General features: G+C 63.6%; 7 protein-coding genes and 1 long non-coding RNA gene across 10 annotated transcripts in view; 3 read left to right on the forward strand and 5 right to left on the reverse strand.

Annotated features, from left to right (window-relative positions):
• LOC137450245 (alpha-2B adrenergic receptor-like) overlaps positions 1 to 674 on the reverse strand; it is a 2,805-nt gene extending 2,131 nt beyond the window's left edge. Inside the window, exons 1-2 of the mRNA XM_068156577.1 lie at positions 580 to 674; positions 1 to 532 (exon numbers count right to left, since the gene is read on the reverse strand). The exon at positions 1 to 532 is cut by the window's left edge and continues 2,131 nt beyond it. Of these exons, the coding sequence (XP_068012678.1) occupies positions 1 to 156 (156 nt within the window). The 5' untranslated portion in view covers positions 157 to 532; positions 580 to 674. The remainder of the gene's footprint in view (positions 533 to 579) is intronic.
• A 1,761-nt stretch (positions 675 to 2,435) lies between these two features.
• On the reverse strand, positions 2,436 to 13,210 carry ELMOD3 (ELMO domain containing 3). Of its 3 annotated transcripts, XM_068156598.1 has the most exons (10): positions 12,738 to 13,202; positions 12,295 to 12,364; positions 11,315 to 11,377; positions 10,409 to 10,551; positions 10,080 to 10,194; positions 9,140 to 9,262; positions 7,025 to 7,155; positions 6,761 to 6,837; positions 5,094 to 5,221; positions 2,436 to 3,378 (listed from the first exon to the last, which is right to left on the reverse strand). In XM_068156598.1, the coding sequence occupies exons 1-10, from the start codon at positions 12,810 to 12,812 to the stop codon at positions 3,191 to 3,193; spliced, it is 1,113 nt and encodes a 370-aa protein (XP_068012699.1). In that variant the 5' UTR covers positions 12,813 to 13,202; the 3' UTR covers positions 2,436 to 3,190. The 3 variants fall into 3 exon arrangements, with proteins under 3 accessions (XP_068012699.1, XP_068012701.1, XP_068012700.1); XM_068156600.1 differs by lacking the exon at positions 5,094 to 5,221 and having other exon boundaries at positions 12,738 to 13,210; XM_068156599.1 differs by lacking the exon at positions 11,315 to 11,377.
• Positions 13,211 to 14,155: 945 nt separating this feature from the next.
• On the forward strand, positions 14,156 to 31,144 carry RETSAT (retinol saturase). Its single transcript, XM_068156573.1, has 11 exons — positions 14,156 to 14,375; positions 15,182 to 15,364; positions 18,910 to 19,154; positions 20,227 to 20,428; positions 21,812 to 22,009; positions 22,479 to 22,598; positions 24,241 to 24,379; positions 24,535 to 24,644; positions 25,693 to 25,859; positions 26,190 to 26,349; positions 28,930 to 31,144. The coding sequence occupies exons 1-11, from the start codon at positions 14,201 to 14,203 to the stop codon at positions 29,073 to 29,075; spliced, it is 1,845 nt and encodes a 614-aa protein (XP_068012674.1). The 5' UTR covers positions 14,156 to 14,200; the 3' UTR covers positions 29,076 to 31,144.
• A 6,877-nt stretch (positions 31,145 to 38,021) lies between these two features.
• LOC137450297 (uncharacterized) lies at positions 38,022 to 39,005 on the reverse strand. The gene is made up of 2 exons (XR_010989559.1): positions 38,260 to 39,005; positions 38,022 to 38,219 (listed from the first exon to the last, which is right to left on the reverse strand). It is a non-coding gene; the product is annotated as an uncharacterized lncRNA (long non-coding RNA).
• An 18-nt stretch (positions 39,006 to 39,023) lies between these two features.
• On the reverse strand, positions 39,024 to 46,021 carry TGOLN2 (trans-golgi network protein 2). Its single transcript, XM_068156562.1, has 4 exons — positions 45,875 to 46,021; positions 43,301 to 45,234; positions 41,909 to 41,992; positions 39,024 to 41,040 (listed from the first exon to the last, which is right to left on the reverse strand). The coding sequence occupies exons 1-4, from the start codon at positions 45,972 to 45,974 to the stop codon at positions 41,035 to 41,037; spliced, it is 2,124 nt and encodes a 707-aa protein (XP_068012663.1). The 5' UTR covers positions 45,975 to 46,021; the 3' UTR covers positions 39,024 to 41,034.
• A 10,700-nt stretch (positions 46,022 to 56,721) lies between these two features.
• On the reverse strand, positions 56,722 to 82,833 carry TCF7L1 (transcription factor 7 like 1). The gene is given in 13 exon segments (XM_068156596.1): positions 56,722 to 57,462; positions 57,464 to 57,801; positions 57,883 to 57,943; positions 58,772 to 58,879; positions 60,492 to 60,651; positions 60,728 to 60,871; positions 61,753 to 61,836; positions 62,299 to 62,401; positions 64,089 to 64,221; positions 64,342 to 64,425; positions 81,521 to 81,651; positions 82,474 to 82,534; positions 82,615 to 82,833. Coding segments are annotated over 13 exon segments (1,743 nt in total). The 5' UTR covers positions 82,819 to 82,833; the 3' UTR covers positions 56,722 to 57,330.
• Positions 82,834 to 91,063: 8,230 nt separating this feature from the next.
• Positions 91,064 to 114,212, forward strand: DBNL (drebrin like). The gene is made up of 14 exons (XM_068156661.1): positions 91,064 to 91,189; positions 91,906 to 91,961; positions 97,091 to 97,203; positions 99,316 to 99,390; positions 99,698 to 99,844; positions 101,102 to 101,179; positions 102,164 to 102,315; positions 103,201 to 103,255; positions 104,151 to 104,225; positions 104,324 to 104,427; positions 107,563 to 107,729; positions 110,045 to 110,151; positions 112,630 to 112,726; positions 112,848 to 114,212. Exons 1-14 carry the CDS (start codon positions 91,107 to 91,109, stop codon positions 112,985 to 112,987), a joined length of 1,449 nt encoding a protein of 482 aa, XP_068012762.1. The 5' UTR covers positions 91,064 to 91,106; the 3' UTR covers positions 112,988 to 114,212.
• Positions 114,213 to 122,967: 8,755 nt separating this feature from the next.
• Positions 122,968 to 124,963, forward strand: part of AEBP1 (AE binding protein 1) — an 8,643-nt gene continuing 6,647 nt past the window's right edge. Inside the window, exons 1-5 of the mRNA XM_068156662.1 lie at positions 122,968 to 123,291; positions 123,613 to 124,020; positions 124,222 to 124,290; positions 124,657 to 124,728; positions 124,842 to 124,925. Coding sequence (XP_068012763.1) covers positions 123,006 to 123,291; positions 123,613 to 124,020; positions 124,222 to 124,290; positions 124,657 to 124,728; positions 124,842 to 124,925 — 919 coding nt within the window. The 5' untranslated portion in view covers positions 122,968 to 123,005. The remainder of the gene's footprint in view (positions 123,292 to 123,612; positions 124,021 to 124,221; positions 124,291 to 124,656; positions 124,729 to 124,841; positions 124,926 to 124,963) is intronic.

The following is a 124,963-nucleotide window of genomic DNA, read 5'->3' on the forward strand; positions in this document are numbered from 1 at the left end:
CAGGAAGAGGTTCTGGGGCGCCCGCAGCGAGCGGCTGCTGAGCACGGCCAGGATCACCAGGCCGTTGCCCGCCACGGTGAAGAGCACCAGGAAGGTGATGGTGGCGGCGAGGGCGGCCGCGGCTTGCACGGAGTAGCCGCCCCGGGGCCCCTGCATGGCTGCGGGCGAGGGCTCAGCGCCGCCCCGGAGAGCGCAGGGAGCGGTCCGAGGGCTGCCGGCCGACACCGGGGGCCATGCTGCCTGCTCTGCCCGCCCCCTGCTGCTCCCCTGCTTCGCCTGGGTCCCTCCTGCTGCCTGCACCCTTGCACTGCCTGCACCCTTGCACTGCCTGCCCCCTTGCACTGCCTGCCTGCACCTCTGCCTGCAATCCCTCCTGCTCCCTGCACCCCTGCCCTTCCTGCTGGCTCCTACCGATGCCTGCACCCCTGCCTGCACCCCTGCCTGCAGCCGTCCTGCCTGGGTCCCTACAGCTGCCCGCAGCTTTGCCCTGCCTGCAGTCCCTCCTGCAGCCTGACCTCTCCTGCAGCCTGACCTCTGCCTGCACCCCTGATCTGCCTGCAGTCCCTCCTGCAGCCTGACCTCTGCCTGCACCCCTGATCTGCCTGCACCCGATCTGCCTGCAGTCCCTCCTGCAGCCTGACCTCTGCCTGCAGCCTGACCTCTGCCTGCAATCCTTCCTGCTGCCTGCACCCCCCCCGCCCCCCGCCCCGCTCGTGCTGTCCGAACCCCCTGCCGGTTCCGGGCCCCCTTGCCCTGCCCTGCCCTCACCCTACCTCCCGGTGCCGCCGCCGGTGCCGCCGGGCTCTGCGCTGCCGGGCGCCGCCTCCTCGGGGTTTTAAGCGGCCGTGGGGGTTCGGGGGTGGGGGGTGCCTGAGCAACCGCCCCCGGGGCGGAACCGGGCGGAACCGGGGACACCAGCGGCTGCCTGCGGCGCCGGGCTCCGCTGCCCCGCGCCGCGGCACCCGCGGCCGGCCGGGCACCCACATCGCTCCCTCAGCGCCCACGGCCCTTCCCCGGCACCCTCATCCCTCCCTGGTACCCAGGTCCCTCCCTTTGCATCATCTCCTCCTCTGGTACTCCCTTCCCTCCCTCCGTCCCTGGTACCTGCATCCCCTCCCCGGTGCCCCTCTCCCAACACCCCCATCCCTCCCTGGAGCCTGCATCCCACCTGGCTCCCCACATCACTCAACCTGGTACCCACGGCCCCTCCCTGGCACCTCCCTCTCTTCTCCAGCACCCCCATCACTCCCTTCCTGGCACCTGTGTCTCCCTCAGGACCTTCTTCCCTTCCCTGGCATCCACATCCTCCCCTGGTACCTCCCACCCAGCACCCACATGCCTCCCTGGCACCTCTGTCTCCTCTCCAACACCCACATGACCCCCACATCTGCATGGCACTCATGCCCTCCCAGGCACCCACCTCACTCCCTCAGCACCCAGGTGCCATCCCCAGCAGCCTGGCACCCACCTCGCCCTCCCCAGTGCCCCCCTCTCTCCCCGATACCCCCACCCAGCACCCACATCCCTCCCTGGTACCCACATCCCTCCCTGACAACTCCTCTCCAGCACCCACTCCCCTCTCCCTCCCTGGTACCCACATTGCTCCCTCAGCGCCCTCTGTCCCTTCCCTAGCAGCCCCATCCTGCCCTGGCACTGCCATCCCTTTCCCTGGTACCCACAGCCCACTGGGTACCCCACTCCCTCCCTGATACCCACACCCCTGGCATCTGTGCCCCTCCTTGGCATCTCTTGCCCAGCACCCACACCCCTCCTTCCCTTCCTGGCACCCACACCCCCACTTCAGCACATTTCTCTTCCCTGGTACCCCCTCTGGTACCCCTCAGGTACTCCTCCTCTGGTACCCCCCTCCAGCACCCACATCCTTCCCCAGCACTCCCAGCCCTCCAGCCCAGAGACCTCCCCTCCTACCCAGCACCCCAAGCCCCCACAGCCCTCCTGGCACCTGTGTCCCCTGCCCCAGCACCCATAGCCCTCACTGGTACCTGCCATCTCCTCCCCAGTACCCACCCCCCCTCCCTGGCACCCCTCTGCCTGCCCACTCCAGCACCTCCCTGGCACCCACATCCTTCTCTGGTACCCACTCCAGCACCCACATCCCTCCCTGGCACTCCCAGTCCTCCACCCCAGGGACCTCCCCTCCTACCCAGCACCCCAATACCCACAGCCCTCCTGGCACCTGTGTCCCTCTGCCCAGCACCCACAGCCCTTACTGGTGCCCATATCCCTCCCTGGCCTCTGTACCCCCTGCCCTAGCACCCACAGCCCTCCTGGCACCTGTGTCCCCTTGTTCAGCACCCACTGCCCCTGCACTCCCCCAGCACAACCATCCTCAGTTCCCAGCTCCCTCCCCCCCAGTCCTTGCCCCAATCCCCCAGCTCCAGGGCCCCCCCCCCAGCTCCAGGCTCCTTCTCACTCCATTGTTGTTTTATTGAGGCTGGGGGCAGCACTTTCCAGCCCCTCAGCACCACTTCAGAGGGACCACAGCCCCCTCCCCCCACCCCCAGCCTGTGGGATGCCGGCTCCAGCACCCCCCAACTCCTCCTGGTCACCCCCCCCCGCCCGTTTTGTGTCCCAATCTGGGGGGCTTGGGGGGCTCTCCCCCACCTTGAGGGCTGAGGAGGCCTTGGGAGCACTCTGGAGCCCCTGCACAGCCTCCAGCTCAGCAGGACTGGGGCTATGCCTGGGGGGGAGGTAGGCTGAGGGGGGAAACCGAGGCAGGGAGGGGGCTGGGAAGGTGCCATGGGGTCCTGCTGCCACCCTCACCCCCGGCCCAGCCAGGGGGTTACACCCTGCTGGGTGCTGCTGGTGCCACTTTGACTCAGGAGTCTCCTCCCTGCTCCAGCTCCCTATTGCTGCAGGCAAGAGGCAGGGCTGGGGACAGGGGGACAGAGGGACAGACTGCCCCAGCCCCCAGGCTGCTGTCCCCCACACCCTACCCCCCTCCACCACCTTCTCCTTGGCTCCAAGTTCTCCGGGGGGGGGTGGGCCCTGGTGAGCCCTGCAGGCTGAGTGGGAGCCACCCAGGCACCATCCTCTGGGGACACTTAGGGCAAAGCCCTGCCCCCTGCCCCCCCCCTGGGCTGGCAGCCCCCTCCAGCTCTGTGGCCCTCCCTGAGCCCCTGGCTGGGCTCTGCAGTGCTGCTGCAGCCTTGAGCAGGGCTCCCCCCGTTCAGATCAGCCTGGCAGCTCCTTCCAGCTCCACCTGAGGCTCACAGATGCCCACAAAGTCGATGTCCCCCCCGGGGCCAGCACGGGAGGACAGCTCCTGAAGGGCCTCTGCTGTGGGGCTCTGCTTCAGGAAGGCCTCCAGGGACTTCAGCAGCTGCTTTGGTTTCTTCTTGGTGGCGAGCTCCAGCTCTGGGTAGGGCAGAGGGGGAGGTGTGAGGAGGCAGAGCCAGGTCTGGGGGATGTCAGGGAGGCTGAATGCTCCCAGGGCAAGGCCTGCAGGCCATGTCCCCAAGTGCCCCAGCAGCAAAGGGCACAACTGGGGCTCAGAGGCACAGAACCCTACAGCTGCTGGGGATGGAGGAGACCTTGGAGCTCATCAGGGCCCAGCTCTCACCTGGAGCTCACAATCACCACTGCTGCTGCTGAGCCACTGCCACCACCCCATGGCCCCAGCACCACCCCCCCCCCAAGTCTCTGACCCCCCTCTAGGTATGGATCACAGGCCACAGGAGGTCAGGGGTTGGAAGGGACCTCTGGAGAGCTTCCAGTCCAGCCCCAGCCAGAGCAGGAGCAGAGAATCCAGCACAGGGCACACAGGAACACATCCAGACAGGGCTGGGAAGGCTCCAGGGAAGGAGACTCCACAGCCTCCCTGGGCAGCCTGCTCCAGGGCTCTGCAGCCTCCCAGTGCAGAAGTTCCTCCTCATGCTGAGGTGGAGCCTCCTGTGCTGCAGCTTCCATCCATTGCCCCTTGACCTGTCCCAGGGCACAGTGAGCAGAGCCTGGCCCTGTCCCCTCCCTCCTGACCCCCAGCCCTCAGCTATTGAGAGACATTGATCAGATCTTCTCCTCTCCAGACTCCACCACTGCCCTGGGCAGCCTGGGCCAGGCCTGGACAAACCTTCCCAGGAGGAAATTGTTCCTCATGGCCAACCTGAGCCTCCCCTGGGGCAACCTGAGGCCATTGCCTCTCCTCCCATCACTTGTTCCTAGGGAGCAGAGCCCAACCCCCACCTGGCTCCAGCCTCCTCTCAGGAGCTGCAGAGAGCAATGAGCTCTCCCTCAGCCTCCTCTGCTCCAGCCTCAACCCCCCCAGCTGCCTCAGCTGCTCCTCCCCAGCCCTGCTCTCCAGACCCTTCCCCAGCTCTGGTGCCCTTCTCTGGCCCTGCTCCAGCCCTCAAAGTCCTTCTGGCAGTCAGAGCCCAACCCTGACCCCAGGCTTCCAGCTGTGGCCTCCCCAGTGCCCAGCCCAGGGGCACAATCACACCTCTAGACCTCCTGTCTTGATCCAGGCCTGCTAGGAGCCAACAGCTGGGGGCAGCCTCCCCCACAGCAAACAACCCCAGTGCTCATTTAGCCCTCACTGATTAGTGGTCTCAGCACCTCCCCTGATCTCCTGCCCTGCTAACAGAGCTTGATGCAAGCACCCAGCACGATGGGAGAGCTGGGGCAGGGCAGGAATGTCCCTGTGTGTCTCACCCACTGTGGCAGAGCAGCCCCAGAACACAGCAGGAGCTTCCATGAGGAGAAGCAGCCCCAGCAGGGAGCTGGCTTCAGAGGTATGGAATGGGTTGGGCTGGAAGGGAGCTCAAAGCTCAGCCAGCTCCAAGCCCCTGCCATGGGCAGGGACACCTCCCACCAGCACAGGCTGCTCAGGGCCTCATCCAGCCTGGCCTGCAACACCTCCAGGCAGGAGGCAGCCACAGCCTCCCTGGGCAGCCTGTGGCAGAGCCTCCTAGGCTGCTGGGGGGGTGCAGGTTGAAGGATGCAGGTTGAGCCTTCCTGGGTTGCTACAGCCCTTGAGGGCTGGGCTCAGCAGGGCAGGAGGGTGCTGAGCAGGTGCTGAGCTTCTGGGCTCTGGGGGTGAGCTTTCCTCAGTGGGGAAAAGAGAAGGAGAAACCAACCCTTGAGGAGGGAGCTGGAGTCAGCCAGGGTCCTGTGCTGCCCCCGCCAGAGGCAGTAGAGGCGCAGGAAGGCAGCGGCGTAGAGCTGGTTGAGCACAGCCAGGACCTGCTGCCGGCGATTGCACTCCCTGCAGCGACAGAGCAGCCTCAGCAGGGCCCCAGCCACTGCTGCAGGGCCCCAGGCAGTGCTGCAGGGACAGAGCAGCCTCAGCAGGGCCCCAGCCACTGCTGCAGGGACAGAGCAGCCTCAGCAGGGCCCCAGCCACTGCTGCAGGGACAGAGCAGCCCCAGCAGGGCCCCAGGCACTGCTGCAGGGACAGAGCAGCCCCAGCAGGGCCCCAGGCACTGCTGCAGGGACAGAGCAGCCCCAGCAGGGCCCCAGGCACTGCTGCAGGGACAGAGCAGCCCCAGCAGGGCCCCAGCCACTGCTGCAGGGACAGAGCAGCCCCAGCAGGGCCCCAGCCACTGCTGCAGGGACAGAGCAGCCCCAGCAGGGCCCCAGCCACTGCTGCAGGGACAGAGCAGCCCCAGCAGGGCCCCAGCCACTGCTGCAGGGACAGAGCAGCCTCAGCAGGGCCCCAGGCACTGCTGCAGCGACAGAGCAGCCCCAGCAGGGCCCCAGGCAGTGCTGCAGGGACAGAGCAGCCCCAGCAGGGCCCCAGGCACTGCTGCAGCGACAGAGCAGCCCCAGCAGGGCCCCAGGCAGTGCTGCAGGGACAGAGCAGCCCCAGCAGGGCCCCAGGCAGTGCTGCAGGGACAGAGCAGCCTCAGCAGGGCCCCAGCCACTGCTGCAGGGACAGAGCAGCCCCAGCAGGGCCCCAGGCAGTGCTGCAGGGACAGAGCAGCCTCAGCAGGGCCCCAGGCACTGCTGCAGGGACAGAGCAGCCCCAGCAGGGCCCCAGCCACTGCTGCAGGGACAGAGCAGCCCCAGCAGGGCCCCAGGCAGTGCTGCAGGGACAGAGCAGCCTCAGCAGGGCCCCAGCCACTGCTGCAGGGACAGAGCAGCCTCAGCAGGGCCCCAGGCAGTGCTGCAGGGACAGAGCAGCCTCAGCAGGACCCCAGGCACCCCTGCAGAGCCCCAGCTCAGCACCCAGGGCAATCCAGGGCTCAGGGCAACCCCCAGCACAGACCCAGGCTGGGGGAGGAGTGGCTGAGAGCAGCCTGCAGGAGAAGGCCTTGGGGGGGTCAGCTGGTGACAAACTCCCCAGGAGCCAGCACTGGGCCCTGGCAGCCCAGAGCCAGCTGAGTGCTGAGCTGCAGCCAGAGCAGGGAGAGCAGCAGCACAGGGAGGGGATTCTGCCCCTCTGCTCTGCTCTGCTCAGCCCCCACCTGCAGCACTGCCTCCAGCTCTGGGGCCCAGCACAGGAAGGACCTGGAGCTGCTGGAGAGGGTCCAGAGGACCAAGATGATCAGAGGCTGCAGAGCCTCCCCTGTGGGGCCAGGCTGGGAGAGTTGGGGCTGTTCAGGCTGGGGAGGAGAAGGCTCCAGAGAGAGCTCAGAGCAGCCTTGCAGTACCTGAAGGGCTCCAGGAGAGCTGGGGAGGGAGTTTGGGCAAGGGCTGGGAGTGCCAGGCTGAGGGAGAATGGCTTTGAGCTGGGAGAGGGCAGAGTGAGACTGAGGATGCTGCCCAAGCCCCCAGCACCCCCCCCAGCACCCCCCCAGCTCACCTGGAGAGCCTCTCCTCACGCAGGGCCTGCAGCACCATCCTGGTGATGTTCACAGACATGATGCAGAAGGGGAAGTTCTGCAAGGGAAGGAGCAGCAGCACAGGGCTCAGCCCCCAGCCCCCCCAGCAGTGCAAGAGGGGAGAGGGAGAAGCTCAGCCAGGAAATCCTTAGCTCTGCAGGGGGTTTGGTTTCCCCTTCCCTGAGGGCTGGGGGTGCCAGAGCAGGAAGGGCTGCAGGGGGTGAGGGCAGGGGGCAGGGACAGGCCTGGCTCTCCTGCTGGGACAGCCTGAAGATCTCTCGTGCCAGAGGCAGCAGCTGGGAGTCCATGACGAAGAAGAGGATCTGCATCAGCCCCAGCATCCCTGTGCCACGCAGGTCAGTCCCAGGATCCACCCCTGGCAGAGGCAGCAGGGAGTCAGGGAGCTTCCAGAGCCCCCAGGGAGTGACTTCCCAAGGGAGGGATCTGGGGGATGCCAGGGCCTCTGTGATGAGAGCACAGAACCCCAGCAGGGAGGGGTGGGGAGGGAGCTCTGGAGCTCACCCAGCCCAAGCCCCTGCTCCAGCAGGGCTCCCACAGCAGCTTGCCCAGGGGCACAGTGCCCAGGGGGGGTTGGAAGCTCTCCAGAGCAGACTCCACAACCTCTCTGGGCAGCCTGCTCCAGGCCTCCAGCACCCTCACACCAAACTCCTTTCTCCTCCTCTCCAGCTGGCAGCTCCTGGCTGCCACTTTGTGCCCCTTGCCCCTTGGCCTGGCCCTGGGCACCACTCAGCAGAGCCTGGCCCCAGCCTCTTGCCCCCCCCAGCTCCTTCAGCTCTTGCTGAGCATTGCTCAGCTCCCCTCTGGGGCTGCTCTTCTGCAGGCTCTCAGCCCCAGGGCTCTCAGCCTTTGCTGCTGCCAGAGCTGCTCCAGGCCCCTCAGCAGCTTCCCAGCCTGCCCTGGACTCTCCCCAGCCCTTCCCAGGCTCTGCAAGTGGGGAGCCCAGAGCTGGAGCCAGGAGTGCAGCTGTGGCCTCCCCAGGGCAGGGCAGAGGGGCAGGAGAGCCTCCCTTGCCCTGCTGCCCACACTCTCCTCCCTGCCCCCCAGGACACCCCTGAGGCCTTCTTGGCCCCCAGGGCACACTGCTGGCTCCTGGGCACCTTCTTGTCCCCCAGCCCTCCCAGCTCCTTCTCCTGGAGCTGCTTCCCAGCAGGTTCCCCCTCAGCTGTGCTGCTGCAGGAGGTTGTTGCTCCCCAGGGGCAGGACCCTGCCCTTGCCCTGCTTGAACCTCCTGAGGTTCCTCTCCCCCAGCCCTGCAGCCTGGCCTGGGCTCCCTGGGTGCCAGCACAGCCTGGGGGTGCCACCACTGCTGCCAGCTTGGTGCCAGCAGCAAACTGGCTGAGGGTCTGCCCTGGGCCTTCTCTAGGGACTTGCAGCTTCAAGGTCTGCCCAGCTGGGCCACATCTGGCAGCTAAACTAACTCCTAAAGCCAGCTGTGACCCACAGGCCCCACACCTGGGACAGAGCTCTGGGGACAGAGCCTGGCACAGCAGGGCAGCTGTTGTGCTGTGACAGAGCTCTGTGAAACCAGGGCTGGGGCCTGGGAGCAGCTGAGGAGGAGAGGCCTGAGAGCACCCTCAGCAAGTTAGCACAGGACACCAGCTTGGGTCTGCAGTTCTGGGACCCTCAGTGCCAGAAGGGCTTTGAGGGCTGGAGCAGGGCCAGGGAAGGGCAAGAGAGCTGGGGAAGGGTCTGGAGAGCAGGGCTGGGGAGGAGCAGCTGAGGCAGCTGGGGGGGTTGAGGCTGGAGCAGAGGAGGCTGAGGGAGAGCTCATTGCTCTCTGCAGCTCCTGAGAGGAGGCTGGAGCCAGGTGGGGGTTGGGCTCTGCTCCCTAGGAACAAGTAAGAGGAAATGGCCTCAGGGTGCCCCAGGGGAGGCTCAGGTTGGCCATGAGGAACAATTTCCTCCTGGGAAGGTTTGTCCAGGCCTGTCCCAGGCTGCCCAGGGCAGTGGTGCAGTCCCCAGCCCTGGAGGGGTTCCAGAGCCCTGGAGCTGTGGTGCTGAGGGCCATGGGTGGTGGTGCTGGGGCAGTGCAGGGCTCAGGGCTGGGCTGGGTGAGCTGAAAAGCCTCTTCACCCCAAAGCCACCAGGTGCAGGAGCAGCAGGGCAGCAGCTGTGTGTGAGGGAGGAGGGGACCTGAGCTGCCTGCCTGCAGATGTCCCCTGCTGAGGGCAGGGAAGCTGCCCTGGATGAGCCTGGGAGCTCCCTTCCCACCCAGAGCATTCCATGCTTCCATGACCTAACCTCTGGATCCCACCTCAGGAAGGGGAGCAGGGCCTGAGGGACCCCTCAGGAAGGAGGGCAGGGCCCAGCTGTGCCCTGAGGTGCCCCCTGTGCCCTACCCTGGAAGCCCAGCTCCTCCCAGTGTGCCCCATAGCGAGGGCAGCCCAGCCTGGAGCAGGTTAGCCTCTTGTACACGGTCTGCAGGATCCTCATGTGGACCTTCTGGCTGTCATCCAGGGCACCTGCCAGGGAGCAAACCCCCTTCAGTGCCCCCCAGCCCCCAAAAGCAGCCCAGGGCTGCCCAAGGAGCAGCCTTTCAGCCTCCAGACCCCAACCCTGGGCCTCCCTCCCCACAGCTTCAAGGTCCAAAAGAGGCCTCTTGGCCTCCCTCCCAAACCTGCCCCTCAGCCTCCACAAACCAACCCTGGGCCTCCCAAAGCCCAACCCTTGGCCTCCTTCCCAAACACCCTCAGCCTCCCCAGCCCAGCCCTGGGCCTCCCAAAGTGCCCCCTGGCAGCTGCAGGGCACAACTGGAGCGTGGCCAGAGCTGAGCTGCCAGAGCTGGGCACCTGCTGCAGCCCAGCAGAAGGCCATGGGGCAGGAGAGGGCAACAGCTCAGCAGGGCAGGAGCCCCCAGAGCAGGACCCCCTGAGTGCAGGGGATGAAGCTCCTGGCATCAGGGAAGGCTGTGCTGGGCAGGGTGGCACTGCCAGGGTCCAGCTGTGGGCGAGGAGCTTCCACCCCTGACTGCCCAGGGCCTGCCAGCCCCTGGCCTGGCACCTCAGGCATCCCTTTGGCTTTGGCCAGGGCAGGAGGAGCAGGGAGGGCAGTGCAGCAGGTGCCCAGTGCTGTGCCAGGCTGCAGGGAGGGGGCAGGAAGGGGGCACAAGAGTCCCTGTGCAGCCACAGGGCAGAACTCCCAGCACAGCCCTGAGCCTCCAGCTGCCTCCCCCTGAGCTGTGGCACTGCAGGGGGCACCAGGGGACACTCACACTGTGCCAGGGCCAGGGCCAGCTCCCCCTGAGCTGTGGCACTGCAGGGGGCACCAGGGGACACTCACACTGTGCCAGGGCCAGGGCCAGCTCCTGCTCCCCCTGCAGCTGTGGCTGGAGCCGGGGAGGGCCAAAGAGGCAGCGCAGCAGAGAGGCCAGGCCTGGCCTGGGCCCCGGCAGCCTCTGTGGGAGAGAAGGGGCAGGGCAGCACCAGGGGCACCAGGGGAGCACCAGGGGCACCAGGGCAGCACCAGGGGCAGGGCAGCACCAGGGGCAGGGCAGCACCAGGGGCACCAGGGCAGCACCAGGGGCAGGGCAGCACCAGGGGCAGGGAGGGGTGAGAGGGGGGCACAGGGGGCAAGGGAACGTGCTGGGCTCATCCCCCCCCTCCCCTCACCTGCTTGCTAAGGGTCCCCCCGGGGGGGCAGGGCCCAGGGCCCAGCCCTACCCTGCCCTGCCCCAGCTCCACGCTCTGGAAGTACTGCAGGGCCTCGGAGAAGGAGATCAGGGGGGCACTGCCAGCTGCCAGCCCCCCCAGCCCTGGGGGAGGCACAGGACAGGGTCACCCCCCTGCCCCCTGCTCCATCTCCCTGGCCACGAACCCAGCTCCCGGTGCTGAGCCCCTGCTGTGCACCAGAGGAGCTGGCCCTGGCCCCCCCCAGCCCCTGCCAGCAGCAACCCCCCAGACCCCCCCCCCCCGCCAGCAGCCCCCCTGGCCCCCCCCCCAGCGCCCCCCCTGACCCCTGCCAGCCCCTGGCCCACCCACCCCCCGCCAGCAGCCCCTCTGGCCCCCCCCCAGCGCCCCCCCTGACCCCTGCCAGCCCCTGGCCCACCCACCCCCCGCCAGCAGCCCCTCTGGCCCCCCCCAGCGCCCCCCCTGACCCCTGCCAGCCCCTGGCCCACCCACCCCCTGCCAACAGCCCCCCTGGCCCCCCCCAGCGCCCCCCCTGACCCCTGCCAGCCCCTGGCCCACCCACCCCCTGCCAACAGCCCCCCTGGCCCCCCCCCGCCCCTGCCAGCAGCACCCCCCCAGACCCCCCGCCAGCAGCCCCCCTGGCCCCCACCAGCTCCCCCCTCGACCCCTGCCAGCCCCTGGCCCCCCCCTGCCCCCTGCCCCCCCCCAGCTCTCCCCCCCTGCCCCCTGCCAGCTCTCCCCCCCGGCCCTGGCACAGCAGAGTGGCACAGCCCTGGCGATGTGGGAGCTCACAGCAGCTCTCCCACCCCCTCCAGACCTGCAGCCCTTGCCCCAGCTCTCTCCAGCCCCGCCCAGACCCCACCCCCGGCGACCCCCGGCAGGCCGCACCGGACCGCGCCTCCTCCACAGCCTCCCATTCCTCCTGCGCTCTCCGCAGAGCCTCGCTGCCCTCTGCCGAAAGCAAGCCCCCCGCCAGGGGTCACAGCGGGCTGGCAGAGCCTGCCCCAGCACGGCTCAGGGCGCCTCATCCCCCCTTCCCTGGGCAGAACCCCCCCTGCAGCCCCCCGAGATGCTGCCGGGCTCCTCCTTAGCACAGCTGGGATGAAGCCAGGGGAAGGCTGCACCAGCCCCTGAGCCCAGTGCTGCCTCCCCTCAGGCTCCCCTGGCCCCCTTCGGGCTCCCCACACAACCCAGACTTCCTTTCAGGCTCCCTTCAAGCTCCCCACGCTCCCCTCGGGCTCCCCACGCTCCCTTCGGGCTCTCTCCGGGCTCCCCACGGGCTCCCCACGCTCCCTTCGGGCTCCCCTCGGACTCCCCACGCTCCCTTCGGGCTCTCTCCGGGCTCCCCACGGGCTCCCCACGCTCCCTTCGGGCTCCCCTCGGACTCCCCACGCTCCCTTCGGGCTCTCTCCGGGCTCCCCTCGGACTCCCCACGCTCCCTTCGGGCTCTCTCCGGGCTCCCCACGGGCTCCCCACGCTCCCTTCGGGCTCCCCTCGGACTCCCCACGCTCCCTTCGGGCTCCCTTCGGGCTCCCCACGCTGCCTTCGGGCTCCCCCCGGGCTCCCCTCGCGCTCCCCCCGCTCCTTTCGGGCTCCCCCCGGACTCCCCTCGCTCCCTTCGGGCTCCCCCCGGGCTCCCCTCGCTCCTTTCGGGCTCCCTCGGGCTCCCCCCGGACTCCCCACGCTGCCTTCGGGCTCCCCACGCTCCCTTCGGGCTCCCCTCGCTCCCTTCGGGCTCCCCTCGGGCTCCCCACGCTCCCCTCGGACTCCCCTCGCTCCCCCCCCGGGCTCCCCTCGGGCTCCCCCCGGGCGTTCTCCCCGCCCGGACCCAAGCGGTGCAGCACGAACGAGGCCGAGCAGCAGCTCACCGGCGCCCACCGGGGGCTCCGCTCCCTGCAGCAGCGCCTTCAGGACTTGGTTTTGCCGCGGGCCCGGGCCCTGCGCGGGGACACAGCCCTCACCCACCGCCACGGCCCCCAGCCCCCGGCCCCCGGCCCCCAGCCCCCAGCCCCCGGCCCCCGGCCGCTCCCCGCCAGGGAGGTGACCCCGGCCGCGGGGCTCTGCCCCCACGGAGCCCTCCCCGGCCCCCGCGCCCGGGCTCCGAGCCGGCCAGGAGCGGCGCCCAGCCCCGCGGGCCCATGCCGCTGCCAGCCCCGGTAACAGAAGATGCCCTTCGGTGCCCCGCAAGGTCACGCCGGGGGGGCAGAACCGGAGGGGTACGGCGGTAACGGGGGGGGAGGCTCCGTGACAGGGGACCGGGACGCAGCCGGCGGCCGCCCGGGCAGGGGACACGGCAGAGCCTGACACGCACCGGGAGCGACTTGCCGGGCGGGGGCTCACGCTGCCGCTCCTCAGGCCGCTCCGAGCCCCCGGCGCCTCCGCTCATGCCCTGCGAGGAAGAAGGCAGGCGGCCACCCCCCCCCCCCCCCCCCGGCGGGAGCCGCGGCGAGGGCTCGGGACGGGCCCGGGGGCCGGAGACAGCCACGGCGGCACAGAGCAAGCCTCAGGCCTCCCCCGGACCCTGCTCCCGGTCACCGACCATCCTGCCCCGCGCCCACCGGAAGTGGCGGCGGCCCGCTGCCGCGCAGGGCATGCTGGGAGCCTCTCGGTCACGCGCGGGACCCCAGCTCCCGGCGGGCATGGCGGGGGGGGGGGGGGGCGGAGGAGGAGAGAGGAGCGCGGCCGACGGCGGCGCAGGAGGGACAAACCGCAGGGAACGCGACCGTCCGGGGGGGAACTGCACCAGGGCTGGTTCCCAGCTCCCCGTGCCCCTCCCGAGCTCCCAGTGCCCCACGCGAGCTCCTAGTGTCCCACACGAGCTCCCCGTGCCCCACACGAGCTTCCAGTGCCCCACACGAGCTCCCAGTGCCCCCCCCACAAGCTACCAGTGCCCCTCCTGACCTCCCCATGCCCCACACGAGCTCCCCGTGCCCCACCCGAGCTCCCAGTGCCCCACCTGAGCTCCCAGTGCCTATCAGCACCCGATGCCAGCCTCCAGCGCTCTGTACCACCTCCTAGCGTCAGCTGCTGGTGCTGGCTTCCAGTGCTCCCAGCGCCCACTCCCAGCGCTCCTCAGTAATTTCCAGTACCCGATGCCAGTCCCCAGTGCTCCACACCACCTCCCAGTGCCCACCATCAACTCTCAGTGCTCCGTACCAGCTCCTCCTGTCCTCTCCCAGTGTTCGATGCCAGCTCCTAGTCCCCAGGCTCTCCTCCGCCGAGCCCTGCCGGTGCCAGCTCCCTGTGCTCCATACCACCTCCCAGTGCCATCTCTCAGCGGCCAGTGCCAGCTCCCAGTGCTCCATACCACCTCCCGGTGCCCACCACCAACTCCCAGCTGCCTCTACCGGCTCCCACTGCCGGCTTCTGGCCGCTTGTACCGGCTCCTTGCCGCCGGTGCCTGAGCCGCCTCGGTGCCAGCGCCCAGTGGCATCTTCTAGTGTGCTGTGCCACCTCCCAGTGCTCCGTCACACCTCCTGGTGCCCACCATCAACTCCTAGTGCCCAGAGTCATTTCCTCGCTCCCAGTGCTCGGTCCCTGCTCCCAGTCTCATTTCCCAGTGCCCAGCGTCAGCTCCTAGTGCTTGGTAACGGTGCCCAGCGCCATCGCCCAGCGCCCATTGCAATTTCCCAGCTCCCGGCATCAGCGCCCAGGGCTCCATCCACTTCCCTGTGCCCGGTGCCAGCTCCCCGCCCCTTCCCCGCCCCCCCCGTGCCGGTGCCGCCCGTTGCCGGCGAGGCGGAGCGGGACAGCTTCGGCAGACGGCACAGCAGCATGTGGCTGTACGCAGCGCTCTTCCTCCTCGTCCTCCTCCTCTCCGTCTTCGTCCTTCTCGTCCGGGTCCTGCTGGACTCGGGGAGGGGACCCAGCCCCTTCGCCACCGATGCCCGCCGCCCGCCCGCCCCGCTCGTCACCGACAAAGCCTTCCGCAGGACCGTGGTCAAGACAGGTACGAGGCTGCCGTGACCCCCGCGCCCCGGCGGGACCCCCCGCACCGATCCCTGCGCTGCGACGGGGGTGGCACTGACCCTCGGGGTGGCATCACCCCCCTGCACGGCATCACCCCCCAGGGCGGTGGTGTCCCCCGAGGCAGCATTCCACCCCCGCTGGGTGGTGTCAACCCCTGGCACAGTGTCACCCACAGGGTGTCACTTCCCCCTGCTGCACATCACCCAGTGAGGTAGTACCACCCCCCTGGGCAGCATCACCCACTAGGGTGCCATCTCCTCTCAGAGGAGTGGCTTTACCTGCCAGAGCAACGTGACCCCGTCCAAGTGGCTTCTCCCACCTGGGTGGCACTACCCAGCAAGGTGGCATCACCCCCCTGGACAGCATTAACTCCCCCGTGGTGGCATCACCTCACTGGGGTGGAATCTCCCCTCAGCACAGCATCACCCCCGGGGCAGGCTGAGCCCCCCCCAGAGCGGCATCTACCCCCTGTGTGGCATTGCACCGCCAGGTGGCATCTCTCCTTGGATGGCATCACCCACCAGGGTGGCATCTCTGCCTAGTGTGACATTGCCCAGGGAGGTGGCATCGTGCCCCAGGTCAGCATCATCTCCCAGGGTGGCATCTCCTCCCCCCTCACACCGCACAGGGAGGTGGCATTGCCCCTCAGGGGGGCATCAACGCTTTGAGGCGGCATCATCCCCCAGCAAATCAAATCTTTGGGGTGGTCACTCCCTGGGTACCATGCCCCTACTCTGGGGGTGCCACCTCCCAGCACTGAGGGTGCCACCTCTCCTCCCCCCGCAGTTTTCTCAGCAGACAAAGTGCCCGCGGGGCTGGACGCCATCGTGATCGGCAGCGGCATCGGGGGGCTGGCAGCTGCCACGCTGCTGGCCAAGGTGGGCAAGAAGGTGCTGGTGCTGGAGCAGCATGGGAAGCTGGGGGGCTGCTGCCACACCTTCACCGAGAAGGGCTTCGAGTTCGACACCGGTATGCCCCCCCTGGCACCCCTGGGCAAAGGGAGGGGGGGGGCTGGGGCACAGGGAAAGGGGAGGGTGCCAGTGGTGGGGACCACACCCAAACCACCCATGGGCACCCAGCAGGGGCAGCCCTGGCACCCACTCCAGGGTTAGCCCAATGCTGCTTCTGCTTGAGCAATGCCACCCACGCCCCTACCCTTGCCCCTAAGCCCTCCTGCTGCCACGATGGCCTGGCAGTGCCACCCAGAGCCTGCCAATTCCCCATAGCCCAGCCCAGATCCTAGAAGCTGCCCCACAGCCTCGGTCTGATCCTATAAATATCTTCATAATCCAGCTCAGGTCCAGCTCAGACCCTACAGATGTCCTCCTAATCCACCTCAGATCCTATAAAGTTCCTCACAACCCAGCCCAGATCCTGCAAAATTCCCTGCCCCTAGCTCAGATCCTCTGCATCTCCCCCACAATCCTTTTTAGAGCCTCCAAATTCCCCCCAAGCCATTTGAGATCCTATACATCCCCCACGATCCCCTTCAGACCCTATACAGCTCCCTGTACCAGGTTTAACCCTGAGAAATTCCCTGGAATCCAGCTCAGAGCCTACAAATTCCCCACCCCCCCCACCCGCCAGGCCAGATCAGGTCCTAACAATTCCTCCAAAACCCAGCTCACCTCCTATAAACTCCCTACAATCCAGCTCAGATCCCCTGATTTCCCCCACAATCCAGTTTAGATCCTGTGAAATTCCCCAAGATCCAGCTCAGATCCCAGAAACTCCCCACCACCCACCTGAGATCCTACAGACTCCCCACGAGGGGCTTCAGATCCCACCAAATTCCCTGTGCCCAGTTTAACTCCTAGAAAGTCCCCAGAACCCACCCCAGGTCCCATCAAATTCCCCACAGTCCAGTTTAGATCCCATAAATTCCCCCCACACCCACCTCAGATCCTATCCATTCCCCACCTCAGCTCCTATACATTCCCCACCTCAGGTCCTACACATTTCCCTGAACCCAGCAGGAATCCCAGAGGATTCCCCACAGTCCATCTCAGATCCCAGGCATTCCCTCATAACCCAGCTCAGACCCTATACAATTCCCTGCAGCCACCTTAATTCCTATCCATTCCCCAGTCCTCCACCTCAGATCCTAGAAATTTCCCTGGATCCAGCTGAAACAACAGAAAATTCCCCAAATCCACCTCAGATCCCACAGACCTCTCCCCAAATCCACCTCAGATCCTACAAGCTTCTCCCCAAATCCACCTCAGATCCTACAAACCTCTCTCCAAATCCACCTCAGATCCCACAGACCTCTCCCCAAATCCACCTCAGATCCTACAAACTTCTCCCTAAGTCCATCTCAGATCCCACAAACCTCTCCCCAAATCCATCTCAGATCCTACAAGCCTCTCCCCAAATCCACCTCAGATCCCACAGACCTCTCCCCAATTCCACCTCAGATCCTACAAACTTCTCCCCAAATCCACCTCAGATCCCACAGACCTCTCCCCAAATCCACCTCAGATCCTACAAGCTTCTCCCTAAGTCCACCTCAGATCCTACAAACCTCTCCCCAAATTCACCTCAGATCCCACAAACCTCTCCCCAAGTCCACCTCAGATCCTACAAACTTCTCCCTAAGTCTACCTCAGATCCCACAAACCTCTCCCTAAATCCACCTCAGATCCCACAAATCTGTCTCCAAATCACCTCAGACCCCACAGACCTCTCCCCAAGCCCACCTCAGATGATCCTGTAGCATTCCCTGCACCTACCTGAGTTCCTATGAATTCCCCACAGTCCAACTCCCATCATGGAAATTTCCCCACATCCAGCTCAGAGCCTACAGATTTCCCCCCAGTCCAGCTCACATCCCCTGAATTGCATTCCCAGCACCCAGCCCAATTCCCACAGGATTGCCCACAGCCCCTCTCAGCTCCCACACATTTCTCCACAACCCCACTCTGAGACCCTCTCAGACTCCCACATCCAGCTCAATCCCTACAAATTCCCTGATCCTGGGAATGCCACTTTAGGGGAACCTCTCCTTCCAGCCAGGCAAAGTCCAGCTCCTCCCACCCTGGGATTGATGATTTACAGGGATGCAGATTGGAAACCTCTCCAAAAACATTCCTCTTTTTTTGATTTGGGAAGACCATCGACCTAATTCCTGAATCCCTAGTTCCCAGATTCCCAATTCCCAGCATTCCCTAACCCACCTCCGTGGTCTCTCTGCTTCTGTCCCACCTCAACCAGGTCTCAGTTCCCCCTCTCCCTGACTCTTTATGGAGCTGCTGGGTTGGGGGTGGGGAAACCAGAGGGGGGGATCCATAAATCCGATCCAAACCCTCAAAATTCCCAATTCCTGGATTCCCAATTCCCGACTTTCCAGTTCCTAGCACTCCCTAACCCGCAGCACTGAGCGCTCCTCTCCCCTCCCACCTCAGCCAGGTGCCACATTTCCCTCTCCCCTCTTTATGGAGCTGCTGGGTTGGGGGTGGGGAAACCAGAGGGGGGATCCATAGATCCTATCCAAACCCTCAAAATTCCCAATTCCTGGATTCCCAAAGTCCCAATTCCCAGCATTCCCTAACCCACCTCTGTGGTCTCTCTGCTTCTGTCCCACCTCAACCAGGTCTCAGTTTCCCCTCTCCCTAACTCTTTATGGAGCTGCTGGGGTTGGGGGTGGGGAAACCAGAGGGGGGGGGGGAGGAGGATCCATAAATCCGATCCAAACCCTCAAAATTCCCAATTCCCGGATTCCCAATTCCCGACTTTCCAGTTCCTAGCACTCCCTAACCCGCAGCACTGAGCGCTCCTCTCCCCTCCCACCTCAGCCAGGTGCCACATTTCCCTCTCCCCTCTTTATGGAGCTGCTGGGTTGGGGGTGGGGAAACCAGAGGGGGGGATCCATAGATCCTATCCAAACCCTCAAAATTCCCAATTCCTGGATTCCCAAAGTCCCAATTCCCAGCATTCCCTAACCCACCTCAGTGGTCTCTCTGCTTCTGTCCCACCTCAACCAGGTCTCAGTTTCCCCTCTCCCTAACTCTTTATGGAGCTGCTGGGGTTGGGGGTGGGGAAACCAGAGGGGGGGATCCATAAATCCGATCCAAACCCTCAAAATTCCCAATTCCTGGATTCCCAATTCCCGAATTCCCAGTTCCCAAATTCCCAATTCCTAGCACTCCCTAACCCGCAGCACTGAGCGCTCCTCTCCCCTCCCACTCAGCCAGGTGCCACATTTCCCTCTCCCCTCTTTATGGAGCTGCTGGGGTTGGGGTTGGGAAAACGGGGGGGGGGGGGGAAGGATCCATAAATCCAATCCAAACCCTCAAAATTCCCAATTCCTGGATTCCCAAATCCCGAATTCCCAGTTCCTAGCACTCCCTAACCCGCAGCACTGAGCGCTCCTCTCCCCTCCCACCTCAGCCAGGTGCCACATCTCCCTCTCCCCTCTTCACGGAGCTGCTGCGCTGGGGTGGGGAAACCAGAGTGGGGGGATCCATACATTCGCCTCAGATCCTCATGGACTGATCCCCAAATGGCTCCGGCAGGGATCCACTACGTGGGGCAGATGCAGGAGGGCTCTCTGTCTCGCCTGATGCTGGACCAGCTGACGGAGGGGCAGCTGGAGTGGAGCCGGCTGCCGGCCGCCCACGACGCCGTGGTGCTGGGGGAGCCCGGGGCCGGCGCCCGAACGTTCCGCATCCATTCCGGGCAGCAGGAATTTTTCCGGTCCCTGAAGGAGCAGTTTCCCGGGGAGGGAGCTGCAATCGATGAGTTCGAGCGGCTGGTGAAGGTCAGCAGGGGGTATGGGCTTAGTTCCTGGAGGCTCCAGACAGGAAATTCCCCACCCAAGGGCACCCCGCGGGCAGGGAGGAGGCAGGGAGGGGGCAGGGAGTGGGCAGGGAGAGGACAGGGAGTGGGCAGGGAGGAGACATGGAGGGGGAAGGGAGAGGGCATTGCACACCCAACCCCCAGCTCCCACCGTGGGAACAAAGGTGCAAACGGGGCTGAAACCTCCCTCTGGTGCCTCAGAGACCTAGGGGTGCAGAATGGTCTGGTTGGAGAAGACCCGAAGGGGATGGAGTCCAACCAGGAGCTGACAGCTACCTGCAGGCAGCTCTTAGACCACTGTGAGCTCCTCACCCCCCCCAGGCGTGGGGGCTCCACCACCTCCCTGGGTAGGGCTTGATGACCCTTTAGGGGAAGAAATTGTTCCTCATGGCCAACCTGAGCCTCCCCTGGGGCAACCTGAGGCCATTGCCTCTCCTCCCATCACTTGTTCCTAGGGAGCAGAGCCCAACCCCCACCTGGCTCCAGCCTCCTCTCAGGAGCTGCAGAGAGCAATGAGCTCTCCCTCAGCCTCCTCTGCTCCAGCCTCAACCCCCCCAGCTGCCTCAGCTGCTCCTCCCCAGCCCTGTTCTCCAGACTCTTCCCCAGCTCTCTTGCCCTTCTCTGGCCCTGCTCCAGCCCTCAAAGCCCTTTTGGCAGTCAGAGCCCAACCCTGATCCCAGGTTTCCAGCTGTGGCCTCCCCCACGCCCAGCAGAAGAGCCAGGAGCTTTCTCTTAGCTTCCCGCAGATGTCTTGGCACATACTGGGAGCTCACAGTGGGATGATGCTCCAGGGGGTCCCAAGCACTATTCACAGACTGCTAATTAGCATTAATTACTCTTAGGAATCACCACAGAGACTGAAAGTTCTCCCCCAGCTCTCCCTTCCCCCCAGCGCCCTGGCAGGTGGTGCTTGGGAGGTGCTGCCAGCTCTGCTGCTCCCGCAGTGCCTTTAGAGGTTCAAAGGCATCTAGGAGCAGCTGGGCTGGTAGTGCACAGCCCCCGTGGAGGGTCCTGAGCCCTGGGTGCCCCCGCAGGGCGTGGACAGGGGCATGATGCTCTTTGGCCTCCTGAAGCTGCTGCCCTGGGCTCTGGTCAGGCTGCTGTGCTGCTCGGGGCTCCTGCCCTGGCTCTTCTCCTTCTGCCAGCTGGCCCCACGCACCGTGAAGGATGTGGTGGATGGACTCACACCCAACCCTGAGCTCAGAGCTGTCCTCAGCTACCTCTTCCCCACCTACGGTAGGTAGCCAGCGGGGGCTGGGTTGAGAGGGACCCTTCAGGAATGCTAAAAGCCCTCCAGTGCCCCTCCCCCCACTTGCTTCTGGGTTTTGGGGTTGGATCTGCTCAGGGTTGAGCTGTTCAGGCTGGAAGAGACCTCTGGAGTCACCATAGTGGGGGGCAAGAGGCTGGGGCCAGACTCTGCTGAGTGGTGCCCAGGGCCAGGCCAAGGGGCAGAAAGTGGCAGCCAGGAGATGCCAGCTGGAGAGGAGGAGAAAGTAGTTTGGTGTGAGGGTGCTGGAGGCCTGGAGCAGGCTGCCCAGAGAGGTTGTGGAGTCTGCTCTGGAGAGCTTCCAACCCCCCCTGGGCACTGTGCCCCTGGGCAAGCTGCTGTGGGAGCCCTGCTGGAGCAGGGGACTTGGTCTGGGTGAGCTCCAGAGCTGCCTTCCCCCCACTCCATGCTGGGATCCAGGGATTCTGGGATGTTGTGTGCATGAGTGCTCTGCCAGCATCCTTGTCCCCAAGCCAGCAGCTGGCTGTCCCCAGGGCCCTGTTGCCTTCAGCTCTCTCCCTCCACACTCTGGAAAGGAAGGAACCTTTCAAGTTAATCCAGACCAGCACCCTGCAGCCAGCAGGGACAGCCCCAGCCACAGCAGGCTGCTCACAGCCCCAGACAACCTGACCTGGGATGCTGCCAGCCTTGGGGCAGCTCCCAGCTCTCTGGGCAGCCTGGGCCAGGCTCTGCCCACCCTCAGTCTCAAACATTTCTCCTTCTCTCAATCTGCCTCTTGGAGCCCAAACCATCCCCCCTTGGCCTGTCCCAACAGGCCCTGCTCTAAACTCTGTCCCCAGCTTTCTGCTCAGCCCTTGAAGGTCTCCTGGAGCCTTCTCTTACCCAGGCTGCACAACCCCAACCCTCTCATCCATCTGCCCTTAAAACCTACTCTGGCACCACCCTGCCCTCACTCTAACCTCTTCACCCTAAACCTTCTCCTTTCTCCCACCCCCCCAGTCCCCAGCTGCTTCCTCATGACCCTCAAGGACTCAGCTGCTTTGGTTGCAAAAGAACCACAGGGGCCACCCACATCCTGCTTCTGGGCACCCATGAGCTGTTCCTCACCCCCATCCCATGCCCCCTCAGACCTCACCCCCACCCCGTGCCCCCTCAGACCTCACCCCCACCCTGTGCCCCCTCAGACCTCACCCCCATCCCATGCCCCCTCAGACCTCACCCCCACCCCGTGCCCCCTCAGACCTCACCCTCACCCAGTGACCCCCCCCAGTTCTCACTCCCATCCCTCCTTCCTCACCCCACCACATGCAGCCAAGGCTCAGTTTGTTACTCATCCTAAGACCTCCATGCTGAGCCCCAAGCCTTGGCATCAGCTCCTGTCTCTCCCTCAGGGGCGATCCCCTCCAGTGCCAGCTTCACCATGCACAGCATCCTGGTCAACCACTTCCTTGATGGTGCCTGGTACCCCAAGGGGGGCTCTGGGGAAATCCCCTTCCACCTGGTCCCTGTCATCCGGAGGAGTGGAGGCGACGTGCTGGGGAGGGCACCGGTGGAGAAGATCCTGCTGGACTCCCAGGGCAGGGCTTGTGGTGAGTGGTGGCACAGGTCACACCCTGGGCTTGCTCTGGCACTGAGAGGCCTCCAGCAACCTTCTCTGGTGAGAGGTGTCCCTGCCCCCATGGCAGGGGTTTGGAGCTGGATGGTCTTCAAGATCCTTCCCAACCCATTCCATGATCTACAACCTGGAGCTGTTCCTCATCTTTTCTCAGCTGTACCCTGAGATAGGCCAAGGGGCAATGGATGGAAACTCCAGCACAGGAGGCTCCACCTCACCATGAGGAGGAACTTCTGCACTGTGATGGTCCCAGAGCCCTGGAGCTGGCTGCCCAGAGAGGTTGGGGAGTCTCCTTCCCTGGAGCCTTCCCAGCCCTGTATGGATGCGCTCCTGGGTGCCCTGTGCTGGATGCTATGCTCCTGCTCTGGGAGGGGATTGGACTGGATGATCCCCAGAGGTCCCTTCCACCCCCTGACCTCCTCTGATCCGTGATCCCCTTCCAGGTGTGAGTGTCAGGAAAGGCCAGGACCTGGTGAACATCTTTGCTCCTGTGATCATTTCGGATGCTGGCATCTTCAACACCTACGAGCGGCTCCTGCCCGCAGAGGCTCAGGCGCTGCCAGGTACAGCATGGCAGCCTTGGGCTGCCCTGGGCACTGCCAGGTACAGCATGGCTGCCTTAGGCTGTGCTGGGCCCTTAACCCCTCCCTGGGCCATGGCCACTTCACACTGGCCTTGCTGCTACTGCAAAATCTCCTGGTGGCCTTGGAAGAGGAATGATTGTGTAGAAGGAGAATGGTTGGGAGGGAATGGGCATGGCTGAATGCTTAGGGACATGGTTGGGTGTTTAGGGGCATGGCTGGGTGTTTAGGGGCATGGTTGGGTGTTTAAAGGCATGGTTGGGTGTTTAGGGGCATGGCTGGGTGTTTAGGGGCATGGTTGGGTGTTTAGGGGCATGGTTGGGTGTTTAAAGGCATGGTTGGGTGTTTAAAGGCATGGTTGGGTGTTTAGGGGCATGGTTGGGTGTTTAGGGGCATGGCTGGGTGTTTAGGGGCATGGTTGGGTGTTTAGGGGCATGGTTGGGTGTTTAAAGGCATGGTTGGGTGTTTAAAGGCATGGTTGGGTGTTTAGGGGCATGGTTGGGTGTTTAGGGGCATGGTTGGGTGGAAAGAGTGTGGTTGGGTTGGAAAGAGCAGGGTTAGGTTGGAGGAAGCAGGGTTGGGTTGGTCGGAGCAGGGTTGGGTTGCAGGGACAGATTTGGGTTGGTTGGAGCAGGGTTGGGTTGGAGGGAGCAGGGTTGGGTTGCAGGGACAGATTTGGGTTGGTTGGAGCAGGGTTGGGTTGGAGGGGGCAGGGTTAGGTTGGAGGGAGCAGGGTTGGGTTGGAGGGAGCAGGGTTGGGTTGGAGGGAGCAGGGTTGGGTTGGAGGGAGCAGGGCTGGGTTGGAGCAAACAGGTTTGGGTTGGAGGGAGCAGGGCTGGGTTGGAGGGAGCAGGGTTGAGTTGGAGGGAGCAGGGCTGGGTTGGAGGGAGCAGGGTTGGCTTGGAGGGAGCAGGGTTGGCTTGGAGGGAGCAGGGTTGGGTTGGAGGGAGCAGGGCTGGGTTGGAGCGAACACGTTTGGGTTGGAGGGAGCAGGGCTGGGTTGGAGGGAGCAGGGCTGGGTTGGAGGGAGCAGGGTTGGGTTGGAGGGAGCAGGGTTGGGTTGGAGCAAACAGGTTTGGGTTGGAGGGAGCAGGGTTGAGTTGGAGGGAGCAGGGTTGGGTTGGAGGGAGCAGGGCTGGGTTGGAGGGAGCAGGGTTGGGTTGGAGGGAGCAGGGCTGGGTTGGAGCAAACAGGTTTGGGTTGGAGGGAGCAGGGTTGGCTTGGAGGGAGCAGGGCTGGGTTGGAGGGAGCAGGGTTGGGTTGGAGGGAGCAGGGCTGGGTTGGAGCGAACACGTTTGGGTTGGAGGGAGCAGGGCTGGGTGGGAATAACCGTGACTAGATGGAAACTTTGTGGCCAGCAGTGGAGTCATGGTGTCCAAGCAGCCGAGGACCCAGGGGCAGACCTCCTCTGAGTCTGGGAAAGTCTGGGGTTTAATAAGCGGGGCAGCAGTGTGGTGTCTGCGGCAGGCGGGCACAGCCCCGCAGGCTCCCCGCTGCCTCATGCCGGCTTTCAGGCCAGACCAGTTGTGCGAGCCGGGAGGGCGCCAGCAGCGGGGCTTCTGCTGGCAGCAGGCCCTCCTGCAGAGCAGCGGGGGCCACACGCAGCCTCCTCTCCGTGCCGCAGGGATCCAGGCTCAGCTGGGCAGAGCTGTGCACGGCCCGGGAGGCTTCACCGTCTTCGTGGGCGTCAGAGGCTCGGGGGAGGAGCTGGGGCTGCAGCCCACCAACTACTTCGTGTACCCAGACAGCGACCTGGACGCGATGTAGGTTGGGGTCGGGCTGGCAGCCGCTTCGTTAAGCGCCAGAGCACCTTGACGGGTTGGGTGCCGCTCGGGGCAGCGCCACCGCTGGGGCCCTGCAAGCCGCCAGGGAGGGGCCGGCAGCGCCCTCCGGCTCCCAGCCTCTCCCCTCCCCGCAGAGCCAAGCGCTACATGGCTGCCCCCCGGGAAGAGGCTGCCAAGAGCGTCCCTCTGCTCTTTGTCACCTGCCCCTCGGCCAAGGACCCCACCTGGGAGAGCAGGCACCCAGGTAACGACTGCAGCCCGGCCGCAGCCGCTCCCGACAGCTCCCGAGGGGCTTCGGTTTGTTTGAAGCCTGCACATGAAAAGGTTCTCCCCTTCGGCAGCCGGGGAGAAAGCTGCTGGGCAGGGTGCTGCTGGAGAGCGTCTGCAGCATGGGGGAGGTGGGAGCAGAGGGCTGGGAACTGGGATGTGAGGGAGCAGAGGGCTGGGAACTGGGATGTGAGGGAGCAGAGAGCTGGGAACTGGGATGTGAGGGAGCAGAGGGCTGGGAACTGGGATGTGAGGGAGCAGAGAGCTGGAACTGGGATGTGAGGGAGCAGAGAGCTGGGAACTGGGATGTGAGGGAACAGAGGGCTGGGAACTGGGATGTGAGGGAGCAGAGGGCTGGGAACTGGGATGTGGGAGCACAGCTGGGAACAGGGATGTGGGGGAGCAGAGGGCTGGGAACTGGGATGTGGGGGAACAGAGAGCTGGGAACTGGGATGTGGGAGCACAGCTGGGAACAGGGATGTGGGGGAGCAGAGGGCTGGGAACAGGGATGTGGGGGAGCAGAGGGATGGGAACAGGGATATGGGACCACAGATGGGAACAGGGATGTGGGGGAGCAGAGGGCTGGGAACTGGGATGTGGGAGCACAGCTGGGAACTGGGATGTGGGGGAGCAGAGGGATGGGAACAGGGATGTGGGGGAGCAGAGGGATGGGAGCAGGGATGTGGGGGAGCAGAGGGCTGGGAACTGGGATGTGGGAGCACAGAGAGATGGGAACTGGGATGTGGGGGAGCAGAGGGCTGGGAACAGGGATGTGGGGGAACAGAGAGCTGGGAACAGGGATGTGAGGGAGCAGAGAGCTGGGAACAGGGATGTGGGGGAGCAGAGGGCTGGGAACAGGGATGTGGGGGAACAGAGAGCTGGGAACAGGGATATGGGACCACAGCTGGGAACAGGGATGTGGGAGCACAGAGAGCTGGGAGCATCCTGGTTGTCTGCATGGGGAGGGTTGGGAGCAGCCTGAGGGTGGGAAGGGGAAGAACCACCCCAGCCCTGTCCTGCCGCAGGTAAATCCACGTTGGCCGTAGTGACCTTCGCCAGGTATGAGTGGTTTGAGGAGTGGAAGGACAAACAGGTCCACAAGAGGGGAGATGATTATGAGAACCTGAAGAAGAGCTTCCAGGACACTGTCATGAGTATTGTCTTCAAGCTCTACCCTCGCATCGAGGACAGGGTGAGCTTCCTGGGGCTGCCAGCTCCTCTCCTGCCTCCTGTCTACCTTGCCCCATCCTGCAAAGGTAGGGTCCTGCAGGGTCTGGGTCTGCTGGACCTGAGGTTCACCACCAATCCAATCCACTGCTGCCACCATGCGTGGTGTGAGGTGGGGGTGGTGCTCCTCCAGGACCAGCTTGGCACCAGAAGTGGCCAGCACCACCCTCCAAAGGTCTGCAAGGGAGCCCCTCTCAGCCTGTGCCCCACAGAGCCAGCTTTGGGGAGCACAGTGAGACACCCCAGGCCACCACACCTGCCCCTGCAGACCACATTTCCCTCTTGTCCCCTGCAGATAGAGTACATCTCCAGTGGGACTCCCCTCACCAGCCAGCACTACCTTGCCAGCCCCAGGGGTGAGTTCTATGGCACTGACCACAACGTGGAGCGCCTGCAAGCCGAGGCCATCGCTGCTGTCCGGCCACAGACAGCTGTCCCCAACCTCTTCCTGACAGGTACCGAGGCCAGCACTGCCTTCTGAGATGGGCACACCTCTGGGGAGGTGTGGAGGGTGCTGAGCTGGGCACAGGGGAGGTGTGGAGGGTCCTGAGCTGAGAGCTGGGGAGGTGTGGAGGGTCCTGAGCTGAGAGCAGGGGAGGTGTGGCGGGTCCTGAGCTGGATGTTGGGGAGGTGTGGAGGGTCCTGAGCTGGGAGCAGGGGAGGTGTGGAGGGTCCTGAGCAGGGTGCTGGGGAAGTGTGGAGGGTCCTGAGCTGAGGACTGGGGAGGTGTGGAGGGTCCTGAGCTGAGCACTGGGGAGGTGTGGAGGGTCCTGAGCTGGGCGCTGGGGAGGTGTGGAGGGTCCTGAGCAGGGTGCTGGGGAGGTGTGGAGGGTCCTGAGCTGAGCACTGGGGAGGTGTGGAGGGTCCTGAGCTGAGAGCAGGGGAGGTGTGGAGGGTCCTGAGCAGGGTGCTGGGGAGGTGTGGAGGGTCCTGAGCTGGGCACTGGGGAGGTGTGGAGGGTCCTGAGCTGGGCACTGGGGAGGTGTGGAGGGTCCTGAGCTGAGAGCTGGGGAGGTGTGGAGGGTCCTGAGCTGGGCACTGGGGAGGTGTGGAGGGTCCTGAGCTGGGAGCTGGGGAGGTGTGGAGGGTCCTGAGCTGAGCACTGGGGAGGTGTGGAGGGTCCTGAGCAGGGTGCTGGGGAGGTGTGGAGGGTCCTGAGCTGGGCACTGGGGAGGTGTGGAGGGTCCTGAGCTGAGCACTGGGGAGGTGTGGAGGGTCCTGAGCTGGGCACTGGGGAGGTGTGGAGGGTCCTGAGCTGGGAGCTGGGGAGGTGTGGAGGGTCCTGAGCTGAGCACTGGGGAGGTGTGGAGGGTCCTGAGCAGGGTGCTGGGGAGGTGTGGAGGGTCCTGAGCTGGGCACTGGGGAGGTGTGGAGGGTCCTGAGCTGGGCACTGGGGAGGTGTGGAGGGTCCTGAGCTGAGAGCTGGGGAGGTGTGGAGGGTCCTGAGCTGGGCACTGGGGAGGTGTGGAGGGTCCTGAGCTGGGAGCTGGGGAGGTGTGGAGGGTCCTGAGCTGAGCACTGGGGAGGTGTGGAGGGTCCTGAGCAGGGTGCTGGGGAGGTGTGGAGGGTCCTGAGCTGAGAGCTGGGGAGGTGTGGAGGGTCCTGAGCTGGGCGCTGGGGAGGTGTGGAGGGTCCTGAGCTGAGAGCAGGGGAGGTGTGGAGGGTCCTGAGCTGAGAGCAGGGGAGGTGTGGAGGGTCCTGAGCTGAGAGCTGGGGAGGTGTGGAGGGTCCTGAGCTGGGCGCTGGGGAGGTGTGGAGGGTCCTGAGCTGAGAGCAGGGGAGGTGTGGAGGGTCCTGAGCTGGGAGCGGGGGAGGTGTGGAGGGTCCTGAGCTGGGCGCTGGGGAGGTGTGGAGGGTCCTGAGCTGGGCACTGGGGAGGTGTGGAGGGTCCTGAGCTGAGAGCAGGGGAGGTGTGGAGGGTCCTGAGCTGGGCACTGGGGAGGTGTGGAGGGTCCTGAGCTGAGTGCTGGGGAGGTGTGGAGGGTCCTGAGCTGGGCGCTGGGGAGCTGCTGCTGTGCCTTGGGGTGACACAAGAGCTGCTGGAGGACAGCAAAGTGCCTGGGGCAGAGTGGCTGAGAACTGCTGAGGGGAGAGGCCCTGGGGGTGCTCCTGCCCGCTGGCCAGGTGGGGATGAGCCAGCAGTGCCCAGGGGGGCAAGGAGGGCAGCAGCAGCCTGACCTGGAGCAGCAGTGGGGTGGGCAGCAGGAGCAGGGCAGGGAGTGTGCCCCTGGGCTGGGCACTGGGGAGGCCACAGCTGGAAGCCTGGGATCAGGGTTGGGCTCTGACTGCCAGAAGGACTTTGAGGGCTGGAGCAGGGCCAGAGAAGGGCAAGAGAGCTGGGGAAGGGTCTGGAGGACAGGGCTGGGGAGGAGCAGCTGAGGCAGCTGGGGGGGTTGAGGCTGGAGCAGAGGAGGCTGAGGGAGAGCTCATTGCTCTCTGCAGCTCCTGAGAGGAGGCTGGAGCCAGGTGGGGGTTGGGCTCTGCTCCCTAGGAACAAGGATGAGAGGAAATGGCCTCAGGGTGCCTCAGGCAAGGTCCAGGCTGGCCATGAGGAACAGTTTCTTAGGAAGGGTTCTCAGACGCTGGCCCAGGCTGCCCAGGGCAGTGGTGCAGTCCCCAGCTCTGGAGGGGTTCCAGGCTGTGGTGCTGAGGGCGGTGGTTCAGTGGCTCAGCAGCAGTGGCTGTGGGCTGTGGGTGAGTGGTTGGCCCTGATAAGCTCCAAGGTCTCTTCCCACCTCAGCAGTTCTGTGAAGCTGCATGGTCCCAGCAGAGGGAGGGAAGGGCAGCTGTGCTGCCCAGCTCTGCCCTGCTGTGCCCAGCTGTGCTGTGTTTTACCTTGGCAGGATGAGACCTTCCCTGCCTGCAGAAGGAAGGGGTCCCACAGGAGGGCTTCCATGAGCCAAGCCCAAGGGCCGGCATGGGGGCAGCTGGAGGGTGGTTGGGTTGGTGGTGTCCAGCAGCACTGCCAGCTGGGGATGCAGGACAGGGGCTGCCCACCCTGGCCAAGGCCACCCTCACCTCCTGCTCTCCTCCAGGGCAGGATCTGTGCCTGGGTGGCTTCATGGGAGCCCTGCAGGGAGCTGTCATCTGTGCCAGCGCCGTCCTGCAGCGCAACCTCTACGTGGACCTGGTGAGGCTCAGCAAGAGCCTGCAGGCCACCAATGCCAAGAAGGTGGCCTGAGGCTGCTGCCCCAGGGGCACCCAGGCACCCCCAGGCACCCCCACTGCATTGCCTGCCACGCAGCACCGAGCCAGAGGATGCCAACCCACCCCCAGCCAGCTTGCCTCGCACCGCGTTCCCCTCGTGCCGCAGCCGTGGCCAGCAGGAGCAACTAAAGCTCTGATCCCCGGCCACGTTTTGGAGGGACTAAAGCTCTCCTCCTGGTGTAGGGAAGAGGAGCTCCAGGATCTGATGTAGGCAGCAGCAGCCAGGAAGGAAATCAAGGCAGCTCCTAAAGCTTCACCTGGGCTCCTAAAGCTCCATTGGGCTCCCAAAGCTTCACCTGGGCTCCTAAAGCTTTACCTGGGATCCCAAAGCTTCACCTGGGCTCCTAAAGCTTCACCTGGAGTCCTAAAGCTTCACCTGGGCTCCCAAAGCTTCACCTGGGCTCCTAAAGCTTCACCTGGAGTCCTAAAGCTTCACCTGGGCTCCCAAAGCTTCACCTGGGCTCCTAAAGCTTCACCTGGGCTCCCAAAGCTTCACCTGGGTTCCCGAAGCTTCACCTGGGCTCCTAAAGCTTTACCTGGGATCCCAAAGCTTCACCTGGGCTCCCAAAGCTTCACCTGGGCTCCCGAAGCTTCACCTGGGCTCCTAAAGCTTTACCTGGGCTCCTGAAGCTTCACCTGGGCTCCTGAAGCTTTACCTGGGCTCCCAAAGCTTCACCTGGGCTCCTAAAGCTTTACCTGGGCTCCCAAAGCTTCACCTGGGCTCCTGAAGCTTCACTTGGAGTCCTAAAGCTTCACCTGGGCTCCCAAAGCTTCACCTGGGCTGCTAAAGCTTCACCTGGGCTCCTAAAGCTTTACCTGGGCTCCCGAAGCTTCACCTGGGCTCCTGAAGCTTCACCTGGGCTCCCAAAGCTTCACCTGGGCTGCTAAAGCTTCACCTGGGCTCCCAAAGCTTCACCTGGGCTCCTGAAGCTTCACCTGGAGTCCTAAAGCTTCACCTGGGCTCCCAAAGCTTCACCTGGGCTGCTAAAGCTTCACCTGGGCTCCCAAAGCTTCACCTGGGCTCCTGAAGCTTCACCAAGTTGCCAAAACCTCACCAGGCTCCTAAAGCTCCATTGAGCTCCTAAAGCTTCACCTGGGCTGCTAAAGCTCCATTGGGCTGCTAAAGCTTCTCCTGGGCTCCTAAAGCTTCTCCTGGGCTCCTAAAGCTTCACTTGGGCTGCTAAAGGTCCATTGGGCTCCCAAAACTTCATCTGGGCTCCTAAAGCTTCACCTGGGCTGCTAAAGCTCCATTGGGCTCCTAAAGCTTCTCCTGGGCTCCTAAAGCTTCTCCTGGGCTCCTAAAGCTCCATTGGGCTCCTAAAGCTCTATTGGCCTCCTAAAGCTTCACCAGATTCCCAAAGCTTCAGCAGACTGCCAATGATTCACCAGGCTCCTAAACCTCCATCAGGTTCCTAAGCTCCATCAGGCTCCTAAAGCTCCACCAGACTCCCAAAGGCTTACCAGACTCTTAGAGCTCCACTGGGCTGCTGAAGCTCCACATGGGGCATGGCAGTCCCAAGGGGTGCAGCAGCAGCAGCAGCTCCAGCAGCTCCCCATGCCCAGCCCTGTCCAAGCAGCCCTGGGCAGTTGTGGTGGAGCCCCAGCAGGGGCTGGCTGGGCAATGGCCATCCAGACCCCTGGGAGAATCACTCCAAGCTCACTCCCATCACTGAGCTTCCACCAAGGTGCCCAGGAGGTGCCCATGGAGGTGATCCAGCAGGAGGGAAGCAGCTCCTGGTCCTGCAGGGTGTGGAGCAAGTGTCTTGTTCTGGCACCCCATGGGGATTGAGCCAGGCCTGAAGCTCCCCAGGGGCAGAGGACCTTGGTCACTGCCTGGTGCTTGCCAAGCCCTGGCAGGGGTAGGGTGCAGCCCTCAGCACATCTCGGTGCCCAGGGACGTGTGGAGGTGCTGGGAACCCCCTGCAGCCAGCAGGCCAAAGCTGATTCCTGCCAGGACAGCCTGGGAGGGTGACCAAAGCCTTCTCCAAGTGGGGAGGAAACTTCTGAGAGCAGCAAGCAATAAAAGGACCTCGTGAGTCGTTGCCTCGGGGTGCAGAACACTGTGGGGTCAGGGCACCACGGGAGGCTGCTCTGGGCCATGCTGAGGGGGGAGGGGGAGGGGAAGGGGAAGGGGAGGGGGGGAGGGCAGGGGGAAGAGGAAGGGGAAGGGGAGGGGAGGGGAGGAGGGGGGGCAGCTGAGACCTGTCCTTGTGTTACCTGAGGGCTGGAACTGCATCAGCTCTGGCTCTGGGGAGGGAGGAGTGCAGAAGGGTCAGGAATGATCAACTGAAGAAAGGTTTCAGGTGGGAAAGACCTTTAGGCTCAGCCAGCCCAGCCCTGAGCCCAGCCCTGAGCCCAGCCCTGAGCCCAGCCCCCCCAGGGCACCACCCCCCCATGGCCCTCAGCACCACAGCTCCAGGGCTCTGGAACCCCTCCAGGGCTGGGGACTGCACCACTGCCCTGGGCAGCCTGGGACAGGCCTGGACAAACCTTCCCAGGAGGAAATTGTTCCTCATGGCCAACCTGAGCCTCCCCTGGGGCACCTTGAGGCCATTGCCTCTCCTCCCATCACTTGTTCCTAGGGAGCAGAGCCCAACCCCCACCTGGCTCCAGCCTCCTCTCAGGAGCTGCAGAGAGCAATGAGCTCTCCCTCAGCCTCCTCTGCCCCAGCCTCATCCCCCCAGCTGCCTCAGCTGCTCCTCCCCAGCCCTGCTCTCCAGACCCTTCCCCAGCTCTCTTGCCCTTCTCTGGCCCTGCTCCAGCCCTCAAAGTCCTTCTGGCAGTCAGAGCCCAACCCTGAGCCCAGGCTTCCAGCTGTGGCCTCCCCAGTGCCCAGCCCAGGGGCACACTCCCTGCCCTGCTCCTGCTGCCCACCCCACTGCTGCTCCAGGCCAGGCTGCTGCTGCCCTCCTTGCCCCCCCTGGGCACTCCCTGGCTCCTCTCCAGCTGCTGGCACCCAGCACCCCCAGGGTCTTTCTCACAGGGCAGCTGGGGAGCCCTGGTGGGTAGCAGCAGCTGGCAGGAGCAGGCAGGGTGAGGCCATGAGGAGCTCCTGGGGAGGCTGAAGGAGCTGCTCCCTGCATGGGCAGCAGGAATGCCCTGGCTTCTGGTGGAACCAGGGCTCAGACGGGGGAGGAGGGCAGAAGGATGCTCCTGGCACTTCCCACCATGGCAGCACTTCCCTCCTCCAGCCCTCTCCAACCCCCCACCAGCCCCTCAGAGGAAAATCCTCTTTGTCACCTCCCCACATGTGCCCTGTGAGCCCTGGGCAGGATGGTGCCAGCCAGGCCCTCCAGCAGCAAGCCATAGTCCTCTCTACCCTCTGACCCTCCCCAGCCTCCAGAGGAGGCTTCAGGACCTCCCCTGTGGGGACAGGCTGGGAGGGTTGGGGCTGTTCAGCCTGGAGAAGAGAAGGCTCCAGGGAGACCTCAGAGCAGCCTTCCAGTACTTGAAGGGCCCCAGGAGAGCTGATTGACAGCTGCCTGAACATGAGCCAGCAGTGTGCCCAGGTGGCCAAGAGGGCCAATGGCATCCTGGCCTGCATCAGGAACAGTGTGGCCAGCAGGAGCAGGGAGGTCATTGTGCCCTGTGCTCAGCACTGGTTAGGCCACACCTTGAGTCCTGTGTCCAGTTCTGGGCCCCTCAGTTTCAGAAGGACATTGAGAGACTTGAAGGTGTCCAGAGAAGGGCAACAAGGCTGGGGAGAGGCCTGGAGCACAGCCCTGTGAGGAGAGGCTGAGGGAGCTGGGGTTGCTTAGCCTGGAGAAGAGGAGGCTCAGGGGAGACCTCATTGCTCTCTACAACTACCTGAAGGGAGGTTGTAGCCAGGAAGGGGTTGGTCTCTTCTCCCAGGCAATGAGCACCAGAACAAGAGGACACAGTCTCAAGCTGTGCCAGGGGAAGTTTAGGCTGGAGGTGAGGAGAAAGTTCTTCCCAGAGAGAGTTGTTAGCCATTGGGATGTGCTGCCCAGGGAGGTGGAGTCCCCATCCCTGGAGGTGTTCAAGAGGGGATTGGATGTGGCACTTGGTGCCATGGTCTAGTCATGAGGTCTGTGGTGCCAGGTTGGACTTGATGATCCTCGAGGTCTCTTCCAACCTTGGTGATTCTGTGATACTGTGAGAGCTGGGGAGGGACTCTGGACAAGGGCTGGGAGTGCCAGGCTGAGGGACAATGGCTTTGAGCTGGGAGAGGGGAGACTGAGAGTGGAGATGAGGAAGAAATTGTTGAGAGTGAGGGTGGGGAGAGCCTGGCACAGGCTGCCCAGGGAGGCTGTGGCTGCCTCCTGCCTGGAGGTGCTCCAGGCCAGGCTGGATGAGGCCCTGAGCAGCCTGGGCTGGTGGGAGGGGTCCCTGCCCAGGGCAGGGGGTTGGAGCTGGCTGAGCTTTGAGCTCCCTTCCCACCCAACCCATTCCATGAGCCCAGGAAATGCTGTCCCAGCAATTCCTCCTCCACACCACTCAGCTGCAGATGAATTGCTGCCAGCTGTCTCCAGACCCCTGGTGGTGCCCGGGGGGCACAGCCAGCTGCTGGGGTAGGGCTGGAGGAAGCCCAGCTGGGAACTGGGGTTGGACTGGGAGTGAGGTTGAGCCCTCAGGTGGTTCCCCAGCAGGGAGGGGGGAGGAGAGAAACTGAGTCAGCAGGAAGGATCGGATCAGTGACCCAGGAATGTGGCAGCGGGAGGGCACCCAGCTGGCACCCTGAGCCCTGGCACCAGGCAGACCACACCTGAGAGCAGCCAGCCCTGCCTCACTTCCTCCTGCTGCGGGGCTGGGCAGCTCTGCAGGGCCTGCTGGCAGCTGGGGCTGGTGCCCTGCACCCAGACAGTGCTCTGGGCACAGTCTGCTGCCCCTACCTGCTGTGCTGGGGGCCTCTGGGCACCTCTGCAGGGCACTGCAGCTTGCTTGCAGGCCAGGTCCTGAGCGAGGGTTGGCCACTGGTGGGGGTTTGCAGAGGGAGAGGGCAGGAGATGCCCTCCTGGTCCCAGGAAGTCTCCACCACTGCCCCAACCAGCATGGCCCAGCAGGGGGAATGTGCCCTGAGAGCTCCACTGCCCCTCCAGGGCCTTCCCCAGTGCTCCACCCCTGCAGGAGAGGCCAAACCACCCAGCAGGAGGGAGGAAGCTTCAGCTCCTGGGCTGCCCCTGGGCTGGGAATCTCCCAGGGGACTCTTCAGGATGCAGCTGACCACGGGGGGGAGGGAAGCAGCCTCTGGAGACCTGCAGGGAGCAGAGGAGGAGAGCAGGGAACCCAAACTCTGCTGGCAAAGCTGAACTGCAGTGGCTCAGAGAGGAAGAGGATGGAGCTGGAGCAGCCATGGGGGGCTGCAGGGCTTGGGAGTGGGAGGGGCTGTAGGCTTGGCCTGGGGGTCTGCAGCTCCCCATGGAGCCCCCAGGAGCTTTTGGCTTGCCCTGGAGATGGCCAGAAGGGACCAAGCAGAGCTGGGGGGCTCAGAGAACCACAGAGCTGGCAGGGCTGGAAGGGTCCTCAAGGCTCAGCTAGCCCCAACCCCCTGCCATGGGCAGGGACACCTCACACCACAGCAGGTTGCTCACAGCCACCTCCAGCCTGGCTGCAAACACCTCCAGGCAGGAGGCTTCCACCACCTCCCTGGGCAGCCTGTGCCAGGCTCTCACCACCCTCCTGGGGAACAACTTCTTCCTCACAGCCAATCTGCATCTCCCCACTTCTAGTTCTGCTCCACCCCCCCCAGCCCTATCCCTCCCTGGCACCCTCAACAGTCCCTCCCCAGCTTTCCTGGAGCCCCCTGCAGACCCTGGGAGGCCACAATGAGCTCTCCTCTCCAGCCTGCACAGCCCCAGCTCTCTCTCTGTCCCCACAGGAGCGTGCCTGGGGCAGAGACTGCCCCCACAGGCTGCTGGGGGCAGCCTTTGCTGAGGGGGGGGCTGTGGGGTGTGAGGGTGTGGAGCCCCCTGAACCAGCTGGACCTCAGCCCACCCTGATGCTGCAGCCCAGGCCCAGGGGAGCCCCCAGATCACCACAGCTGGCCCAGAGAGTTGGGGACACCCTGGCCCAGCCAGCCCTGCCCTCCTGCTCTGCCTTCAGCAGCAGCTCTGGATCCAGGCTCCTGCAGGGTCTGCTGGGGGTGCTGTGGGGTGGGGAGCAGCAGCTGGCCCTCAGCCTGGGGACCCTCATCAGCTTCCACTGCCAGGCCAGGAGACCCCCTGAGGCCTGCAAGGAGCTGCCCTGCTTCAGCACCAACCTGCTGCAGGAGGCCTTCCCTTGCCCAGTGCCCATGGCAGGGGAGGCTGAAGGAGCCTGAGAGCTGCAGGAGAGCTCAAGGGGCTAAGAGCAGCAGCCTGGCTGCAGGGAGTCCCCTGCCACGCATGGAGAAATCATGGAGCCCCAGACTGGCTTGGGTGGGAAGGAACCTCCCAGGCTCATCCAGACCAGCACCCTGCAGCCAGCAGGGACAGCCCCAGGCAGAGCAGGCTGCTCACAGCCCCAACCAGCCTGAGCTGGGATGGTGCCAGCCTTGGGGCAGCTCCCAGCTCTCTGGGCAGCCTGGGCCAGGCTCTCCCCACCCTCAGTGCCAAACATTTCTCCTTCTCTCCACTCTCAATGTGTCTCTTGGAGCCCAAACCATCCCCCCTTGGCCTGTCCCAACAGGCCCTGCTCTAAACTCTGTCCCCAGCTTTCTGCTCAGCCCTTGAAGGTCTCCTGGAGCCTTCTCTTCCCCAGGCTGCACAACCCCAACCCTCTCAGCCTGGCCTCAGCAGGACCCTGGCTGTGCTGAGGGCTCCAGAGCTGCCCCAGCAGTGCAGGGGAGGCCTCAGCAGAGCACAGCAGAGGGGCAGAATCCTCTCCCTCACATTCTGAGCACAGCTGAAGCCCAGCCTGGAGCTCCACCCAGGAGGTGCTGAGGAGGGCTCAGAGCAGAGACCCTCTGCAGGGCACAGAGGTCTGAAGGGGCAGCAGCACCCCGAGGCCATGGCTGCCCACAGCCCTGCAGGGTGACTCCAAGCTGCTTCTCCCTTTGCCTGGGGCCTGCAGAGAGGTGCTGGAGGCTCCATCCCTCTGGACACTCAAGGTCAGACTGGAGGTGGCCCTGGGCAGCCTGCTGCAGCTGGAGGTGTCCCTGCTGCAGCTGGAGGTGTCCCTGCTGCCTGCAAGGTGACCCTGGAGGGTCCCTCTCGACCTGCTGCACTCTGTGACTTTGTGACTCTCTGCCCCAAAGCAGCTGCAGCCTCACCCCCCCCGGGGCTCCTCTCATCTCCACCAGCCCCCAGGGCTCACAGAGGTGGAGCTGCCCTGGGCTGCTGCCCAGCCCGAGGAGCACAGGGCTGCAGGAGCTGCTTCCTGCTCAGGCTCTTTGCTGCTGCTGCTAATTGCCAGGCAGCCCCTGGGTGAGGCAGGAGCCAGGCAGAGGATGTGGCAGGATTTGCCCAGCAGCTCCTGGAGCTCACTCTGGGAGCTTCCCTCTCCCTGCAGAGGGGAGGGCAGGATGTGCTGGGGGACCTCAGGCACCTGGCCCCAGCTCTGCTCCTCCTGGCTCAGCTTTGGTGCCAGTGTGAGACCAAGGCAAAGCTCAGCTGTGGCTGAGCAGCTGCAGAGCAGAGCCTGGGGACAGCTGAGGGCTGTGGCAGTGGTGCCAGAGGAGGCTGGAGGGGCCCCAGGGCTGATGATTTCTCCTCAGGTGTGCCCAGGCTCATGCTGTGCCCACGCCCTAAGCTCACAGATTAACCTCCACACATTAAAGCTGCTCCACTCCACCCCAGGAGCTTTGCCACCAACCCTTGGCCCTGCCAGTCCATGCCAGGAGCAGGCAGTGCCTGCAGGCTGGGGGTTGGTATTTTTGTTCTGCTCCTGGACTTTGACTCCCACAGCAGCTTGCCCAGGGGCACAGTGCCCAGGGGGGGTTTGGAAGCTCTCCAGAGCAGACTCCACAACCTCTCTGGGCAGCCTGCTCCAGGCCTCCAGCACCCTCACACCAAACTACTTTCTCCTCCTCTCCAGCTGGCATCTCCTGGCTGCCACTTTCTGCCCCTTGCCCCTTGCCCTGTCCCTGGGCACCACTCAGCAGAGTCTGGCCCCAGCCTCTTGCCCCCCCCAGCTCCTTCAGCTCTTGCTGAGCATTGCTCAGCTGCCCTCTGGGGCTGCTCTTCTGCAGGCTCTCAGCCCCAGGGCTCTCAGCCTTTGCTGCTGCCAGAGCTGCTCCAGGCCCCTCAGCAGCTTCCCAGCCTGCCCTGGACTCTCCCCAGCCCTTCCCAGGCTCTGCAAGTGGGGAGCCCAGAGCTGGAGCCAGGAGTGCAGCTGTGGCCTCCCCAGGGCAGGGCAGAGGGGCAGGAGAGCCTCCCTTGCCCTGCTGCCCACACTCTCCTCCCTGCCCCCCAGGACACCCCTGAGGCCTTCTTGGCCCCCAGGGCACACTGCTGGCTCCTGGGCACCTTCTTGTCCCCCAGCCCTCCCAGCTCCTTCTCCTGGAGCTGCTTCCCAGCAGGTTCCCCCTCAGCTGTGCTGCTGCAGGAGGTTGTTGCTGCCCAGGGGCAGGATCCTGCCCTTGCCCTGCTTGAACCTCCTGAGGTTCCTCTCCCCCAGCCCTGCAGCCTGCCCAGGGCTCCCTGGGTGCCAGCACAGCCTGGGGGTTGTCTCTTCTCAGTCACCCACAGCCCAGCTGCCACAAGCCTTGCACTCTGCTTGAAGGCCAGGCCCCCACCCAGGGGGCCAGAGCTGCTCAGGAGGAAGCTGCCAGCCCCAGGGGGCTGTGCTGCAGCAGTCTGGAACCCCCCTGGCTGAGCCCTGTCTGGGCCCCATCCGGCCCCAAGGCTCTGAGCTCAGCCCCAGGCCCTGCTGGGCTTTGCTCAAAGCAGGTTTAGCTCAGCCCTCCAGGGAGTGAAGTGCAGGCAGGTTTCAAAGGGGACCGTGAGCAGAAGCCCCCCAGAGGGGATGGAAGCCCCCAGACTCTTTGTGGAAGTCCATTTATTGACCACACATCAAACCCCAACCCCAAAGCCAAAGCAGGAGCAGAGTTTGCTCTTCAAAGCAGTTCCCTGCAGCAGGACCCAGAGCCCTCCCTGGCTGAAGGCCATGGGGAGGCCCATGGCTGCCCCCCACCTGCAGCCCCCCAGCAGCCAAAGGGAGCATGGGGTGAGGAACCAGCCTGCTCCAGCCCCCCAAGGACCATGGGGTGAGGAACCAGCCTGCTCCATCCCCCCCAAGGACCATGGGGGTGAGGAACCAGCCTGCTCCATCCCCCAAGGACCATGGGGTGAGGAACCAGCCTGCTCCAGCCCCCCAGGGACCATGGGGGTGAGGAACCAGCCTGCTCCATCCCCCAAGGACCATGGGGTGAGGAACCAGCCTGCTCCATCCCCCAAGGACCATGGGGTGAGGAACCAGCCTGCTCCATCCCCCAAGGACCATGGGGGTGAGGAACCAGCCTGCTCCATCCCCCCCAGGGACCATGGGGGTGAGGAACCAGCCTGCTCCACCCCCCCCAGGGACCATGGGGGTGAGGAACCAGCCTGCTCCATCCCCCCCAGGGACCATGGGGGTGAGGAACCAGCCTGCTCCATCCCCCCCCAGGGACCATGGGGGTGAGGAACCAGCCTGCTCCAGCCCCCCAGGGCTGCTTCTGGGATCCTGCTGCCCTCCCCCTGCTGCTGGCACCCCAGGGGTGGTTTTCAGCCCAGCTCAGAGTGAGAGGTTCAGAGCAAGACAGCAAAGCAGGCAGGGGATGGAGACAAACCCCAAACCCTTGCTAGATCATCCTTCAGTCACACCCCAGGCAGGGGAACAGCAGAGGCACTCCAAGGCAAGCCTCGAGCAAGCAGCTCAGGAGCAGAGGGCAGCTTGGGAGCATGGGGGTGGGGAGGTGGTGTTGCTGTCATTGCCTTCCCCAAACCCCAACCCTCCAACCCCAACCCCCAAACTCCAAACCCCCCCCCCCAACCCCTGCCCCCCCCAGCAGCCTCAGGCTGCTCCTGGTGGAGCTGCAGCTCCTCTCCAGTGCTCCTCCCCCCCCAGGGGTCACCTTCTCAGCCCTCTTCTCCATCTTCTCCCCTCCCACCTCCTGGCCCTGCTCTCCCAGGCAGCTCCTGGGCAGCACACTGCTCAGCAGAGCTCCTGGGCAGCACACTGCTCAGCAGAGCTCCTGGGCAGCACACTGCTCAGCAGAGCTCCTGGGCAGCACACTGCTCAGCAGAGCTCCTGGGAAGTGATTTAAACCCAGGGGTGGAAGTTTTTCCCCCTCCCCCCCGCTGCTCCTTGGCTTTGCTTAAAAGGCCAAGAAATGAACTTCCCCAAAGAGGATTTTCCTTGGGTGGGGAAGGAAGCAGCAGGGAAAACAAACCCCCAGCTGCAGCTCTCACCTCCAGCCCAGGCCAGGCCTCTGCCCTGCTCCCACACCACTGTCTCCAGCAGCTCCCTGATCATTCCCAGCCTCAGGAAGGCTGGAAGGAGGCCTCAGCCCCTGGGCTGCTCTGGCTGTGGCTGCAGGGTTGGGGTCCTCCCTGGGCACACAGTGGGGTCACTCCTGCAGGGCCAAGGAGAGCTCAGGGCAGGGCTGCAGCCCCCTGAGGAGCTGCAGGTGCCTCACAGCCACACAAGCAGGAGGCAGCAGGCACTGTACAGCCTCCTCACAACCAGCCTGGCCCAAGCAAACAGCTCTGGGGCCATAAACCCCAACCCCCCTCACAGCTCCACCCCACCAGCCAAAGCCTGCTGCTTGCTGGAGCACTCCAGCTGTGCCTGGGAGGCCATCACCCAGCTTCAGGAGCTCCACCAAGCTGACCAAGTCCCCCAGGAGCACTCCCAGCCCTACCAAACTCCTGCTGGCCAGGCTGGCAGTGCCATGGGGTGCAGGGTGAGGCTGGGTGGTGCTCCCAGGAAGCCACTGCTGAGAGTGAGGCACTGCAAGAGGCTGCCCAGGGAGGCTGTGGATGTCCTCACCCTGGAGGAGTTCAAGGCCAGGCTGGAGGAGGCCTTGAGCAGCCTGGGCTGGCAGGAAGTGTCCCTGGCAGTGGGGTTGGAGTTTGGTTGGACTTTGACTCCAGTCCACCCCACCTGATGATTCTGTGTCATGGGCCCAGGAGCTGACCTGCTGGGGACTCAGGGGCAGGCAGGGTGCAGCCTGCAGTGCTCTGCCCTGGCAAGAGGCAGTGCTGAGGACTGTGCAGCCCAGGGGGCAGCAGCTCCTCCCCTCCCAGCAGGCAGCCATGGTGAGCTCTACACCCTCCAGGGCCTCAGCTCTTGAGAAGGAGGCCTGGAGAGCTGCAGGCTTCACTCATCCCAACCACCTCAGGGTCAAACACTTCCCTTTTCCATCCAGTGAGGCTTTGCCAGGGGGAGGAAGTTGCTCCTCCCCTGCTACAACCCCCAGGAAGCTTCCTGAGCCTGCCCTGCCCACAGCCTCAAGCACCCAAGGGCTGAGCCTGGGCATGGCAGGAAAAGCCTGGGGGGGAGAGGAGGCTGGAGCTGCAAAGCAAGGGCCAAGGTGGGGCTGAGAGAGAGGGGCTGGGCCAGAGGGGGCAGGGTCCCTGGGGGACTGTCTCAGGTGCAGTCAGTGGTGCTCCCAAGAAGCAGGCAGAGGACAACCTCTGGGTGCCAGGCAGGAGCAGGAAGGCAGCTGTGAGGCAGGGGAGGGCTCCAGTGGCTCATTTCTCAGGCAGACTTTCGCTCAGCCCCTCAAGAGGGGGGGCTCAGTACAGCAGAAGGCAAATCCAACCTCATTTGGACACAGAAGTTCTGCCAGGCCCTGCTGGCCCACAGGGCCTGAGGAGGACACAAACTCAGCTGGGAAAGGAGAGAGGTGTGGGGAGAAGTGCAAGGCCCAAGGGTGCCAAGGTGCAGTGGTGCCAATCCAGAAGCAGTTCCCCTCTGCCCTGCTGCCTGAAGCCACAGCTGGCAGCAGCACAGCTCCCTGCTCCACGCAGCTGGAGGCCATCAACACCCCACTGGAGATCCAAGGTGGGAACCTAGAGCTGGGGAGGCACAAGAGAAAGGGTTCAAAGAGCTGGGAGCTCAGCCTTGCTTCCTTGCTCTGACAGCCTGGGAGGGAGCTGAGAGGAGGGCTGGGGGGAAGGGGGAGCTGGGGGTGCCCCAGCAGCCTTCAAACCAAAACCTCAACCAACTGAAGCAGGCCTGGCTGCTCTCCTGAGCCTCAGGGGGCTCCTGGCCAGGAAGAGCCTCCAAAATGTTCCCTGCACAGGGAAGCTTGAACAGAAATGGTGCCTGTGGTAGGACAATGCTCTCCCAGGCAGGAAACCCCTTCCCCAGGCAGCAAAACCCTCTCCCAGGCACCCAGGGGGCTGCAAGGGGCAAAGGAGGGCACTGCCCACCCCTGTGCCCTGCAGAGCTGCCAAGGCCAAGAACAAGCCTACCTGCAGCTCCCTGCCCAGCTCCCAGAAGGGACTGGCATCTGCCCCTGGCACAGCCCCTCCCCAGGTGCTGGCAACCTGCTGCCAGGCACAGACTCAGCTCTGGGTGATTGATGTCCATCCCCTGCCTTCCCTGCCCAATGCAGGCAGTACCTACAGGCGCCTGTGGCCCCAAGGGCAGCAGGGCAAGAACACCTGCAGGGGAGGAAGGATGGGAATTGTCCCCAGCCCCAACCCTTCTCCTGCTAACAAAGCCCAGCTGGGGTCTGGGCCCTGCAGCAGCCCAGCCTGGGACCCTGCTGGGGCAGCTCTGCCCAACTGTGCTGCTGCTGCTCTCTGCCCACCCTGCTCTGACACCCAAAGTGGAGGCTTGCTAAGGAATCTGCTCCCCACAGCAGCACAGGGAGGGGTTTGTGCCCCTCTGCATCCCCAGTGGGCAGCACAGCCCTGGCTGGGGCTGCTCTCCCCTCACCTTCTGGTCCAGCCTCTGGTAGTCAGCGGCCTTGGGCCTGCGGCTGCTCCGTGAGCGCTTCCCCTCCAGGGCGAAGGCAATGATCTGTGGGGAGAGGAGAGGGAGAGGGGCACACCATGGAGCCAGCATGGAGGGGTTGGAAGTGACCTCCAGAGCTCACCCAGCCCAGGCCCTGCCCCAGCAGGGCTCCCACAGCAGCTTGCCCAGGGGCACAGTGCCCAGGGGGGGTTGGAAGCTCTCCAGAGCAGACTCCACAACCTCTCTGGGCAGCCTGCTCCAGGCCTCCAGCACCCTCACACCAAACTACTTTCTCCTCCTCTCCAGGTGGCATCTCCTGGCTGCCACTTTCTGCCCCTTGGCCTGGCCCTGGGCACCACTCAGCAGAGTCTGGCCCCAGCCTCTTGCCCCCCCCAGCTCCTTCAGCTCTTGCTGAGCATTGCTCAGCTGCCCTCTGGGGCTGCTCTTCTGCAGGCTCTCAGCCCCAGGGCTCTCAGCCTTTGCTGCTGCCAGAGCTGCTCCAGGCCCCTCAGCAGCTTCCCAGCCTGCCCTGGACTCTCCCCAGCCCTTCCCAGGCTCTGCAAGTGGGGAGCCCAGAGCTGGAGCCAGGAGTGCAGCTGTGGCCTCCCCAGGGCAGGGCAGAGGGGCAGAGCCTCCCTTGCCCTGCTGCCCACACTCTCCTCCCTGCAGGCTCGCAAGCAGAACTCCTGCTGTGCCATCATGTGACAGGAGCCTCTGCAGCTCCACACCACCTCTGCACCTCCCCCAGGCCTCCTCCCTTCAGCCCTCCCCCAGGACAGGACCTGGAAGCCCAGGGGGGGTCACCAGGCCTGGGCTTGCTCAGTGCCAAGGCCTTGGGGGATGACTTTCTCCTCTCCACGGTTTGCCGAGGCCTGGGGCTGGCTCCCATGGGTGGGGGCAGCACCAGAGACCCCTCCTCCCTTTTCTGAGGGTGGTTCAGCCCCTGGGGTGCCCAGGAGTGTGCCCACCCTGCCTTGACAACACTACAGGCAGTGCCTCGTGCCTGGCAGTGCCAGGGGTGGGGAGAGGAGCTCGGGGGGGAGACTGATGCTGGGGTGGGGGAGAGGGGTGGGAAGGGAGGCAGAGGGCACTGCCTTCAGCTGGGGGCCACTCACTGCTGGCTGCCTGCCTCCCTGGGCAGCTCTTCCCACTGCTGCCCCTCGGGCCTGGGGCTGGGGAAGGGGCCAGCTGGGGGATGGGAAGGGGGTCAGCTCTGGGCCCCTGTGCAGTGTTGGGATGGGGGAGAGGGCTGAGCTGGGAGGGAATGAGAAGCCCCTGGGCCCCCCTGTGCCTGCAGCTGGCTCTGGAGGGAGGAGTCTGCAGAGGGAAGGAAGCAGGGGGCAGGGCAGGGGCTGGCACCGAGCTGCTGCTCACCTTGCGCTTGTTGTGGTAGGCGACGTAGAGCGCGGCCACCACCAGCGCCGTGCTCACCAGGTAGGCAAAGAAGTGGCTGCTCTCCGACTGCCCCCTGGCACCAGGCAGGCTCTTGGGCCTCTGCTGGGGCCAGGAGGCATCACCACCATCCTTAGCCTCGCTCTCATCAGGGCTTTCTTCATCCTCCAAGATGCTGTTGTCATCAGCTGCAGAGGCGTTTGGGTTGTCCTGGTTGGCATCATCGCTGCCCTGGTTGGCATCATCAGTGCCCTGCTGGTTGGCATCATCACTGCCCTGGTTGGCATCATCAGTGCCCTGCTGGTTGGCATCATCATTGCCCTGGTTGGTACCATCAGTGCCCTGTTGGTTGGCATCATTGCCCTGGTTGGTACCATCACTGCCCTGCTGGTTGGCATCATCCTTGCCCTGCTGCTTGTCACCATCATTGCTGTCCTGCTGCTTGTCACCATCAGTACCCTTGTTGTCACCATTACTGCTTCCCTGGTTGGCACCATTACTGCTGCCCTGGTTGGCACCATTACTGCTGCCCTTGTCACCATTGCTGCCCTGATTGGCACCATTGCTGCTGCCCTGGTTGACACCACTGGTGCTGCCCTGGTTGGCACCATTACTGCTGCCCTTGTTGGCATTATTATTGCTGCCCTGGTTGGCATTATTACTGCTGCCCTGGTTGGCACCATTATTGCTGCCCTGGTTGTCACCATTGCTGTCCTGGTTGGCACCATTATTGCTGCCCTGGTGGTTGGCATCATCACTGCCACCAGCTCCATTGCCAGCTGACCTCTGGCTGTCGCTCTCCTCGTCCTCGTCGTTGCTGTCCTCGTTCTTGGTCTGGTCCTGGTTTGTGTTGGTGCTGCCTGGGCTGTTTCCATTGTCCTCCTCACCCTGCTTGCTGCTGCCACTGCCTCCATTGCTGCTGCCACTGCCTCCATTGCTGCTGCCACTGCCTCCATTGCTGCTGCCACTGCCTCCATTGCTGCTGCCACTGCCTCCATTGCTGCTGCCACTGCCTCCATTGCTGCTGCCACTGCCTCCATTGGTGCTGCCACTGCCTCCATTGCTGCTGCCACTGCCTCCATTGGTGCTGCCACTGCCTCCATTGGTGCTGCCACTGCCTCCACTGGTGCTGCCACTGCCTCCATTGGCGCTGCCACTGCCTGCATTGCTGCTGCCACTGCCTCCACTGCTGGTGCCACTGCCTCCATTGCTGGTGCCACTGCCTCCATTGGTGGTGCCACTGCCTCCATTGGTGGTGCCACTGCCTCCACTGCTGGTGCCACTGCCTCCACTGGTGGTGCCACTGCCTCCACTGCTGGTGCCACTGCCTCCACTGCTGGTGCCACTGCCTCCATTGGTGGTGCCACTGCCTCCACTGCTGGTGCCACTGCCTCCATTGGTGGTGCCACTGCCTCCACTGCTGGTGCCACTGCCTCCACTGGTGCTGCCACTGCCTCCATTGGTGGTGCCACTGCCTCCACTGGTGGTGCCCTTGTTTTGGCTGTCCTCCTTCTCACTGGTGTCATCCTGGTGGTTGTGGTTGTCCTCAGTCACTTTGTTGTCCTCACTTTGGCCATTGTTGTTCTGGACACCTTGGCCATTGCCACCTTGGCCATTGCCACCTTGCCCAGTGCCACCTTGGCCAGTGCCCCCTTGCCCAGTGCCACCCTGGTCGCCTTGGCTGCCGCCTGTGCCTCGAGGCTCCCGCCCCGTGCGCCCCCCTGCCCCAGTCACGCTTGTGCTCCCCTGGCTGGTGCCTGCCACCTCTCCATTCTGCTTGCTCCTTTCAGGTGGATTTGACTCAGACTGCTCCACTTGCTGCTGTGTCTCTGCCTGGCTGTCCCCTGCAGCTGCCTGGGAGCCACGTTCTGAAGGCAGGTTGGATCCCCCTGTGCCTGTTGGAGACTGCTCAGCCTCTGCAAGCAGAGAGAGGTCACAGTCACTGCCTGCCCCCACGGCCGGCTGAGCAACCAGCAGGGCTGGCCGAGGCAGCTCCCCTCAGGCAGCTGTCGAAAGAGGAAGGAAACTGCCCTGCAAGGAGGGGGGAGCAGACCCAAGGGGTGACAAGTGCCCCAGGGGAGCCCCTGGCCCCTCTGCAGGACGCCCCCAGACGCTCAACGGCAGAGTCACAGAACCGTTTAGTCTGGAACGAACCCTGAAGCTCACCCAGCCCAACCTTTAAGCCAGCACTGCCAGCTCACCACTAACCCACAACACCAACACATCTCCAGGACTCTGACACCCCTTCAGGGGTGGGGACTCCACCACTGCCCTGGGCAGCCTGTTCTGGGGCTTGACAACCCTCTTGGGGAACAAACCTTTCCTGACCTCCCACCTAAACCTCCCCTGGGGCACCCTGAGGTCCTGCTCCTTGCTCCTGGGGTGAAGAGACCGAGCCAAGGCCTGCCAACCCAGCGCCCGTGTCAGACCCAGCACAGCCCGAGCGCTGTCCCGGCTTCACCGCTGCCCTGCCCGGCACCACCGAGCCCTCAGCCTCCCGGGTCCCGCTCAGCCGGCCCCGGCCGCAGCGCTGCCCGCCCCGGGCCCTGCTCTCACCTCGTCTGAGTCTGAGCACCGCAGGCAGCTTCTGGTTCTGCCGCGAGGGGACGACGCAAAGCGCTGAGAGCAGCAGCAAGAGGAGCCGCAGCAGCAGCATGGCTGCAGCACCACCACCACCACCGCCTGCTTCCGCCTCAGCGTCCGCTTCCGGCTCGGCTGCGCCACTTCCGGCTCGGCTGAGGTCACTTCCGGGAGCACACGCCGCGGGAGCGGCCGGGCGCGCGGGGCGAGGCGCGGCTGTGAGGGCGGGAAAGGGGCGGGGATGGAGATGGGTGGGGCGGGGCGAAAGGGGGCCTGCGTGATTGACAGGCAAGGCTGGGTGGTGCTTATGCAAATTAGGGTGGGTCAGCATGGACTGATGGGAGCGCGCTGGTGGGAAATGCGCTCTGGAGCGCCCCCTGCCAGGGCAGCCGGAGAGCAGCCTCAGGAGGTGGCACCAGCGCCCCAGGAGGTGGCACCAGCACCCCAGAGCCTCCACCAGCACCTCAGGAGGTGGCACCAGCGCCCCAGAGCCTCCACCAGCGCCCCAGAGCCACCACCAGCCCTCTGCAGCACAACATCTGGGGAGGACCTGCTGGGAAGCAGCTCCAGGGAGGAGCTGGGAGTGCTGGGGGACAAGAAGGTGCCCAGGTGCCAGCAATGTGCCCTGGGGGCCAAGAGCACTCCAAAGGTGTCCTGGGGGGTAGGAAGAATAGCATTGGCAGCAGGGCAAGGGAGGCTCCCCTGCCCCTCCCCTTTGCCTTACCAGAGCCCCTTTCAGAGCCCTGGCTTCAGTTCTGGACAGTGGGCAATAACTTGTCCATGAGATACCTGGGGGGTGATGATTGATGGCCAGGTGGAGAGGAGCCAGCAGAGTGCCCCCATGGCCAAGGCAGCCACCAGCAGCCTGGCCTGGGAGCTGCAGAGAGCAATGAGCTCTCCCTCAGCCTCCTCTTCTCCAGGCTCAACACCCCCAGCTCCCTCAGCTGCTCTCCAGACCCTTCCCCAGCTCCCTTGCCCTTCTCTGGCCCTGCTCCAGCCCTCAAAGTCCTTCCGGCAGTGAGGAGCTTCTTTAGGTTTAATCTTCACAGAGCCACAGATTGCAGTGGGTTGGAAGAGATCCTCCAAGGGCATCTTGTCCACCCCCCTGCACTCAGCAGGGACATCTCCAACTGGCACAGACTGCCCAGGGCCACATCCACTCTGATCTTGAATGTCTGCAGGGATGGGACCTCAGCCACAGCCTCCCTGGGCAGCCTGTGCCAGGCTCTCCCCAGCCTCACTCTCAACAATTTCTTCCTCATCTCCACTCTCAGTCTCCTCTCTCCCAGCTCACAGCCACTGTCCCTCAGCCTGGCACTCCCAGCCCTTGTCCAGAGTCCCTCCCCAGCTCTCCTGGAGCCCTTCAGGTACTGCAAGGCTGCTCTGAGGTCCCCCTGGAGCCTTCTCTTCATCCTGCACAGCCCCAACTCTCCCAGCCTGTCCCCACAGGGGAGGTTCTGCAGCTTCTGATCACCTTGGTGACCTCTTCTGGACCTTCTCCAGCAGCTCCAGGTCCTTGTGCTGGGGACCCAGAGCTGGAGGCAGAGCAGAGCAGAGCAGAGGGGCAGAATCTCCTGGCCATGGCTTTTGGTTGGTTTCCCAGGCTGGAACTGTCTCTTCTCATTAACTCTTCTGGGATGTCCCCTTCTGGGGACAGCTCTTTCTGAAGTGGCCAAGAGCAAGCTGGACATACCCAAGCCTGGCCTTTAATGTGGCCCCAGGCAGCTTTTGTCACCGGAGGGCTGCTGCCAACCCTGCTCCTGGAGGTGATGAAGTCCTCACCTTGTCAGGAGCTCCGTCCCACACCGCTCCCCCGAGGGCTTCGTGTGGTCAGGAGAAAAGATCCAAAGGAGAAACAATTAGCAAATGGAAGAGCTTAATGATGCTAATTAGAATGGATTAAGTGTAGGCACTGCTTCCCCAGCAGCTGCTTGGGCAGAGCCCGGGGTCCAGCCTGGCGGGGAGCAGCACACCAGGACATCTGCCGTGGCCTCTCCTCAAAGAGCAGCCTGGAGCAGACCTTGGCTTCATTTGCTGCTGCTGCTGCTGCTCGCTGGTGGTGGAGCCCCTAATTAGCTCCATCTCTGCAGGAGCCCCCTGGGACCTCATTAGGCTTTTCAATTAATGAATAGGCTGAGCTGCTGGGGGGGTTGGGGGGGAGGGGTGGGCAAGGGGGCCCTTGGATGGAGATGGCTGCGGCACAGCCAGCGGCTGGAGGTGGCAGGAGAAACCCCACGGCCAGAAGGGAGTGGGGAAAGGAGCAAGCTGGCTCCCAGAGGCTCCAAGCTCTCCCTTCACTTTGCTCTTGAGGAGGTCTTAACCAGATGCCAGCTCCTGGCAATAATCAAACCCCCCCTGACAGGTCAGGGCTGGCACCATCCACAACTGGCACCTCTGAGACAGTCATGGGTGGATGGAAAGGGTTGGGTTGGAAGGGACCTTCAAGATCATCCAGTCCCAACCCCCTGCCATGGGCAGGGACCCCTCCCACCAGCCCAGCTTGCTCAAGGCCTTATCCAGCCTGGCCCTGAACACCCCCAGGCAGGAGGCAGCCACAGCCTCCCTGGGCAGCCTGTGCCAGGCTCTCCCCAGCCTCACTCTCAACAATTTCTTCCTCATCTCCACTCTCAGTCTCCCCTCTCCCAGCTCAAAGCCATTGTCCCTCAGCCTGGCACTCCCAGCCCTTGTCCCAAGTCCCTCCCCAGCTCCCCTGGAGCCCTTCAGGTACTGCAAGGCTGCTCTGATATCTCCCTGGAGCCTTCTCCTCTCCAGCCTGAACAGCCCCAACTCTCCCAGCCTGTCCCCACAGGGGAGGTTCTCCAGCTCCTGATCACCTTGGTGGCCTCCTCTGGAGCCTCTCCAGCAGCTCCAGGTCCTTCTTGTGCTGGGGGCACCCCACATAGCTCTCCTGGGCCAGCCAAGCCCCACTGCAGCTCCCAGGTCTGAGGGGAAGTTAAACACTGTGAGAAATCTCATCCAAGAAAGAGGAGAGGGCTGCCAGAGCCCAGACTGTACTCTCCTGCCACAAAGACCAAGCCCAGAGGATTCCCTGTGTTGAAGAACCTCCCACAGGGCAAAGGAAAGCTGCTAAGAAATCAGTTTTGGATTGATGCTGAGACATTTCCATCCAGTCCATGAACCCAGCATGGAGAGGTGGGGAGGCAGCTCTGGAGCTCACCCAGCCCAAGCCCTGCTCCAGCAGGGCTCCCACAGCAGCTTGCCCAGGGGCACAGTGCCCAGGGGGGGTTGGAAGCTCTCCAGAGCAGACTCCACAACCTCTCTGGGCAGCCTGCTCCAGGCCTCCAGCACCCTCACACCAAACTACTTTCTTCTCCTCTCCAGCTGGCATCTCCTGGCTGCCACTTTGTGCCCCTTGCCCCTTGGCCTGGCCCTGGGCACCACTCAGCAGAGCCTGGCCCCAGCCTCTTGCCCCCCCCAGCTCCTTCAGCTCTTGCTGAGCATTGCTCAGCTCCCCTCTGGGGCTGCTCTTCTGCAGGCTCTCAGCCCCAGGGCTCTCAGCCTTGGCTGCTGCCAGAGCTGCTCCAGGCCCCTCAGCAGCTTCCCAGCCTGCCCTGGACTCTCCCCAGCCCTTCCCAGGCTCTGCAAGTGGGGAGCCCAGAGCTGGAGCCAGGAGTGCAGCTGTGGCCTCCCCAGGGCAGGGCAGAGGGGCAGGAGAGCCTCCCTTGCCCTGCTGCCCACACTCTCCTCCCTGCAGGCTCGCAAGCAGAACTCCTGCTGTGCCATCATGTGACAGGAGCCTCTGCAGCTCCACACCACCTCTGCACCTCCCCCAGGCCTCCTCCCTTCAGCCCTCCCCCAGGACAGGACCTGGAAGCCCAGGGGGGGTCACCAGGCCTGGGCTTGCTCAGTGCCAAGGCCTTGGGCTTGCTCCTGGGGCTGGCTCCCATGGGTGGGGGCAGCACCAGAGACCCCTCCTCCCTTTTCTGAGGGTGGTTCAGCCCCTGGGGTGCCCAGGAGTGTGCCCACCCTCCCCCAGGCAAGAGCCCAGGGGCAGGAGGGTTTCTGCATCTCACCATCAGCCTGGTTCAGCTCAGAGACCTTCTGCCTGCTGCTTGAGGCCAGAGCAACATAGACCTGGTCCTACCCTACCCTCCAGGACGTCTTTGGTGGCCTCCTGCTTCTCCTCCTGCAGGATAATCCTGGGGCAGCTCAGCTGAGGAGCCCTGGGAAGGCAGCAGGACAGATGTTCCCTGTCTGCATGGGAAACTGCAGAGCCAGACAAAGGAAGGTTCTGCTGCTGAGCTCCAACATCTGCTTGAAGCTGTCTGGCCTGGGTTCAAGCCCTCAGCTCCTCTGACAGGTCTCTCCATGCTTTAATTTCCCATGAAATCAAACCCATAGCTCTCTTTGGCCACAGCCTTCTCCCCCCCACCCCCCAAAAAGCCACACTTGGCCTCTTGTCACTCCCTGCATGCTGGGGGTGATGCTCCCTGACCCTCTCCAGCCTGGGCCTGGCAGCTCCATGCCCTGCTGCCAGGATGCCATTCATTAGAGCCTGGTGGCAGGGCCTGCTGTGGAGGAGCCAGCCCCAGCCTCAGCTCTTCCAAGCACAGAATCCCAGGATGGCAGAAGGCCACAGGATGGCTGCTGGAGAGGGTGCAGAGGAGGCCACCAGGATGCTCTGAGGCTGGAGAGCCTCTCCTGTGGGGAGCTCACAGATCCTCTCCTCCAACCTCCCCTCCATGCCCAGGGACAGCACTCAGCTCGACTCAGCTGCTCAGAGCCTCATCCAGCCTGGCCCTGAGCACCCCCAGGGAGGAGGCAGCCACAGCCTCCCTGGGCAGCCTGTGCCAGAGCCTCACTGCCCTGGGACTGAAGAACTACTTCCCAAGCTCCTGGCTGCCCTCCAGGGTCACAGCATCAGAGGCAGAGTCCCAGGCTCAGACTCCCAGCACCAACCAGGCTGGCAAAGACCTTTGGGCTCACTAAGTCCAGGCTCTCCCCCCCCCCCATCCATCAGCTGAACCATGGCACCCAGGGCCTCCTCCAGGCTCTTCTGAAACCCCTCCAGGGCCAGGGACTCCACCACCTCCCCGGGCAGCACATTCCAGTGGCCAACCTCTGCCTGGGAAGAATTTCTTCCTCACATCAGCCTGAACCTCCCCTGGAGCAGCCTGGGGCTGTGCCCTCTGGCCCTGGTGCCTGGGAGAAGAGCTCAACCCCCAGCTGGCCACAACCTCCTTTCAGGTAGCTGTAGAGAGCAAGGAGGTCTCCCCTGAGCCTCCTCCAGGCCCCTCATGCCCTTGGACTCTGCCCATCCCTCCAGCCTGTCAAGGTCCCTCTGCAGAGCCCTCCTGCCCCCTAAAAGATCCACACTTGCTCCCAACTTGGTGTCCCCTGCAAACTTCCTAATAATAGACTCAATGTCCTCTGCCTCAGCTCCAAACCATCCCCCTTGGCCTGTCTCTGGACACCCTCAGGAGAAGTCTCTCTGCAGCCTTCCTGTAGGATCCCTTCTGGTCCTGGAAGGCAGCTCTAAGGTCCCCCTGGAGCCTTCTGTTCTTCAGGCTGGACAGCCCCAGCTCCCTCAGCCTCTCCCCATCTCCCTCACCCTCTCCCCATCTCCCTCTCTCCCCAGCTCCCTCAGTCTCTCCCCAGCTCCCTCAGCCTCTCCCCAGCTCCCTCAGTCTCTCCCCAGCTCCCTCACCCTCTCCCCAGCTCCCTCAGTCTCTCCCCAGCTCCCTCACCCTCTCCCCAGCTCCCTCAGCCTCTCCCCAGCTCCCTCCTCCCTCCCCAGTGTGCCCTTTGGGAGCAGGAACTCGAAGCACTTCTGTGTGTGGAATGGGCACAGCCTCCGAGCCCAGGGCCTGCCGTGGCTGTGACAGTCAATGCAGAGGCTCCAGGCACTTCCTCCTCACAGCCTGTGGTGGTGGCCACCAGGAAGCTTGGAGCAAGAAGCTCCTCCAGCTGCCTCTGGTGCACTCTTCCCACTGCTCAAGGCTCCCAACCAGGCAGGACCCCTCAGAGCTGCTCCCCAGCCAGGATGCTCTGAGCTGTGGGCTTAAGCTGTCACTTCCCAGCCAGAGGATGATCCTGAGCTGGTTCCAGAAGCTGTCTGCTGCTGGTGGCAGCACCAATGGCTTGCAGAAGCCCTCTGGAGCTCTCTCAGTGTGGCAGCAGCCAGTGCCTGCCCCATGTGTCCCTGGTGCCCAGCCAAGGCTCTCTGCACCCATGGCTGGGGGCATCTCTTGCCTCTACTCTTCTGATGGCTCTGGCCAGCTCCAGCATGGAATGTGGAGATGCTGAAACGTGTCAAGAAGGGCAGCAAGGCTGGGGAGGGGCACAAGGCTGGGGAGGGGGCTGGAGCACAGCCCTGTGAGGAGAGGCTGAGGGAGCTGAGGGTATTTAGCCTGGAGGAGGCTCAGGGGAGACCTCCTTGCTCTCTACAGCTACCTGAAAGGAGGTTGTGGCCAGCTGGGGGTTGGGCTCTACTCCCAGGCACCAGAGCCAGAGGGCACAGCCTCAGGGAGCTGGGTAGAGACTGAAGGAGCTGGGGAGAGGGTGAGGGAGCTGAGGAGAGGCTGAGGGAGCTGGGGAGAGGCTGAGGGAGCTGAGGAGAGGCTGAGGGAGCTGAGGAGAGGCTGAGGGAGCTGGGGAGAGGCTGAGGGAGCTGGGGAGAGGCTGAGGGAGCTGGGGGTGTCCAGCCTGAAGAACAGAAGGCTCCAGGGGGACCTTAGAGCTGCCTTCCAGAACCAGAAGGGATCCTACAGGAAGGCTGCAGAGAGACTTCTCCTGAGGGTGTCCAGAGACAGGCCAAGGGGGATGGTTTGGAGCTGAGGCAGAGGACACTGAGTCTATTATTAGGAAGTTTGCAGGGGACACCAAGTTGGGAGCAAGTGTGGATCTTTTAGGGGGCAGGAGGGCTCTGCAGAGGGACCTTGACAGGCTGGAGGGATGGGCAGAGTCCAAGGGCATGAGGGGCCTGGAGGAGGCTCAGGGGAGACCTCCTTGCTCTCTACAGCTACCTGAAAGGAGGTTGTGGCCAGCTGGGGGTTGAGCTCTTCTCCCAGGCACCAGGGCCAGAGGGCACAGCCTCAGGATGCTCCAGGGGAGGTTCAGGCTGATGTGAGGAAGAAATTCTTCCCAGGCAGAGGTTGGCCACTGGAATGTGCTGCCCGGGGAGGTGGTGGAGTCCCTGGCCCTGGAGGGGTTTCAGAAGAGCCTGGAGGAGGCCCTGGGTGCCATGGTTCAGCTGATGGATGGGGGGGGGGGGAGAGCCTGGACTTGGTGAGCCCAAAGGTCTTTGCCAGCCTGGTTGGTGCTGGGAGTCTGAGTCTGGGACTCTGATTCTGTCATTCTGCAGTTCTTTAGCTTGGAGAGGAGGAGCCTGAGGGTGACCTCATTGCTGGTGATAGAGCTGTGCAGGGTGATGCCCAGAGGCTGGAGCCAGGCTCTGCTGGGGGATGCCCAATGCCAGCCCCAGGGGCAGTGGTGGAAGCTGAGGCAGAGGAAGTGCCATGGGAACAGGAGGAAATGTTTTTCCTTGTGAGGTGACAGAGCCTGGAGCAGGCTGCCCGGGGGGGTTGTGGAGTCTCCTCTCTGGAGAGCTTCCAAACCCACCTGGATGTGTTCCTGGGTGCCCTGCCCTGGGTGCCCCTGCTCTGGCAGGGGCTTGGACTGGGTGACCTCCAGAGGGCCCTTCCAGCCCCTCCTGTTCTGTGATTCTGTGAAATCCTGGCCCCCAGGTGCCATCTGCTGCAGCTGCCAGCATCACCCCATGGCACCCACCTGTCTCACACCACCTCTGCCAGGTGCTGGCACCACCTGCAATGAGGGCAAGACACCAGGAGGTTCTCTTTGCCTGCAGAGAGGCATCTGCTGCCACTCCAGTTGGCTGAGGACCCCTTTCCAGGGGCTCCTCACACCAGCCTGGCACTGGAAAGGAAAAGAGCAAGGTCACAAGAGGAGGGGGTGTCCCTGCCCCACCAAGTGGGCACAAGCACCCAGGGAACTGGCAGCAGGGCTCAGGGATGGTTTGGATGTTGCCCACTGCCAGGGGCCAAGAGCCTAAGGACAGCAAGGTGCCCACAGGGGCCAGGCTGGGGCCTGGGAAATGGAAATTGGCTGAGAAGTTGAGATCAGGAGGCGAGAGAGGACACTGAACACCACAAAGCACCTCCTGGAGTGGTTTTCTTAAGCCCAGCCTCCTGCTGCCCCTCTACAGCTGCTGGCACAGCACGGGGATGGGCACAACAAACCCACCCTGTGCCCAGCAGAGGCTTGGGAGGGAGCTCAGAGCTCATCTGCAGCAACCTCCCCAGGCTGGGATGGCTCTCAGCTGGACCTGGCTGCTCAAGGCCACATTGGGAGTGTGGAGATGCTGCTCCCAAGCTGGGGTTGTGCCTGGCCCCTGGCCTTGCTCTGGGGCTGGATCAGAGCCCTGCCCTGAGATGCTTCCTGGGACACAGCCAGAACCCCATCCAGGACACAGCCAGAGCCCCATCCAGGACACAGCCAGAGCCCCATCCCAGGACACAGCCAGAGCCCTATCCAGGACACAGCCAGAGCCCCATCCCAGGACACTTCCCAGGACACATCCAGAGCCCCATCCCAGGACACATCCAGAGCCCCATCCCAGGACACTTCCCAGGATACAGTGAGAGCCCTAGGACACTTCCCAGGACACATCCAGAGACCCATCCCAGGATACATCCAGAGCTCCATCCAGGACTCAATCAGAGCCCCATCCAGGACACAACCAGAGCCCCATCCCAGAACACATCCAGAGCCCCATTCCAGAACACTTCCCAGGACACAACCAAAGCTCACAGTATCACAGAATCACCAAGGTTGGAAGAGACCTCGAGGATCATCAAGTCCAACCTGGCACCACAGACCTCATGACTAAACCATGGCACCAAGTGCCACATCCAATCCCCTCTTGAACACCTCCAGGGATGGGGACTCCACCATCTCCCTGGGCAGCACATCCCAATGACGAATGACTCTCTCAGTGAAGAACTTTCTCCTCACCTCGAGTCTAAAGCTCCCCTGGCACAGCTTGAGACTGTGTCCTCTTGTTCTGGTGCTCATTGCCTGGGAGAAGAGACCAACCCCCACCTGGCTACAACCTCCCTTCAGGTAGTTGTAGAGAGCAAGAAGGTCTCCCCTGAGCCTCCTCTTCTCCAGGCTAAGCAACCCCAGCTCCCTCAGCCTCTCCTCACAGGGCTGTGTTCAAGGCCTCTCCCCAGCCTTGTTGCCCTTCTCTGGACACCTTGAAGTCTCTCAATGTCCTTCTGAAACTGAGGGGCCCAGAACTGGACACAGGACTCAAGGTGTGGCCTAACCAGTGCAGAGCACAGGGGCACAATGACTTCCCTGCTCCTGCTGGCCACACTGTTCCTGATGCAGACCATCCAGCTCCATCCAGGACACAACCAGAGCTCCATCCCAGGACACATCCAGAGCTCATTCCAGGACACACCCAGAGCCCCATCCAGGACACACCCAGAGCCCCATTCCAGGACACATCCAGAGCCCCATCCCAGGACACATCCAGAGCCCCATTCCAGGACACAACCAGAGCTCCATCCCAGGACACATCCAGAACCCCATCCCAGGACACATCCAGAGCCCCATCCCAGGACACTTCCCAGGACACAACCAGAGCCCTATTCCAGGACACATCTAGAGCCTCACCCCAGGACACTTCCCAGGACACAACCAGAGCCCCATCCCAGGACACAACCAGAGCCCCATCCAGGACACAACCAGAGCCCCATTCCAGGACACTTCCCAGGACACAACCAGAGCCCCATCCCAGGACACAACCAGAGCCCCATTCCAGGACACATCCAGAGCCCCATCCCAGGACACTTCCCAGGACACATCCAGAGCCCCATCCAGGACACATCCAGAGCCCCATCCAGGATACAACCAGAGCCCCATCCAGGACACATCCAGAGCCCCATCCAGGACACAACCAGAGCCCCATTCCAGGACACAACCAGAGCCCCATCCAGGACACAACCAGAGCCCCATTCCAGGACACAACCAGAGCCCCATCCAGGACACAACCAGAGCCCCATCCAGGACACAACCAGAACTCCATCCCAGGACACATCCAGAGCCCCATCCAGGACACAACCAGAGCTCCACCCCAGGACACATCCAGAGCCCCATCCCAGGACACATCCAGAGCCCCATCCAGGACACATCCAGAGCCCCATCCAGGATACAACCAGAGCCCCATCCAGGACACATCCAGAGCCCCATCCAGGACACAACCAGAGCCCCATTCCAGGACACAACCAGAGCCCCATCCAGGACACAACCAGAGCCCCATCCAGGACACAACCAGAACTCCATCCCAGGACACATCCAGAGCCCCATCCAGGACACATCCAGAGCCCCATCCCAGGACACATCCAGAGCCCCATCCAGGACACATCCAGAGCCTCACCCCAGGACACTTCCCAGGATACAATGAGAACCCCAGGACACTTCCCAGGACACAACCAGAGCTCCATCCAGGACACAACCAGCGCCCCACCACAGGACACAACCAGAGCCCCATCTAGTACACAGCCAGAGCCTCACCCCAGGACACTTCCTAGGACACATCCAGAGCCCCATCCCAGGACACATCCAGAGCCCCATCCCAGGACACAACCAGAGCCCCATCCCAGGACACATCCAGAGCTCCATTCCAGGACACATCCAGAGCCCCATCCCAAGACCCTTCCCAGCACACCCCCAGGGCCCCATCCCGAGCTCCCTGGGGTGGCATGGCGCCAGCTGTGCCGTGGCACAGCGCTGTGGGCACAGGCACTGCCCAGGCTGAGGCAGGAGAGCTGCAGCTGAACTTTTATTTCCTTTTGTGAAAAACCCCCAAAGAGTTCCCCGGGGGGGGGTGGTGGGGGGCAACCCCCAACGAGCAGCCTAGGGCTCAGCCCCGGCTCCTGCAGCCCAGCCCCTGCAGGGGGAGGGGCAGGGCTGTCGGTGCAGCATCCTCGGGGCCCAATCTGCCTCCTGGCCGGGCTGGGGGTGGCCTGGGCAGCCCCTGGGAGGCGGCAGTGCCCGGGCTGCCCGTGCTCCGCTCACAGGCTGCCAGCAGCAGCAGCTCCTGGAGGGTCTGGGTTGGGTTTTTGTTTTCCTTTCCTCTTTCCTTCTTTTTTTTTCCTTTTTTTCGCTTTTTTTCTCTTTTTTTTAACAAAAAAAAACCAGGGTCTTTAGGTGGGCTGCTGGTGGCAGCTCGGGGCAGGAAGCCTCTTCCTCCAGAGCCTGCTCCCAAAAGAGTTCAGAGAGGGTCAAATATTGACCAATAAATGGGTTTGGCTGCCTTGGGTTCTTGATTGTGGCTTCTGCAAAATGTACAGCAGGGACAAAGGGACAGGAAGGGGACAGGAAGCTGGGGGGGGGGGGGGAAGGCGGGGAGGGGGAAGGTGAAGGGGGGGAACCAGGTTTTGGCCTCAGTCAGCAGATTTGGTGACCAGGGACAGGGGCTGTGTCTGCAGCACAGCCAAGCTGGCTGGAGGGGAGGCCAGCAGAGCCGTGGGGGGCACGGAGGAGAAGGGGATGGGCCTGGAGAGGAGTGTGGGGGGGAGTGCCAAGGCTGGAGGAGGAGGAGGAAGAGGAGGAGGAGGAGGATGAAGAAGAGGAAGAGGAGGAAGAAGAAGCAGCAGCAGAAGCAGCAGCTTTGCCCGGGAGGAAGGTGGCTGAATGCAGAGCGAGCTGGGCCCTGGCCTCGGGCTTGGTGGTGAGGGAGAGAGGCTGAGCCTGCTCGGAGTGGGTGGGCGCGGGCGCGGCGGGCGAGGCCAGGGCGGCCGAGGGCGTGGCAGGGGAGTCCAGCATGCTGCCGTGGGACGAGGCCGGGCTGCCGCAGGGCTTCTCCGCCGCCGGGTAGGGCACGCAGGGCTTCTTGCTGCGGGGCGCCAGGGAGCCTGCGGGGCGCAGGGCAGGGCTCAGCGCCGGGCGGGGCCGCGGGCGGGGCCGCGGGCGGCGCCTGCCGGGCCCACACTCACCCTCGGGGTCGTGGCTCTGCTGCTGGGCCAGCTTCTCGCGCTTCCGCTTCTTCTTCTTGCCCTGCCAAAGAGCAGCGCGGCCTCAGGCGGCTGGCTGCCCCGGGGCAGCCCCTGGGGCTGCTGGATGGGCGAGGCACTCATGGGTGGGTGGAAAGGGTTGGGCTGGAAGGGAGCTCAAAGCTCAGCCAGCTCCAGCCCCCTGCCATGGGCAGGGACACCTCCCACCAGCACAGGCTGCTCAGGACCTCATCCAGCCTGGTCCTGAACACCCCCAGGCAGGAGGCAGCCACAGCCTCCCTGGGCAGCCTCTGCCAGGCTCTCCCCAGCCTCACTACCAACAATTTCTTCCTCCTCTCCAGTCTCAGTCTCCCCTCTCCCAGGTCAAAGCCACTGTCCCTCAGCCTGGCACTCCCAGCCCTTGTCCAGAGTCCCTCCCCAGCTCTCCTGGAGTCCTTCAGGTACTGGAAGGCTGCTCTGAGCTCTCCCTGGAGCCTTCTCCTCTCCAGCCTGCACAGCCCCAACTCTCCCAGCCTGTCCTCACAAGGGAGGTTCTGCAGCCTCTGCTCATCTTGGTGGCCTCCTCTGGAGCCTCTCCAGCAGCTCCAGGTCCTTCTTGTGCTGGGACCCCCAGAGCTGGAGGCAGTGCTGCAGGTGGGGGCTGAGCAGAGCAGAGCAGAGGGGCAGAATCCCCTCCCTGTGCTGCTGAGCGATGCCAATGGTGCCCCTGAGCTTCCCAGGAGAACGCAGCAGCCTCTGAGGGCAGTGGAGCATCCCTAGGGACTCAGCACCCCAAACACCTCCCCAGGCACTGGAGGCAGCCTCCCAGCAGCCAGACAGCAAGGAAGGCCCTGGGAAGGGGGCAGGAGGGGACCCCTCGGGGGGCACTCACATAGTTGTCGCGCGCCGACCAGGTTGGGTAGAGCTGGGAGTGCAGCTGCCGCTCCTTGCGTGCCAGCTCGTAGTACTTGGCCTGCTCCTCCCGGGACAGGGAGTGCCACTGCGGGGACAGGAGAGCTGCCCTGACCCCCAGCCAGCCCAGGGACCCACAGACACCTGCCTGGGTCCCCCACAGCCAGCCCAGGGACCCACAGACACCTGGGACCCCCCACAGCCAGCCCAGGGACCCACAGACACCTGCCTGGGGCCAGCCCAGCCAGCCCAGGGACCCACAGACACCTGGGACCCCCTGGGACCCCCTGCAACCCCCCAACACCACCCTGCCCCCCCAACTCCACTCTGCAACCCCACCTCCACCCTGCCTCCCCACCTCCATGCTCCCCCTCTCCAGCCACCCTTCTGGCTCGGAGCCCCCCCCTGGGGGCTGCACAGCTCCCAGCCCCCCCTGCCCACTGCCAGCCAGGCCTCCCTCCAGCTCCCCAGGAGCTCCTGGGCTGGCCAAGGGCCAGAGGCAGAGGTGGGGTCAGGGGGGATGGAGGCTGCTGTATGATGTCAGGCAGCGGGCACAGAGGTGCCCAGGGAGGTGCCAGGGGAGGTGCCTGGGGAGGTGCCCGGGGAGAGGTCCAGGGGAGGTGCCCGGGGAGATGCCAGGGAGGTGCTCGGGGAGGTGCCCAGGGGAGGTGCCCGGGAGATGTCCGGGGAGGTGCCCGGGGGAGGTGCCTGGGGGAGGTGCCCAGGGAGGTACCCAGGGGAGGTGCCGGGGAGGTGCCCGGGGAAGGTGCCCGGGGAAGGTGCCTAAGGAGATGCCAGGGGAGGTGCCTGGTGAGATGCCCAGGGGAGGTGCCCGGGGAGGTGCCCAGGGAAGGTGCCCAAGGAGTGCCCGGGGAGACGCCAGGGGAGGTGCCTGGGGAGGTGCCCGGGAGATGTCTGGGGAGGTGCCAGGGGAGGTGCCCAGGGAGGTGCCCGGGGGAGGTGCCTGGGAGATGTCTGGGGAGGTGCCAGGGGAGGTGCCTGGGGGAGGTACCCAGGGGAGGTGCCAGGGGAGATGCCAGGGGGGATGGCCAGGGGAGGTGCCTGGGGAGGTGCCTGGGGGAGGTGCCCGGGGAGGCACCTAGGGAGATGCCTGGGGGAGGTGCCGAGGGAGGTGCCAGGGGAAGTGCCAGGGGAGGTGCCAGGGGAGGTGCCAGGGGAGGTGCCAAGGGGAGGTGCCTGGGGGAGGTGCCTGGGGGAGGTGCCCGGGGGAGGTGCCCAGGGGAGGCGCCTAGGGAGATGCCCGGGGGAGGTGCCGGGGGAGGTGCCGGGGGAGATGCCCGGGGAGGTGCCAAGGGAAGTGCCCGGGGAGGTGCCCAGGGGAGGTGCCGGGGGAGGTGCCCGGGGAGGTGCCGGGGGAGGTGCCAAGGGGAGGTGCCGGGGGAGGTGCCCGGGGGAGGTGCCAAGGGGAGGTGCTAGAGGAGGTGCCAGGGGAGGTGCCCAGGGGAGGTGCCGGGGGAGGTGCCCGGGGAGGTGCCCAGGGGAGGTGCCCAGGGGAGGTGCCTAGGGAGATGCCCAGGAGAGGTGCTGGGGGAGGTGCCCAGGGAGGTGCCCGGGGAGGTGCCCAGGGGAGGTGCCCGGGGGAGGTGCCTAGGGAGATGCCCAGGAGAGGTGCTGGGGGAGGTGCCCAGGGAGGTGCCCGGGGAGGTGCCAGGGGAGGTGCCCAGGGGAGGTGCCCGCACCCGCCGGCCCAGGATCTGGTTGATGGCTGCGCTCTCCTTCAGCGTGCACTCGGCCACCACCTTGGCCCTCATCTCCTTCATGTACAGCATGAAGGCGTTGAGAGGCTTCTTGATGTGAGGCTTCTTCTCCTCCTCCTTCTTCACAGTGACAGGAGACTTCCTGCGGGCGGTGCCAGGGCAGTCAGGGCCCGCTCGGCGCCCAGCCGCAGGGCAGAGCCCTCCCTGCCCCCACTCACGAGTTGCCCCCGGGGCTGGCGCTGGGCTGCACTGGCTCCTGCTTCACGATGGGGGAGACGATGGTTGGGTGTGGGATGCCCGAGGGGTGCAGGCCGTGGGTGGGCGGTGGGACCATGTGTGGGGAGAAGCGGCTGGACATCAAACTGCAGGGGGGGGAGCAGGAGCAGAGGGCTGGTGAGCTGCCCTTGGGCACCAGCAGCTCAGGAGGTGTTGCAGGCCAGGCTGGCTGTGTCTCTGAGCAGCCTGGGCTGGTGGGAGGGGTCCCTGCCCAGGGCAGGGGGTGGGAGCTGGCTGAGCTGTGAGCTCCCTTCCAGCTCTAACAGTTCTATGGTTCTATGGACTGAGCCTGGAAGGGAGCTCACAGCTCAGCCAGCTCCAGCCCCCTGCCCTGGGCAGGGACCCCTCCCACCAGCCCAGGCTGCTCAGAGACACAGCCAGCCTGGCCTGCAACACCTCCAGAGAGGGGTCAGCCACAGCCTCCCTGGGCAGCCTGTGCCAGGCTCTCCCCACCCTCACTCTCAACGAGTTCTTCCTCCTCTCCACTCTCAGTCTCCCCTCTCCCACCTCACAGCCATTGTCCCTCAGCCTGGCACTCCCAGCCCTTGCCCAAAGTCCCTCCCCAGCTCTCCTGGAGCCCTTCAGGTACTGCAAGGCTGCTCTGAGCTCTCCCTGGAGCCTTCTCTTCTCCAGCCTGGCTTTGAACACCTCCAGAGCTCCACCCCAAACCCTCCTGAGAACCTCCTGGGTCAAGACACCTCCAGCCTCCACCCAGCAGCGGGTCTGCTTTTACCCTGGGTGCCACCCCAGCTTGCCTAAGGTGGCAGCATGAACCCAACAGAAGTGATGCCCCCACCCGTGGGCACCACCACCAGGGGCATTCTCATCTGAGGAGATCACCACGACCCCCTGTGCCTGGGTGGGGGGAGGGTCTCCTTGGGGTCACCAATCCCACATCGTCCCAAGGGAAGCAGCCAGGGGCACACTGCCAGCCCTGGGCTGGCCAAGAAGGGTCCCTGGGACTCACCTGGACATGGAGGCGTTCATGGCGAGGGCAGGGTAGGGGTGGCGGAAGCCTCCGGGGGGGATAGAGTACACAGGCTGCCCCTGCCTGCCACACAGAGCCTTGGGTGGGAAACCAGCCCCCAGCAGCCCGGGGGGGGCCCAGCTGCTCTCTGGCCCCTGTCTCTCCTGATGGCACCCAAAACTCCCAGCAGCAGGGAGCCCCCCGACTTCCCAGCGCCCAGGAGAGCCCTTGGTGTCCCACGGGGCTCCCAGGAGAATGTGGGGAGAGGAGGAAAAGGGAATCAGGGGAATGTGGGGCTGAGGGGCTGGGAGGGCTGAGGGGATGGGGGGGCTGAGGGGCTGGGGGGGCTGAGGGGATGGGGGGGCTGAGGAGGGGTGGGGAGGGGGGGGGGCGTGGGGCTCAAGGGGATGTGAAGCTCAAGGGGATGTGGGGGTCAGGGGGACGTCGGGATCGGAGGGATGTGGGGGTCAAGGGGATGTGGGGCTCCCAGGAGCTGCCTGGGGCAGGTCACATGGTGGTGGGATTAAGCCCCCAGACCATCCTTACTGTGGCACCAGCCAGCCCAGCGGGTGTGGGATCTGCCCCACGGCTCCAGGGGACAGAGGGTAGTAGGGAGGCAGCTCCGAGGGGTGCGGCGGCCGCGGGATCCCTGCGGGCACAGGCACGGGGGGGAAGCAGAGTTGGGCATGGACATGGCACCCTGTCTGCTGCCAGGCCCCCCAACTGCCCTCAGCACCCTCCCCCAGGCACCCCAGCTCCCCCAATGCCCTCCCCCTGAGCACCCCATCCTCCTCCCTGCACCCCATCCAGGAGACTGCCACCCCATCCTTCTCCCAGCACCCCATCTCCTTCCCAGCACCCCATCCTTCTCCCAGCACCCCATCCTCCTCCCTGCACCCCATCCAGGAGACTGCCACCCCATCCTTCTCCCAGCACCCCATCCTCCTCCCTGCACCCCATCCAGGAGACTGCCACCCCATCCTTCTCCCAGCACCCCACCCTTCTCCCAGCACCCCATCCTTCTCCTAGCACCCCATCTCCTTCCCAGCACCCCATCCTTCTTCCAGCACCCCATCCAGAAGACTAGCACCCCACCCTTCTCCCAGCACCCCATCTCCTTCCCAGCACCCCATCCTTCTCCCAGCACCCCATCTCCTTCCCAGCACCCCATCCTTCTCCTAGCACCCCATCTCCCTCCCAGCACCCCTCTTCTTCTTCTGTCCACCTACAGCAGCTGAGAGAACCATAAGGGAGACCTGGAGGGGTCCCCACATCCCCCAAACCCAACCCACAGCCAGGACCACCAGCTGCATCCCCTCACCACTCCCCCCAGACCAGGCTGTGAAGGCCATCCGGAAGCAGAGGAACCTCCCACTGCCAGCATGGCACCGCACTGGCACAGTGCCTTTGCTCATAGCATCAGAGCATGGCAGGGGCTGGAAGGGACCTCTGGAGATCACCCAGTCCAACCCTGGCCAGAGCAGGGGCACCCAGGGCAGGGCACCCAGGAACACATCCAGATGGGTTTTGAATGTCTCCAGAGATGGAGACTCCACAAGGTCCCTGGCACCTCTCTGGGCAGCTTGCTACAGGGCTGTGCCACCCTCAAAGCTAAGAAGTTTCTCCTCATGTTTGGATGGAACTTTCTTTGTCCAAGTTTGTGCCCCTTGGCCTGGCCCTGGGCACCACTCAGCAGAGTCTGGCCCCAGCCTCTTGCCCCCCCAGCTCCTTCAGCTCTTGCTGAGCATTGCTCAGCTGCCCTCTGGGGCTGCTCTTCTGCAGGCTCTCAGCCCCAGGGCTCTCAGCCTTGGCTGCTGCCAGAGCTGCTCCAGGCCCCTCAGCAGCTTCCCAGCCTGCCCTGGACTCTCCCCAGCCCTTCCCAGGCTCTGCAAGTGGGGAGCCCAGAGCTGGAGCCAGGAGTGCAGCTGTGGCCTCCCCAGGGCAGGGCAGAGGGGCAGGAGAGCCTCCCTTGCCCTGCTGCCCACACTCTCCTCCCTGCCCCCCAGGACACCCCTGAGGCCTTCTTGGCCCCCAGGGCACATTGCTGGCTCCTGGGCACCTTCTTGTCCCCCACCCCCCCCCAGCTCCTTCTCCTGGAGCTGCTTCCCAGCAGGTTCCCCCTCAGCTGTGCTGCTGCAGGAGGTTGTTGCTCCCCAGGGGCAGGACCCTGCCCTTGCCCTGCTTGAACCTCCTGAGGTTCCTCCGCCCCCTGCCCAGGTCAGGCTGGATGCTAGCAGAGCTCAATGGGGTGCCAGGCACTGCTGCCAGTTTGGTGCCATCAGCAAGCTGGCCGAGGGTGTGCTGTGGCCCTGGCTGCCCTGCCTGGGGCTGCTCACCTGTCTTTGGGTCGATGTCAGGCGAGAGGTGCCCGCTGGGCGAGGCTGGCGTGAAGTGGTCGTTGCTGTACGTGATGAGCGGCGTCAGGGGATGCATGTGGTGGCCATGCTGCACCACAGGGACCTTGTTGGACTGCAGGGCACAGGCAGGGTGAAACAACCACACCTCCCCCAAAACCAACCCCCTGTCAGCCTCACAGGGGGGGTTCCCCTGGGGGTGTCCCCCCCCCACCCCGGGTGGTGCTGCTCTCACCAGGTGTGCGGGCGAAGGCGAGCGGCTGTCCTTCAGCGTGGCACCCGCGGGCACGTCCAGCAGCGGCCACTTCACCTGCAGGTACTGCAGGCACACAGCCTCAGCCCCCAGCCTGCCCACACAACATCCCCCCCCCCCAGCCCCCAAACACCTCCTCCCTGCTCCCAAAACTTCCCCACCCTGCCCTCTCCCAAAACACCTCCGGGCATCGAAACAGCTCCTGGCCCCAGACCATGCCCTTGGCCCCACAACACCTCCTGGTCCCCCAAGCTTTCTCCAGAGTCCCAAAACACCTCCTGGCCCTAAAATATCTCCCCCCCCCCCAGCCCCAAAACATCTCCCTGGCCCCAAAACTTCCCCCTGGCCTCAAAATATCTTCCCACAGCCCCAGAACATCTCTTGGCCCTGAGACTTCCCCACGGCCCCAAAATATCCTTCTAAGCCTAAAACCTCTCCTGCCCCCAAAACACCTCCTGGCCCCAAAATATCTTCCCCCCAGCCCTGAAACCTCTCCTGGCCCCAAAACTTCTCCATGGGAACACCCCCTGGCCCCCAAACACCTTCCCCCAGGCCCAAAACATTCCCTATGGTCCCCAAACATCTCCTGGCCCCAAAACATCTCTCCCCAGCCCCCCCAAACACCTCTCAGCTCTAAAACATCTCCCTGCAGCCCCAAACCATTCCCCGAGCCCCAAAGCTTCCCCCTGGCCCCACAGTATCTCCCCACAGCCCCTAAACATTCCAGAGCCCCAAACACATCTCCTGGGCCCAAACCTCCTCCCTGGTGCCAGAACATCTCCTGGCATCTCTTGGCCCCAGAACTGCTCCTGAGCACAAAACATCTGTCCCAGCCCCCAAATATCCCCCATCCCCAAACCTTGCCCCCAGCCCTTACACACCTCCTGGCCCCAAAATATCTCCCCCCCCCCAGCTGCAAAACCTCTCTTGGCCCCAAAACTGCTCCATGGTAACACCCCCTGGCCCCAACCCACTTCCCCCCAGCCCCTAAATACCCCCCAGCCCTCACAAACACCTCCCAGACCCCAGATTTCCCCCTGGTCCCAAAACATCTCCCCCCAGCCCCAAAACATCTCTTGGCCCCAAAACTTCTCCATGGTCCAAAACCATCTCCTCCCCAGCCCCACAACACCTCCTGGTCCCAAAACTTTCCTATGGTCCCCAAACTTCCCTTTGGTCCTGAATCATCTCCCCCCCCCAGCCCCCAAAACATCTCCCTGGCCTCAAAACACCTCCTGGCATCAAAACCTCTCCCTGGCCTGAAAACATCTCCCTCCAGCCCTTAAATATCCCACAGCCCCAAAACATTTCCTGGCCCCCAAATATCTTCCCCCAGTCCCCAAAACCTCTCTTGGCCCCAAAACTTCTCCATGGTAACACCTCCAGGCCCCAAAACACCTCCCCCCCCCCAGCCCCAAAACACCTCTGCCCAGCCCCCAAACTTCCACCTGGTCCCAAAACACCTCCCCCCCCCCAACCTGGGGCTGGGGGAGGCACAAATGAACGGGTTGGGGGTTGGGGTGTGTGTGTTTCCTTCCCCCTCCCTGGGTTGAAGCTTGCCTGCCACCGTGGGGGTGTCCCCCTGGCCCCCCAGAAGAAAGCTGCTTTGTGTTGGAGGCTGCTGGCCGGAGGCATTTCCCGGCAGCCAGCAGGGAGGGAGCTTCTGGGGCTGGGAATGTGGCAGCTGCCGGCAGGAATTTCCCCCAGCACCAAGCCTGATCCCCAGCAGCTGGAAGGAGCTGCTGGAGGTTAACTCTTCCAGAGCCTGCACTGCCTCCTGCAGCCCCCCTTCAGAGTGGCCTGGAGCCCCCCAAGACCAGCACTGCCTCCTGATTCCTTCCCAATTGACCCCCTGCGACCTGCACCCCCACTCCCTCCAGTATCCCCTCCTGCATCTCCAGTACACCTCAGGCATCCACTCCCCAGCTCCTCCTGCACTTCCAGCATCCCTTCCTGCACCTCCAGCATCCCCTCCTGCACCTCCAGCATCTCTTCCTGCACTTCCAGCATCCCTTCCTGCACCTCCAGCATCCCCTCCTGCACCTCCAGCATCCCCTCCTGCACCTCCAGTACACCTCAGACATCCACTCCCCAGCTCCTCCTGCACCTCCAGCATCCCCTCCTGCACCTCCAGCATCCCCTCCTGCACTTCCAGCATCCCCTCCTGCACCTCCAGTACACCTCAGGCATCCATTCCCCAGCTCCTCCTGCACCTCCAGCATCCCTTCCTGCACCTCCAGCATCCCCTCCTGCACCTCCAGCATCCCCTCCTGCACCTCCAGCATCCCCTCCTGCACCTCCAGTGCACCTCAGGCATCCACTCCCCAGCTCCTCCTGCACCTCCAGCATCCCCTCCTGCACCTCCAGCATCCCTTCCTGCACCTCCAGCATCCCCTCCTGCACCTCCAGCATCCCTTCCTGCACCTCCAGCATCCCCTCCTGCACCTCCAGCATCCCCTCCTGCACCTCCAGCATCCCCTCCTGCACTGCCAGCATCCCCTCCTGCACCTCCAGCATCCCCTCCTGCACCTCCAGTACACCTCAGGCATCCATTCCCCAGCTCCTCCTGCACCTCCAGCATCTCTTCCTGCACCTCCAGCATCCCTTCCTGCACCTCCAGTATCCCCTCCTGCACCTCCAGTATCCCTTCCTGCACCTCCAGTATCCCTTCCTGCACATCCAGTATCCCTTCCTGCACCTCCAGTATCCCCTCCTGCACCTCCAGTATCCCTTCCTGCACCTCCAGCATCCCCTCCTGCACCTCCAGTATCTGTTCCTGCACCTCCAGTACACCCCAGGCATCCATTCCCCAGCTCCTCCTGCACCTCCAGCATCCCTTCCTGCACCTCCAGCATCCCTTCCTGCACCTCCAGCATCCCCTCCTGCACCTCCAGTATCTGTTCCTGCACCTCCAGTACACCCCAGGCATCCATTCCCCAGCTCCTCCTGCACCTCCAGCATCCCTTCCTGCACCTCCAGCATCCCTTCCTGCACCTCCAGCATGCCTTCCTGCACCTCCAGCATCCCTCTCTCCTTCTCCAGTATCCCACTCTGCATTCCCAGTATCCCTCTCTCCATCCCCTCTCTCCATCCCCAGTATCCCCTCCTGCACCTGTGCAGCTTCCAAGCCTGTTGGTCCCTCACAGGCTGCTGCAGCACCCCCTGCCCAGGGATGCCTTGGGCAGTGCCAGGGGACACTCTGGGCAGGGCTGGGGATGCTTTGGGCAGTGCCAGGACAAGGGCAGCAGGACCCTGCTGGTGCTGGTGAGCTGGGAGCAGGTCTGGCCTCAGGTGCCCCCTGAGGATGCTGAAGCCTGGGTGCCTGCCATGTGATGAATCCGTGAGCCATGTGGGCTCACCATGACCTGCCATGACCTGCCATGACCCCCTGTGACCCACCATGGTCACAGAATCATAGAATGGTGCCCGGAAGGGACCTCCAGAGCTCATCCAGCCCAAGCCCTGCCCTCAGCAGGGACATCCTCCACCAGATCAGGTTGCCCAGAGCCCTGTCCAGCCTCCCCTTGAATATCTCCAGGGATGGAGCCTCAACCACCTCCCTGGGCAACCTGCTGCAGTGTTCCAGCAGCCTCCTGCTGCAGACCTTGTTCCCCACATCCAATCTCAGTCTGCTCTGCTCGAGTTTGAAGCCATTGTCCCTGGGGCTGTCCCTGCAGGCCTCTGCAAACAGTCTCTCTGCAGCTTTCCTTTAGCCTCCTTCAGGTACTGGCAGCTGCTCTAAGGTCTCCCTGGAGCCTTCTCCTCTCCAGGCTGAACACCCCCAGCTCCCTCAGCCTGTGCCCATAGCAGAGCTGCTCCAACCCCCTGACCATTTTCATGGCCTCCTCTGGACCCTCTCCATCAGCTCCAGGTCCTTCCTGTGCTGAGGGCTCCAGCCCTGGATGCAGTACTCCAGGTGAGGTCCCCCCAGAGCAGAGCCCAGTGTCAGAATCACCTCTCTGGGTCTCTGGCAGTGCTGCTGTGGATGCAGCCCAGGCTGTGGTTTGCCTTCTGTGCTGCATCTCCCACTGCCTGCTCCTGGCCAGCCTCTCCCCCACCAGCACCCCCAAGGCCTTCTCCTCAGGGCTGCCTTCTCTCCCTCCTCCCCCAGCCTGTACTGGCAGTGAGGACTGTCCAGCCCAGCTGCAGGACCTGCCCTTGCTCTTGTTGAGCCTCAGGAGGTTCCCCTGGCGCCAGCTCTCCAGCCTGCCCAGCTGCCTCTGGATGCCCTCCTGTCCCTCTGGCACACGGACAGCGCCACTCAGCCCGGTGCCATCTGCTCTCTGCCGCTGGTGCCTCAGCCTCACCGCCTGTGGCATTGATGCAAACCTCAACCAGCACAGAGCCCAGCACAGAGCCCTGAGGGACTCCACTGCCACTGCCCTCCAACCACTGAGCATCCGGCAGCTCCTTACCCACAGAGCAGTCCTACCGTGGCCTACCAGTACCTGCCACGACCCACTGTGACCTACCATGACCTGCCATGGCCTGCCATGGCCTGCCACGACCCACTGTGACCTACCATGACCTACCATGGCCTACCAGTACCTGCCACAACCCCCCAAGAACCCTTGTGACCCATGATGACCCACCATGACCTACCATACCTGCCATGACCCACCATGACCTACCATGACCTACCATACCTGCCATGACCCACCATGACCTACCATGACCTACCATACCTGCCATGACCCACCATGACCTATCATGACCCACCATGACCTGCCACGACCCACCAAGATACACCATGACCTACCATGACACACCATAACCCACCGTGACCTGCCACAAGACATAATGACCTACAATGACCTGCCATGGCCCACCATGACCTGCCATGACACACCATAACCCACCATGACCTGCCACAAGACATAATGACCTACAATGACCTGCCAAGACCTGTCATGACCTGCCAAGACCCGTCATGACCTGCCAAGACCCGCCATGACCTGCCAAGACCCGCCATGACCCGTCATGACCACGACCCACCATGACCTGCCAAGACCCACCAAGACCAACCATGACCTGCCATGACCCACCAAGACGACCATGACCTGCCAAGATCCACCAAGACCCACCATGACCTGCCAAGACCTGCCAAGATCCACCATGACCCACCAAGACCCGCAATGACCCACCAAGACCTGCCATGACATGCCATGACCCGCTGTGACCCGCCATGACCTGCTGTGACCCATCAACACCTGCCATGACCTGCCATGACTCTCCATGACCCACCAACACCTGCCGTGACCCACCATGACCAGCCACAACCCTCCATGACCTGCCATGACCCACCAAGCCCTGCCATGACCAGCCATGACCTACCATGACCTGCCATGACCCTCCATGACCAGCCATGACCTGCCATGACCTGCCATGGCCCACCAAGACCCACTGTGACCCACCATGAGCCACCACCAGACACCATGACCCACACTGAGCTGCCACAACATGTAATGACCTCCCATGCCCCACTGTGACCCCCTCATGCCCCACTGCCCCCCTCATGCTCCCCAAGCTGACAGCATCCTGAAGCTGCACCCCCAGCTCCTGGCCATGAAGGTGGCAGAGCAGCCCCAGGATTGGGCTGCTGCCAACCAGCCCAGTGCCACCACCCCACCCATCACCAGAGCTGGCATGGCTGGTGCCAGGGACACTGCTGGGCTGGCTGTGGTGGCAGCCACAATGCACAAGGTGCCATCTGCACGGCCATCATGAGATGCTCTGAGCATCCCCATGGCCATGCTTGCAGGACACAAAGTGTACCAACATCTCCATGGCCACCGTGAGATGCTCTGAGCATCCTCATACCTGCACTGGTCCATGACAGGAGATGCTGCAGGCCTCTCATCATTAGATGTCCCAACACCATGACCCCCATGTCCATCAGGAGATGTCCCAACTCCACCAGGAGGTGTTGGGGACATCCCTGCAGCTGCCCAGGGTCTCCCCACAGCCACAGGTGGTTGATGCCTGAGATGTCCCCAGCATGGCCAGGGGCTGCTGGGGCCTGGCAGATGTTGCCCTTCCCTCCAAGAGACCTTCTGGGCCCTTCAGAAAGGGAGGAGCTGCTGGGGAGGCATCAGAGAAGGCTTCTGGGGGTCACAGTGGGCTTTGGGGAGGGACAGGGGGGACCTGCCCTGTCTAGACAGAAAGCAGGGAGCAGGAAAAGGATCAATGGGAAAGAGGGGGAGAAGGGAAGAAAGGGGGGGAAAGGCAGGAAAAGGAGGGGATAGGGAGAAATGGTGGAAAAGGGAGGGGGAGGGGGGAAAATGGGGGGGAAATAGGAGGAGGGGGGGGAAAAGGAGGGGGAAATGGGGGGGAATGGGAGAAGATGGGGAACATGGGGGGAAAAGGGGAAGGAAATGGGTGAGAAATGGGGGAAAAGGGGAAGGAAGGGGGGAAATGGGAAAATTGGGGAAAGGGAGAAAAACTGTGGGAAAATGGGGGGAAAGGAGGGAAAAGGGGAGGGAAGGAGGGCAGAAAGGGGAAAGGGGAGGGGAGGGAAGGGAATAAGGGGAAAGGGGAAAGGGGAAAGGGGGGGAAAAGAGGGGGAGAAAAGGGGAAAACAGATCCTCCCCCCATCAGCACCATCTCAGCCCCATCCTGCCCACAGCTCCCAGTCTGCCACCCAACAGGGAAGTGGAGGCTTGGAGCTGCAAAGGGCTGGGAACAGGGCTGGCAATGGGGCTGAGAATGGGTCACATTCCAGAGAGATTAGAGCCCGGGCTGGAGCCTCCTCCTCACCACCACACACCCCCTCCCCCCCACCCCCAATTAAAGCAGGGCTTAACCCCTCCCCTGCCACAGCCCACAGGCACCACCGAGCCTCCTGTCTCTGTCTGGGGGCAGGCTGGGTTCCGTGGGGGTGGTGGTGATGGTGATGGTGTCCCTCATCGGGTGTCCCTCGTTCAGTGTCCTCAATGGGTGTCCCTCGCTGGGTGTCCCTTGTCAAGTGGCCCTCACTGGGTGGCCCTCACTGACTGTCACCACTCTACGCTCTGCCACCGTCCCCTGTTCCAGGGCTGCATATCTGTGTTCCAGATCCTGGCACTGCATGGCCTGGGGGCCCACATCCCAGCACTGTGGTGTGGCAAAGCATCTCAGGTCCTGCTCTTCCATGTCCCAGCGTGGTGCATCCTAGAGCTGCCTGTCCTGGTGCTGCATCTCCAGCATCTCACCCCCCAGGGTCACAGATCCCAGCACTGCCTGTCCTGGGGTCACAGCCTGGCACTTCCCAACCTCCTGACACTGCACACCCCAGCCCCGCGCACCCCAGCCCCGTGCATCCAAACCCCCACATCCCAGCCCCGCGCACCCCAGCCCCGCGCATCCAAACCCCCACATCCCAGCCCCACGCACCCCAGCCCCCCGCATCCAAACCCCCACATCCCAGCCCCGCGCATCCCAGCCCCGTGCACCCAAACCCCCACACCCCAGCCCCGCGCACCCCAGCCCCGCGCATCCAAACCCCCACATCCCAGCCCCGCGCACCCCAGCCCCACGCACCCAAACCCCCACACCCCAGCCCCACTCACCCCAGCCCCGTGCATCCCAGCCCCACGCACCCAAACCCCCACATCCCAGCCCCACGCACCCAAACCCCCACACCCCAGCCCCACTCACCCCAGCCCCGTGCATCCCAGCCCCACGCACCCAAACCCCCACATCCCAGCCCCACGCACCCAAACCCCCACATCCCAGCCCCATGCACCCCAGGCACATCCCAGCCCCGCTCACCCCAGCCCCACTCACCCTAGCCCCATGCACCCCAGGCACATCCCAGCCCCGCACATCTCAGCCCCGCACATCCCAGCCCCGCACATCCCACTGTCCCTGGACCCGATGCTACTGGCACAGGGCTCAGTGGACTCCTCCCCACCTGCCTCCCCTCTGGGCCCTCAGCTGCTGCTTTTCCAGGTGAATCTCTGCCCTAGTTCCAGCTCTTCCCTTCCCCCAGGCATGTTCCAGCAGGAGATGATCCTCAGGAACTCCATGGTTAGCATCCACACCATGCTGGCTCCCAGCCACTCATCCCTATCTCAACCTCCCCCATGGCCAACCTGGAAACCAGCCTGCCCCCCCCCCCCCCCCAGCCAGGGAACAGCCTGGAGCAGCTGGAGGTGGGACCTCAACCCCCACGCTGACTTTTCCAGCCCCAATTCCCAGGGTTCTGAGAAGCCTCCAGGCTCTGCAAGCCCTGACAAGGTCACCTCTGAGCCCCCCAAGCCCTGCCTGCCCCCTGCCTGTTTACACAGCTGTGGGGTGACTGACAGCTCACCCTAACTCCCCCTTCCCCCCTCCCCCCCCATTCCAGCCCCTTTCCCCCCTGGATTCATCCCAAAATCTATGCTGGGGGACAGGGGAGCAGGCAAGCATGGAGGGAGCAAGTGGAGTCAGGGTGGGGTCTGGGGGGTGTTTCATGGAGCCCCCAAAGTCTCTGTCCCAATGCTGGATGCACCCCAGTGCTGCTGCACCCCAAGATCCAGCACTGAGCTTTGGGATTTTATTCTGTGGGATAAAATCAGCTAAGTTTGGGGGGCACAGAGGTGGGATCTGGGGGGAATTGGGGTTCATAGCCCTGATGACGATGGGGGAAGACCCTGAATCTGCGAGGGAAACAGAGGAAAAGCCACAAAGCTGCCCCAAACCCCAGAAATGTGGTGAAGGGGTTGGGAGCAAGGGGAGATGTGGGGAGGGGAGCCCCCAGTAAGAGGACAAAATAAGGAGGGGAAGTGTGGGGGAGAAATGGGTGGGAAAATGGGGAAAGTGTGGGAGAAAATGGGAGGGGAAGGGAGGAAAAAGAGGGGGAAAAGGGGAGAAACAGGAGGGAAAAGGGGGGGATAAGGAAAAGGGGGGGATAAGGAAAAGGGGGAATGAGGGGAAAAGAGGGAAAGGGATGGAAAGGGAGGGAAATGGGAAAAGTGGTGAGAAAGGGGAAGGGGGGAAAAGGGAAGGGGGGAAAAGGGAAGGGGGGAAAAGGGAAGGGGGGAAAAGGGAAGGGGGGAAAAGGGAAGGGGGGAAAAGGGAAGGGGGGAAAAGGGAAGGGGGGAAAAGGGAAGGGGGGAAAAGGGAAGGGGGGAAAAGGGAAGGGGGGAAAAGGGAAGGGGGGAAAAGGGAAGGGGGGAAAAGGGAAGGGAGGAAAAGGGAAGGGAGGAAAAGGGAAGGGAGGAAAAGGGAAGGGAAAAAAGGAAGGGAAAAAAGGAAGGGAAAAAAGGAAAGGAAAAAAGGAAGGGAAAAAAGGAAAGGAAAAAAGGAAGGGAAAAAAGGAGAAAAGGGAAAGAAAGGAGAAAAAAGGGGAGGGAAAAAGAAAGAAGAGAGCAATGGAGGGAAGGGGGGTGGGGAGAAAAGGGGGAAAAAATAAAACCTCCTTCTGTAAGGCAATCACAAGACAACCTCTAAGGATCACCCACACCAGGGAAAGGCCATCCCAGGTGGAGACACTGGGCTGGAGGTGGGGGGGGTGGATCAAGGAAGCTCAACTATTCCCATGCTGCAGCCCAAACCCATCAGCCAGTGGCACACAGACACTGAAATGCCAACAGCACTGGGATGGGAAACCAGAAGGCAATCTGGGAGCTGAGAAACAGCCAAAAGCTCTCCAGCTGGGATGAACTCGGAGGTGGTGCTTGGTGCCCACCTTGCCTCAAGCCACAGATTCCTGCAGCACTACGCTGGGTGGCACCTGCCCAACATCTCAGCCCTGGCCACAACCCCATGGATGAAGGCAGCAAGGGGTTGGAAGGGATTGGAGGAAGCAGGATGAGGCTGGATCCAGCTGGGAGTGCAGCCTCATCCCAAAGCAGCCCTGGTGCAGGAATGTCCCAGGCACTCTTCTCTCAGCCATGGATACCCCAAGCATCTGCCACATGTGGTTGCCCTGAGCATCCCTCACCCATGGGTGCCCCAAGATTCCCTGCCTGGGGGTGGTCTGAGCACCCCTTGCCTGGAGGCACCCTGAGTATCTTTCCCCCATGGCTGCTCCAAGCATCCTCCAGATGTGGCTGTCCCAAGCACCCCACATGGGTGCCCAGAACATCTCTCGCCATGGGCACCTCGAGCTTCCTCCACATGTGGGTGCCCCAAACATCCCTCACCACGGGCACCTTCACAGCATCCTACACCCGTGGGTTCCTTGAACATCCCTCACCATGGGCATCCTACACGAGTGCCCAAATCATCTCTCACCCATGGGCGCCTCTGAGCACCTCACCCGTGGGCACCCCCTCGCAGACACACCCAGCCACAAGATCCGTACCAGGCAGGACCCCTGCCCGCAGCGGTCCCCTCCCTGCTCCCCCCGCCCGGTGCCTGCCTTCCCCTCTCGGTGCCTGCCTTCCCCGCTGCCCCAGGCCCTTTGTGCGGGGCCGCGGCTCTCTCCCTGCCGCTCAATGCCTCCATTCATTGCGCGGCGCCGGCAGCCGCCGCGCACGGCCCGGGGGGGGAGTCCCCGCGGGAGCCAGGGGCTCGGCCCTGCCCGGGCAGGAAAAATCCTCCGGGCTTCAAACCTCCCCTTGGGTTTGGGGGGCCACGAGATAGGATGGTCAGCCAGGGAAGGGGGGTTAAGGGACTTTTGGGGGGTTGGCACCCTGGAGAGGCAGCTCTGCATCCTGCTTGGCAATGCCAGGGGGCACCAAGGGGATCCTGTACCCCCCGAGAGCACCTATGGGACACTGCAGGGCGGAAGTGGGGGGGGGCAGATCCCCTACCTCCAGCAGCACCCATGGCACAGCAGCTCTCCCAGGGTCACAGCCTGCCACTTCCCCTGCCCTTTGCCATGCCTCCAAGGATTCCCAGGGCTCAGTATCTCAGGGATCCTGGGGTCCAGGGATCCCAGGGCTGAGGGCTCCTGAGGTCCAGGGATCTTCAGGGCTGAGGGCTCCTGGGGTCTAGGAATCCCCAGGGCTCAGGGATTCCAGAACTCTGGAATCCTGGGGCTTGAGGATTTTGGGGCTCAGGGATTCCCAGGGTTTGAGGAATCCCAGGACTGAGGGCTCCTGGGGTCCAGGGCTCCTCAGGGCTCAGGAATTCCAGAGCTCAGGAATCCTGGGCCTTGAGATTTCGGGGCTCAGGGATTCCCAGGGTTTGAGGACTCCCAGATATCCAGGGGTTCAGGGATCCCCAGGCTCAGGGATCCCAGGGCAACATCATCACCCTAAAAAGCAGCAAGCCACGGAGCAAACCATCCCCAGCACTCTTCTTCCTCCTGCTCTTCTTCCTCCCTGGAGTCCCTCCCTCACCTCATGCCCTCAGAGCACCACCCCCAGACCCCAAATCTATGCGCAGGCAGCGGGGCCGCAGGCGCTAGCCTGGCTCCCCCTGCCCTTCACCACCCTCCTCCTCCTCCTCGGGCGGGCCGCGCGGGGCCGCTCCTCGCCCGGCTCCTCTCGGGCCGGCTCCCGCCAGCGCCTCGGAGGAAGCCAAGTTAATGAGAAGCAGCTGCTGGGAATTCCAGAAGGATGATGAATGTCGAGTCCCACTCACAAACCCCGCGCTTGTGCGCGGCGCCCGGAGCGCTTACTTCATCGCTTTAATTTGGGAATCGTGTTGGAAAAGGGAGGGAGGAGGGAGAAGCTGGAAGGGGGAATTTAGTTGGAAACCTCCTGGAGGTCTCATTTAGCCTCCCCCCAAAAAAAAAAAACCCTCCTCACCAAAAACCCGAGGCAGGGTAATTAGCCGAGGAGCATTAATTAGGGAGAGACACAAAGGGGCCATTGTGTGCAAAGGCTCAACAGGCACCTCCGGGTAGGGAAACTGAGGCACGGGGAGGGCTGGGGGGGGGTGAGGGGGGGTTCGGTGGCAGTGGCTGCACTGGGAAGCCAGAAAGTGGGCAAAAATTCCTTGTTTTTCCCCTTAATATTTTCCAGGTGGGGAAGGCAGGCGGCACTGGGTGTGGATTGCCAAGAGAAGCAGCAGATCCCAAACAAACCAAAGACATCCCAGGGAAGTGCCTGGAGTGCAACAGCGAGGGACGGACAGAGCTGGCTGGGGGACGCCGAGCGCAAGTGAGCACCCAAAAGATGCCCACCCCCCACCCCCCCCATCCCAGCACTCCCATCCCAGCACTCCCCTCCTGCTGCCCCCATCTCGGCGACAGCTTGATCCCCACACCCTCATCCCAACACTGCCATCCCAGCATCTCCATTCCAGCACTCCCATCCCAACCCCTCCATCCCTCATCCCGCCGGGCGCACGCTCCAGCCCTCCCCACTCAGCCAGAGCCTCCCAGTTTCCATGTCCCCATCCCTCCTTCCCTTGCCAGAGGGCCGGGTTTGGATCCTTCCCCTTGGCAGCAGGAGGCCACAGCACCACTTTTCCTCCACGGATCTGCTGCTGGAGCACAGCCCACGGGGGATCCTCAGGGATGGGCTGACCGAAGCCCATCCCAGGTCCCCTTTGGTTCTTCATTCATTGGGAATACACAACCCTCCCTCCCCCCCCGGGGCATCAATTACCCTGCTGTGGTAATTACCCTGGCCCTGTGGTGGGGCACAGGAACTGTCTGGGTATCTCAGGTAGATTTCCACACCCAGGAAGTTTTGGCTCTGCCTCCAGACTCGGATTCCTGGGGCCCAGCTGCTTTTTTGATGGAAGCAATTAACAACAATCCCTGGGGCAGGTTTTCCTTCTCTGCCCTTCACCCCCCCAGAGTGGCTGTGCCCGTTCTGAGGGTGCCAAGTGGCCACTTCCATCCCTTCCCCTATCTGAGGAGGATCCCAGGGGCTGGAGGTGGGATTTCACCCCAGTCTGGATCCAGCTTCTTCTGTGCTTGGGATAAAAGCCTCCAGCTCCAAATGATCCTGATGGGATGGATCCGGTGCCAGGAGTTTGTATCCAGCCAGCTCACAGCTCTGGTGCCCACGGAGCTTTTTCTCTTCCATCCCATCCTTGGGAACCTTCATGCTTGGTGGAATTGTGTCTCCCATGATCCCAGGGAGCCAAACTCAGCCTCAAGGATCCCAGATTCACAGTGCACCCAGAGGGAAAACCATGCTGAAAAGCTGCTCCCGATGGGAATGCTGTTGTTAGATCCTCCAACATCTTCGAGGAGCCCCAGAAACCAACACCCTGAGCAGGGCCAAGTGATCCTGGTGAGGACCTCCCAGATCTCCAGGTGCTGTTTGGGTGGCAGGAGCTAAGGAGCAGGAGAATCCCAGGGCTTCAGTGCCCAGCACGTTGGTGCTCCTGGTTCGGTGCTGTGCTCACAGCTTTCCCAGATTTTGGAGCAGAGGGATCCAAATCCCAGCCTGCTGTGGCCAAACCAAGTCCTGCAGCAGGCCCAGGCCCAGTACCAGCTCCTGCCCCAGCTGCAGCACCTCCTGGACACACAAATCTGAGACCATTTGGGGTTGCTTTCCCACGTGGATCAAGGGATGGCCACCAGGAAGGAGGATCCTAGGGATCAGCTCATTTCCTCCAGCGACTGAGAGGAGCAAGGAGGAAACAGGAAAAACAAAGCCCAGGCTCCCAGGGCTGCTCTGTGGCCTCCTGCTCCCCAGCTCTGCGCTCTGCAGGCCCTGTCCTGCCCGGAGCCTCCCAGGGTGAGGGTGGGAGAGGATTTGTCGGCACAGAGCTCGGTGCCCTGGGGCCCTGCTGCCGCGCCGTGGAGCTGCACCTGGCCGGATCCCTGTGGGATCAGGGGTGCTGCACCCGGGCAGATCCGAGATGGGATTGAGGATGCTGTGCTCAGACGGATCCCTAGGGAACTGAGGATGCTGCATCCAGTCACATTCCTATGGGATCAAGGCTGCTGTGCTCAGCTGGATCCAGTACAGGATCATGGATGCTGTGCCTGGCCGGATCCCTGCAGGATCAAGGATGCTGTGTCCAGCTGGATCCACAGGGCTCCAAGGATGCTGTGCCTGGCTGGATCCAGTATGGGATCGAGGATGCTGTGCCTGGCTAGACCCAGTCATGGGATTGAGGATGCTGCTGGATATGGTACAGGATTGAAGGTGCTGTGCACAGACAGATCCATAGGTGTTAAGAGGATGCTGTGCCTGGCTGGATCCATTCGGGGTCGAGGATGCTGTGCCTGGCCAGATCCACTCATGGGATTGAGGATGCTGCTGGATATGGTACAGGATTGAGGGTGCTGTGCACAGACAGATCCAGAGGTGTTAAGAGGATGCTGTGCCTGGCTGGATCCATTTGGGTACAAGGATGCTGTGCCTGGCTGGATCCATTTGGGATCGAGGATGCTGCACCCAGCCATCCAGGATCAGGAATCCTGATCCCCAATCTGGTACAAGATTGGGGATCTTGTGCCTGGCTGGATTTTGCATGAGATCAAGGATGCTCTGTTGAGCTGGATCCAGTGTGGGACCGAGGATGCTGCACCTGGCTGGATCCAGTATGGGATTGAGGAAGCTGTGCCTGGCCAGACCCAGGATGGGACGGAGGAAGCTGTGCCCAGCTGCACCTGGGACAGGACTGAGGATGCTGCATCTGCTGGACCAGGATCCTGTACCTGCCCAAGGCCTGGTCCAGGCTCACTGCCATGACAGTGTCCTGGAATCCAGTGGATCCTGCCATGAGAGTGTCCTGGAATCCAGTGGATCCCTGTGCTGCTCACACAGGATCTCATGGAAGGGGAGAGCTGCTGACCAGTGCAGAGCTCAGATGCAGGACACAGCCCCGGGGGGGTGATGCAGCTGACTCCAGCCCCAGGAGCCCTCCTGCTCCACTGACCTTTGATGTGCACCCACAAAGTGCCCCCAGCACCCCGGGCTTGCCTTCCCCATGCACACACACCCCCAGTCTGGCAGGATCCAGCCCTGACCTGTCCCATTCCCATCCCCACTCATCCCTCCAGCCCTTCTCCAGGCTCCGGGTCCAAACCTGGGATTGCCACCAGCTCTCTCCCAGCCCCTTCTAACTGCTTCCACTCTGGGAGTCATTAAATCCTCGTTAGCAGCCATTCCCTGATGAATCCCAGCCCCCAGCCCCTGCCCTTCTCTCACCAGGATTTGGGATTAGGGCCAGCTGGGCATCATCTCCCAACTGCAGCAATCCCAAACATGACAAATTGGGATCATGAAGCTTCTCTGCCTGCCAGCAGGCCTGGGCTCCCCCTGCCCTCCCCAGCCTCTCCCTTCTAATAAAGCAATTCCAAGAAAAGCCCCAAAACATGGACAACTCTCCAAGTGGTGCCACAGGAAAGCCAGATCCTGGCTGGCAAACCCTGGCCAGGGAGTCTGAAGCACCTTAGTTGTAGCCATTCTTTGCCATCCCATGGATATTCCCTAGGGATTTTGCCATCCCATCTACATTCCATAGGTTTTTGCCACCCCCCTATGCATTTCCACAGGGATTTTGCCACATATCCACAGGGGTTTGCCATCCCAGAGATATTCCACGGGGATTTTGCCATCCCCTCTACATTCCAGCTGTATGATTTCGTCATTCCTTATGTATTCCATAGAGATATTGCCACATACATTCTACAGGGGTTTGCCATCCCATAGATAGTCCATAGGGAAATGTGGCTTTCATAGAGCTGGGAGCCAGCTGCCCAGTGCCAGCTCCAGAGCCACCCCCAGAAATACACCTGGAAAACCACCCAGGATGCACCTGGGATACCCTGGGTACCAAGGCTGGGAACTGCATCCCTGACAGGGAGGGGGGGAGAATCCCCTGGGATGAAGAGAGACCTGCTGAGGATAAGGACAGAACCTCCAGGGATAGGGAGAAAAGGCCTGGGATGGGGAAAGAAGGCCTGGAATGGGGTAAGAATCACCTTGGAATGGGGAGAAGAACAAGCAGGATGGGGAGAGAAACCCTGGAATGGGGAGAGAACCTCCTGGGATGAGGAGAGAACCTTCTAGGATGGCAAAAGAACCTCTGGAATAAGAGAACTCCTGAAATGAGGAGAGAACCTCCTGGGGTGGGGAGAGAACCTTCTAAGATGGGAAAAGCACCTCTGGAATGAGGAAACCTCTGGGATGGGGAGAAAAACCCAAGAGGATGGGGAAAGAAAATCTGGAATGGGGAGAGAGACTCCCCAGGATGGGAAGGTAGCTCCTGGGAGAGGGAAAGAACCTCCTGGGATGAGGTGAGAAGCCCCTAGGAATGGGGAAAAAAGAAAGCCAAACCAACAGGATGGGGAAAGAAACCCAGGAATGGGGAGAGAAAGTCCTCAGGATGGGGAGGAAAATGCTTGGGATGGGGAGAGAATGCCCAGAACAGGGCAACAGAAGCCATGGAATGCAGACAGAGTCCCCTGGAGTGGGGAGAGAACCCTGGGATGAAAGAACCCCCAGACTGGGGTGGGGGGGTGGTGCAGCCTTGGGATGGGGAGGACCCCTCCGGAATCTGGAGAGAACTCCTGAGATGGAGACATAAACCCCCTTGGGATGGGGAGAACTCCTGAGATGGGGTGAGAGCCCCACCAGAATGGGGACAGAAATCCCGGGGTGGGGAGAGAGCCCTCGGGATGGTGAGAAGATCCCTGGGATGGGGGGGAGAAACCCTGGGATGGGGGGAGAATGTCTGGAATGGGAGGAGAACCCCTGCAATGGGAAGAGAACATCTGGGATGGGGAGGAAAACACTGGGATAAGGAAAGAACTGCTGGGATGGGCAAAGAGCACCCCCCCGCCCCCCCCCCCCCCCCCCGGATGCCAGCAAGGGCCAGGCGGGTCCAGACCTGGTGCTGGGCATCAAATCCTTTTCTGCTCCTAAAATCACTTTGTGCTCCCAAAGTCAGCTCCCAGGATCCCGGGAGGTGGGGGTGGGAGGCGTCAATCCCTCTCCTCCTCCTCCCCCCCAGCGCTGGCTCAGTTGGCTCCATCAGCCCCGCAGCCCTCGGACAATGTCACCCATTAAGAGCTTTCAAAAGGCGAAGGAGCTCCTTTTAAATGAGAAAAGCAGCAGCTCAGGGTCAGGTTTCGGGGCCGGGAAGGGGAGTGGGGGGGCCCAAAATCCTCCCCAGCCCCCCCTCCTCCCCGCCAAGGGTTCAACCCCACTCCAAAAAAGGGCAAAACGACCCCCAGATAAAAGGGATCGCCCCGAATGTCTTCCTCGGTTTCGTGGTGGGTTTGTTGGGGTTTGTTTTCAGGGTAGGGTCTGAGCATCCCCGGGACTGAGAGGGGGTCGTGCGGGTAGGGGTCTCGAAGGGCTGTCAGGGTTGGGGGGGCGGGGGGAGCACTTACGGTGCGGGCGGCGCCGGGGGAGAGGGCTCCGTTGGCGAGGTAGGGGCTGCCCAGCTCGGGGAGCATCAGGAAGGGGTAGCCGCTGTAGGGGGGGCCCTTAAAAAAAACCCCATCCTGCTGTCGTCTGACCACTGGGGAGAGAAGCGGGGCGGGGAGAGAGAGGGTCAGGAGCTGGCGGGGAGGGTGCACTCACGGGGGTGGGGTGCAGTTTCATGCAGGGTGGGGGTGCAAGGATTGGGCCTTGGAGGGGGGATGTGTGTCACGGGTTGGTCACTTTGGGGTTACTCAAGATCCTCGGGGGGGGTCCTTAGCTTCTTGGGGTTGTCCATTTGAGGAGGGGGATTAGGTGCCCTCTGAGGGTGCCCAAGGCTCTTGGGGGGGTCATTGGCTCTCCCCCAGCGGGCTGTCCCGGCTGCAGAGCGGTGCTGGGCTGGTGCCCCGGGGGGGGTCCTTGGAGCAATCGCCCCGGGGCGGGGCTGGGGGGGTGGATCCCGGCTGCATGGGGGGGTCCTGGGGTGGGGGGTCGCGGTCGCTCCCGGAAAAGCCTCTGTTGCGGGGGGGGGGGTCCCGGGCTCGGTTCCTCCGGGGGGATGGGAATCGGTCCTTGCGTGAGGGGCCGGGGGAGCGGGGACAGGAGCTGAAGCCGGTGGGGCCCGCGGGAGGCGCGGTAGGATCGGGACCGAGTTCTCCGGTGGCGGGGACGGGGGAACACCGGGGAGAGGGGGAAGACAGCGGACTGGGGGGGGGGGGGTTACAATAGTGGGGGGGGGACGGACACCGAGGGGCGGACATGGGGGGGACGGGGGACGGACACGGGGGGGTCCCGCCCGCCGCCGGGGGCGGAAACAAAGAAGTTCCAAAGTGTCGGATGGTCCCGGGGGGATGCGGCGGGGAGAGGGCCTGGGGGGAAGCGGGCCCGGGAGGGGGCAGCGGGCCTGGGGGGGTGCCGGTACCTTCCGCCAAATAGTCCCGCGGCTTCTGGAAACTTTCCCGGGGCTGCGGGGGCCGCTCCGCCTGCGGGGAGAGCGAGTGAGCGGGGCCGGGCGGAGGTCTCTCCCCCTTCCCAGCCCCTCTTCGCCACCCCTCGGGCTCACCTCGGAGTCGGAGCCGGGGCTGGGACCGGTGCCGGTGCCGCGGTTCTCGGTCTCGCTGACCAGGGAGGACTTGAGCTCGTCCAGGTCCCCGTGGGCCGAGCCGCGCCCCGCGCCCTTGTCCTGCTCCTCGCCCTCGTCCTGGAAGGCGATGAGCTCGTCGGGGGCCCCCAAGTCGTCCCCCCCCGCCGGTTCCAGCTGCGGCATGGTGGGGGTCTGGGGGTCCGCCTCTGGCTCCGGCCCCGCCGGGCTCCCCCCGCCGTCGTCGCCGCCGCCGCCGCCCGGGAGGGTCGGGAATGCGCGGGGCGGCGGGGGGAGGAGGAGCCCCGGCTGCAAACCGACACCGCGGGGCAGGGCGCAGCCCTCGCACCGCCCCGCCGACCGGCACCGGCCCCGCCGACCGGCGCTGACCTAGCGCCGGCCCTGCGCCGAACCGAGCAGTCCGAACTCGCTGCCTACGGGGGCCCGCGGGCCGGCAGCTCCCGATGTGTCCCCGCCATGGCCGGGCGGTCCCCGGCACGTCCAGGGTCCCCCCATCACGGGCCCCCCATTCTCTTCAGGGGCTTTCATCCCTTTCAGTTCTCCACCACCCTCCCCAGGGTCCCACATATCCCATCTGTGCTCACTTCCACCCTGCCCAGGATCTCCCCACCCTATCCAGGTCGCTCCATCCCACCAAACCCCTTCTGCCCCAATCCTCTTCAGCATCTCCCAAGCCTGTCCAGGACCTCTCATCCCATCCAAGCCTCTCCATCCTATCCAAGGATAACATAACATGCACAGCCCCATCCTGCTCAGGGTCCCCCCATATCCAGAACTCCTCTACCCATCCCTGGTGCCCTATCTGGGGCCCCTCCATCCCATTCAGAGGTGTCCTCATCCCATCCAGGACACTCCTCCCACCTGGGTTCCACCATCCTGCTCAGGTTGTCCCTGCCCCATCCCTTTTCTCAGGTGCCTCTCTCCTATCCGGGTTTCCTTGTCCTACCTAAGGTGCCCTCATCCTGCCAGGGTGTCCCTGTCCTGCTAGGGTGCCCTGGTCCCATTTGGGTGCCTACATGTAACAGGAGAGTCCTCTGTGCTGCCCAGAGTCACCCTGTCCCTCTGAGGTGGCCTCATTCTGCTCATCATCCACCACACCTAGGTATCTTCCATCTGCCCAACTGCCCCCATCCCACCCCCATCCCCCTGAGGTGTCCCTGCCACCCACAGCAGTGGGATGCTCAAAGAGTCCTCTCCATCCCACCCCACATGAGGTGCAGGGTGCTGGGGTTCCACCATGGTGACCACCAGCTCTGAGCCAGCCTGGAGGGCAGACCCACCAGGAATCACCTTTCATGCCTTGTTCTCTTGGGGTGGGCTTGTGGTGAGGTGACACAGGTGGGACAGGAGCTCGCCCTGCTGCTCAACACCCACGAGGATGCTTGCTGGTGAATCCAAATCAGGGCTTCATCCTGTCCTATCACCCACAGCCTGGCCATGAACCCTGCTCTTCATCTGCACTTTCCTCCTCCTCGTTTCACCAGACACCAGGGACAATCCCTGCTCCCCAGGGCTACCAGCCTCTCCCCACCCCTCCCCACCAGCCCCTCACTCTGCTCCACAAAGATCCTTCAGTTGCCTTGCTTAAGATGCTCCATGAAAAGGCTTTTGTACCCTGGCAGTGGCTGCTGACCTCGGTCCTCCAGCCCAAGGGTCTCAGGGAAGAGGCAGAAGCAGCTGCAGGCGGTGGGGCTGGCCCTGCCCCGCTCCCTCCTCCAGATGTTTTATGACCCTGCTTTGAGTGAAGGTTTGATTGGGGGGGAGGGGAGGGGAGAGGGGAGGCAGTGTCCCCCATCTGCCCCAGGAGATTCCTTCACCCTGCTTGTGGGGACAGATGTGGTGAGGAGAGTTGTCCTGGCTGGAGCCTGGATGTGTCCCAGGAGCTTCATGAGCCCCTGGCTGCTGGAAAGCAGAAGTCATCCCTCTGAGAGTTCTCTTGGCTGGCCAGGAGATGACCAAGGCACAGCATGAGTCCACCAAAGGGTGAGCAGAGGGCTGGTTCCTGGCACAGGACACCTGCTGGGTGACCATCCCACAGCACCCAGTGCTCCCCAGGTGACCCCCAGCTTCACAGGACCCCAAGTGAGAGCAGGGGAGCTGCCAGCGCTGCAGGGCTGGGCCTTGCCCAACATCTTCTGCGTGCCCTACAAACCCAGGAGAGCATCCACAAGGGCTGTGAAGGTCACCATCTGAAGGGAACCTGTGCTCCAGAGGCCAAACCTCGCTGCAACTCAGCTCCCAGGATGTTCCCAAGATCCCTCCTCCTTGTTAAGTGCTAATTAAGTCCATCCTGGCTGGGCAGCTGGGATGGGATGCTCATGAGATGGAGGAGATAGTGGTGGGGTGGGAGGTCCATGAGATGGAGAAGACAATGCTGGGATGAGAGTCCCCTCAGATGGAGGAGATGGTGCTGGGAGGAGATGGGATGAGATCAGGGTGCCCAGGGAGGTGGTGGAAGCCTCATCCCTGGAGGTATTTAAGGCCAGGCTGGAGGTGGCTCTGAGCAACCTGCTGTGGTGTGAGGTGTCCCTGGCCATGGCAGGGGGGCTGGAACTGGATGAGCCTTGAGGTCCCTTCCAGCCCTGACAATTCTGTGATTCTGTGATTCTATGGTGGGATGAGAGGTCCATGAGGTAGAGCAGATGGTGGTGGGATGAGAGGTCCATGAGGTAGAGGAGATGGTGGTGGGATGAGAGGTCCATAAGGTAGAGGAGATGGTGGTGGGATGAGAGGTCCCTGAGCTGCAGGAGCTCTTGGCAGGGCTGAGCCCTTCCAAACAGCCTCGGGCAATGTTTCAGAGTGGCACAGCCCAAAGAGGGAAGCCCTGATGGGTGCTGCCATGTGCCCCCAGGTCAGATCCCATCGCCTGGCATTTGCCCTGGCACAGCCCCAGTGATAAAAGCTGCTGAGATCCTGGCAGTGATGTCCCAAGGGTGCTGTCAGACTGGGATGGAGAATGGATGGAGCCTTGGAGACCCAGGGGTGGAGCACTGGAACAGTGAGTCGCTGGAGCAGGGCCAGCAGGGAGGAGCCAGGGCACCTACAGTCACCCCAGAACCTTCAGCCATCCTGGCACAACCCATGACCCTCACCCACCTCAGGACCCTTGGCAGCTCCATGACCTACAGACACTGCTGTAGGATCCTTGGTTGCTCTGGGACCCTCAGCCACCCTGAGACCCTCAGGCACCCCAGAACTCTCCTCAGGCAGTGTCCCAACTCTCTGAGACCCTCAGTCACCCCAAGCCCCTTGGGCATCTTGGAGCTCTCAGGCCCACCAGCTCTCCACCTGCAGCTCCCCACCACCACAGGACCCTTGGACACCTCAGGACCTTTGGCCTCTCAGGAGCCCACCCCATGCCACCCCCTGCACTCAGTGACCAAGCACATGGGGAAGGGGAGAAGGAGACCCCCCCAGCACCTCGACCACCTCCGAGGCGAAGGAGGCAGATGCCAGCAGGTCACTGTCACCACCGCTGGGGACACCCCTGAGGGGCTCACTGCCCCCCTGCCCCGTGATCCCCCAGCCCCAGAGGCCGGCAGCAGGCAGGGCTGGGCTCGGGGGTGCCCCGGGGGCAGGGGCAGGGTGGGGGACACGAGCTGCAAATGGCCCATTGGCACCCAGCCCAGCGGGAGGAGGCCTGGGGGCAGCCTCTGCCCCACCCCGGGGCAGGGTGAGGGCACCATCTCCTGTGCCCCCCCCCCCCGACCCCTCCAGTCCAGGTCACCTCCTGCCCCACAGCCTGAGCCCCTCCGGGTGCCCAAGACGTGCTGGCACAGCTAGAGGAGGGGGCACCCCCTCCCCGGTTGGCAGTGGGGGAGGTCTCAGAGCTCTGAGAAGGGAAACAGGCTGGGGGCGGGGGGGGGGGGGAGTGGCACAGGGTGGGGTACAGAGGGTGGTCTCATGCTGAAGGGGCATGGGAAGTGGGGGTGGTCCCAGGCTGAGGGGACTCCGAGGATGAGCCTCCAGCCCTGGCAGCAGCAGCCCGTGCCCCACACTGCCATCTGTCCTGCTGTGCCCCCCCTGCCCCATGCCAGGCACCCTTCTGTCCCTGCCCACCTGCACCACAGAGGCATCTAACCCTCTGCCCCAAATGGGGCAACCCCCCAGGTGTGACCCTGTGCCAGGCATCCTTCTGACCATGCCCTTTGGACCCATACAGGGCACCCCCAGGCCGGGGGGTCCGCTGAGATCTGTAGGAGTCTGTAGGGAGCTGCAGAAGTCTGTAGGCATCTAAAGGATACTCTAAGGGTCTGCAGGGGCCTGAGCAACCTGCTCCAGTGTGAGTGTCCCTGCCCAGGGCTGGAACTGGCTGAGCCTTGAGGTCCCTTCCAGCCCTGGCAATTCTCTGATTGTATGCAGGCATCTCCTGGGGGCTACAGGGGGCTGCAGGCTTCCACTGGGGTCTGTAAGGGTTTACAGGGGTCTGCCTGGGTCATCAGGGGCTTTATGGAGATCAGTAGGGGTCTTCAGGGAGCTGCAGAGGTCTGTAGGGGGCTTCATAGGTCTACAGGGGTCTGAAGGGGTCTGTAAATGCCTACAGAGGTCTGTAGGGGTCTGTGGAGCTCTGTAGAGGTCTGCAGGGGTCTGTAGTGATCTACAGGGTTCTGTAGGGGTCTGCAGGGGTGTGCCAGGGTCTGTAGGGTTTTGTAGGGGTCTAAAGAGGTCTGTGTCAGTCTGTAAGGGTCTGCAAAGTTCTGCAAAGGTCTGTAGGGTCCTGAAGGGCTCTGTAGAGGTCTGCACATCCCTGCAGACCCCTAGAGATCCTGGTAGACCCCTCTAGACTCTGGCAGACCACTACAGACACTTAAAGACCCCTACCGACCCTGGCAGACCCTACAGACCCCATCAGAACCCTGGAGATGCCTACAGACCCCCTACAGTATCTTACAGAGCCCTAAAGACTCCTAGAGAACCCTACAGACCCCTTCAGGTCTCTACAGACCCCTACAGACTGCTACAGACTTCTATAGACCCCTACAAAACCCTAGAGACCCTGGCACACCACTACAGATCCCTTCAGAGCCCTGTAGGTCACTGCAGACCTGTACAGACCCCTGAAGACCTCTGAAGACCCCTACAGACCTCGAGAGACTCCAGCAGAACCATGCAGACCTGTACAGACCCCTAAGACCTCGAGAGACCCCAGCAGAACCATGCAGACCATTATAGACCCCTGCAGGCCCCAGCTAAACTCAAAAGACTGTTGCAGACCCCTGCAGGCACCTACAGACCCTTGCAGACCCATACAGAACCCTGCACACCCCTACAGACCACTAAAGATTCCAGCAGATCCTTGCAGACCCCTACAGACCCTGGCAGATCCCTGCAGACCCCTACAGATCTATACAGACCCCTACAGAATCCTGAAGAGCCCTGCAGACCTCTACAGACCCTTACAGACCCCTGGAGACCCCTGCAGTCCCCTGCAGTCCTCTACTTAACCCTGGAGGGGTTAAGCCCTGCAGACCCCGACAGACCCCAGCTGATCCCCCCAGATCCCTACAGAACTCTACTGACCCCTACAGATGGCCTCAGACCGAGGCAGACCCCTACAGACCTCGCCAGACACTGGCAACTCCCTATGGACCCAGGCAGACCCTTGTAGAACCCCGCAGACCCCCGCAGACCCCCGCAGAAGCCCACAGACATCGAATGGACTCCCGCGGACGTCTACAGACCCCTGCAGACCTCTCTGAGACCGCTGCAGACCTCTGCAGAACTCCGCAGACTCCTGCTGACACCTCCAGACTCCAGCCGAACCCGGGAGCCCCCTACAGACCCCTGCAGACCCCCGCTGAACCCTGCAGGACCCCGCAGACCTCTACAGAACCCCCCGGAGCCCAGCAGACCCTTTCACAGCCCTGCAGACCCCAACAGCCCCCGACTGACCCCTACAGAACTCCACAGACCCTGGCAGACCACTACAGACCCTGTGAGCACTGCAGACCCCTACAGACCTCACAGACCCCTGCAGACCTCTACAGACCCCTACAGACCCCACAGACCCCTGCAGAACTTATGGACCCCTGCAGACCCCTACAGACCCCATCAGAATCCTGCAGATGCCTGAAGACCACCACAGGCATCTACAGACCCCTACAGACCTCTGCAGACCCCTACAGACCTCTGCAGACCCTGGCAGACCCCTACAGACCTCTGCAGACCCTGGCAGACCCCTACAGACCTCTGCAGACCCTGGCAGACCCCTACAGACCCCTGCAGACCTCTACAGACCCCTGCAGACCTCTGCACATCCTGGCAGACCCCTGCAGACCTCTGCACACCCTGGCAGACCCCTGCAGACCTCTGCAGACCTCTGCACACCCCGGCAGACCCCTGCAGACCCCTGCAGACCTCTGCACACCCCGGCAGACCCCTGCAGACCCCGGCAGAACTCTGCACACCCCGGCAGACCCCTGCAGACCTCTACAGACCTCTGCACACCCTGGCAGACCCTACAGACCCCTACGGACCCCTGCACACCCCTACAGACCCCTACAGAACCCTGCACACCCCTGCAGACCCCTGCACACCTCTGCACACCCCGGCAGACCCCTGCAGACCTCTGCACACCCCGGCAGACCCCTGCAGACATTCTGAGAGGGTCTGTAGGGGTCTGCAGCTCTCTGCAGGGGTCCATAGGGATCTGTGGGGTCTGTAAGGTCTGCCGGGGTCTGTAGAAGTCTGCAGGGATCTGTAGGGGTCTGGAAGTTTCTGTAGGGGTCTGTAGAGTTCTGTAGGGCTCCATAGATATTTGAAGGGGTCTTCAGGGGTCTGTAGATGCCTGTGGTGGTCTGCAGGCATCTACCGGGGTCCTAAGGGGTCTGCAGAGATCTGTAGAAGTCTGTAGGCATCTGCAGGGCTCTTCAGGATTCTGTAGGGGTCTGTGGAGCTCTGCAGGAGATTTCGGGGTTCTGTAGGGGTCGGCAGGGTCTACAAGGTGTCTGCCGGGATCTGCAGGAGCCTGTAGGGGTCTGTAGAAGTCAGTGGGAGTCTATGGGGGTCTGCCGAGGTCTGTAAAGGACTGTAGGGGTCTTCAAAAGTCAGTAGAGGTCTGTAGGAGTCCGTAAGAGTCTGTTGTGGTCTTCCAGGTTGTGTTGGGGTCTGCAGAAGTCTGTAGGGGTCTGTAGGGCTCTATCGTAGTGCACAGGGGTCTGCAGGAGTCTGCAACTGTCTGCAGGGGTCTGCAGGGCTCTGTAGGGGTCTGCAGGGGTCTATAGGGCTCTGTAGGGGTCTGTAGGATTCTTCAAGAGCTCACAGGGGCATGCAATGGTCTGTAGGAGTTCGTAGGGGTCTGTAGGGGTCTGCTGGCTTCCTTATGGCTCCCTAGGGGTCCGTAGGTGGGGACCCTAGCTGGGGTCTGTAGGGGTCCCTAGGGTTCTGAGTCTTCCAAGGTGTTCAGGGGTCTGTAGGTGTCTGCAGGCTTTCACCCCTGTGAACTGCGCTGAGCATCCCTTCAGCCATGCCCCCTGCCCCACCAAGGCATCCAACTGCACTGTGCCCTCCTGCCCAGCTTGGCATCCCTCCAGCTGTGCCATCCTGCTACATGCCAGGCACCCCTGTGCCCATGTGCCATCTATCCTCCCCTCATCCCCCCTACCAGACACCCCCCCGACCCCAGCCAGGTCCCACCAGCCGGGGCCGGCTGCAGGCACCGGGGGCTTTCTCGTTCCACCCGAGCCCAAGCCCGGAGGGGCGGTCCCGAGGGCGGTGCCGGTAGGTGCAGGCGGGGAGGGCAGTCTTGGGGGCCGGCCACGGGAGCAGGCTCCGGGGGCGGTCCCGGTAAGTGCGGACGGGAGGCGGTGCCGGTACGTGCGGGACGAGGGAGGTCCCGGGGGCGGGGCCGGTAAGGGCGCTACGGGAGGGGGAGGGCGGTGCCGGTAGGCGCGGACGGGAGGCGGTACCGGGGAGGTCCCAGGGGCGGTCCCGAGGCGGTGCCGAGGCGGTGCCGGTGGGGCGGTGCCGAGGCGGTGCCGGTGGGGCGGTGCCGGTGAGGCGGGCAGGAGGCGGTGCCGGGGCGGTCCCGAGGCGGTGCCGGTGGGGCGGTGCCGGTGGGACAGGCGGGAGGCGGTGCCGGGGCGGTCGCAGAGGCGGTGCGGGGGGGGCGGTGCCGGTAGGTGCAGAGCGCGGCCCCAGGGGCGGCGCCGGGGGGCGGGCGGGGGGCGGTGCCGGTAGGTGCGGAGCGCGGCCCCAGGGGCGGTGCCGGGGGGGGCGGGGCGGGGGGCGGTGCCGGTAGGTGCGGAGCGCGGCCCCAGGGGCGGTGCCGGGGGGCGGTGCCGGTAGGTGCGGAGCGCGGCGGGGGGGCGGTGCCGGGGCAGTGCCGGGGGGGCGGGCGGGGGGCGGTGCCGGTAGGTGCGGAGCGCGGCCCCAGGGGCGGTGCCGGGGGGCGGGCGGGGGGCGGTGCCGGTAGGTGCGGAGCGCGGCGGGGGCGGTCCGGGAGCGGCGCTGCCATGGCGCTGAACCTGAGCAAGAACGGCCGAGCGCTGCAGGAGGCCTACGGGAGCGTGGTGGCGGCCGGAAGCCCCACGGACTGGTGAGGCTCTGGGGGGCACTGGGAAGGAGCTCGGGGAGGGGCACAGGAGGGGAAATGTGGGCCGGGGGTGTAGGATGTGGTGGGGCAGGGGTGGAAGGGGTTCGGAGGATGGGGGGGGGGAGGTTCGAGGGGTGTTGGATCCAGGGGGTAGGGGGGTTGGGGGGGGATGGGGAGATGGAGGGATGCTGGGGGGAGGGTATGAGGATGGTGGGGAGGGGGATATGAGGATGGTGGGGAGGGGGATATGAGGATGGTGGGGAGGGGGGATTGGGGGTGGTGAGGAGGGGGTTGGGGGGGTTTGGGGAGGGCTGCGGGTTACACAGGGAGGATCGGGAAGGGTCTGGGGGATCGGAGTGGGGGGAGGCGGGGACGGGGGGGACAAGCGAAGCGAGGCCGTGTGGGGGTGACTGCAGGGTGGGTGAGGGAAGCTTCAGGGCTGGGCCAGTGCCTGGCGTGGGATGTGGGGGGCGGGGGGTGGATTAGTCAGAGGATGTGGGGGGTGGAGGCGATCGGGGGTGCGGTGGTGTCGGGGGTGGGGGCTGTGGGGGGGAAAGCCTGGGCTGTGGGGCAGCAGGCAGGTGGGGAGGGGACCCCTGTGCGGGGGGGGGTGGCCCACCGGGGGGGTGCTGTGGGGTTTTGGGCGGTGCTGTGCTCTTTTGAGTGCACATTTCCCCCCCTGGGCTGGACAAACCCCTGCTCCTCTGGCTCTCTCTCAGGGCTCTGTTCACCTACGAAGGCAACAGCAATGACCTGCGTGTGGCTGGCTCCGGAGGTGAGGGGGGGGGACACCCCCGGGGGGTCTGCAGGGCTCGGCACGTGGGGCCGGGGTGGCTTTTGTCACTCGGAGCCTCGGGTGGCATCCCGGCGGTGCAGGAGGAAGTGTCTGCCGTGCCCTGCCGCCGTGGCTGGGTGTGGGGGAGGGGTTTGCTTGCAGCGAGGGAAGGAAGGACCTGGGAGTGCTTCAGAGTCCAGCTTGGGCTTCCTGGAACTGCTTTTGTGCGGCAAGGGAGTGCCCAGGGGGGCAAGGAGGGCAGCAGCAGCCTGGCCTGGAGCAGCAGTGGGGTGGGCAGCAGGAGCAGGGCAGGGAGTGTGCCCCTGGGCTGGGCACTGGGGAGGCCACAGAGGAGGCTGAGGAAGACCTCATTGCTCTCTGCAGCTCCTGGGAGGAAGCTGGAGCCAGGAGGGGGCTGGGCTCTGCTCCCTAGGAACAAGTGATGGGAGGAGAGGAAATGGCCTCAAGGTGCCCCAGGGGAGGCTCAGGTTGGCCATGAGGAACAATTTCCTCCTGGAAAGGTTTGTCCAGGCCTGGCCCAGGCTGCCCAGGGCAGTGGTGCAGTCCCCTGGAGGGGTTCCAAAGCCCTGGAGCTGTGGTGCTGAGGCCATGGATGGTGGTGCCCTGGCAGTGCTGGGCTCAGGCTTGGACTGAGTGATCTGAAAGGTCTCTTCCAAACAGAACCATTCCACGATCCCAGGATTGGTTCTTTGGTTCTGTGCTTTCCTTTTAGTTCTCACTCAGCTGCACAAACTCTTCTGGCTGCAGAGCCCCAGCTGGCACTGCTCCTGTCCTGTCTGGTTTCTCCACTCTGGAGATTTGCATCCCCCAGCTCTCAGCCAGGCTCCCTCACCCTGCCCCATTTGTTTCTCATAGCTCCTGGCTGGGTGAGGTGGTCCTGGGCAGCTCCACAGGCACTGGTGGGGCCCAGGCCGAGGGTGCTTTGGTTCCTGGATGGTTTTGCATCGTGGATGGGGGCTGTGGGGTCCTGGCTCCGTGCTGGAGATCAGCATGGGGCTGGTGAGGCTCTGGGACGTGCATGTGCTGATGGTGGTGTGGAAGAGGGCTGTGAGCTTAGGTCTTGCTGCTCAGTGAGGTTGTGAGTTCAGTGTCCCAGGTGCTGCTGCTCCTGGGCCTGGCTGGACTCAGCACAGCTCTGCTCCTCCAGCACTTCCCTTTGTGTCCTGTCACCCAGAGCAGCTCCTGGGCAAGCTCAGGAGGCCTGGGTTGGATGAGTGGCATTGAGAACTGAAGGACAGAGCTCCTTAGAGGCTTGTGAGCAGCAGCACAGAGTCTGGCTGGAGGCCTGGTGGTGTGCCCCTGGGGTCGGCACTGGGTCCAGTCTTGGTTGAGGTCTTCATCAGCAATGTGGATGAGGCACAGAGCAGACCCTGAGCCAGTTTGCTGCTGGCACCAGACTGGGAGCAGTGCCTGACAGCCCCAGGCTGTGCTGGCACCCAGGGAGCCCTGGGCAGGCTGCAGGGCTGGGGGAGAGGAACCTCAGGAGGTTCAAGCAGGGCAAGGGCAGGGTCCTGCCCCTGGGGAGCAACAACCTCCTGCAGCAGCACAGCTGAGGGGGAACCTGCTAGGAAGCAGCTCCAGGAGAAGGAGCTGGGAGGGCTGGGGGACAAGAAGGTGCCCAGGAGCCAGCAGTGTGCCCTGGGGGCCAAGAAGGCCTCAGGGGTGTCCTGGGGGGCAGGGAGGAGAGTGTGGGCAGCAGGGCAAGGGAGGCTCTGCCCCTCTGCCCTGCCCTGGGGAGGCCACAGCTGCACTCCTGGCTCCAGCTCTGGGCTCCCCACTTGCAGAGCCTGGGAAGGGCTGGGGAGAGTCCAGGGCAGGCTGGGAAGCTGCTGAGGGGCCTGCAGCAGCTCTGGCAGCAGCAAAGGCTGAGAGCCCTGGGGCTGAGAGCCTGCAGAAGAGCAGCCCCAGAGGGCAGCTGAGCAATGCTCAGCAAGAGCTGAAGGAGCTGGGGGGGGGCAAGAGGCTGGGGCCAGGCTCTGCTGAGTGGTGCCCAGGGCCAGGCCAAGGGGCAAGGGGCACAAAGTGGCAGCCAGGAGATGCCAGCTGGAGAGGAGGAGAAAGTAGTTTGGTGTGAGGGTGCTGGAGGCCTGGAGCAGGCTGCCCAGAGAGGTTGTGGAGTCTGCTCTGGAGAGCTTCCAACCCCCCCTGGGCACTGTGCCCCTGGGCAAGCTGCTGTGGGTGCCCTGCTGGGGCAGGGCTTGGGCTGGGTGAGCTCCAGAGCTGCCTCCCCACCACCCACCGTGGGATTTGTTAAATGGTGAGGGCAAACCCTCAGCCCCTCCCTGGCTATCATCTTCCGGCCGGGATTCAGTTTCGGGCAGTTCCGGAAAGCTCCGCGGCAGGCACAGAGCTGCGGGGAGGGAACCCAGCCCGGGGGGAGAGCGGCAGGGGGAAGCTGCAGCAGCTCCAGGGCAGGCTGCAGCTCAGGGGCAGGCTGCAGCTCAGGGGCAGGCTGCAGCTCAGGGGGAAGCTGCAGCTCAGGGGGAAGCTGCAGCTCAGGGGCAGGCTGCAGCTCAGGGGCAGGCTGCAGCTCAGGGGGAAGCTGCAGCAGTTCCGGGGGACGGTGCGGCTCGGGGGGAAGCTGCAGCAGCTCAGGGGCAAGCTGCAGCATCTCTGGGGGACGGTGCAGTGCCAGGGCAAGCTGCAGCTCAGGGGGAAGCTGCAGCAGCTCCGGGGCAAGCTGCAGCTCAGGGGGAAGCTGCAGCTCAGGGGGAAGCTGCAGCAGCTCCGGGGGACGGTGCGGCTCGGGGACAAGCTGCAGGGGCTGGGGTGGAGTCGGGGAGGATGCTGTAGGAGCTGGGCCGGGGGAAAGCTGCAGCCGCTCCATGAGAAGCTGCAGCAGGTAGGGGGGAAGCTGCAGGACGTTGTTCCAGGGCTCAGACCAAAGCCAAGAGGAGGACCCTGGCCTGGGGAGGTCTTTCTGTGCTGCCAGCACCTCCTTTTTGCATTTGTCCTCCTTCTCTGGGAGGTTTTTGGCAGCCAAGCTGTGGCTGGTGGGGTGGCAGGGCAGGGCCAACGTGTGGCAGGGTCACCCTGGGCCCCTCTGCTGAGGTTTTGTCCCCCCATGGGCCAGGGGGTAGCTCTGCTCCTCTCTGTAAGGGGAGATCTCATTGCTCCCCTCAGCTACCTGAGAGGAGGTTGTAGGAGGTGGGGGCTGGGCTGGTGAGCCAGGGAGCAAGAGACAGGGCAAGAGGAAGTGGTCTCAAGTTGCACCAAGGGAGGTTCAGGTTGGGTACCAGGAAGAATTGCTTCCCTCAGAAGGGTTCTCAGAACAAGTTCCCAGAAGGACTTTGAGGGCTGGAGCAGGGCCAGAGAAGGGCAAGAGAGCTGGGGAAGGGTCTGGAGAGCAGGGCTGGGGAGGAGCAGCTGAGGGAGCTGGGGGGGTTGAGGCTGGAGCAGAGGAGGCTGAGGGAGAGCTCATTGCTCTCTGCAGCTCCTGAGAGGAGGCTGGAGCCAGGTGGGGGTTGGGCTCTGCTCCCTAGGAACAAGTGATGGGAGGAGAGGAAATGGCCTCAGGTTGCCCCAGGGGAGGCTCAGATTGGCCATGAGGAACAATTTCCTCCTGGAAAGGTTTGTCCAGGCCTGGCCCAGGCTGCCCAGGGCAGTGGTGCAGTCCCCAGCCCTGGAGGGGTTTCAGGGCTACCTGGATGTGGTGCTGAGGGCCATGGGAGGGTGGTGCTGGGGCAGTGCAGGGCTCAGGGCTGGACTGGGTGCTCTGAAAGGTCTCTTCCAAACAGAACCATTCTGTGATTCTCTGATCACCCTGTATGTCCCTGGCTTGACTCAAGCCAGGCAAGGGTGAGGGCAGGAGCTTCCTGCAAGGGTTGCTGTGCCTGGGGTTGGCACTGCCCAGCACAAGCTGCTTGGCTTCTGCTCAGCTTCCTGTTTGAGCAGCAGAGTTGGCATGGCAGGTGGCATGGGACCAGGCACAGCCACTTCTGCTGCCCAGAGAATCATGGAGCCCCAGACTGGTTTGGGTGGGAAGGAACCTTCCAAGCTCATCCAGTCCAAGCCCCTGCAGCCAGCAGGGACATCCCCAGGCAGAGCAGGCTGCTCACAGCCCCAAACAACCTGACCTGGGATGGTGCCAGCCTTGGGGCAGCCTCTCTGGGCAGCCTGGGCCAGGCTCTCCCCACCCTCAGTGCCAAACATTTCTCCTTCTCTCCACTCTCAATCTGCCTCTTGGAGCCCAAACCATCCCCCCTTGGCCTGTCCCAACAGGCTCTGCTCTAAACTCTGCCCCCAGCTTTCTGGTCAGCCCTTGAAGCACTGCAAGGCCACCAGGAGGTCTCCTGGAGCCTTCTCTTCTCCAGGCTGCACAACCCCAGCTCTCTCAGCCTGGCCTCCAGAAGGTCTCCTGCTCCTGGGGACCTTCCCAGCCTTTGCCTGTGGGCAGAGCTCAGCTCTGTTTCAAACCTTAGCAGAGTCTGAGCTTGGGGATGGAGGAGGAGAATCCACAGAAAGCAGCCTCTGGTGACCTGAGGATGTTGGTCTAGGGTCAGGGTTGGGCTCTGACTGCCAGAAGGACTTTGAGGGCTGGAGCAGGGCCAGGGAAGGGCAAGAGAGCTGGGGAAGGGTCTGGAGAGCAGGGCTGGGGAGGAGCAGCTGAGGGAGCTGGGGGTGTTGAGGCTGGAGCAGAGGAGGCTGAGGGAGAGCTCATTGCTCTCTGCAGCTCCTGAGAGGAGGCTGGAGCCAGGTGGGGGTTGGGCTCTGCTCCCTAGGAACAAGTGATGGGAGGAGAGGCAATGGCCTCAGGCTGTGTCAGGGGAGGCTCAGGTTGGACATTGGAAGAAACTTCTTTACTGGAAGGGTTCTCAGCACTGGCCCAGGCTGCCCAGGGCAGTGGTGGAGCTCCCAGCCCTGGAGGGGTTCCAGAGCCCTGGAGCTGTGGTGCTGAGGGCCATGGGGGGGTGGTGCTGAGGGCCATGGGGGGGTGGTGCTTTGAGCAGGTACTGGGATCAACAGGAGGCATCTGGAATGCTCTTGGTGTGGGACACTCTGGCTGATAAGCAGCCAGGAGGCTGCAGGCTCTGCCTGGCCCTCCCTCCACAGCTGCCTGATCTGCTCAGCTCACCTCCTCTCTTCTCTCCTCTCCTCTCCTGGGGCAGATGGTGGCTTGGAGGAGATGGTGGAGGAGCTCAACAGTGGGAAGGTGATGTATGCCTTCTGCAGGGTGAAGGACCCCAACTCTGGCCTGCCCAAATATGTCCTCATCAACTGGGTGAGTGTGAACAGCCCCTGGCCCTGGCCCTGGCCCTGCAGGGACCTGCTGGGCTTGAGCCTCCCTCCAGCCCTGCCCTGGGCCGTGGCTGCCTCACCTGCAGCAGCTGGCACCTGGAGTCCTCTCCCCCCAGGTGCAATTCTGAGGGTGTTCCCTGGGCTCCCCAGCTCTTCACCAGCTTGCACCTCCTTCCTTAAGGAGGGCCTGCCCCAGCATGGCTCCACTGCAAGCTGGTCCTGCAAGGTGCTCCTGCCAGCAGACCTGCTCCAGTGTGGGTTCCTCTCTGCCTGGGGCTGCAGGTCCTGCCAGGAGCCTGCCCCAGCACAGCTGCCCACAGCCTCCTTAGCCTGCTCCTCTGGGGGTCTTCCAGGGGCTGCAGGTGGAATCTGCTATTGATGATCCTCACCATGGGGCTGCAGAGAAATCTCTGCTCCAGCACCTGGAGCACCTCCCCCTGCTGCTGCACTGACCTTGGTGCCTGCAGGCTTGGTTCTGTCCCATGTTCTCCCTCTTCCCCCAGCTGTGGCCACCAGCCTTGGCCAGTGGTGGGGTTCTGGAATGGCTTTTGCTGGGCATGCCTGGCTCAAAGCTGACCATGTTCAGCCCCTGCTCCTCCAGGGAAGGTGCCAGCACTGGATGCTGCTGTCCATCCTGGGAGTCCTTTGGCAACCATTGCATAGCCCCAAGGACTCTGGGGACACCTCCTTGACACAGGCTTCACCTGGGCTCCAGGAGAGCTCAGGGCTCTGCAAGGGCCTGAGAGGAGGCTGGAGCCAGGTGGGGTTGGGCTCTGCTCCCAAGGAACAAGTGATGGGAGGAAAGGAAATGGCTTCAAGGAGCCTCAGGGGAGGCTCAGGTTGGCCATGAGGAACAATTTCCTCCTGGGAAGGGTTGCCCAGGCCTGGCCCAGGCTGCCCAGGGCAGTGGTGCAGTCCCCAGCCCTGGAGGGGTTCCAGAGATGTTTGGGGGAGGAGCTCAGGCCCATGGGAGCTGTGTGCAGGGAGATGTTGGCTTCTGGTTGGACTCCAGGGGCTTGGAGGTCCTTTCCAACCAGGTGATTCTGTGCTTCTGTACCAGAAGGTGACCAACACCAGCCCAGCCCCCCTGGGGAGGGCTTTGCCATGGCCTCCACAGATGCTTTGCAGACTCAGGCTGAGGAGCTGCTGCTAGAGACCCAACCTGGGCTGGGGCTCTCCTCTGGGGACCTTCCAAAGCAGTTGTGATCCTGGGCAGCCTGCTCTGGGTGGCCCTGCTGGAGCAAGGGGGTTGGGCTAGAGACCTCCAGAGGTCTCTTCTGACCCAGCCATGCTGAGCTTCCACAGAATCCACACTTGGCCTCTTGTCACTCCCTCCATGCTGGGGGTGATGCTCCCTGACCCTCTCCAGCCTGGGCCTGGCAGCTCCATGCCCTGCTGCCAGGATGCCATTCATTAGAGCCTGGTGGCAGGGCCTGCTGTGGAGGAGCCAGCCCCAGCCTCAGCTCTTCCAAGCACAGAATCCCAGAAGGCCACAGGATGGCTGCTGGAGAGGGTGCAGAGGAGGCCACCAGGATGCTCTGAGGCTGGAGAACCTCTCCTGTGGGGAGCTCAGAGATCCTCTCCTCCAACCTCCCCTCCATGCCCAGGGACAGCACTCAGCTCGACTCAGCTGCTCAGAGCCTCATCCAGCCTGGCCCTGAGCACCCCCAGGGAGGAGGCAGCCACAGCCTCCCTGGGCAGCCTGTGCCAGAGCCTCACTGCCCTGGGACTGAAGAACTTCTTCCCAAGCTCCTGGCTGCCCTCCAGGGTCACAGCATCAGAGGCAGAGTCCCAGGCTCAGACTCCCAGCACCAGCCAGGCTGGCAAAGACCTTTGGGCTCACCAAGTCCAGGCTCCCCCCCCCCATCCATCAGCTGAACCATGGCACCCAGGGCCTCCTCCAGGCTCTTCTGAAACCCCTCCAGGGCCAGGGACTCCACCACCTCCCCGGGCAGCACATTCCAGTGGCCAACCTCTGCCTGGGAAGAATTTCTTCCTCACATCAGCCTGAACCTGCCCTGGAGCAGCCTGGGGCTGTGCCCCCTGGCCCTGGGCTGGGTGCTGGGGGAGGTCTCTCAGCTGCTGGTCTCTGCAGACAGGGGAAGGAGTCAACGACGTCCGGAAAGGAGCCTGCGCCAACCACGTCAGCACCGTGGCCAACTTCCTGAAGGTCTCAGCCTTTGCCTTGGGGTCCTGCTTGGCTTGTGGGGGGCTTCAGGCTAGGCCATGGCCACAGGGACCTGTGCCCTGCTCTTTGGGGTGGCACAGGGATGCCTGCAGGGCAGGCTTGGGGACAGCTGCGGGAGGGCTCGGGGGCATGCCTCGGGGATGGAGGAGCCTCCTGCAGGCCAGAGTAGGGCTGGAGAGCGGAGGGGAGCTGGCATGAGCCTCTTCTGCCCTGCTGGTGGGGACCTCTCAGAGCAGCTGTGGTGGCTTCTGGAGCCCCCTCTCACCCCTGTGCTGTGCCCCCTGCCCAGGGGGCTCATGTCACCATCAATGCCCGCGCCGAGGAGGACGTGGAGCCTGAGCTCATCATGGAGAAGGTTGCCAAGGCCTCTGGGGCCAACTACAACTTCCACAAGGAGAGCAGCAAGTTCCAGGACTCAGGTCCTCAAGCTCCTGTGGTGAGTTGGCTCCTGGGGTGGCTTTGTGGGCACTCTGTGCCTGCAGGCAGGAGAAGGGGCTGGGGCCACGCTGTGGTGGGTGTCAGGGGTCCCTGTGCCCTGCTGTGGCTGTGGAAGCACCAGGGCTGGCTCCTCTCTCTCTGGCTTGGTATGGAGTGAGTCAGGCAGGGAGATGGGGTGGTGGCAGAGCCACAGGGGGTGGTGGGGACAAGGAGTGATGGCTTGGGACTCAAAGAGGGAGAGAAGGAAGAGATGTTTGGCACTGAGGGTGCTGAGAGCCTGGCCTGAGCAGCTCAGAGAAGTGGGAGCTGCCCCACGCCTGGCACCATCCCAGGTCAGGCTGGTTTGGGCTCTGAGCAGCCTGCTCTGCTTGGGGATGTCCCTGTTCAGTGCAGAGGGTTGGGCTGGATGGGCTTGGAAGGTCCCTTCCCACTGAAACTGTTGAGGCCTCAGCAACTTCCCTTCAGCTGAAGCCTTCTGGAGGAAGGTGGCTTTTGAACACCCCAGCCAGGAGCTTGCTCAGCTGCCAGGGGAGAAGCTCAGCTGCAGGTGATCTGCAGCCCTGCTGAAGAGCTGAGCTGAGCCCTCAGTGGCCCCCAGCCCTGCTTTGCTGTGGCAGGGCCACCTTCCCAGGGCTTCTGGTCACCTTGCTGGCTGCCCCTGGCTGGACCAGGCTGGGAGTCTCCACTAGTGGCAGCTCAGGCACTGATGGGCTTCAGCCAACCCTTCTTGAAAGCCTGGGGTGAAGCATCAGGTTCCAGTCCCAGGGCTCTGTTGGCCCTTCCAGCCCAGGCTGCTGGGCTGTGGGACTGGGGAAGGGCAAAGAGCCCTGACCAGGACCTGCAGGACCTGCAGAAGAGAAGGCTCTGGGGTGACCTCATTGTGGCCTTCCAGTATCTGAAGGGGGCTACAGGAAGGCTGGGGAGGGACTGCTCAGGATCTCAGGTAGTGATAGGACTAGGGGGAATGGAATGAAGCTGGAGGTGGGGAGATTCAGGCTGGAGGTGAGGAGGAAGTTCTTCCCCATGAGAGTGGTGAAGCCCTGGAATGGGTTGTCCAGGGAGGTGGTTGGGGCCCTGTCCCTGGAGGTGTTTAAGGCCAGGCTGGATGAGGCTCTGGCCAGGCTGATCTAGTGTGGGGTGTCCCTGCCCATGGCAGGGGGGTTGGAACTAGATGATCCTTGTGGTCCCTTCCAACCCTGACTGATACTATGACCTGTGGTTGCTCCATGAGTGTCACCTTCTGCCTTCCCCCCAGGGCACTGTCTACCAGAAGACAAATGCAATGTGTGAGATCAAGAGAGTCAACAAAGACAACTTCTGGGCCAAGGCTGAGGTGAGGGAGGCAGGAGAGCAGCCTCTGCTGCAGCTGCATCAGTGGGATGGGAGGTGGGATGGAGGTGTGGAGTTCCCTGGGGCAGCTCTGGAGCCCTCAGCACAAACAGGGATCTGTTTGAGCAGGGCCAGAGGAGGCTACAGCAATGCTGGCAGGGCTGGAAGCCCTCTGCTGTGAGGCCAGGCTGAGAGAGTTGGGGTTGTGCAGCCTGGGGAAGAGAAGGCTCCAGGAGACCTTCTGGAGGCCTTGCAGTGCTTCAAGGGCTGAGCAGGAGCTGGGGACAGAGTTTAGAGCAGGGCCTGTTGGGACAGGCCAAGGGGGGATGGTTTGGGCTCCAAGAAGCACACTGAAAGTGGAGAGAAGGAGAAATGTTTGGCACTGAGGGTGGGGAGAGCCTGGCCCAGGCTGCCCAGAGAGGCTGCCCCAAGGCTGGCAGCAGTGCAGGTCAGGTTGTTTGGGGCTGTGAGCAGCCTGCTCTGGCTGGGGATGTCCCTGCTGGCTGCAGGGGCTGGGACTGGATGAGCTTGGAAGGTCCCTTCCCACCCAAACCAGTGTGGGGTTCCATGCTCCTCTGCTCTCTCTCCATCTGCAGCTCCCCTCTCCGAGTGGAGCTCTCCTGGAGTCCTCCTTGGGCTGCAGAGGGAGGAGGACAAAGGTCTGGAAGAGCTTCTGAGCTCCCTCAGACTTGGCAGCAGGCTGGGCCCAGGGGGAGAGGCTGGGTGGCAAACTGCAGCTGGGTGAGGAGGGGCTGGGGTTGGGGGCTTTGCCTTTCTGAAGGCAGCTCTGGAGGCTGAGGGCAGGAGGCTGCTCTGTGTTTGCTGCCTGCTCCCCGCTGGCTTCCGGCCTGGCTCAGCCGCCAGCGGCTGCAGGGAGCCCTCCCTGCCCGGGCAGGGGAGGTGGCAAAGCTGCTGGGGCGGCAGAGGGCTGGCTGTGGGGTGGTTCCCAGAGGACTGAAGGCAGGGCTTGTGCCACCTGTGCCCCCAGAAGGATGAGGAGAACAGGAGGCTGGAGGAGAAGCGGCGCGCGGAGGAGGAGCGGCAGCGGCTGGAGCGCGAGCGGCGCGAGAGGGAGCTGCAGGAGGCAGCCAGGAGGGAGCAGAGCTACAAAGCCAGATCCAGCCAGATTGAGGCCCAGAAGTGAGTCTTTGGGCTGGACAGGGTGGGCACAGTGCCCAGAGCCCTCTCCAGGATCTCCTGGAGCTGTGTCCCCTTGTCCCAGCAGCGCGGTGTGGTCCCTGCTGCTGCCGGCGCTGCAGCGCCAGAGACCTCCTTTAAGGCAGCAGCTGAGGACTCATCCTGCACCAGGGCAGGCTCAGCCTGGCCACCACCACACCTTGATGCCCTTGGACCTGTTGGTCTCACTCCCCTGATTGCCCCCATGCCACCTGAGGTGTGGCTGAGCCACATTCACCTTCATGGAGGTGGAGGTTTGACTGGGCTGGCTCAGGGGCTCCTCCAGCTGGGTTGCCCCCGGCCAGACCCCTTGATGGGGACAGCATCTTCTCCTTGGCCAAAGCAGCCACTTGTTCAGCACCTTCCATGGCTCTCCCTGCCCCCCAGCACCAAGCACCCCCTTGCAGAATGCTTCTGTAACGTGTCCCTGCAAGCTGGCACCGCCATGAGGCTACCACAGATTCCACTGGTGGGTGCCCGAGGTCCAGGCTGGCTGGGGGAGGGCTGGGAGCCCTGCAAGGGGAGCTGCTGTCTGCAGGGCCCAGCACTGTGCTGCTTCACTTCCTCCCCCAGGGGTGGTGTGGGGCTGCAGAGGACATCACCTTCCTGTCTGGAGCTGGGCTGGAGGTGTCAGCCCTGCCCCCCTGTGCTGGGTGCTCTTCTCTGTGCCCCTGGGGGGAGGGAGTTCCCTGCTTTGCTCCCACCCTTGGAGCAGCTCCTGCCCCACTCTCCTCCTGTGGTTCCTCATCTGGCTCCAAAAGTGGGGTCAGGTCTCCCCAGGGTGAAGTCCTAGCCCACCCCCCCTGCCCTGCCTGCTGGGGAAGCTCAGGCTGTGGTCTGTCCCTGCAGGAGATTGCAGCAGCAGCAGGAGGCAGAGAACAGGGAAAAGGAGCAGCAGCAGTGGGTGAGCTCTGGGGCTGTCCCTGTGGCTTGGTGACTTCAGGCCTGCCCCATGGGGGTCAGGGTGTCATGGGGCAGAGCACCCTGTGGGCTGGGGTAGCAGGGGGGTGGAGGAGCTCCTGGGCATCCCTGGGCAGGGAATGCTGAGCCTCCAGGCCTCTGGGGCCATCACTGGGTTCTCTGGGTGGGCTTCCACAGCCTGGGATCTCACTTGGTGGCCCTTGATGGTCACACTGGTGGCCAAATCCTTGTCCTCAGCCCAGCAGAGCTCCAGCCTCTCCCTCCCACATCCTGGGGGTTTCCTCCCCATCCACCCTCCATCACCATCTCCTGTCCTGGGGGTGGATGAGGGATGGTGGGGACTGGAAGAGGGCTGGAGAGGGCTGGATGAGGGCTGGATGGGGCTGGAGAGGGCTGGATGAGGGATGGAGAGGGCTGGATGAGGGATGGATGGGGCTGGATGAGGGATGGGGGGGACTGGATGGGGCTGGAGAGGGCTGGATGGGGCTGGATGAGGGCTGGATGAGGGATGGAGAGGGCTGGATGAGGGATGGAGAGGGCTGGATGAGGGATGGATGGGGCTGGATGAGGGATGGGGGGCACTGGATGAGGGCTGGATGGGGCTGGAGAGGGCTGGAGGAGGGATGGAGAGGGCTGGAGGAGGGATGGGGGGACTGGAGGAGGGATAGGGGGGACTGGATGAGGGCTAGATTGAGGGCTGGAGGAGGGATGGAGAGGGCTGGAGGAGGGATAGGGGGGATTGGATGGGAGTGGATGGAGTTGGATGAGTGAGAAGGGGGATGGAAGAGGCAGGATGAGGAGGGCTGTGTGCCTGCTGGGGCTGGAGAGGGCAGGCTGGCTGCCTGCTGGGGCTGCAGCAGCTCTCTCTGGGGCTGCAGAAGGAGCAAGCTGAGGAGGAGGAGGCCAGGCAGAGGAAAGGCTTCAAGAGAAGCAAGTCGGTGGAGAAGGCTCAGGTAGGCTGCAGAGGTGTGCTGGGGGTGGCTGTGTGGCTCAGCTGCTCCCTGCCCCCTGGCTGCCCCTGGCCTGAGGCTGTGCTGTGCCTCTCCCGCAGGAGGCTGCGGCGCTGATCGCCCAGAGGGAGGTGAACCCCAGGGACATCTTCCAGCAGAAGGAGAGGACAGCTCCTGCCCAGGGGGGTGCCAGTGGCACAGCCAGGTGGGTGCCAGGCCTGAGCTCATCCCCCACAGCTGCCACCCAGGGAGGCCTGGGAAGCGTGGGGTGGGTGAGGTGGGTCCAGAGCTGGCTGAAGGCCAGAGCTCGGTGCTGGGCTCACTGGGGCAGCAGGTTGTGGTCACAGGTCAGAGGAGGTCAGGGGTGGAAGGGACCTCTGGGGATCATCCAGTCCAGCCCCTGCCAGAGCAGGAGCATAGAGTCCAGCACAGGGCACACAGGAACACATCCAGACAGGGCTGGGAAGGCTCCAGAGCAGACTCCACAGCCTCCCTGGGCAGCCTGCTCCAGGGCTCTGCAGCCTCCCAGTGCAGAAGTTCCTCCTCATGCTGAGGTGGAGCCTCCTGTGCTGCAGCTTCCATCCATTGCCCCTTGGCCTGTCCCAGGGCACAGTGAGCAGAGCCTGGCCCTGTCCCCAGCCCTCAGGTACTGATAGACATTGCTCAGATCCCCTCTCAGCCTTCTCCTCCCCACACTCAGCACCCCCAGGGCTCTCAGCCTCTCCTCCCCAGGCAGTGCTGCAGTCCCTTCAGCAGCCTTGGAGCCTCCCTTGGAGTCTCCCCAGCAGATCCCTGTCCCTCTGCAGCTGGGGAGCCCAGAGCTGGATGCAATATTCCAGGTGTAGCCTCAGCAGGGCAGAGCAGAGGGGGAGGAGAAGCTCCCTGGCCCTGCTGGCCACACTCCTCTGAATGCCCCCAGGACCCCCTTGGCCTTCTTGGCCCCCAGGGCACATTGCTGCCCCATGCAGAACTTGCTGCCCCCCAGGTCCTTCTCCTTGGGGCTGCTCTCCTGCAGATCCCCTCCCAGCCTCTGCTGCTGCAGGTTATTCTTCCTGCCCAGGTGCAGGACTCCTCCTTGCTGAGCTTCATCAGGTTCCTCTCTGCCAGCTCTCAGCCTCTCTCTGGTGTCCTCCACTGGTCAGGACTGGGTCCAGTCTAGGTCAAGCTCTTCATCAATGACCTGGATGAAGGGACAGCAGACCTCAGGTGATCCTGAACTGTTCCATCAGGAGGTCAGACACCCAGGGAGCCCTGGGCAGGCTGCAGGGCTGGGGCAGAGGAACCTCAGGAGGCTCAAGCAGGGCAAGGGCAGGGTCCTGCCCCTGGGGAGCAACAACCTCCTGCAGCAGCACAGCTGAGGGGGAACCTGCTGGGAAGCAGCTCCAGGCTCTTGCTGCAGCTTTAGCAGCTGAGGAAAGTTCACTTCTGCAGCTCAAAGGTCATTTTCAAGATGAAATTTGCCTCTCTTCATGCCAGAAGGGGACCCCCAGCCATGGTCTGTCCTGGCTGCCCCCCAGTGTTCCTCACTGCTTGATCCAAGCAGGAGTGAGAGCCTTTGGAGGACACCAACCTGACCATCCAAGCTGAGAGCAGCTGCTGGGAGCATGAGGCAGGGCTGGATCAGCAGCTCAGCTCAGCCTCCTGGGGAGGAGCTCAGCTGCATCTGTGACAGGGGCAGAAAAGTGCCTTGGGGGGTAGGGACCATGGAATGGGTTGGGCTGGAAGGGAGCTCAAAGCTCAGCCAGCTCCAGCCCCCTGCCATGGCAGGGACACCTCCCACCAGCCCAGGCTGCTCAGGGCCTCATCCAGCCTGGCCTTCAGCACCTGCAGGGGAGAGGCAGCCACAGCCTCCCTGGGCAGCCTGTGCCAGAGCCTCCTAGGCTGCTGGGGGGGGTGCAGGTTGAAGGATGCAGGTTGAGCCTTCCTGGGTTGCTACAGCCCTTGAGGGTTGGGCTCAGCAGGGCAGGAGGGTGCTGGGAAGGTGCCAGTCTCTCCCACCCTCCCTGGAGCCTTCTCCTCCCCAGCCTGAACAGCCCCAACTCTCCCAGCCTGGCCCCACAGGGGAGGTTCTGCAGCCTCTGATCACCTTGGTGGCCTCCTCTGGAGCCTCTCCAGCAGCTCCAGGTCCTTCCTGTGCTGGGGCCCAGAGCTGGAGGCAGTGCTGCAGGTGGGGGCTGAGCAGAGCAGAGCAGAGGGGCAGAATCCCCTCCCTGTGCTGCTGCTCTCCCTGCTCTGGCTGCAGCTCAGCACTCAGCTGGCTCTGGGCTGCCAGGGCCCAGTGCTGGCTCCTGGGGAGTTTGTCACCACCTGACCCCCCCAAGGCCTTCTGCTGCAGGCTGCTCTCAGCCACTCCTCCCCCAGGCTGGGTCTGTGCCCTGCCCCAGCTGCACTGTTGAGCTTCCTGAGGTTGCCTTGGGCCCAGCTCTGCAGCCTGCCCAGGTCCCTCTGGATGGATCTCTCCCCTCCAGGGGTGCCCACACAGCTTGGTGCCATCTCAGATGTGCTCAGGGTGCCTCTGGTGCCAGTGCCCACCCCTGAGGGATTCCCCTCCCCACTGGTTGAACACTGAGCTGTTGGCCACAGCTCTCTGAGTGCCACCACCCAGCCCTGCCCTCACCCAGCCTTCAAATCCAGGCCTGGGCACCAGGCTGCCTGCTGGGCCAGTGCTGAGCACTCTGCCAGTCAGGCTGAGCCACCCCAATGTCCTAACAGGGGCAGGTTGGTTCTGGAGGCTGAGGAATGAACCCCTCAGGATTTGAAGTTCTGCAGTGGAAGGGAGGAAGCCAACTGCCCCCAGCACTGCTGGCACCCAGGGCAGGGGCAGGGCAGGGCTGGGCCTGGCTCCTGCCTCTCCACAAACTGGGGAGGACACCATGCTGGTGGCCTCCAGGTTGAGTTGTCCCAGACCTCCCAGCTGCTGGATCCATGGAAGGGGTTGGGTTGGAAGGGAGCTCAAAGCTCATCCAAGCCCCTGCCATGGGCAGGGACCCCTCCCACCAGCCCAGGCTGCCCAGGGCCTCAGCACCTCCAGGCAGGAGGCAGCCACAGCCTCCCTGCTCCAATGTCCTGCCAGCTGTGAAGCCCAGGGGTGTTGCAGAAGTCCCTGGTGAGATCCCAGGCAGCAGGACCTGGCTCCTCCAGCCTCTCCCCCAGGGTTCTGCTCTGCTTGTCAGGTTGCTGGGCTGCTCCCAGTTGCCAAACTGGTTCTGCCAGCCAGGATGGGAGCTGGAACATCCTGCCTGGGAGGATCAGCCAGCAATGGGCACAAAGCACCAGGCAGCTGCCCCCAGTGGCTCCCCCTGGGGCCTGGGGCAGTGCTGGCACAGCCCAGCTCCTGCAGGACCTTTCCTTCCTTTCCAGGGAAGCTGCGCAGCCCCTTCCTGCAGCGGGAGCTGAGCTCCCCGGCTCCTGCCCCTCCTCTCTCTCCAGCCCAGGATGCTGCTCCAGCCTCCCTCACCCCCTCCTCCGCCTGGGGAGCACCTCCAGCCTCACCAGGACCTGCTGCAGGTGGGTGGGTTGGTTCCTCACTGCAGCAGCTCAGCCTCACCCCTCCCAGGGGCAGCCCCAGCTCTGGGCACTGCCTGAGCTCTGGGTCCTTTCCCCACGCCTTGGGAAGAGCTTCAGGGGCAGAAACCTGCAGGGATGGCCTCCAGCTGGAGGGGACAGGCAGGGCTGAGCCTGGGGGTGGGCCACAAACGTGCTCCAAGGGCTGGAAGCCCTCTGCTGAGGCCAGGCTGGGAGGGTTGGGGTTGCTCAGCCTGGGGAAGGCTCCAGGAGACCTCCTGATGGCCTTGCAGTGCTTCAAGGGCTGAGCAGAAAGCTGGGGGCAGAGTTTAGAGCAGGGCCTGATGGGACAGGCCAAGGGGGGATGGTTTGGGCTCCAAGAGGCAGATTGAGAGTGGAGAGAAGGAGAAATGTTTGGCACTGAGGGTGGGGAGAGCCTGGCCCAGGCTGCCCAGAGAGCTGGGAGCTGCCCCAAGGCTGGCAGCAGTGCTGGTCAGGTTGTTTGGGGCTGTGAGCAGCCTGCTCTGGCTGGGGGTGTCCTTGGAAGGTCCTTTCCAACCCAAATCCAGTCCTTTCATTTCCTCTTCAGCCACAGCAGGAGGTTCAGTGCCCAAAGGCTGAGAGCATCTGGATGGAGTTCAGCTCCATGCTCCCCCAGAGCTCCTTTCCAGCTCCCTTGCTGCCAGGGCTTTGGCCTCCACACTCAGAACTTCCCAAAGCACCTTGAGACCCAGCAAAGCAGCTCCCTGTCCCCAGGCAGCTCCAGCAGGCAGAGAGGGCTGCTGGGGAGGAGCAGAGGGGCTGCCCAAAGGAGTCAGGATGGACCTGGGAAGCCTTTTGGCTTCAGCCAGCAGCAGACCTCCTGTGGTGAATCAAACCCTGCAGCTGTGGCAGAGCTTCTCCATCCAGCCCAGGGAGCAGGACCAGGGGCAGGTGGAGACCAGGAATGAGGAGGAACAGGGTGGCCAAGCTCTGGTGGTCCCCCAGGCCTCAGCCACCACTAGATGCTGCTCTTGGCCCAGCACTCTGCTCCACCGGGTTTGCTGCTCACCAGGAGGAGCAGCTTGGCCAGGGCTCGTCTTCCTTCCCCCACCAGAGCCTTCTGGGCCTCTCCTCTGGCCCCTTCCTGTGCTCCACACACCCCCTGAGCAGGGCAGGAGCCATGGCTGGGAGTCCAGCAGGAGTTTGGTGGCACTGCAAGGCTGGAGGGGTGGCAGGGAGCAGGGAGGGTGACAGGGAGCAGGGAGGGTGACAGGGAGCAGGGAGTAGGGAGAGGGAGCAGGGAGGGGTGGCAGGGAGCAGGGAGGGTGGCAGGGAGAGGGAGTAGGGAGAGGGAGCAGGGAGGGGTGGCAGGGAGCAGGGAGGGTGGCAGGGAGAGGGAGTAGGGAGAGGGAGCAGGGAGGGGTGGCAGGGAGCAGGGGGGGGTGGCAGGGAGAGGGAGTAGGGAGAGGGAGCAGGGAGGGGTGGCAGGGAGCAGGGGGGGGTGGCAGGGAGCAGGGAGGGTGGCAGGGAGCAGGGAGGGTGGCAGGGAGCAGGGAGAGGGAGCAGGGAGCAGGGAGGGTGACAGGGAGAGGTGACAGGGAGCAGGGAGGGGTGGCAGGGAGCAGGGAGGGTGGCAGGGAGCAGGGAGGGTGGCAGGGAGCAGGGAGTAGGGAGCAGGGAGCAGGGAGGGTGACAGGGAGAGGTGACAGGGAGCAGGGAGGGGTGGCAGGGAGCAGGGAGGGTGGCAGGGAGCAGGGAGGGTGGCAGGGAGCAGGGAGAGGGAGCAGGGAGCAGGGAGGGTGACAGGGAGAGGTGACAGGGAGCAGGGAGGGGTGGCAGGGAGCAGGGAGGGTGGCAGGGAGCAGGGAGGGTGGCAGGGAGCAGGGAGAGGGAGCAGGGAGCAGGGAGGGTGACAGGGAGAGGTGACAGGGAGCAGGGAGGGGTGGCAGGGAGCAGGGAGGGGTGGCAGGGAGCAGGGAGGGTGGCAGGGAGCAGGGAGGGGTGACAGGGAGCAGGGAGAGGGAGCAGGGAGCAGGAGCAGGGAGCAGGGAGGGTGACAGGGAGAGGTGACAGGGAGCAGGGAGGGGTGACAGGGAGAGGGAGGGGTGGCAGGGAGCAGGGAGAGGGAGCAGGGAGGGGTGGCAGGGAGCAGGGAGGGTGGCAGGGAGCAGGGAGAGGGAGCAGGGAGGGGTGGCAGGGAGCAGGGAGGGTGGCAGGGAGCAGGGAGAGGGAGCAGGGAGGGTGGCAGGGAGCAGGGAGAGGTGGCAGGGAGCAGGGAGAGGGAGCAGGGAGGGTGACAGGGAGCAGGGAGGGTGACAGGAAGCTGTGTGCTGCAGGAGAAGACTCCAGGTACAACGGCAGTGCCCCTGGAGCCCAGCTGGAGGAGGCCAATCTGTATGAGGAGCCAGCAGACTCTGCAGCCATCTATGAGGAACCTCCCCAGGTGGGTGCTGGGCTGGGGGAGGGCACCCAGGAGTTGGCCATGGTCCTGTTCTGGCAGGAGGTAGCAGCCCCACAGCTGCTGCTGCTTCTTTCTCAGCCAGCAGCAGGAGAGCTGCCCCAGCTCAGCTCCTCTGGCCCCTGGAGTCTGCAGTGCCCAGCAGCCAGGCACAGAGCTGTCCCTGGAGGCACAGAGCTGCCCCTGAGGCACAGAGCTGTCCCTGGAGGCACAGAGCTGTCCCTGAGGCACAGAGGTGCCCCTGGAGGCACAGAGCTGTCCCTGGAAGCACAGAGCTGTCCCTGAGGCACAGAGGTGCCCCTGGAGGCACAGAGGTGCCCCTGAGGCACAGAGCTGTCCCTGAGGCACAGAGGTGCCCCTGGAGGCACAGAGCTGTCCCTGGAGGCACAGAGCTGTCCCTGGAGGCACAGAGCTGTCCCTGGAGGCACAGAGCTGCCCCTGAGGCACAGAGCTGCCCCTGAGGCACAGAGCTGCCCCTGGAGGCACAGAGCTGTCCCTGGAGGCACAGAGCTGTCCCTGAGGCACAGAGGTGCCCCTGGAGGCACAGAGCTGTCCCTGGAAGCACAGAGCTGTCCCTGGAAGCACAGAGCTGTCCCTGAGGCACAGAGGTGCCCCTGGAGGCACAGAGGTGCCCCTGAGGCACAGAGCTGTCCCTGAGGCACAGAGGTGCCCCTGGAGGCACAGAGCTGTCCCTGGAGGCACAGAGGTGCCCCTGGAGGCACAGAGCTGTCCCTGGAGGCACAGAGCTGTCCCTGGAGGCACAGAGCTGCCCCTGAGGCACAGAGCTGTCCCTGAGGCACAGAGTGCCTTGGGTTATCAATGCTGACATCAAACTTTGGTCATCAAAGCCAGCCCTGAACCCAGCACTGCCCCAGGGCACCACCTGTGGCCCTCAGCACCACATCTGCAGGGCTTTGGAGCCCCTTGCCCTGGCTCAGAGGCAGACAGAGTCTCTCTTGCCTGAGAGGGGCAGCAGGATGAGGCTGGCACTGGTGGGAGATCTGACTGAGAAGCAGTCAAAGACATCCCAAAGTGTGCAGCATCCTTCTCAGCACACCCAGAGGCCTCCCACATCCCTTCTCCTCCCCTGAGGGTCTACCCAAACCCCACCAGGGCTCTTTCTTCCCCCCCACTGCTGGCTGGTCCCAGGCTGCCCAGGCCTGGGGCTGTCCCCCCCCAGCCTCCTCCTGGCATTAGGCCCAGACAGACCTAAGAGCCCTGAGACACTCCCCCAGTGCTACCTGCTAGGGAGCATCCCCCATGGGACAGAGAGGAAGAGAAGGACTTTGCAGAGGGGTTTGTGGGTAGGAAATCCTTTGTTCCCTGTGCCCAGCACAGCCTGGACCCCAGAGGTGTGTGGCAGCAGCAGGAGGCACCCAGCCTGAGCTGCCACATCCCTGCAGGGCTGGGGACTGCACCACTGCCCTGGGCAGCCTGGGCCAGGCCTGGACAAACCTTCCCAGGAGGAAATTGTTCCTCATGCTCAACCTGAGCCTCCCCTGGGGCACCCTGAGGCCATTTCCTCTCCTCCCATCACTTGTTCCTAGGGAGCAGAGCCCAACCCCCACCTGGCTCCAGCCTCCTCTCAGGAGCTGCAGAGAGCAATGAGCTCTCCCTCAGCCTCCTCTGCTCCAGCCTCAACCCCCCAGCTGCCTCAGCTGCTCCTCCCCAGCCCTGCTCTCCAGACCCTTCCCCAGCTCTCTTGCCCTTCCCTGGCCCTGCTCCAGCCCTCAAAGTCCTTCTGGGACTGAGGGGCACAAATCTGACCCCAGGCTTCCAGCTGTGGCCTCCCCAGTGCCCAGCCCAGGGGCACACTCCCTGCCCTGCTCCTGCTGCCCACCCCACTGCTGCTCCAGGCCAGGCTGCTGCTGCCCTCCTTGCCCCCCTGGGCACTCCCTGGCTCCTCTCCAGCTGCTGGCACCCAGCACCCCCAGGGCCTTTCCTGCTGGGCACTTTGCAGCCACTCTGCCCCCAGCCTGGAGCCTTCCTGGGGTGGTTGTGACCCAAGGTCAGGATCCAGCCCTTGAACCCCATCCCGTTGCCCCACCAGGACCCCAGGTCCCTCTCTTCTCTGCTCTGCACCAGCTCAGTCCCCAACCTCTACTGGTCCCTGGGGTCGTTATTCCCCAGGTGCAGGACTCTACCCTTGTCCTTGCTGGCTTTCATGCCCAGCTCTGCACCACATCGCGGCGTGGCACAGCCAGAGGCGGCGTCACCACTCCCGCCAGCTCAGCGCCACCACCGGCCTGGGCGGCAGCGCCCTCCGCGCCCTCACCCGGCTCAGGCAGGAGGGCAGCTGACCCCCGAGGGACCCCAGGGCCGCGTGCCCAGCCGTGCCCTCCCGCCCCGGGCCGGGGCCCCGCTCACCCCACTGCTGCTGTGCCCCAGGGGCAGGATGTGACCCTACTGTGCATGGTGCTGGTGACTCCAACAAGTGCTCTTCTGCTGCTCTCCTTCCTGCAGGGCCCCCCTGCCGCTGCCTACCCCCAGGAGTACCAGCCGGTGCCGGAGCTGTCGGGGCAGGGGCTGTGTGCCCGGGCGCTCTATGACTACCAGGCTGGTGAGGCCCCGGCGCCGCCGCCCCCCGCAGCCTGCCCCCCCTGCCCCCCGGGGGGCGCCGTGCCAGGCAGCCCCGGGGCTGGCCGGCGGGGGCTGAGCTGCCCTGCTCTGTGTGCCCGCAGCTGATGACACCGAGATCTCCTTCGACCCCGAGCACATCATCACCAACATCGAGATGATCGACGAGGGCTGGTGGCGCGGCTACGGCCCCGACGGCCGCTTCGGCATGTTCCCTGCCAACTACGTCGAGCTGCTCCAGTGAGGGCCAGCAGGGGGCACCAGGGCTGCGCTGGCACCAGGCCTGCTGGGGGCGCCAGGGCTGCTGGGGGGCACCAGGGCTGCTGGGGGCACCAGAGCTGCACTGGCACCAGAGCTGCTGTGGCACCAGGGCTGCTCTGGCACCAGGGCTGCTGGGGGCACCAGGGCTGCTGGGGGGCACCAGAGCTGCTCTGGCACCAGGGCTGCACTGGCACCAGGGCTGCTGGGGGGCACCCGGGCTGCTCTGGCACCAGGGCTGCACTGGCACCAGGGCTGCTGGGGGGCACCAGGGCTGCTCTGGCACCAGGCCTGCTGGGGGGCACCAGAGCTGCTGGGGGGTACCAGAGCTGCTGGGGGCACCAGAGCTGCTCTGGCACCAGGGCTGCTGGGGGGCACCAGGGCTACTGGGGGGTACCAGAGCTGCTCTGGCACCAGAGCTGCTGGGGGCACCAGGGCTGCTGGGGGGGCACCAGGCCTGATGTGGGTACCATGGTTGCTGGGGGGCACCAGAGCTGCTGGGGGCACCAGAGCTGCTCTGGCACCAGGCCTGCTGGGGGCACCAGGCCTGCTGGGGGCACCATGGCTGCTGGGGGCACCAGAGCTGCTCTGGCACCATGGCTGCTGGGGGCACCAGAGCTGCTCCAGCTCCTTGCAGCACTCAGCTCCTTGCAGCACTCAGCTCCTGCCTCCTTCCCCCTCTGTCCCCAAGGGTCCCATCCTGTCCTGAGCCCCTGCAGTGCTGCTGTCCCCCTGCCCCTCTGGCTGCCCAGGGGGCACCATGCCCTCAGGAGACATCTGCAGGGACCAAGTTGCCTCTTGCCCCCCACGCTCCCTCTGCCCCCCGAGGAGCAGCCCCTGCCCCCCTTGTGCTCAGCACTGCCACAGCTCCCTTGCCCCCAGGGCTGCCTGGGGATTGAAGTCCTGCAGGAGCCTCTGGAGCAGACCCAGCAAAGCCTAGGGAGGGGCTGGGACTCCCCCCCCAGCACCCCACATTCACTGTGAACAAGGAAGAGCCCAGCCCAGCTGTCCCCTCCCTGCCCTCTGCCCTCCCTCAGTGTCCCTTCAGATGTAGCAGGAGCTCTGCTGGGGGTGCCAGGGGCCTCCTGGCCTCACCCACCCCCTCCTGCAGGGGCTGCTCCCAGCCTGGCCCCAGGGTCCCAGGGGTCCTTTGCTCCTCCTGTGCTGTCCCCATCCCTCCTGGTGACAATAAAAGGGCTTTTCTTTGGTGATGGAGGGGTGGAGATGGAGGGGGGATGGGGGGAAGGGGGATGGAGGGAGGGAGGGAGGGATGGATGGATAGAGGGAGGGAGGGATGGATGGAGGGTGGATGGAGGATGAGGGATGGATGAGGATGAGGGATGGATGACGATGAGGATGGATGAGGATGGATGGATGAGGATGAGGGATGGATGAGGATGAGGATGAGGATGGATGGATGAGGATGAGGATGGATGAGGATGAGGATGGATGATGGATGAGGATGAGGGATGGATGAGGATGAGGATGGATGAGGATGAGGATGAGGGATGGATGAGGATGGATGAGGATGAGGATGGATGGATGAGGATGAGGAGGGATGGATGAGGATGAGGATGGATGAGGATGAGAATGGATGAGGATGGATGGATGAGGATGAGAATGGATGAGGATGGATGGATGAGGATGAGGGATGGATGAGGATGAGAATGGATGAGGATGGATGAGGATGAGGATGGATGAGGCTGAGAATGGATGAGGATGAGGGATGGATGAGGATGAGGATGGATGAGGATGAGGATGGATGGATGAGGGATGGATGAGGATGAGGGATGGATGAGGATGAGGATGGATGAGGATGAGAATGGATGAGGATGGATGGATGAGGATGAGGATGAGGGATGGATGAGGATGGATGAGGATGAGGATGGATGGATGAGGAATGGATGAGGATGTGAGGGGCAGGTTCTTCACCATGAGAGTGGTGAGACCCTGGAATGGGTTGTCCAGGGAGGTGGTCGAGGCCCTGTCCCTGGGGGTGTTTAAGCCCAGGCTGGATGAGGCTCTGTCCAGCCTGATCTAGTGTAGGGTGTCCCTGCCCATGGCAGGGAGGTTGGAACTAGATGATCCTTGTGGTCCCTTCCAACCCTGAATGAAACTAGGATGAGGATGAGGATGGATGAGGATGAGGGATGGATGAGGATGGATGAGGAGGAGAATGGATGAGGATGGATGGATGAGGATGAGGGATGGATGAGGATGGGTGAGGATGAGGATGGATGGATAAGGATGAGGGTGAGGATGGATGAGGATGAGGGTGAGGATGGATGGATGAGGATGAGGATGGATGGATGAGGATGTGGATGAGGATGAGGATGGATGAGGATGGATGGATGAGGATGAGGATGGATGAGGATGAGGGATGGATGAGGATGAGGATGGATGAGGATGAAGATGAGGATGATGAGGGTGAGGATGGATGAGGATGAGGATGATGATGGATGAGGATGAGGATGAGGATGATGAGGATGAGGATGGATGTGTGCACTTGTTCCTGTCAACAAGGTGAAGCCACCAGTGGCCATCACCACCTGACCAGGTCACCATGGGCAGGCTCCTGCTCAGGCAGCACTACCTGGGGGTTAATTAGTCCCAGTGCTAATTAGTGGAGGCTAATGAGGGAGGGAGGTCGATGGCAAGGGGCTCACAGAGGGCCTTTGGGGTGGGTTTGGGGACACTGAGAACCTTGAGGTGCAGGACACCAAGGACATGGAACATGGAGGTGGCAGGGAGCAGGATGAGGACCTCAGGGGTGCAGAGCTCTGGGATCTGAGGACCTCTCCCACCTTGGCCAACCCCTCTGAAGCGGGTGCCAGGCTCCCCCCAGTCACCTTGGCACCCATGGGTGCTGCCAGCCCCTGGGGAGACCGTGTGGCAGTGGGCAGCCATCACCCCATGGGACAGAGGTCTGATAGCCCCAGAAGATGCCCTGTGCCAGGGTGCTGGGCACTCCTTCTGCCCCCAGGGCTGGCATCATGCCCAGAGCAGTGAGGACTTGGCACCAATGCTTCATTCTCTAGGGCCTGGGCACAGGATGGGGGAGATGGTGACATGGGCACAGGGGTGGCATGGGCAAGGTGTTGTGGGCAGGGGCAGGATGTGGGCACAGAGCTGATGGAGCACAGAGGTGGCACAGCATGGTGTGGTCATAAGCAGAAAGGTGGTGAGGGCACAGAGGTGGCACAGAGATGGGGGTGGAGAGACAGTGTTGGCACAGGGGCATGGGATAGGCTTGGGGTGGCATAGGGAGGGGGTGGGCAAAGGCATGGCTATGGGGATGGCACAGGAATGGAGATGGCTGAGGATGAGAATAGAGCTGGCATGGGCTTGAGGGTGGCATGGGGGTGAGGCTGGCAAAGGCACAGGGGTGGTATGAGGGTGGCATGGGAATGTGACTGGTGTGGGCTGGGGATGGCACAGGCTGGGGGTGACACAGTCACAGCTGAGCAGGGTGCAGAGAGCTGGCACAAGCCTGGTGCTGTCCTGTGCCAGGTGCTGGCCCTGTGGGCACCCTGGCAGTGAAGAACTGCAGAGGGCATCTCCTGGCCGTGGGGCAGGCCCAGGATGTGGTGAGCTCATCTGTGCCAGCCACGGGCAGCCCTTGCTATCTGGCTCAGGTCTGTGTGCCCTGTCCCCTCTGAAACCTCATGGGTGGCACCAGGTCCCCCTGGCACCACCATGGTGTCCTCTCATGGCTCCTCAGCAGCTGCAGGTCTCCCCTGGGCCTGCTGCAGCCACGGTGGTGTCCCCAGGCCATGTCCAGCCCTCAAGCCACCCTGGTGTCCCTCTGGCCACCACTCAGCTGGGTGCCACCAGGGTGTGCTTTGGCCACCATGCCCTCCCCAGGGCTGCCCTCCAGCAGGTGGCTCCTGGCCCCACAGCAGGCAGTGTCTGGGGACAGTGGAGCTGAAGCCATCCCCTGGTGGCCTCCAACCCCCCTTGCCCAGGCTGAGGAGGAAGCAGTGGCTGGGGTTGAGGAGTTCCAGGGGGGCAATGGGTACCCAGCAGAGGGCACCCAGATGGCTCAGGGACTGTCCCAGCAGGGGGGTGGGCACCCAGATGGACAGACAGACAGCTAGGGACAGAAGGAAACCCCAAATGATGGATGGACAACCCAGGGGACAGACAGAAGGACAGACCCCCAGCCCTCTGGATGGACAGCTGGAAGTTCAAATGCCCAACCCCACAGAGTGCTGAGGGACAGACAGACAGAGACAGCCCAACAGCCAGCCAGGGACACCCCCCTGGATGGATGGACCAACAGCCACAGCTGGAGGGACAGCTGCTCCAGTGAAGAGGGACACCCCAAAGAGCTGAGGGACCCCCAGGAGGACAGAGGGACCCCCAGGACACATCATCCTGTGTCCCATACTGGGAGAGGAGGCTCTGGGAGGCAGGGGGAGAGGCTCAGGGGTGACAGAGCCACCCCCAGCCCCGACCCACCTGGCCCAGGTCCAGGGTGGAGCAGGCACCAGGGGCTGCAGCTGGCCCAGGCCAGGTCCTTCAAACCCAAGAGGGATGCTGAGCACCCAAGAAGGGTGCTGAGCACCCAGAGGTGATGCTGAGCACCCAGAGGTGATGCTGAGCAGATGCTAGAGGTGTTGAGCATCCAGCAAGGACCCCCAGCAATCATCAGGGAGGCTGAGCACCCAATGGAGGTGCTGAGGGCTCCCTAAGGTGCACAGCACCATCAAGGATGATGAGCACCCAGAGGTGCCCAGCACCCACCAGGGAGCCTGAGCAGCTGCTGGGCATGTCACAGGACCACAGAAACTCTCAGGTTGGAAGAGACCCTCAGGGTCAGCAAGTCCAGCCCAGAGCCCTGCTCTGCAAGGGTCACCTCCAGACCAGAGCCTCAAGCACCACATCCAAACCACCTGAAACACAGCCAGGCTTGGGGACTCCACCACCTCCCTGGGCAGCCTGTGCCCATCCCTGACCACTCTCTTCCTTACTGTCCAGTCAAAAGCTTCCCAGTGGCAGCTTGAGGCCATTCCCTCTTGTTCTGTCACTACTGACCTGTGAGCAGAGCCCAGCACCAACCTCTCCCCAGCCTCCTCTCAGGGAGTTGTGGACAGCAATGAGGTCTGCCCTCAGCCTCCAGCTCCATCCCCAGCTCCTTCAGTTGCTCCTCACAGGATTCATTCTCCAGGCCCTTCCCAGCTTCCTTGCCCTGCTCTGCCCTGGCTCCAGCACCTCCACATCTCTCTGGCACTGAGCTGCCCAGCACTGGGCACAGCACTGCAGGTGTGGCCTCCCCAGAGCTGAGCCCCAGGGCACAATCCCCTCCCTGCTGCTGCTGGGCACAGCATTGCTGATCCCAGCCAGGAGGCCTTTGGCTTTCTTGGCCCCCTGGGCACTGCTGGATCCCATTCAGCTGCTTGGCCATCAGCACCCCCAGGTCCCTTCCTGCCAGCAGCCTTCCAGCCACACTGCCCCAGGCCTGCAGCACTGCTTGGGGTGGCTGTGCCCCCACTGCAGGCCCTGGCCCTTGGCCTGGTTGAAGCTCCTCCTGTCGACATTGGACATGGATCCAACCTACCCAAGTCCCTCTGCAGAGCCTCCCTCTCCTGTGCAGATCAACACTGACACCCAGCCTGCTGTCAGCTCTCAGCTTACTGCTGACCCTCTCTGTGTCTTCATCAAGGTCCTCACTCAAGATGTGAAACAGAGGTGGTCCCAACACAGAGCCCTGAGGAGCAGCACTTGTGCCTCCAGCTGGATTTAGCTCCACTGACCACCACCCTCTGTGCCCCCAGGCAGTGCTGCATCCAGCAGGGCATTGCTCAGCCAAGCCAGCAGGGCATTGCTCAGCCAAGCCAGCAGCAGCCACTTTGGCCACCAGGATTCTGTGGGAACGGTGTCCAAGGCCTTTCCAAAGCCCAGGGACAACATCCACAGCATTCCCACATCCAACAGTTGGTCAGCCTGGCAGAGAAGGAGATCAGGTTGGGCAGGCTGGACCTGCCCTTCATAACCCCCTGCTGACTGGGCCTGATCCCCTGCTTGTTCTCTCTGTGGTGCATAATGGCACTTGAGGTGCCCTGCTCCATGCCCTGCCCTGGCACCAAGCTCACAGTGCCAGCTCTGTAGGTTCCTGGGTCCTCCTCTCTTCCTTTTCTGCAGCTGGGAGTTACATTTGCTCCCCTCCAGTGCATTGGCAGCTCCCCAGGGAGCCAGGACTCCAGGGAAGCAATGGAGAGTGGCTTGGCCAGCAGTCTGCCAGCTCCCTCAGCACCCTGGGGTGTATCCCATCCAGCCCCCCTGACCTCTGGGTGTCTAAGTGCTGTAGCAGGCACTGACCACTGCCTCACTGACTGTGGGGACCTCACTCTGATTCCCCTCCCTGCCTCCTGCTTCAGGAGGCATTGCTGGGTGCAGAGCTGAAGGCTGAGGCAAAGCAGGCACTGAGCACTTCAGCCTTCTCCTTGGTCACTGTTCCCTCTGCATCCAACCAAGAATGGAGATCCCCCCCCCCCAGGCCTCCTTTTGCTGTCAATGAACTTATGGAAACGTTTTTAGTCCCCTTAGTGGCTGTAGCCAAGTTGAGCTCCAGCTGTGCTTTGCCTTTCCTGTTCTCCCTGCATGGCTTCACTGCATCTTCACAGCCCTCAGGAGAGTCCTCTCCCCTCTCCCAAAGGCCACACTCTGCTTTTGCCTGGAGGTCCAGCCCTAGGTCCCTGTCCAGCCAGGCCAGACTTGTTTGTCAGCACGCAGCTCCTGAGCTTTGAGACTTCCCTCCTGGATTGTCTGCAGCCCTCCTGGGCTGCTGTATCCTTCGGGGTGGCCTCCCAGGGGACTTTGGCAATCAGCCTCCTGAACCCTAACACTAACCCTACTGAACAGGCCAAGGTTTGCCCTCTGGAAGCCCAAGGAGGCAGTTTTACCAATCCCTCTCCTTGATTCCCCAGGGACAGAGAACTCAGCCAGCTCCTGAGCCCTGGGCAGTCTCCAGCCTTTACTTCCCCACAAGTTTTCCCCTGTTCACGAGCAGCAGGTCCAGGAGGGCACCTGCCCTGCTTGGCTTCCTCAGCAGCTGTGGCAGGAGGTTATCCTCCACACCCCCCAAGCACCTCCAGGAGTGTTCTGCTTGGGCTGTGTTGTGTTCCCAGCAGACACCTGGGCAGCTGCAGCCCCCCAGGATTTCAAGGGGCAGCGACTCTGAGACCTCTCTCAGCTGCTTGTAAAAACTTCCCTCTCCCTCTTCACCCTGGCTGGGTGGTCTGGCACAGATTCCCAGGGTGCTCTGTGCCAGGGCCAGCTCTGCCCCTGTCCCCCCCTTTAAACCCAGTGTAAAGCCTTCTCATTGAGCTCAGCAGCTCCTGTGCTGGGATTCCTGTCCCCTGGTGGGACAGATGGACTCCGTCTGTCGCGGCAGACCTGGTGCCAAGAAAACTTCCCCACGGTCAAAGCTCTGTTGGTGGCACCAAGCTCTGAGCCATGTGCTGATCACAGGGATTTCTCCTTCCATACCTCCTCCTGTCACCAGAGGGGTCCAGGAGAACACCAGTGGTGCTCCCGAGCCCTCAGCTCACCTCCCCAGAGCCCTGCAGGCTGTTCTCCTGGCTTTGGGATCCTCCTCACTCCCAACCTCCAGAGCCAGCAGTGGGCAATAGTCTGAAGGCTGCGCTGCGCTGGGGAGTCCCTTAGAAACGTCCTAACCTGAGCCCCAGGCAGGCAGCAGCCCTCCCTGTGGGATGGATCAGGCCTGCACACGCAGGTCCCCTGAGAGGGAATCCTCTGCTGCTCCTCCATGGCTTTCCCCCCTGCCTGCACTGCTCCCGAGCCGTGGGACAGGCTGACAGCTCCCGGGGAGCTGCTGCAAGGACATTCACCTCCATCCCCATCCACCCAGCAGCCCCACACCTGCTGTGTGTGGGCAGCTGCCCAGCACCCAGAGGGGGTCCCACATGCTCAGGGGGTAGTGAGGGTGCTGAGAGCTCAGGTGGGTGCTGAAACCTCCCACCCCTGCCTGGAACCCCAATCTGCCAGGACTCCCCCCCAAACTGCTGGGGCTATCCCACCCTCCTGTCCCACTGCCCTTCTGGATGCCCTCCCCCCTCTCCCCCCCTGCTGGGACCCCCAGACCTTGCTGGGACTTCCACCCTCATGGGCTTACCCCCTCCACCTGGACTTCCCCCCAGCCCCCTACCCTACTGTGACCCCGACCTCCTTAGGGGTCCCTCTCCCCTCTGGGCCCCCCCCCCCCCAACTCCTCAGACCCTCTGCCCCCACTGAGCCCAGTACCTTACTGGACCACATCCCACCCTGGACTGGGTCTGCTGGGACCATCTCAACCTCCTAGGACCCCCCAGGCACTGGGACCCAGCATTGCCCAGGGGGTCGGGGGCACCCCCCAGGGTGGGGTTCCCATCCCTCTGCACTGCCAGGTGCTGGGGCAGGGCGGGGGGAGCTGGGCGGGGGGGCGGGGGTATTTTGGGGAGACTGCACTGGGGGCAGGGGGAGTATGCTGGGGTCTGTACTGTGGGGCTGTGCTGGGCGGGGGGGAACTGTGCTGGGCGGGGGGGGAACTGTGCCGGGGAAGCCTTCCCGGGCCGGGAAGCGGAGCTGGAACCGGGAGGGAGTGGGGGCTCTCCTAGGGGGCTGCACGGATTGGGGGGGGAGGGGGGCGGAGCTGCAGCGAGCAAAGGCTCACTGGGAGGCGCTGGGGGCTTTGCTGGGGGCACAAGGAGGGTGCCACACGCTCCCCCCGACTTCTTCCTCCCAGCCGCAGCATTGCTGGGAGGTGATTCACAGCCGGGGGGGGGCACGCCTGTGACGAGCGCGGGCGGCCTCAGCCCCCCCGCCACGTGTCCGGCCGAGCCCGGGGAGCCTGCGGGGCCGGGGGCCGCGGGGGGCACCCTCCAGAACTTCCTCACGCAGAACTTCAGAGCACTGGGAACTGGGGGGGTGGGGCGTGGGGGGGGGGGTGGCCCGCACTGGGTTCCGAGCCCCCTCCCCAGCAGCAGCAAAGGAGCAAAGGGGGGGAAGAGGTCACACGTGTGAGCTGCATGAGCTGCAGCCTGTGTGCAGTGTCCCCTGTGCAGTGCATGTGGGGGGGTGGTTCCTGTGTGCTGTGCATCCAGTGCCGTGTGAGCACTGTGAGGTGGTAGTGCCAGGCCAGTGTGTGCAGTGTGTGTCTGTACCAGGCTGTGGTGAGTGTGCACAGGCTCTGTGTGCCCTCCAGGCTCTGTGTGCCCTCCAGGCCATGGGCTAATGCAGTGCCAGTGCTGATGTAGTGCCAGTGCTGTTCCCCATGCAGTACTGATCCCTACACAGGACCATTGTGGTGCTGGTCTTTGTGCAGTGCTGGTGCCCACGCTGTGCCAGCACTAGTGCAGTGCTGCTCCCTGTGCAGTGTGAGTCTCCTGCAATCCAGATACCACAGAGTGCCAGAGCAGCACCAGTCCTCAGCCAGTGTGGGGCCCTGTACAGTGTTAGTGCCCATACAGTGTGGGTCCCAAGCAGTGCCAGTGCAGTGCCAGCTCTATGCAGTGCTGATCCTGTGCAGTGTCAGTCCCAGTGCAGTGCCAGTGCACTCCTGGTGCCACCTTGGTTCAGTGCAGTGCCAGTGCTGGTGCAGTGGTGCCATGGTTCCAGATTCCGTGCGGTGTCAGAGGCAGTGCCCACGCAGTGCTGAACCTGTCTCTGTGCCAGTGAGCAGTGGCAGTCCCCATGCAGGGCTGTGCAGTGCCAGTCCCAGTCCCATGCAGTGCCAGTGCCAATTCTGTACAGCACCGGTCTGGGTGCAGTGGCAGCCTCTTGTGCACTCCGGGTGCCAGTCCGGGTGCACTGCCAGTCCCGATGCCAGTGCCCCTGCAGCGCCGTGCAGTGCCAGCCCCGTGCAGCGCCGGTCCCGGTGACGGTCCCACTCCGCGCCGCCGCCGCTCGGTGCCGCCCCCGCCCCCTGCGTCCGCCCCCCGCGCTCCCGCCTGGGCTCTCCGGGACTCTGCGGGGCCGTTCGAGGCCGCAGAGCGGACGCGGCGATGGCGCTGCCGGGGCCGCCCCGCTCCTGCCTCCTGCTGACGGCCGCGCTGCTGCCGCTGCTGCCCCTCGGGGCTGCCCCGGGCCCCGCCGCGCCGCCCGCGATCAGCGACGCCGAGATCGAGGAGTTCCTGCGGGGCTTCCTCGGGCCCGGGGGGCGCGGCGACGGCGACGAGGATGGGGACGGCACCGACCTGGGCTTCGGCACCGACCTGGGCGCTGCCATTGATCTGGGCATCGGCACCGGCACCGACATGAGCACCGGCACCGACCTGGGCACCGGCACCGGTCAGCGAACGGCATCGGCACCACGAGTTGGAGCTGCCCCGGCAGCGGGCACCGGAGGGGATCCCACGGGGCTGTGGGGCGGTGGGGCTCGGGGGGCAGAGGGACGCGGGGCAGGGGCTGGGGGACAGTGGGTGTGGGGCAAGGCTGGGGAGGCAGGGGGAGTGGGTACAGAGCGGGGGGGGGGTGTGGGTGGGCAGTGGGGTTTGGAGCACAGCTTGCGGGGCGGGGGGGAGTAGGGATAGGGTTTAGGGGGCAGTGGGGTTGGGGGACATCCCCCCCAGGCCGCCCTTGGCCACCCTGCTTCTTGCCCCCTCCCCCCAGGCTCCTCCGAGCCGGTGATGGAGCCTGGGAAACCCAAGAAGGGGAAGAAGGAAAAACTTCCAAAACCTACCAAGAAACCCAAGGAGAGACCCCGCGGCTCCAAGAAGGACAAGGACAGGGACAGGGACAAGGGCAAGGGCAAGGACAAGGACAAGGACAAGGACAAGCCCCCCAAGAAACCCAAGGAGAAACCCCCAAAAGGCTCTGAGAAGCCCCCAAAAGGCTCCAAAAAGGCCAAGGAGAAGCCACCCAAAGCCTCCAAAAAACCCTCTGGCAAGAAGCCACCGCAGCCATCCCCCAGCGCCCCCCCGGAGTCCCCCCGGGGCAAGGACACCGAGGGGACATCCCCCGAGCAGCATCTGCCCTATGAGGAGAAGGATGGAGGTGGCTGGGATGGAGGTGCCCGAGGTGAGTCTGGGGGGACACAGTGTTGGGGGTGTCGGGGTGGTCACACCAGGGGTGTCACCCCGTGTCCCGTTCGGCCCCCGGCGGCCCTCTGTGGCTTTGCTCCCCGCGGGGGTCCCCTGTGTCTCCCACAGCCTTCCCCCGCCGGGAGGGCTGCTCGGCGGTGGTGGCACTGCCAGCTCCTCGCTCATTCTCCCCCTGCAGAGGAGCTGGAAAAGCCACCAAGTGAGCCCTGGCGCCTGGGCAAGGACTGGCACCCTGAGCCCGAGCCTGGTGAGTGCCCTGCACCCAGGGCCACCTCCCTGTTCCCTGATGCTGCTTCCCTGCAACTCCCTGTGCCCCAGTGCCACCTCCCTGCACCCCAAGGCCATCTCTCTGTCCCCAAGTGCCACTTCCTTGGGCCCTGTTGTCACCTCCCTGCTCCTCGCTGCCATCTCCCCGCACCCCAGAGCCCTCTTTCGGTGCCCGTGTCACAGCCTCTGCATCTTTGGGGCTAATCTCCCTGTTCCCAGGGGACACTGCCCTGCATCCCAGGGCCACCTCCCTGTACCCAAATGCCACCTCCCTGCTCCCCAGCGCCCCCTCCCCACACGTGGCACGTCCCCTGCGCCCCTTCCCCACGTGTCCCCCTCCCGGCAGAGGTCCCCGAGGAGCCGGAGCCCCCCACTCTGGACTACAACGAGCAGCTGGAACGGGAGGACTACGAGGACTGTATGGTGCCAGGGCGCGGGTTGGGGGCACTGCCAGGGTCCCTTGGCCTGCAGGCAGGGGGTGTTCCCTCCACCCGGCACCCCCAAAGCTCTGTCACCCTTTTGTGTCCCCAGTCGACTACGTCCGGCGGCAGCAGAAGCCTCGCAAGCCGCCGAGCAGGAGACCGGAGAGGGTCTGGCCCCAGCCCGAGGAGCCACGTCAGTGGGGGAGGGGACAGAGCGGGGGCTGGCACCAC

Source organism: Melanerpes formicivorus, unplaced genomic scaffold (genome assembly GCF_026170545.1).
Source record: "Melanerpes formicivorus ecotype bairdi unplaced genomic scaffold, bMelFor1.0.p_v2 SCAF_34, whole genome shotgun sequence".
Lineage (NCBI taxonomy): Eukaryota > Metazoa > Chordata > Aves > Piciformes > Picidae > Melanerpes > Melanerpes formicivorus.

Coding starts and splice junctions, on each gene's coding strand:
- TGOLN2 (XM_068156562.1), bottom strand. CDS start 45,974: ATGCTGCTGCTGCGGCTCCTCTTGCTGCTGCTCTCAGCGCTTTGCGTC. Junction 45,235..45,874: donor GGTGCTCAGACTCAGACGAG/GTGAGAGCAGGG, acceptor CTCTGCTTGCAG/AGGCTGAGCAGTCTCCAACA. Junction 41,993..43,300: donor CCTACCACAACAAGCGCAAG/GTGAGCAGCAGC, acceptor CTCTCCCCACAG/ATCATTGCCTTCGCCCTGGA.
- ELMOD3 (XM_068156598.1), bottom strand. CDS start 12,812: ATGAGCGGAGGCGCCGGGGGCTCGGAGCGGCCTGAGGAGCGGCAGCGT. Junction 7,156..9,139: donor GGAGGAGCTGGGCTTCCAGG/GTAGGGCACAGG, acceptor TGCCTCTGCCAG/GGGTGGATCCTGGGACTGAC. Junction 5,222..6,760: donor CGTGAGGAGAGGCTCTCCAG/GTGAGCTGGGGG, acceptor CTGTCGCTGCAG/GGAGTGCAATCGCCGGCAGC.
- DBNL (XM_068156661.1), top strand. CDS start 91,107: ATGGCGCTGAACCTGAGCAAGAACGGCCGAGCGCTGCAGGAGGCCTAC. Junction 104,428..107,562: donor GGTGCCAGTGGCACAGCCAG/GTGGGTGCCAGG, acceptor CAGCTCCTGCAG/GACCTTTCCTTCCTTTCCAG. Junction 107,730..110,044: donor CTCACCAGGACCTGCTGCAG/GTGGGTGGGTTG, acceptor TGTGTGCTGCAG/GAGAAGACTCCAGGTACAAC.
- RETSAT (XM_068156573.1), top strand. CDS start 14,201: ATGTGGCTGTACGCAGCGCTCTTCCTCCTCGTCCTCCTCCTCTCCGTC. Junction 24,645..25,692: donor CTGGGAGAGCAGGCACCCAG/GTAACGACTGCA, acceptor GTCCTGCCGCAG/GTAAATCCACGTTGGCCGTA. Junction 25,860..26,189: donor ACCCTCGCATCGAGGACAGG/GTGAGCTTCCTG, acceptor TGTCCCCTGCAG/ATAGAGTACATCTCCAGTGG.